The sequence below is a fragment of the Phacochoerus africanus genome, chromosome 12 (assembly GCF_016906955.1).
Source record: "Phacochoerus africanus isolate WHEZ1 chromosome 12, ROS_Pafr_v1, whole genome shotgun sequence".
NCBI lineage: Eukaryota > Metazoa > Chordata > Mammalia > Artiodactyla > Suidae > Phacochoerus > Phacochoerus africanus.
The window spans coordinates 44452611-44596789 of record NC_062555.1 but is presented as its reverse complement, the minus strand read 5'-3'; the positions used below and the strand labels follow the sequence as shown (position 1 = coordinate 44596789).

Below are 144179 nucleotides of genomic sequence, written 5' to 3'. Positions count from 1 at the left end.
GTTGTCTGAGTTAGCGGTAATCAAATCTTGAAATAGATTTCTTCTTAAATAAGCAAACAGTTCAAAGTATTTGGCTATGCATCACTGTTTTTTCAAGCTTGAACAGATTATATTGCTCCATCTCTCAACTATAATATATTTACAGCTGGACTTTGAAACGGATGCAGTAAACATCAAACTCTTATCCCCGGCTTGGGTTATAGTCTCCATTAAGCCTCTGCAAGGCTCTGGCTTTAGCATCACAGGGAGTAAGCAGGATTTCGGACACTTGGGGAAAAATAGCAAGGTTTTGAAAACCACGGACTCTTGCAACAGATGTTCTGCTTTTGTCCTTCCAACTGGATTAAGATGCCTTAATCTTCTAATGCTATAGAGCCAGGGTTATCTTCAACTCTTATTTAATATCTATTATTCAATACCTTATAGGTTCTTTATTTTGAGGTCACACACACTTATATCCCTCTGATGAAAAGTATCAATCTGTATTCTCAAAATTTCGCCTTTCATTTCTGTCCCTACTGCAGATTCATACATCCATTCATGGATCCCAGTTAAGAATCTGGATCCTAAGGAAGTAGAGAATGAAAATTCTGAGGCGGGGGGGGGGGGGGGGGGAGATTGAGAGTCATTTTTCTTTAACTTTTGGAATAAAAGAGCCTCTAATTGAACATTGGATGTATATGAGGACCATCCCTTTTAGGTAAATTTCTTTAAAAAGATTCATAAGGACTTTAAGAAAAAAATATATGTAATTGTTAGAAGGAGTTTTATGAACATTTGCAATCTTTTTATCAAAAATCAATCTCAAAAAAGAATAGCTAAAGTGTTAGGTCAGGGTCCACATCCAACTTTTTTCTTCTTTGTTCTATTAGATAAGAAAAATTCTAACTCACAATTACAGATCTTTAGAACCGGCAGAAAATGTTTTATGGCTCTGACAAACGGATCTGGATATTTGGATTGAAATTCTAGAGAAATATCCAACTGAGGACTCCTTTCAGCATTCTGTCAAAGTCTAAACAAAGGAATATAACACACACCAAGGCTGGACTGCTGTACACTTCAACTTGGGGGTTAGGGGCAAATGGTTTCCATTCTTTGGTTGCATTTGACTCTGGAAAGCATTCCTACTGTTATAGCATATGTATGTGGTTTTATAATGTGCCCAATATGATGTCATTATTTTTTTTTTTTACTCTTGAGAAGGAAGAAAATTGAGTATCTGGTGTTTGAAAAATCATACACACAGTGATAGAGTTGTTGGCACCACAGTTTGGTTTTCTTAAGAAATTCTCTTTTCTTATCTTCAACATTAAAAATTAAGTTATTTTTGGCTCTAAACTGATAGAATCAGGTTATTAACAAAAACTAGACTTGCAACACATGTTCCTTTAGCCAACCACTGGAAGTTACAGAAACGGTCTTCGCTGACATTTTTTCTTTCTTTTTTTTTTTTTAGGGCCGCACCCATGGCATATGGACCTTCCCAGGCTAGGGGTGGAATCAGAGCTGTAGCTGCTGGCCTGTGCCACAGCCACAGCAATGCAGGATCTGAGCCACATCTTCATCCTACACCACAGCTCACAGCAACGCCAATGCTGGATCCTTAACCCACTGAGCAAGGCCAGGGATCGAACCTGCATCCTCATGGATCCTAGTCAGGTTCGTAAACCACTGAGCCACCATGAGAACTCCTTTACTGACATTTTAAAAGAGAAATTGAAATATATAGTATGATATTTCTCATTGAAGTCGAGGTTTTCCCCCTCGCTTTAAACATGTGATACAATTAAATACCATACACAGAACACACTTATGAGTACAACTTATGACCAGTGTCTGAAATTTGATTACATTCCCATTTTCCACTATTACCCCAATATTTTTTTTTTCCTCTTTTGGCCACCCCATGACATATGGCGTCCCTGGGCCACAGATCAGATCTCAGTGCAGTTGCAACTTACATCACAGCTGCAGCAACACCAGCTCTTTTACCCACAGTGCTGAGCCAAGGACTGAACCTGCGTCCCAGCGCTCCAGAGACGCCACCGCCGATCCCTTTGCACCACAGTGCCAACTCCACCCCGATTCTTAATCAAGAATAGGAAGCATATTATTGGCCACCGTATCAAGTAGGACATACATACTGCTGCCGGTCAAACCAAAATACAGTCTGAAAGAAGAGAGATGCTTATTTTTCTGCATCACCCACGTATCCAAGCTGGTACCATAGCTCCATCTTGAATATCGCCAGATGCCTATGCTTCTTCTCTGAGTGTGGGTTCTTCTGGAGTGTTGCCCTTGTCTGCATAACCCAGGGAATCCCCAACCCCAAATCAGATCCGTAATTAGAAAAGAGTACAGCAGAGTACAAACCCTAGAGGTTGCACATATGGTTTGTACACCTATCTCACCCAGGTAAGTACAGTCACATGGCTACACCTAGTTGCAAGGGAAGCTGGAAAATGCCCCCCTTTATTCTAGGTGGCCGTGTGCCCAACTAAAACAGCCTAACACCATAGAAAAGGGAGAAAATGGATATTGAATACATTTAGCATTCTTTGCCAGAGCCACCAACTATTCTCTCATGAATGAAGCATCACAGCTCTGACCTTCAGTTGTAAACTTTTACTCCCAAGCAACACCTGCCTTTGCACACAGAACTTGTGCGCCAATAGAATTGCTTCTAACTCAACTTTTTTCTTTTTGGTCTTAATCAGGGATCACAATTGCTAATGAAACAAGAAAGATTCTTTGTCTATAAGTGTTTTCAGCGATACACAGAATTTTAAAAAAAAATCTTTCAGTACTTCATCCTAGTATTTTCATAGCACATGTTACTATTTAGATCACTGTTAGGCATATATGTAATTTAAACCAATTGTAAAGTGAAGTATCAGCAGACAACATATACAATTAGAGAGTTTTCCTTTAGCTCCAATCCAAATTGGGAACTTGGTTCTGGTAACAGAATTCTCCTCGGGGTGAGCCTGGCTTCCAGCACCCATTTGGGGAATGGTCTTAGGGGTAGGTATCAGAGTTTTCTGTTGCAAACAATAGAAACAGACTCTGGCTAGCTTAAAGGGAAATAGAAAGGAATTTGTCACAACATCAGAGTTACTCATAGAAAAGAAGACAAAGCAAAAGAACCATGTCTTGTGAAGGACAGACATCAAGACAAGGCAGCCCTGGGTCTAATGGAAAGACCTTCTGGACACTCCTGTCATAGTGAATCAGCTTGTGTCCCGTCTCTCCTTGGTCCTTTGGTCTCTAGATGCAAGGTCCTGGGAGAAGAGTTGAGCTTGGTGCTATGGGCTGAATCCCTCCCCAGCCATATGTTGAACTCCTAACTCCTAGTACCTGAGAATGTGACTATGAAGAGAGGATCTTAGAAAAGGTCATGGAGGGACAATGAGGCCAGCAGTGTGTCCCTAATCCAAGATAATTGGTGGCCTTCCAAGACGAATTTAAACCCAAATACCTATGGAGAATTCCAAGTGAGCATGAAGACGACCATCCAACATGCTAAGGAGAGAGGGCTCTGAAGAAACCACCTGCTGACATCTTGGACTTCTGGCCACTAGAACTGTTAGAAAACAAACTTCTATTGCTTAAGCCACTCAGTCTGCAGGGCTTTGTTAGGGCAGATTGAGCAAACCAATTCATTTGGCTTATCTTGTTCTTAAAATCTGCCAAGAGAAGGGGAGAAATGTCTAAAAATACAAAACATGGTATATTTCTTCCACATTGTTGAAAATTCCTCAGTTGGAAGAAGTATAAAAGTTATTCCATATTACTCTCTAAAAGAAAATTAGTGTCCCTGGAAGTTCTGAGAAAATATATAATAATCTGAGTATAATAAAGAGCCTCCCAATAGAATATAACAGAGCAACAGATGGTCTTGTGATAGAACAGAAATTAAAGCAACTATTATCATTATTATAGGTAACATGTACTGAGTACTACTACATGGCAAGGGATACTTTTCCAGATTATGTTTTCTGATATACTCAAGAACCTCATGAGCAAGTGACCATTATTACACCTCTGTTTTAAAAATAATGAAATCAGGAGTTCCCGTCGTGGAGCAGTGGGAACAAATCTGACTAGGCATCATGAGGTTGCAGGTTTGATCCTTGGCCTCGCTCAGTGGGTTGAGGATCCAGCACCGGCTATGAGCTGTGGTGTAGGTCGCAGACACAGCTCAGATCTGGCATTGCTGTGGCTGTGGTGTAGGTCAGCAGCTACAGCTTCAATTGGACCCCGAGCTTGCGAACCTCCATGTGCTGCAGGTGTGGCCCTAAAAAAAATAATAATGAAATTAAAATTAATGTGATAAAATGAGACTTTGAACCCAGGCCTAACTACATTTGGAGCTAGAATTCTTACCCTATCAAGCAATATGACCATTAAAAACAGTAGCTTAACCTGATTTGGAGGGAGAAACTGTCTGTCATTCTCCAAACTGTCATCTTTGTTTCACCTCTTGATGCCCAGAGGCTCTGTTTGGATTTTTCTTTGTTTCAGCTCTAGATAGTCTGTTCTTGAGGGAAGCAGAGAATGGGATGCTTAAAGAGTAGCTGTGAGCGAAAAGCTCTGGAAGGTTAAGAGATTGTTGAACTATGTGCCCTACCCTTGAAACCAGGTAGAAATTCTTAGGTTAAGACAAAAGCTAGGAATATTCACGGGATGTTTAAATCCTCCCTATGTCAGGAGAAAAGGCCTTCAAGTCAGATGTTTACATGTTTCATATCTTAAAACCATTCTGTTCCATACCTCGTAATCACAGAAATGACCCAGTGCTAAATGTTTTGTACGAAGTTTTAGCACTCTCTCCTACATAATGTAATTTGCTCCTTAGCATTGCATCTGCCAGCCTAGGCTGTGCATCAGAAAACTTGGGAAAGCTGTGAAACAACATATAGGCCTGGGCTTCATTCCCAGAATCGGTAACTTAGTTGGCCTAGGATGGGGCCTGGCTGTGGGCATTTTTGGAACACCCCCACCTCCCCAAGTGCTTGTAATATGCAGCCAGGGTTGAGAACCACTGCCTAAGAGCTATCTAGGAGTTCCTGTCGTGGCGCAATGGTTAACGAATCTGACTAGGAACCATGAGGTTGCAGGTTCGATCCCTGGCCTTGCTCAGTGGGTTAACGATCCGGTGTTGGCGTGAGCTGTGGTATAGGTTGCAGACGCGGCTCGGATCCCGAGTTGCTATGGCTCTGACAAAGGCCGGTGACTACAGCTCCGATTTGACCCCTAGCCTGGGAACCTCCATATGCCCGGGAGTGGCCCTAGAAAAGGCAAAAAGACAAATAAATAAATAAAAGCACCTAAGAGCTATCTAACTGCACCTCAAGCTAAACATGAAACTCCATTTTTCTTTGTTTTATGGCTGTACCTATGGAATATGGAAGTTCCCAAGTGAGGGGTGGAATCGGAGCTGCAGCTGCAGGCTTACACCAGAGCCACAGCAACACTGCATCTGAGCCACATTCATTATCTATACCACAGCTTATGGCAATGCTGGATCCTTAACCCACTGAACAAGGCCAGGGGTCAAACCCACATCCTCATGGAGACAACATCAGGTCCTTAACCTGCTGAGCCACAACAGGAACTCTGAAACTCCACTTTTCTTTCAAGTAACCTAATAGATAAAGTCCGAGAAGCATCAAACTCTGTCTCTGGCTTTTCTCCTTCCTGATAAAAGATCTGATGGTATTAATACATCAATCCTATCAAGTGTCATGGGTATGAAAAATTTTCTCATTCACGGGAGTTCCCGTCGTGGCTCAGTGGTTAACGAATCCGACTAGGAACCATGAGGTTGCGGGTTCGGTCCCTGCCATTGCTCAGTGGGTTAACGATCCGGCGTTGCCGTGAGCTGTGGTGTAGGTTGCAGACGCAGCTCGGATCCCGCATTGCTGTGGCTCTGGCGTAGGCCGGTGGCTGCAGCTCCGATTCGACCCCTAGCCTGGGAACCTCCATATGCCGCGGGAGCGGCCCAAGAAACAAGAAATAGCAGCAACAACAACAACAACAACAACAAAAAATTTTCATTCACTATCAATGGTGCAGGAGATTCCTGATGTGCAATTTCTTTTTTTTTTTTTTTTTTTATTTTTTGTCTTTTTTAGGGCCACTCCCGGGCATATGGAGGTTCCCAGGCTAGGGGTCGAATTGGAGCTGTAGCTGCCGGCCTACGCCAGAGCCACAGCAATGCGGGATCCGAACCATGTCTGCAACCTACACCAGAGCTCACGGCAACGTCGGATCCTTAACCCACTGAGTAAGGCCAGGGATCGAACCCGCAATCTCATGGTTCCTAGTCAGATTCGTTAACCACTGCGCCACGACGGGAACTCCTGATGTGCAATCTGTATCTTTTTTTCACCAAAAGATATCTGTATCTTTTTTGTTCTATATTACACTTTCATATTTTGCTTAAAATTTTTTTATGTACATGAAGTGAAGTTTCCTAGAAATGGAACTTAATGTGTTCTTATCTACTGCAACAGTAACACTAAATAACAGTCACAAACTCTCACTGGGAAAGAATGTTAAATGTTCACTGTTTGTGCATCTGGAGTGATTTAAAGATTAGCTCAGTGGCTCTGCTGATCTTAGTTGGACTAGTTCACACACCTGAGGGTCAACTGACCATTATCTGATCCAGTCAACTGGGCATGACAGGGGTGACTTGGCTCTGCTCACATTTCTCACATTCTCTAGCCAGATATATTAGCCCAAAGATACTCTCATGGTGATGGCAGAGGTGGAAGCCACAGATGCAAGCCCTTTTCAAGACTTGGCATGTGTCAAGTCAGCTAGCACTGTATTAGCCAGAGCAAGTCACCTGGCTGAGCCTAGTGGTAAGAGACAGGCAATCATTCTACCCACTTGTGACAAGAGGGCAAAAGGTGTGAATACAGGGAGAGAGAAAGAATTGGAGACCTCATTTTAACTGTACAACTGCTGGGGGTGGGGAGGGGGTAACAAATCTGATAACATCAAGCCCTATAATGAAAGACAGGAACCAGAAAAAGATGATGATGTTGTGAAATAAAATGTTGGAAATACCTCAACATAATCAAGGCTATATATGATAAACCCACAGCTGACATTATACTCAATGGAGGAAAATTCAAAGCTCTTTCTCCAAGATCAGGAACAAGACAAGGATGCTCTCACCAGTCCTATTCAGTATTTTTACTACTAGTCCTAGCCAAGGCAATTAGGTAAGAAAAAGAAATAAAAGACATCCAGGTCAGAAACTAAGAAGTAAAATTGTTGCTATTTGCTGATGATATAATATCATACAAAATTATCTATATAAATTATAAAATTTATGTAGATGGATATATAAGACTGAAGAGTCAACTAAAAACATTGGAACCAATCAACAATTTCAGTAAAGTTTCAGGATACAAAAAAAAAAAAAAAACCCAACATACAGAAATCAGGAGTTCCCATCGTGGTGCAGTGGTTAACAAACTCAACTAGGAACCATGAGGTTGCAGGTTCGATCCCTGGCCTTGCTCAGTGGGTTAAGGATCTGGCATTGCTGTGAGCTGTGGTGTAGGTTGCAGACGCAGCTCAGATCCTGTGTTGCTGCAGCTCTGGCATAGGCCAGTGGCTATAGCTCTGATTAGACCCCTAGCCTAGGAACCTCCATATGCTGTGAGCATGGCCCTAGAAAAGACAAAAACAAAAAACAAACAAAGAAAAAAAACCACCATACAGAAATCAGTTGCTTAGTTGTGTTCCTTTACAAGAATGATGAAATATCTGAAAAGAAATGAAGAAAACTACCCATTCGCAGTAGCATCAAAAACAGATATTCAGGAATAAATCTAATCAAGGAAGTGAAAGCTATGTACAATGAAAAGTACAAGACTTTGCTGAAAAACTGAAGAGGACAAACAAATGGAACGACATCTCATTCATGGATCAGAAGAAATTATATTGTTAAAATGTCCATGCTACTCAAAGCCATCTACAAATTCAACAAAATCCCCTCCCTCAAAATACCAAAGGCATTCTTTATAGAAATATAAGAAAACAGTCCTAAAATCAGCATGCAACTGAACAGCCAAAACAATCCTTAGGAAAAAAGAACAAAGCTCCCTGGTTTCGAATTATACAACAAAGCTATAGTAGTAAAAACAGTATGGTACTGGCACACAGACAGACACACAGACCAATGGAATAGAATACAGAGCCCAAAATTAAATCCTAGCATGAAACTATCAACTAACATTAACCAAGTTAGCCAAAAACACCCAATGTGGAGAAGATAGTCTCTTCAATAAACGAGCTAGGGACACTGGAGAGACACACAGAACAATAAAACTGGCCCCTTCCCTCACAACACTCACAAAAATTGACTCAACTTGGATCAAAGACTTAAACACAAAACCTGATACTGTAAAATTCCTAGAAGAATACATAGGGAAAAAGTCCTCAATATTGGTCTTGGCAATGGTTTTTGGACATGACACCAAAAGCACAAACAAGAAAAGCAAAACTCAATAAACTGAACTATGTCAAACTCAAAAGTTTCCACACAGCCAAAGAAACACTAACAAAATAAAAAGAGAATCCACAGAATAGGAAAAAAATTTTGCAAGCCATGTATCAGACCGGGGATTAATATTCAAAATACATAAAGAATTCACATAACTTAATAACAAATAACACAATTAAAGAAAAGCCAGAAGAAGTAAAAAGACATTTTTCCAAAGAAGGCAAAGTGGTCAATAGACATATGAAAAAATGCTCAGCATCATTAATCATCAGGGAAATTCAAATTGAAGCAGCAATGAGATATCACTTCATCCCATTATGATGACATCATCAAGAAAACAAGAGACAACAGATGCTGATGAGAATGGTGAAAAGGAAACCATAATACACTACTGATGGGAATGTAAACTGGTCCAATCACCATGGAAAATTATATGGAGGCTCCCCAAAAAAATCTCTCATTCTGATCTAGTAATTCCACTACTGGGTATACACCCAAAGGAAATGAATACAGTATTTCAAAGAGATATATGCACTCCCATGTTTACTGCAGCATTCTTCACAATAGCCAAGAAACGACCTAACTACCCATCTGCAGATGAATAAGTAAAAAAAGATCTGGTGTATATATAAACAACGAGATTTTATTCAGCTGTCAAAAAAGAAGATATCCTGCCATTTGTGACATCATGGATGGCGCATGAATATATTATGCTAAGTGAGATAAGTCAAAGAAAGACAAGAACCATGTGATTAATCTTTTACATGAAATCTAAAAACAGCCAAACTTGTAAAAAACAGTAAAATGGTGATTACCAGGGAATGGGGCTTGGGGATAAGATTGATGTTTAACCAGCAATGAGCAGTAAATAAGCCACAGAGATCTAACACAGAGAATAACAACTATAGATGACAACATTGTGTTATAATTACATAATGAGATAAATATCACTACGGTGGCAATATTACATTATATAAATGTATCAAAGTAACAAGTTGTACACCTTAAATTTACACAATGTTATATCAAACATATTTGATAAAAAAAGTTAGAAAGGCACAATTTTTAAACAGAAATGGAGACCAGCAGTGTAACTTTAGCTTTTCAATCTGCGGATGACTAGAAAATAAAAAGGAAGAAAACTGTCTCCTACTTTCAACTAGCCATCATCGACCTAAACAGGACTGTTAAACCCTGTGAGGTAAGGATTAATTATAATGCATCCAAGGAAATTTGAAGGGAGGAGGAAAAAAAAACGTGTTACTGTGAGTACATTTCAAAGCACATAAACTGTATCACCATAGATCATAGATTACCCGGGAATATGTACTTGCATCAACTACTAAGAAATACATCAATTAGGTACACCAGCCCCTATTCTTAAATCTCTTGACAACTTGACAGTCAACTTTGAGATGCTATTCTATCACATTTCAAATTATGTGTTTACCTGATTTTTAAGTAATAAAACAGATGCTCTGCAGATATTATTAAAACAAGAAGCCTGGAATCTTCCTAATAGCTTAAAGCACAGTTCCTTTGGACTTCTCAATTTCAATTAGGTATTACTTTAAGTGATTTCATTTATATACAAATCCAAATGAAAGTGGTTCTTAGATCTTTTATCATCCCCAAATTTGGCCTGGCTCTTGATCTGAATAAACAGATATAATTGTTTAGACCTTGCAAAAATACTTTGAACTGACTGCATGATATTTAGTGAAACTATCACATTACTTTGAAGATTTGGAATACAAAGGATGAGTTTCTGTGTAAATGCTCAAATTGATTTTTCTTTGGATTAATTACAAAAATAAAGGAACAACTTACTACTAACGACCTGCACGTAGGACACAGAAAAATAGAAATCTGTGGTACAATTTAAAAATCTGGCATAGCTAAGATAGTAAGATATTACAAAGTACGCGTGTTTTTAATGTTTAGCTATCATTTTTTCCACATTAAAGAGTACTTTTCCATAAATGTGTTACATACATGTGGTATTGGAACATGAGTATACTTTTTAGACAAGAACATTTTTGTACTTGAAGGAAACTCAGAGGTCACCTTATTTAGCCCCTCAATTTGTAGAGCTGGAAAGTAATCCTCAAATAAGTTGAAGTGATTTGCCTAAAATCATGGAGCAATTTAGCCATCATCATAACAACATCTAATACTTATGTAGTCTACAAAGCATTTTACCTTCTCCACATACACTAATTTTAATAACTTTGTTGTCTACAGTGCAGTTTTTTTTTCCTTTTCTTTTTTAGGCCAACCTGCAGCATATGGAAGTTCCCAGGCAAGGGGTCGAATGTGAGCTGCAGCTGTTGGCGTACACCACCGCCATGGCCACACCAGATCCAAGCCACATCTGTGACCTAAACCCTACTTCACGGCAATGTCAGATCATTAACCCACTGAGGCCAGGGATTGAACCTAAATCCTCCTAGATAACTTCTTGGGTTTGTTACCACCGAGCCACAGTAGGAACTCCCTGCAGTACAGTTTTCATCGTATTTTTTTTTAATACTTTTTTTTTCATTTTATGGCCACACCTGTGGCATATGGGAATTCCCAGTTAGAGGTCAAATCAGAGCTGCAGCTGCTGGCCTACACCACAGCCACAGCCACACCAGATCTGAGCCACTTTTTCGACCTATGCCACAGTTTGCAGCAGCGTTGAATCCTAAACCCACTGAGTGAGTCTGGGGATCCAACCCACAGCCTTGCAGAGACTACGATGGGTTCTGAAATGGCTGAGCCACAGTGGGAACTCTGTCATCAGCTTTATTTTTTAGGCAAGTAAACCAAGGCAGAGAGAGATTAAATAATTTATCCAATATCAAATTACAAAGGGCCACAATAGTTATATAAACTATTATATAACTGCTTCAACCTCAGTGAGAAGCCACTGCACACCCATTAGCATTAAAAGGCCTAAACTCAAAAGAGCGACTGCACTAAGGGTTGACATGGGGGAAATAGACTCTTGACTTTGCTGGTGGGATGTGACAGCACTTTGGACAGCAGTTCGGAAGTTTTTTATTTCTTTTGTTTTTTTAGGGCCTCCCCCCAACCCCCAGCCCCCGTGGCATAAGGAAGTTCGCAGGCTAGGGGTCAAACCAGAGCTGCAGCTGCTGGCCTACACCACAGTCACAGCAACGCAGGATCCAAGGCTCGTCTTCAACCTTCATCACAGCTCACGGCAATGCTGGATCCCTGACCCACTGAGGTAGGCCAGGGATCAAACCTGCATCCTCATAGATACTAGCTGGGTTCTTAACCCACTGAGCCACAATGGGAACTCCTAGCAGTTTCTTTGAAGGTGAAGCATACACCTCTCTGTAGCTGACCCTTCCCACTCGCAGATATTTACCCATGAGAAGAGAAAGCACGTGTCCTACAGAAGCTTCACAGCACAAATGCCCACAGCAACACTTTTGGAATAGCCCCAAACTGGAAACACAGGGATGACTCTCAAAATAATGATGCGGACTCAAAGAAAATACAGACAAAAAAAGTAGATAATTTATGACTTCGAGTATTTAAAACTTTATAAAATTCAGACAAACCTCTGATGACAAAAAGCCAGCGGAGTAACAGGAGGGCCAAGAAAAAACTCGAGGGCAATGGAAACGTTCTGTATTGCCTGTGGGGATGCTTGTCCGTGTGTATACGTAGGTCAAAATTTGTCAAACTGTGCACTTTAAAAAATGCAATATGCAGGAGTTCAAGGTGTGGCTCAGTGGGCAACAAACCCGATTAGTATCCATGAGGATGAAGGTTCGATCCCTGGCCTTGCTCCGGGGGTTAAGGATCTGGTGTTGCTGTGGCCATAGTGTAGGCCAGCAGAGGCAGCTTCAATTCAACCCCTGGCCTGCAAACTTCCATAAGCCAAGGGTGAGGCTCTAAAAAAAGCAATATGCTATATATTTCAGTATGTATGTCTCCCTGGATAACATTGTTAAAAAGAGGCCTGGATAAAGTCAAGAGCATGAAAAATAGATTTAATTATACCCAAATTCATTAGCTCACACTGCCCCAACAAGTGTCTATTTTTTGATTGAATTAATTTAAAAGTAATATACAAAAAATAGATCCTCCGTGGCTCAGCAGGTTAAGGATCTGGCATCACTGCTGTGGTTCTGGTTACAGCTGTGTTGCAAGTTCTATTCCTTGCCTGAGAACTTCCACATGCCTTGGATGTGGCCAGAAAACAATAATAGCACTGTCACACCTTTATGCCTTTTAAGGTAATTGCAATTATTTCTATGGTCTTTATAACCCATGATGCTATGACTTCCAGTAAGGCGTTAATTACGGGTTTGTTTTTTTTATGGCCACACCTGGGGCATATGGATGTTCCTGAACTAGAGGTCAAATCGGGGCTGCAGCTGGGGCCTACGCCACAGCCGGGGGAACATCAGATGCGACTCAGGCAGTACCAGATCCTTAACCCACTGAGCGAGGCCAGGGATCGAACCCACAACCTCATATAGCCAACATCGGGTCCTTAACCCACTGAGCCACAATGGGAACTCCTTAATTGTGTGTTTTGTTGATTTGCTCTGTTTTAGTATAAGGATTAGATTGGAGGGGCAGGCTTTACCCATGCTGGTGGGAATGCAAAGTAGAACAATCTTTTGGGGACACAAGCTGGCGTAGATGTTCCTAGGATCTTAAAAACTGTCTTCGTTTGTGGTCAGATAATTACACATTTGGCAGTTTAGCCTAAGAAAATGATCTCAAAACAAAAAGATCCTTGCAAAGATTGCTCCTCCAAGCATTACTTATAATAGCCAAAAATGGAAACAAATTTAAGGTCCAAAAACAGGGGCGTTCTTAAATAAATCATGTTACATTCACCCAGGGGATTCTTATCCAGCAATTAAGTAAATAATCTGTAATCTTTTTTGGAGAATCACCTGAAGACTTTCCCAGAAAAAGTGAAGCCAAATTGCAAAATGGCCTTCCTCTTGAAACTAACGAAATGAGCAAAAATAGATAAAAACACAAAGAAAAACGCCAGCACTTGGAAGGCCAACTACTTGAAAAGTGGCCGTTAGAGCAAGAAAGAGACCAATAAAGTCTGTCATTTGGATGAGCTTCTAGCTCTCCATTCCCGGGCAGTGGGAAGTGAGAAAGGAGGGCTCAGGGAATCCTGACACTTATCCTCCAGAATCCTGCCCTTGAGGGACTGAGGGAGGCAGTTTACACAAAGAAGAGCAGCAACTGGCAGAAGGAAGGGCCCTTTGCCCGAATCTCACCACTGACAGGGGAAGTGTGTGGTCACTATCTTTTTTTTTGTCTTTTTAGGGCTGCACCCACGTGGCATATGGAGGTTCCCAGGCTAGGGGTCGGATCGGAGCTACAGCTGCCAGCCTACACCACAGCCACACCAATGCTGGATCCAAGCCACGTCTGCGACCTACACCACAGCTCACGGCAACACTGGATCCTTAATGGACTGAGTGAGGCCAGGAAGAGAACCTGCACCCTCATGGATGCTAGTCAGGTTTGTTTCTGCTGAGCCATGATGGGAACTCCTCACTATTCTTTTTGAAAATTCTTTTTAAAAATTCTTCTGGCCTTGCCCGGTACATGCAGAAGTTCCTGGCCAGGGATCAAACCCATGCTGTAGCAGTGACCATGCCAGATCCTTAACCACTGGGCCATCAGGGAATGCCTCACTGTCCTTAAGTTTCTCAAGCAGAAGACATGGCAGACACAAGGGAGCAGTGGCCATGACGCAGAGACAGCAGTAAACGAGGATTTAGCAAGACAGGAAGCAAAGGAGAAAGAAAAAGAAGCCAAGTGTTTTTGCGGGAGCAGGAGGACGGAGTGGAGACACCCAGGCTACCTCCACTACACCTTGCCCTCCTGCACTCCCATCCAAGAGTGCCTGGAACAAAACCCTTGGGATTTCCCCTCTTTAAGACCCAGAGGGAGTTCCCCTTGTGGCTCAGAGGGTTATGAACCTGACTAGTATCATGAGGATTCGGGTTCAATTCCTGGCCCTGCTCAGTGGGTTAAGGATCTGGTGTTGCGGTGAGCTGTGGCGTAGGTCGCAGACATGCGGCTCAGATCCCACGTTGCTGTGGCTGTGGCGTAGGCCAGCAGCTACAGCTCCGATTCCACCCCTCGCCTGGAAACCTCCATACACTGCAGGTGCAGCCATAAAAAGAAAAAAAAAATTTTGTTAAAGACCCTTGAGACATCCCAGCCTCATCCAGAAAAGCTAAAATGTGGAAACAACCCAGATGCCCATTAACTGATGATGAATAAAACTGCATCATAGCCACAGAACAGAATATGATCTGTAAATAAAAGGAGAGGAAGTACACTCCATGCTACAACGTGGATAAAGAAAATGTGCTATGAGCACACAAAGGAATATTATTCAGCCTTTCAGAAGAAGGATAGCCTTCCATATATGACGATAAGAATGGACCCTGAGGACGTTATGCCAGGTGAAATAAGTCAGTCACAGAAGGACAAATATTTCAGGATTCCACTTACATGAGGTTTCTGAAATAGTCAAATCTAGAAAAGCAAAGGAAAAAAACGGTGGGTGCCAGGGGCTGGGGGAGATAGGAGTGGGGAGTCGCTAATCAGTGAATAAATTTCAGTTGTGCAAGTTCTGCTATACGCACTGCAGACAATACCATCTGCAGTGCCTTAACTTAAAAGCCTATCATGAAGGACGTTCTCGTGTTAATTGTTCCTACCACAATAGCAAACAACAACAGGAGAAAACGTGCGTGAAAGAAGCCAATCACAGAAGGTCACATACTGTCTGATTCTGAAACGGACAGGGCTAACGGCCTGAACCCAGATTGGGACTTGAACTCACGTGCTGGGACTTAAACCCAGCCAAGACCCAGATTGGAACTTGAACCCACGGTTGTAAATTAGCATCACTCACCCTGTGTCTGGACTCACGGAGGTTCAGCTTCTTCATGGCTCCGCACAGAAGGAATTCAGGGAAAGACAAAGGGAGAGGCAAGAAATAGACTTATTAGGACGCTTGTGAGAGACGCAAGCCCGCAGGCACAGGCACAGAAGCTCAGCCCCAGGATCTGGTGGGCCACGGTTTTATCACCCAAGGGGCCTGTGGGTTGGAAAGGCCCGCCTCTTCCTTTCTGGGAGGAGAAGCCCCTCCTTAGTAGCCTGTAAGGTGTGTATTCAATGCAGCTGAAGGGCAGTCCCCAAACTCTAGCCCTTCATCTGAATCTGAATGCAGGCCTCATCCCACCCCCCACCCAACGACCTGAGGCAGTTCTCGAATCTCCACTCCTCAAGCCAGCCTGCCTTGTTGTGGCGGCTTTCTTGAACTTACAGGGGTCTCCCAACATCCCCCCAGGTTTCCCTCTTTATCGATGTTCCCCTACTGGGACTTCTACAACCACCTGTGCCCACTCTCCATCCCTATCAATTCCATCTATAAAAAATGTCCCAAGGTGTTCCCACTGTGGCTCAGTGGGTTATGAACCTGACTAGTATCCATGAGAATGGGGGGTTGGATCCCCGGCTTCACTCAGTGGGTTTTAAGGATCCAGCGTGGCCCTGTGCTGTGGCGTAGGTCACAGAAGCAGCTCAGATCTGGCGTTGCTGTGGCGGTGGTACAGGCCGGCAGCTGTAGCTCTAATTCAGTCCCTAGCCTGGGAACTTCCATATGCTAGGGGTGCGGCCCTAAAATTAGAGCAAAAAAAAAAAAAAAAAAAAAGTCCTGAAAGTGCAAATCCACAGACAGCAGATTAGTAATTCCTGGGACATGGGGGGTACAGGATGGAGGAGGGACACTGGGAGGGATTGCTAATGGGTGGAGGGCTTCTCCTGGGGATCATGAAACTGTTCTAAAATTAACAGTGGTGACGGCTGCACGACTCTGTAAATATTCATTCAGGTATTCACTGCACTTTCCCTCTTCATCTGGAACCTCAGGCTTCCAAATGGCAGTCAGAACAGCAATACCCTGGCCACCGCGCTCTGAGATCTGGGGAAAGTGAGAAGGGAGTGGAGATGGCTCATTAAGAGTCAGAAGAACAAGAACACCTAGGTAAAGAAATAACCCTATGCAGATGCGCCACATCAAGGAAAGTAATGAGAAGGACCACAGAAAGAGCAAAGGTAAGCAATCCCAAGTCTCTGGAAACACAACTCAAGGACTAAAAGAAAATGCCTTATAAGATAAAAAAGCAAGGTGCTCTAAAGAACATGAAAGCATATTAAATTTTAAAACTAAGATTTTTAGAACCATGGAAATTGTGATTTAAAAAACAATGCATGTGCCACGGGTGCAGCCCTAAAAAACAAAAATAATAATAATGCAACCACAATAAAACAAGCACTTACAGTAAAAGAGACTTCTGATATAAGGCTAAATAAAAAAATATAAAAATACATATCATATGATTATAAATATTGACTTCACAGGATTACAAGCAAATACTCAAGCATATGGAAGTTTCAGGCCAAAAAGAAACCTATTTTCTGGAGTTCCCATTGTGGCTCAGTGGTAATGAACCCAACTATGAGGACATGGGTTCAATCCCTGGCCTTGCTCAGTGGGTTAATGGGTTAAGGGTCCCACATTGCTGTGGCTGTGGTGTGAGTCAGCAGCTGTAGCTCCAATTCGACTTCTAGCCTGGAAACGTCCATATGCCACAGGTGCAGCCCTAAAAAGAAAAAAAACCATTTTCTAAACAAAGCATAGAGACTCTAGCTGCAGGATTCTTGTGCAGCCAGAGGCTAAATGTGGCTATTTAAAAAAGCAAACAGTGGAAGAAACTCCACACACTTAAGAAAGGCAAAATTTCAGATAAAAGATACGCCCAAGGCAAAAAATACTGAGCAAATAACAAATAGAGCAAGAGAGACAACTAGACACAGCCTGTTTTCCAGGGAACAGGAAAAAAAAAAAAAAGCAACTCAAATTATTTTATGAGGCTAGTATATCCTTGACACCAGCACTAGACATGGACAATAGAGGCATAAAGAAGAAATTGAAGATTTTCTGTGGTCATTCAATGGGTTAAGAACCTGACAGTGTCCGTGAGGATGCAGGTTTGAGCCCTGACTTCGCTCAGTGGGTTAAGGATCCTGGGTTGCTGCAGGGTACGGTGTAGGTCACAGATGCAGCTAGGATCTGGTGTTGCTGTGGCTGTGGCGTAGGTGGCTCAGATTTGATCCCTGGCCCAGGACTTTCCTTTTTTTTTGCCAAAGGGGGGAAAAAAATCCGTGATTTTTATGGAGTCAATCTGAGTTGTCTGCAGTGTTATTTTCCTTGCAACGTTGCAGAACACAGCCTGTCCTTGTTAAACAGCCGCTCTCTGCCTAGAGGCATCAATGACAAAGAGACCAGGACAGGAAACTGCAAACCTCAGACTGACTTCCCTGGAAAGTGAGTGAGTCTACAAGGGCAGCCTTTCTAAGAGCCTGCCATGCTCTCGAAGCACCCTGCTTTTCCCCTGAAACAGATGCTCTTCCATGGGGTAACTGTCCTTTTCAGATGCAAAGCTGCTTCCCAAGCAACCGTGTCCCAGTGGCTCCTTGGAAAGTGGGAGCACTTTTCCTAAGAGATGATCAGGAAATTAAGAAGGGGGTATCTCTCGAATGTTTCAGAAATAAAGGAGCTGTCTAAACTGAAGGAAATTGGGTATCAGTGGCTGGGAGGAGGATTCAACCCTTCTCCCCCTTTTTTATATATATATATATATATTTTGTTATTAAAGTATAATTGATTTACAATGTTTTCATTTTCCGTCATGTTCTGACCGGACGACCAGACACAGTTCCCCTTGGTGTAGAGCAGGACGCCCATCACCCATCCCTTCTAAACATAACAGTCTACATCTACCAGCCCCAAACTCCCCATCAGCCCTCCTCTCTCCTCTCTCTTCCTGGCAAACACACGTCTGTTCTCCATGTCCATGATCTGTTTCTGCTTTGTAGGTAGGTCATGTGTGCCATATTCTAGACTCCACACAGAAGTGATATCATATGGTGTTTGTCCTTCTCTTTCTGACTCACTTCACTTAATATGAGCATCTCTGGTTCCATCCATGTTGCTGCAAATAGCATTATTTTGTTCTTTTTTATGGCCGAGTAATATTCCACTATGTATATGTACCACACCTTCTTAATCTGCTCATCTGTCAATGGACATTTAGGTTATTTTCATGTTCTGGCTATTATGAATAGTGCTGTTACGAACATAGGGGTGCATGTATCTTTTTGAATTGTAGTTTTATCTAGATATCTGCCAGGGAGTGGGATTGCTGGATCATATGGTAGTTCTATATTTAGTTTACTGAGGAACTTCCATATTGTTTTCCATAGAGGTTGTTCCAATTTACATTTCCATCAAGAGTGCAGGATGGTTCCCTCTCCAGCATTTGTTGTCTGCTGACTTGTTAATGATGGCTATGCTGACAGGTGTGAGGTGGTACCTCATTGTAGTTTTGATTTGCATTTCTCCAACGACCAGGCAGGCACTCCTGCTCATAAACCGCACGTTCCTGCTACCGACCTGCCGACACCCCAGCTCCCTCCACACAGACGGGGGGACCAGGCTCCTGACACACCCCTAGTGTCTAGGGTCTCTCCCCACCCAGAGAAGCAGTGACTTAAGGAAGCAGAGACTCTCGGAGTTCCCGTTGTGGCTCAGTGGTTAACGAATCTGACTAGGAACCATGAGGTTGTGGGTTCGATCCCTGGCCTTGCTCAGTGGTTAAGGATCCGGTGTTGCTGTGAGCTGTGGTGTAGGTTGCAGACTCGACTCGGATCCCGCATTGCTATGGCTCTGGTGTAGGCTGGTGGCTACAGCTCCGATTGGACCCCTAGCCTGGGAACCTCCATATGCCGAGAGAGCAGCCCAAGAAATGGCAAAAAAAAAAAGACAAAAAAAAAGGAAGCAGAGACTCTCAACAGGGCCTGACTGACAACAGGGTTTCAAATGCATAGTTTGTGAAAATCTATCCCAAGGCGCTTAGGAGCTTATTCTACCTTTAAAAGGGCCTGTTAACACCAAGCCACATGAAAAAAATAATGCTCTGGAGGGGTTTTCGGCCCTCCATGATATGATTCACATCTGAAACTACTCAGATTATGCGCCAATAAGGAAAACTTGGGTAAGGAAAGCTCTCTTAAACATGAAAAGAATCTATTTGTTTTGAAATCTGTGCTTTTACTTCCAGAACGGCTCCACCTCCAGGTCTCATTTTGCGGGACCTCTGCCCGCACGCTTTGATGTTAGTGTCAAAAGTGGTGGCCGAGGAGTTCCTGTCGTGGCACAGTGGTTAACAAATCCGACTAGGAACCGTGAGGTTGCGGGTTCGGTCCCTGCCCTTACTCAGTGGGTTAACGATCCAGCGTTGCCCTGAGCTGTGGTGTAGGTCGCAGATGCGGCTCGGATCCCGTGTTGCTGTGGCTGTGGTGTAGGCCAGCGGCTACAGCTCCGATTCGACCCCCTAGCCTGGGAATCTCCATATGCCTCGGGAGCGGCCCTAGAAAAGGCAAAAAGACAAGGAAAAAAAAAAAAAGGTGGTGGCTGGTCACAGGTTTTGAGGCATTTTGAAAGCAGTTCTTGACTGCTGGTAGCAGACATGTGACCTTTGTATGCCAACCTTCTAGGGGTAAAAACATCCCCTAGAAGGGGATGTGTAAGTCCCTTTATCCTGCCTGACCTTGACATCTGAAGTAGGCCGTTTATCTGTGTCTTTTCTTTCCTTTTGGAAAACACTTTTTTTCTTTCCTTTGATCTCCCTATGCTCTTAGGTTGAATTTTAATGTAACGGTCACCTCAACAAAGGGGAAGCTACTTAAACCCAATAAAAAGAGGCAGCAAGGCATAGAGCAGAAAAATCTTCATGATGAAGCCAGGCAGGCTGTCGTCAGGCCCTGTGACTTGAGGAAGCTGCCAACCTCTTTGAGTTGCCTCAGTTTCCTCATCCATAAAGTGGGATTAATCAGAACTCTTCAAGGCAGGGTATCTAAGATTCAATTAATGTACGGAGACTTTTTAAAAAGAGAAACCCAGGAGTTCCTGCTGTGGTGCAACGGGATTGGCAGTGCTTCTGGAGCACCTGTTGGAACCCAGATTCAATCCTCAGCCCTGCATAATGGCTTAAGGATCCAGCGTGTGGCGTAGGTCACAGTCGTGGCTCAGATCTGATCCCTGGCCCAGTAACTCCGTATGGGAAGGGGTGGCCCAAAAGAGGAAAAAAAAAAAAAAATAGCACCTTGGTGTTGACTCTAGATGTTTTCTAACTTAATGCTACTGAGCTCTGTGTAAATGTAAAACCAGGTATGGACTTTTTATGCTCATGCTTCTTATATCAATTGTGTCTGTTAGCCACCACTAAAACAATGCAACAGGGCTGACAAGCCTGTACATTCGTCACTTACAAATTATTATTTTTTTTAATTCACAGAAGGGTTTGGCTCATCTCAGCTGGACTAGGTAAGGACTAGCGCTAGGGTACAAGCAGACTTAGTCCCACTCTCCAGACCGACATCTTCATTCTGAGACCATAGGTGATACAGGACCTGGGTTTTAGGAGTTGTAGGACTGGTTTGGTTTTTAGTGGGTTTTTTTTTTTTTTCAGGCCACACCTGCAGCATATGGAAGTTCCCAGGCTAGGGGTCGAATTGGAGCTGTAGCTACTGGCCTACACCACAGCCACAGCAACACCAGATCCACGCCACCTCTGCAACCTACACCACAGCTCTTGGCAACACTAGCTCCTTACCTCACTGAGCGGGGCCGGGTAACGAACCCGAGTCCTCGTGGATACTAGTCATGTTCATTTCCACTGAGCTACAACAGGTTTCAGTGTTTCTTTTAATGATGTATCAGGACTGCAAAGACTAAACTCAATCATGCACATCTCATGTGGTGTTCGTTACAATTCCACCTTAGTCCAACCACCCGTGGACTAAAGTGAGTGGGGTACATGCTGCGCAAGCTGTTGGAAACCCAGCATCATTCCATCGCAAAGGGCCAGAAAGCATGAGTCCACTCGGAGAAGAGATAAAGAATTCACCATGGTCTCCCTCTCAGCAACTGTTCACTCGGCATCCTCATGCAGTGTCCTCCCTCCGCTCCTGGAAACATGCCCGAAGCCTCATCCAGTCTTGGCATCAGGCTCAAAGTTCAGGATCTGGGCTCTGCCCTGGGGCCAGATATGGCTCTCTTGGATCCAGATATTGATCAAGAGAACTTGGCCACCTTTCTCAAAACCATTCTGTCCAGGTAAAAGTTTCTGCTGTCGACTCACAGACATGGAGAGCAGACGTACAGTTGCCGGGATGGGAGGGAGGGGGGAGGAGAGGGATGGACTGGGAGTTTGGGGTGAATAGATGCAAACTATTACATTTAGAATCGATAAGCAATGAGGTCCTACTGTACAGCACAGGGAACTATATCCATCTCCTGGGATAGACCATGATGGAAACAATATAAAAATAAGAATATGTATACATATGACGGGGTCACTTTGCTGTACAGTAGAAATTGCAACAACACTGTAAATCGACTATACTTTTTTAAAAAAGGTATCTGCTTTCAGACATGGCCTTGAGGTTTGTCTTAAGTGGTTACACCTGAATTTTATCCTTTTTCTCCAAGGCTACTTTGGTAGGTCTTTTGAATACAAGGCGTTTTTCAATTTTATCTTCTACTGATTGGAAACAAGGAGCAATTTTATTTATTAACCCCACAGCTGCTGAAATTTCTAGCTTCCCCACATTCCCTCTCAATTTTGCCTACAAACTGGCCAGTTCTTTTTTGAGCATATCTTTTTTTTTTTTTTAAGGCTGCACCTGTGGTACATGGATGTTCCCAGGCTAGGGATCAAATCAGAGCAGTAGCTGCCGTCTACATTACAGCCACAGCAATGTGGGATCCGAGCCACCTCTGGGACCTACACCACAGCCCACAGCAATGCTGGATCCTTAACCCTCTGAGCAAGGCCAGGGATCGAACCTGCATCCTCATGGATCCTAGTCAGGTTCGTAACCCATTGAGCCACAATGGGAACTCCCAGAGCGGGTCACATTCCGCTTGTATCTTTACAAGTGCAGTGAATTGCAGCCTGTCCACATGATCCCCACTCTGATTCAGAACCTCCTTGTCCAATGCTGTAAGTTCACTAGGTACATTTTTTTTGGCCTTCACATTATTCAAAGTGACAATAGTTTTTGCCAATGTTTCACTGTCACGTAACATAGGTTGCTTTTTTCCAGCCTCCTGTGACATTTTGGTTTCTCTGGTGGAAGGTACTGCAAAGTCACAGGACACAGGCTTGGCTGTATAATAATATAATAGAGAGGGAGTGAAAATTGGGAAGAATAACCCAATTCACCACACTTGATATGAATCAACAGAAATTTGTAAATTTGTTACAATGCTCATTATGACAGCAAACCTCAAAGAAACGGCATAACCCAGGCGATGACATTAGCTTGCTGGTACCAACTCATAGCTCAGGTTATGAACATGATACTGCTGTGATGCATGTCTTTTAGAATATGACTTTGCTCCCACGTGCCTGGCCAGGCGATGACTCCAATCTCTTAACCCTAGTCTTTTTTTTTTTTAGGGCCACACCTGTGGCATATGGAAGTTCCCAGGCTAGGGATTGAATCGGAGCTGCAACTGCTGCCCTACACCACAGCCACAGCAACACCAGATCTGAGCATCAGTGACCTATGCCATAGCTCATGGCAATGCTGGATCCTTAACCCACTGAGTGAGGCCAGGGATGGAACCCACATCCTCATGGATACTAGTTGGGTTCTTAACCCGTTGAGCCACAATGGGAACCCCCTCTTAGCCCTATTCTGAATCTAACTCCTGCAAAGACATGATTTATTTCATACACTATGAGGTCTTTTGGACTCTACCTGGCACACATCTGTCATTTATACATTTAGTCTGCCTTTGTGCCTTTCTCATTAGTCTACCTCAAAGTAGCACACTGAGATACCATGTGACTCTGGTTGTAAGTATCTGATTATAAAATCCTCTTGATGATTCAGAACATGTTCATGGGTTTTATGTTGGCCTCATCCTTTTTTTTTTGGTCATTTTAGGGCTGCACCTGTGGCATATGGAGGTTCCCAGGTTAGAGGTCCAATCGGACCTGTAGCTGCCGGCCTGCACCAGAGCCACTGCAATTCACAATCCAAGCCGTGTCTGTGACCTACACCACAGCTCACGTCATCGCCAGATCCTTAACCCACTGAGCAAGTCCAGGGATCTAACCCAAATCCTCATGGATACTAGTCTGGCTCATTTCTGCTGAGCCACAACAGGAAATCCTGGCCTCATCCTATTGCTGGAGGCATTACCCCTAGGAATGCCAGAGGGCACGCACCTGGGCCATATTACCTGTCACAAGCCCCCACAGACACTAACCAATGAGAGCCAAGGTTGGTCGTGGCTGGACCAGCCCCTGTCACTCTTATTAGGATTGCAAGATGTACCTCAGCAACAATCATCAAGAGCTTTGAGAAAACAAGGTTTATTGCTCACACTCAAGATCGGCACAGCAAGGTCATGGGCAGAGAGGAGGCAGTGCGGGCCTGGGGCTCTGCCTTTATCAGGGTCTGAGGGTGGGGTGCCTAGGGGTTTGTGGGTTCACTCTATTGGCAAATGGAAAACATAAGAGTGGGCATTAGGGCACAGGAGGGAAAAGTGGGATTGCTCCAGGCGTCAGCTGTCTAGGCTACCCAAGACCCTCTCAGGAGAACTTCATGGCAAGGGGGGCAGCCTGGTTCCTTATCTAGTTATTTAGCTGGCAACTGTCACACAGCTGGCAGAATATTTACATGAGATGGATGTCTCTGAAACAGCTGCTTCTGCAATCAAAAGCTTAATGTCAGGCACTTACACTACATCGTGTTAAACATTCGAATGTTATTATTGTTTTTATTTTTTAGGACCGCACCTGCAGCATATGGAAGTGCCCAGGTTAGGGGTCAAAACGGAGCTACAAGCTGAGGCCTATGCCACAGCCACGGCAACATTGGATCTAAGCAGCATCTGTGACCTACTCCTAAGCTCATAGCAACACTGGATCCTTAACCTACTGGGCAAGGCCAGGGATAGAACCTGCATCCTCATGGATACTAGTTGGGTTCGTTTCCATTGAGCCACAACAGGTATTCCATTTTGGGTTTTTGTTTGTTTGTTTGTTTTTTGGTCTTTTTAGGGTTGCACCTGCAGCATATGGAGGTTCCCAGGCTAGGAGTCTAATCAGAGCTGTAGCCTCCCTGCCTACGCCACATCCACAGCAACGCCAGATCCAAGCCTCGTCTGTGACCTACACGACAGCTCACAGCAACACCGGATCCTGAGCAAGGTGAGGGATCGAACCCACAACCTCATGGTTCCTAGTCGGATTCATTTCCACTTTGCCACGACAAGAACTCCCTAGTATTATTTTTGATGTGAACACACAAGCATTTTTAAACCTCACCACTCATGGACTAGGCAGAATATAGTCCCAAGGAGTTCCCGTCATGGCGCAGTGGTTAACGAATTCGACTAGGAACCATGAGGTTGTGGGTTCGGTCCCTGCCCTTGCTCAGTGGGTTAACGATCCGGCGTTGCCGTGAGCTGTGGTGTAGGTCGCAGACGTGGCTCGGATCCTGCGTTGCTGTGGCTCTGGCGTAGGCCAGTGGCTACAGCTCCGATTAGACCCCTAGCCTGGGAACCTCCATATGCCGCGTGAGCGGCCCAAGAAATAGCAAAAAAAAAAAAAGAATATAGTCCCAAGATCCACAAGCTGAGAACGTTGATCTGAAGGGTGACTGATGGTTTTAAATAACACGGCATTGTTTAAAGAGCTTAACACAATACTTGAGTAAGTGCTCAATAATTTTTCGTTTCCTTCCCTTCCCGTTGCACTTTATAGATTGGAGTCGCGTGGTCCACTGTGGGCCTTAATTTGTGCAGCTCTGCCTTCAGGTGGAACATCTGTAGAAATCCAGCTTTGTGAATATTTTTAAACTGAGAGATTTTCCATCTGTTTTCGAGTTACAGCAGCTCACATTATCCTCACTTGAGCTCTTAATGATATATGTGTGATGGAGACAAGACGTTTTTAATGCGTGAGTGCTCCAGCCCCCCTGTTCTGTCTCTGCAGATCCTACCCCGCCCCCACCGTCCCAGGCACCCTTTCTCTGCCAGGCTAGTTCTTGGCATTTTCATAATGCAAGATTAGGAGATAGGGAGATGCGTGAAGAAAAGGGAAAGGGCTTTTGCTTTCTGGATCAGCCCTGAGTTCTTTCTTGAGGAGGAGCCAGGTAATGAGCAAAGCAGAAATAAAACTATAAAAAGAAGCTCGATTCTCGATTGATCTAAATAAGAAAGAGGGGGCAGAAGGTAGAAGACAGAAAGGCTCTAAAAGGTGGATGTGGGGAGAACTGGGGGAGGTCAGGAGACTCTGGAACAAATTTGGAGAATGAAAGAAGTGTGGAAAAGAGGTGATATTTTAAAAATAATTGTTATGGGTTATAACACAGATCTCCTTAACATTTCTTTAGAAATGCACCTAAAATGACTTTTAAGTCACTTTGGGCAACTGGGGTACATATTTCTTTACATGGAGCACGATGCTAAAAATGATTCATTTGAAACCCCCACCCCCAACACACACACACACACACACACACACAACATACTCATTACATGCAGTGCTTCCTAACTAAACAGACAGCAACAAAATTATATATTGGTTACTCTTTAAAACTCAGCAAAATCACCAGAGTTCATTTTCCAGTGTGTCTTCTGTGTATTTAGTGTAAGATTTTCTTTTGAGGGAGTTCCCGTCGTGGCTCAGTGGTTAACGAATCCAACTAGGAACCATGAGGTTGTGGGTTCGATCCCTGGCCTTGCTCAGTGGGTTAAGGATCTGGCATTGCCATGAGCTGTGGTGTAGGTTGCAGACGTGGCTCAGATCTGGTGTTGCTGTGGCTGTGGCGTAGGCCAGCAGCTACAGCTGATTAGACCCCTAGCCTAGGAACCTCCATATGCCGCAAGAGCAGCCCAAGAAATGGAAAAAAGACAAAAAAAAAAAAAAGATTTTCATTTGAACATACTTTTCAAGAAGAGAAAGCTACTAATATTGATATCATCTTAAACACAGGTACTTTTGTCAGACTTCAAAATGCATTTTCAAACATCTAAGCAAGGCCATGTGGTCCAGAAGTGTAGAGTCACAGAGTGTTGGAGAAGACAGCTAACTGACCCTCAGCCCATCCTCCTGGAACCTGGCCACACAGCTCGCAGCCTCCCTCGCAGCTCGTTGGTCACTGGACTGGACTAAGTTTGTGCCAGTGGGAAGTCAGCAGGGGTGACCGTGCAAGGCCTGCATCATTTACAAGAAACTGCTGGCTCTCTGGATTTTCCCATGGCCCTTTTCTGCAGGCTGAATTGTGGACAAGGAGCTGAACGACTTTGAACCATTTGGATAGAACAACACCATAGGCACCACAACACAGAAGGAACCCAGGTCTCTACAAGATCTCTTGCCCATTCAGCCTAGACAACTACCTCTTTCCCAAACTGTTTCTGTGAGAGAAACATACTATGGTTTCCATTATGTATAACCACAGAATATTTGTGATTGGAGCTTAGCCTGTATCATAACCAATACATTAAGAATATGTTGCCTTCAGTTTAAAGAGTTATTGGCTAATGGGTCATGTGAAGTATATATGCTACTTTCTGTATTATGCAAACAAGATGATTTAGTTAAAAAATTCAGTCATCAGAGATCATCATCATGTTTGAGAAATACCATTCACTGGAATGAAAATGCATCTCTTCCCGTGCAATTATGTTGTGACTGATTAAAATCCAGTTCAGATTTGCAAAACTGGAGCAAACAAGTGTAGGGATGCAACCACGAGCTATCCATTCGTGGAGCAATTATTCAATTTATTTATAAAAACTCTCAAAGGATTTCCAGTTTCCAGCCCAGCATGTAAGGAGCTTGGAAGTCATCTGTCGCATCCACCCAAAAAAAAAAAGCAGGAGTTCCCATTGTGGCTCACTGGGTTAAGATCCAGACATAGTCTCCATGAGGATGTGGGTTTGATCCCTGGCCTTACTCACTGAGTTAAGGATCCAGAGTTGCTGCAAGCTGAGGCACAGGTCCTAGATGCGGCTTGGACCCTGTGTGGCTGTGGCATAGGCCTGTAGCAGCAGTTCCCGTTGGACCCCTAGCCTGGGAACTTCCATATGCTGCAGGTGTGGCCCTTAGAAGGAAGGAAGAAAGAAAGAGGAAGGAAAGAAAAGAAAAAAATATGAACAAGTTGAGAATCAACAACTCTTCTTAAATTCATCAGAGAACTGAGGTCACCGGGCAAACCTCTAAAATTGCAGTGAGAGATGGGTGGATCCCACCAGGGGTAATGTCCTCAGGAACCAGTGCAAGGGTTGGAAACCTCCACTGTAATTGAAAAACTGCTGGAGGCTTCGTGTGGACAAGTATGAGAGTTAAAAACTCTAGAGGACAAGTATGAGAGTTAAAAACTCTAGAAGTTGTGGGAAAAGAGGCAGGATCTGGCCTTGGCAGGTTGAGCAGAACTTTTGTGGATTTTACCATACACCCAGTGCATCTGGTGTTCTCAACAAGGACTGCCCTCAAGAGAAACTACTTTTCAAGAGCCTAATCTACTGAGTTTACACCCGTGCCTGATTGGCCTGGAGGAAGGGAAGTACCCACTCCATTCAATTTCTGAAATCCTGTCCTACCTTCAGTGGGGAGTGGTCCAGAGAAAGACATGGAGCAGCACACGAAAAGGTCACAGTCCAGGGACACAGGTCTGGTCACAGAAGGTCATTGAACACATCCCCCCCTCCATGCTCACTCTCCCCAATAAGCTCCTGTGTAACAGAGGGATGCAACTGGGAGAACTGTGCACATCACATGATATTTAAGAATAAGTCTCTAGGTTTAGTTTCCCGGGGTATCTCCATATGATCCAACAATCCTACTCCTGGGCATATATCTGCACAACATTTTCATTCAAAAAGATACATGTGGAGTTCCCGTCGTGGCGCAGTGGTTAACGAATCCGACTAGGAACCATGAGGTTTCGGGTTCGGTCCCTGCCCTTGCTCAGTAGGTTAACGATCAGGCGTTGCCGTGAGCTGTGGTGTAGGTTGAAGACACGGCTCGGATCCCGCGTTGCTGTGGCTCTGGTGTAGGCCGGTGGCTGCAGCTCCGATTAGACCCCTAGCCTGGGAACCTCCATGTGCCGTGGGAGCGGCCTGAGAAATAGCAACAACAACAACAACAACAACAAAAAAGACAAAAAAAAAAAAGATACATGCACCCCCTATACTCATGGCAGCACTATTCACAATAGCCAAGACTTGGAAGCAAACTAAGTGTCCATCAACAGATGAATGGATTAAGAGGATGTACATACCCACAATGGAATACTACTCAGCCATAAAAAAAGAACAAAATGATGCCATTTGCAACAACATGAACTAGAGATTCTCATATTAAGTGAAGCAAGTCAGAAAGAGAAAGACAAGTACCATGTGACATCACTTATATGTGGAATGTAACATACAGCACAAATGAACCTATCTACAGAAAAGGAACAAACTCATGGACATGGAAAGGAGACATGCAGTTGCCAAGGGGGAGGGGGAGAGAGTGGGATGGACTGGAAGTTTAGGGTTAGTAGATACAAACTATTGCATTGGAATGGGTAAGTAATGAGGTCCTGCTGTAGAGCACAGGGAACTATAGCCAATCACTTGTGATGGAAAGTGATCAAGGATAATGTGAGAAAAAAAATGTATATATATGTATAATTGGGTCACTTTACTGTACAGCAGAAATTGACAGAACACTGTAAGCCAATGGTATAAAAAAAATTTTTTTTAAAGATAAGTTTCTAGGAGTTCCCATCGTGGCTCAGTGGTTAATGAACCCAACTAGGAACCATGAGGTTGCAGGTTCGATCCCTGGCCTTGCTCAGTGGGTTAAAGATCCGGCGTTGCCATGAGCTGTGGTATAGGTTACAGACTCGGCTCGGATCCCGCATTGCTGTGGCTGTGGTGTAGGCTACAGCTCCAAGTAGACCTCTAGCCTGGGAACCTCCATATGCCACGGGTGTGGCCCTAGAAAAAACAAAAAGACAAAAAAAAAAATAAAAGACTAAGTTTCTAGGGAAATCTGAAGAATACTGAGTGTCTACTATGTACCAGGCCCTGTCTTTGTTAGAGATACAGTGGTGTTAAATAAAAGCTCTCCCCTCCTGGAACTTACATACTTACTGAGAAATAGGACAAGAAACAACCTAATTTCAATCAGTGATAAGTGACATGAAGAAAATAAGGCACAGCGAGGCCTGGGAAGTGATGGGGAGGAGGGTACAGCTATTTTAGACCAAGCAGTCAGGAAAGAGCTCCCTGAGGAGGTGGCATCTGAACTGAGGCCTGAACGGACCAGTCCACAAGTTCAGCTCACTTATAAAATGCAGCATTTTATAAGTGAGCTGAACTTGATTAATGATGAGAGAGGAGGGGTATATACATGTAGAACTGGGTCATTTTGCTGTACAGCAGAAATTGACAAAACATTGTAAAAAAAAATTTATTAGAGTTGATTTAAAAAGATGAGAGAGGAGGGGGAGATTGCCTAAGAAATGTAATAGAGACTGCTGACTGTTTCTGTTCTTTTGTAGCAGTGATCAGCAAACATTTTTTTTTTTTGTAAAAGCCAAACAAAATATTTTACAATAGCCAAGATATGGAATCAACCCAAATGTCTACTGACAGATGATTGGATTAGGAAGATGTGGTATGTATACACACAATGGAATAGTACTCAGCCATCAAAAAGAACAAAAGAATGCCATTTGTAGCAACATGGATGGAAGTAGAGACTCTCATTCTGAGTGAAGTCAGAAAGAGAAAGACAAATACCATATGACATCACTTATATCTGAAATAGAATATATGTCACAAAGGAAACTTTCCACAGAAAAGAAAATCATGGACTTGGAGTACAGACTTGTGGTTGCCAAGGAGGAAGGGGAGGGAGTGGGAGAAACTGGGGGTCTGAGGTAAATAGATGCAGAATGTTGCCTTCAGGATGGATTAGCAATGGGATCCTGCTGTGTAGCACTGGGAACTCTGTCCAGTCACTTATGATGGGACACATAATATGAGAAAAAAGAATGTATACATGTAAGTGTAACTGAGTCACCATGCTGTATAGTAGAAAAAAATATACACATAAATAAAAGATAAAAAAACAAAAAAGTACATTAAAATCTTAGTATTACTTCTTTTCTGACAATTATTCTTATGTAATTTATCGAATAAACTTCATTATTTAAAAAAAATAATTTTACACTTTGTGGCCCCTCTGATTTCTTTCTCAGCTATTCAGCTCCACCAAAGTACTATGAAAGTAACAACGGGTATTATGTAATGAATGGGCATAGTTATGTCCTAATCAAACTTTATTTACAAAAATGTGCAGTAGGAATTCCCATTGTGGCTCAGGGAGTTAAGGACCCAACGTTCTCTGAGGATACAGGTTCGAACCCTGGCCTTGCTCAGTGGGTTATGGATCTCATGTTGCTGTGGCCGCGGTGTAGGCCAGCAGCTGCAGTTCCCATTCGACCCCTAGCCCAGGAATGTTCATATGTCACGGGTGTAGCCCTACAAAGAAAAAAGAGAAAAACAAAAACAAACAAAAACCCAACAACTCAGTGGTCAGATTTGGTCTTCTGACCCTAGTTTGCCGATCCCATTTCTATAGCAACAGTATCCTCAATTTTATAGATGGGCACATGACCACCTGGAATAAAGACTACATTTCCCAGCCTTCCTTGCAGCTAAGTGTGGCCATGTGATTACACATGGTCTATGGGATACAAAGAGATGTAGTGTGGGGGTAAGGAAGCATGCATTTTTATCTCCAGTTCTCACTTTCCTCTGGCCGGGATGTGGCTGTAATGGCTGAAACTCCAGCAGCCATTTTGCACCAGATAGTCATCTCTGGGCAGAAAGCACGCATTGGGAGGCAGCAAGACAGAAGGGGACTAGATTTCTGACATCTTGGCATGCCAGGAGGACACTTGGATATAAGAAAGAAGATTATCTTGTTTAAACCATTTTGGTTTGGGTTTTTTTGTCACTCACAACCAAATGATTCTAACAGATCAGGCAAAAATTCAGCAAGTATAGTAAATGAATAAAGAACTGCTCAATAAACAGGTTTTGAAATTCCCTTTATGGCCCAGTAGTAATGAACCCAACTAGTATCCATGAGGATGTGCATTCAATCCCTGGCCTTGATCAGTGGGTTAAGAATCCAGTGTAGGTTGCAGACATGGCTCAGATCCCATATCATTCTGGCTGTGGCATAGCTGACTCCCAGCCCAGCAACTTTCACATGCTGCAGGTAGGGACCTTTTAAAAAAAAAAAAGAAAGAGAGAAAAATAAGAGAAAGGCTGAGGTAAGGCTGTAGGTAAATTCTTCACAATCTTGCTATTCGAAGCATAGTCCTAGACCATCAGCACCACCTATGAGCTCCTTAAGAACAGAACTGGCCACCCTGCATCAGAATTGGATTTTGGGGAGTTCCCATTGGGGCGTCGAGGAAATGAATCTAAGAACCATGAGGATGCAGGTTCGATCCCTGGCCTCACTCAGTGGGTTAAGGATCCGGTGTTGCCGTGAGCTGTGGTGTAGGTCACAGACGCAGCTCGGATCCTGCATTGCTGTGGCTCTGGCACAGGCTTGCGGCTGCAGCTCCAATTAGACCCCTAGCCTAGGAACCTCCATATGCCACAAGTGTGGCCCTATAAAGACAAAAAGACAAAAATTAAAAATAAATAAAAATTTAAAAAGGATTGGATTTTAATAAGATCCCCAGATGACTCTGCACACACATTAAAGTTTGAGAACACTTTTTCAAGTCTTCTACACTGGCATCAAGTGGCAAATACCCTTTAACTTGTTAGCCCTTTCAATCTCAAAAACACTAGCCACCTAAATACAATACCTCTGGATCCCTAAAATACCCACCGAATGCAATAACTCAGGTCAAAAATCTGGAAATCAGAAAAGAAGACTAAAATAAAAAAATTTATGTCTCCTAGTATCATGGTTTTGTTTGTTTTTTGTTTTTTTGTCTTTTTGCCTTTTCTAGGGCCACTCCCACAGCATATGAAAGTTCCCAGGCTAGGGGTCTCATCAGAGTTGTAGCCACCGGCCTACGCCAGAGCCACAGCAACACGGGATCCAAGCCGAGTCTGCAACCTACACCACAGCTCACAGCAATGCAGGATCCTTAACCCACTGAGCAAGGCCAGGGATCAAACCCGCAACCTCATGGGTCCTAGTCGGATTCGTTAACCACTGAGCCACAACGGGAACTCCCTTTTTTTTTTTTTTTTTTTTTTTTACTTTTATGGGCTGAAAGCACTTCTTTTTACTAGGGAGCATCCAGAATTAGGCTCCTATCTGGTCCTGAGGATGAAGAATGAGAGTTTAGGGATAAATCCTAAGAATCAAATGTCATACCTATAGAACCATTTGTAGATCCTACAAAACCTATTAAACTATGATAAATTAAACTAAGAGTTCTATTCCTTGAAACATCAATTTATTAAGACTTTTCAACAATAGGGTATTATATAACCGTATCTTTACTATAAATATGTCAGTTTCGTGAGTGCTACAATTTATTTATGTATTTATTTTTGCTTTTTAGGGCCACACCCATGGCATATGAAAGTTCTCAGGCTAGGGTTCAAATCAGAGCTAGGGCTGCCAGCCTACACCACAGTCACAGGCAATGCGGGATCCTTAACCCACTGAGCGAGGCCAGGGATCAAACCTGCATCCTCATGGGTCCTAGCCAGGTTCGTTAACTGCTGAGCCAGGAAGGGAACTCCCATGAGCGCTATCATTTAAATATACAAAATTCTATTATGTGGAATCTAAAATATGGCACGGATGAACCTATCTGCAAAACAGAAACAGACTCATGAACATGGAGAACAAACCTGTGGTTGCCAAGGAGGAGAGGGAAGGAGCGGGATAGACAGGGAGTTTGTGACTGGTAGATGCAAACTATTCCACTTAGAATGGATAAGCAGTGAGGTCCTACTGTACAGCGCAAAGAACTATATCCAGTCTCTTGGGACAGAACATGATGAAAGATAATATGAGAAAAAGAATGTAGGTATATTTATGAGCTAGTCCACTTTGCTGTACAGCTGAAATTGACACAACACTGTTAATTAACTATACTCTTAAAAAACAAACAAACAAAAAAAAAACACATCTATTACAAAGTAGAAATAGTTTTCTCCCAAAGAAACATCACTGCTCCCAGCCCTGCTTGGTTAATACACCCAAATCTATGCTTCTGAAATTCACAGGAGAGCCACAAATGCAACATAAGGGTTAGAAAATACAAACTTTGAAAAAAATGGAAAAGCTTTCAGCAAAGTTCATTGGTCATGGGAGAACAACTGACTTGTCTAAGGGCTACAGTCAAAGTATGTGGAAGTTCCCAGGTTAGGGGTCGAAACAGAGCTTTAGCTGCCAGCCTACACCACAGCCACACCAGATCCAAGTCATGTCTGCGACCTACACCACAGCTCACAGCAATGCCAGATCCTTAATCCAGTGAGTGGCCAAGGATTGAACCTGTGGCTTCATGGATACTAGTCAGATTCCTTTCCACTGAGCCACGATGGGAACTGTGATATTGATTAATTTAAAATTAATCTATTAAGAAGAGTTTCCTGGGGGCTCAGTGTATTCCACACTGCCACTGCTGTGGTGTGGATTCAATCCCTGGCCCAGGAATTTGTGCAAGCTATGGGAGTAGCCTCCCAAAATTGCATCTATTAAAAATTTTGTCTTAGAAAAAAAATGTAAAAGCTTTCAGAATTAAAATACTGAAAGGAGGGAGTTCCCGTCGTGGCACAGTGGTTAATGAATCCGACTAGGAACCATGAGGTTGCGGGTTCGGTCCCTGCCCTTGCTCAGTGGGTTAAGGATCCGGCGTTGCCGTGAGCTGTGGTGTAGGTCGCAGACGCAGCTTGGATCCCGAGTTGCTGTGGCTCTGGCGTAGGCCGGTGGCTACAGCTCCGATTCAACCCCTAGCCTGGGAACCTCCATATGCCATGGGAGCGACCCAACGAAATAGCAAAAAGACAAAAAAAAAAAATACTGAAAGGAAACGGAAAAACAATCTCTAAGTTTTGTCAAAGAATGATGCTCTGCTGTTCACGATTTCTAGCATCAACTAGAAAAAAGGTGTCTCCTATAAGCATGAGAATTTTAGGTAAGAAATAAAATTAAGATAGAATATCCCTTTCCTTGAGGCTACTTAAAAATATACTGGGTAGAATCCCATCATGGACTAATTGTAGTGTTGACTGGATGTGGGAACAAAGACTGCGTAACTTTTGCAAGGTCCCCTTTAACCTAACACTCCATGAATAGTCCCTATAAAAACAGAACTTAACGTAAATAAAATTCCATAGGGAAAATCAACTCAAGCACATTGTCCCTCACACCATTCCACTTCCTGAGCTTTGGCTGAAACAGTCAAAATACTGGCAACTGTATTACCTCTTCTGAAGGACTGAGATGCTTTTATACCGGAGTTTTTCGAGACTTTGAGAGCATTCCTGGTACTTCTAACAATTCATATCCTTATGTACTTAAAAGGCTATTTTCCTGCCAGTTTGATGTATCAATGTGTTTCTTTTTTTTTTTTTTGGTCTTTTTGCCTTTTCTAGGGCTGCTCCCTCGGAATATGGAGGTTCCCAGACTAGGGGTCGAATCGGAGGTATAGCCACCGGCCTACACCACAGCCACAGCAACACGGGATCCGAGCCATGTCTGCAAACTACACCACAGCTCAGGGCAACGCTGGGTCCTTAACCCACTGAGCAAGGGCAGGGATCAAACCCGCAACCTCATGCATGGTTCCTACTCGGATTCATTAACCACTGCACCACAACGGAAACTCCTCAATGTGTTTCTGAATTAAAGGCTTTGTGAAACTTCTGAGTCATAACCAGGAAGATTCATCAGAGGTCTGTTGCTTGAATTCCAGACTGTTTTTATCTGACAATTTAAGGGTGACCAACCATCCTGTTTTGCCTGGGACTGGAGAGTTACTGGGACATGTGACTTTCAGTGCTAAAATCGAGACAATTGGTCACTCTACAATTCAGTATTATTTCTGCGTGTGTGTGTGTGTGTGTGTGCACACGCGCGCACACGCGTACTCATTCATGTTTATCATCATGATGATTTTTTTCTGGGCTTAACATCACTTTAAAGAAATGGAGTGATGGGAGTTCCCGTTGTGGGTCAGCAGGTAAGGAACGTGACCAGTATCCATGAGGAGGCAGGTTTGATCCCTGGCCTTGCTCAGTGGGTTAAGGATCCAGCGTTGCCGTGAGCTTCTGTAGGTTGCAGGTGTGGCTCAGCTCTGATGTGGCTGTGGCCGGCAGCTGCAGCTCCAATTCGATCCCTAGCCTGGGAACTTCCATATGCTGCAGGTGGGGCTCTAAAAAAGCAAAATAAATAAATAAATAAATAAAACAGAGTAATGACAAAACAAATAGAAAGCTCTTTTCTATGGATACGCTATGTAATGAACTGTGCAACTTAAGCCAGTAGTTAGTTATTTATCAACTCTTTTTTTTTTTTTAAGGAAAGAAAAACATCTACAGTTCAATAGCTATAGTGTTACATTTTTTTAAAAAAGTTCCCCAAAATAGAAACATCTTGTCTGGACTGCAGTGTTTCCCTTTCCCTCTCAGTAAACCCGTTTTCCAAGAGTAAATTCATTTTAATCATGTGAGGCTGATGGAGAGAACATTAGACACCACACCTGAGGGAGAGCATTTTCTGGGCTGAGTGACTCGTCACATGTAATAAAAGAGGTTTTCACTGGTCAATCTCCTTTTTCAAAATGTTCATAAAATTATAGCTGTATCTGTTTCTTCTGAATAACCCTGAAAGGTAAAACAAGTGATACTGAATTATTCAACCTACAAATTCCTGGAACAAAAATGTTGTGGGGGGAGTTCCCGTCGTGCTGCAGGAGAAACAAATCCAACTAGGAACCATGAGGTTGGGGTTCAATCCCTGGCCTCGCTCAGTGGATTAAGGATCTGGTGTTGCCATGAGCTATGGTATAGGCCAGCAGCTACAGCTCCAGTTAGACCCCTAGCCTGGGAACCTCCATATGCTGAGGGGGCAGCGGCCCTGAAAAGACAAAAAGACCAAAAAAAATGTTGTGGAGGGTGCAGAGGCATAAACTTGAATCACTGAAATCTATGAATAATAACACTCAAAAAAAAAAAAATCTCCCCAACTTATATGTCATAATTTGAAGCAGTTATTAAGTGAGCTCCGTCCTATAAAACATGTATCTATGGGGAAAATTAAACATTTATCCTGAGTCTCCAGTAAGACTACATTTCAGAGTAATCAATAAAAAACAAAACAAAAAAACTACTCACGTGATGAGAGAAAGCTTAATTTTACAGAAGTATGTCAGTCATTAAGAGAAAAGGAAGGAGTGAATTAGATTTTTTTTTTTTTTTGGTCTTTTTAGGGCCACACCCACATCATATGGAGGTTCCCAGGCTAGGGGTCCAATCGGAGCTGTAGCTTCCAGCTCATGCCATAGCCATAGCAATGCAGGATCCGAGCCGTGTCTGCAACCTATACCACAACTCACGGCAACGCCCAATCCTTAACCCGCTGAGCGAGGCCAGGGATTGAACCGGTGTCCTCATGGATGCTAGTCAGGTTCATTAACCACTGAGCCATGACGGGAACTCCTGAATTCGATTTTAATCATTGTCAATCCCTAAAGAAATTATTCACCCAAGAAAGGATTGCCAACTAGTGTTAAGAGCATTAAGAGCATGGTTTGTGGGGCATCTGACGTTCACAGGGTGCCAAAGTAACACCACAAAGATTACGTTCTTGTCACAGGAGTAAAAGCTAAGTGGACATTCACAGAGGGATCAGATTTTCATCACCCGCATCCAGTGGTCAATTTTAGCCCCACGAATGGTGGAGCCATCCAATGTTGTCTCTTGATGTGACTTCCAATAAAGTTCTAACCCTTGTCTGTGGCATATTCAGCAAACTTCTAGATCTAATGTCACCATAAGAAACTAGAGGGAACGGGAAAGATCAGGGGCAGCACCAGAAGGCACCCAGACAAACTAAGGTCAACCATTCTGCTGGGATCCTTGGTCTGGTCTATTGAACAAGTCAACTACGTAATGGGGAAAAAACCAGAGAGGAGCCTACTTTAGAAGAAAATTGAAGGACAAACAACTGGATTCAATAAGTGGGTCTGACGTGGACTCAAGTCTGGGCAAACTAGCTCTAAAAGGTCTTGGGGGGATAACTGAAGAAATGTAAATATGGATAGACGATTAGACCAACAAAATTTTTTTCTTTCTATGGCCACACCCGCAGAGTATGGAAGTTCCCCCCTCAGGGGTCGTATCAGAGCTGTGGCTGATGCCTCCACCACAGCAACACTGGATGTGAGCTTCGTCTACAGCGTACATTGCAGCTTGCAGCAACTTGGGATGCTTAAACCACTGAGTGAGGCCAGGGATCAAATCTGCATCCTCACAGAGACAATGTCGAGTCCTTAACCTGCTGAGCCACAACAGGAACTCCAGACAAATACAAATCTTGAATTATAAAAGTAAATATCATTAACTTGGAAAGCCAGGATATAAACAATTTGTGAAGTATTATCTCATCGTAATAAGTACACATACACAGAGTATCTGAAAATGGCATCAAAAAAGTTTTAAAGATAACCTCCGATGGTAGGAATCCAGTGCTTTTATTTTCATCTTATTTTTATCTTATTTTCTAGCTTTCTCAAGGCACTTACACAACTTCTGTAACAACAGACATATTTCTTTTTCAAAAAAGCAAAAATAGGAGTTCCCGTCATGGCACAGTGGTTAACGAGTCTGACTAGGAACCATGAGGTTGAGGGTTCGGTCCCTGGCCTTGCTCAGTGGGTTAAGGATCCCGCATTGCTGTGAGCTGTGGTGTAGGCCGGCGGCTACAGCTCCGATTAGATCCCTAGCCTGGGAAATTCCATATGCCACAGGAGCGGCCCAAGAAATGGCAAAAAGACAAAAAAAAAAAAAAGCAAAAGCATTTTTTGCTGAGGGCAGGAGTGCCTTGATTCAATGACCTTAAAGTTTTTCACCTTTCTGGTACTTGGCGCGGATTACTATAATACATTTAGATGACTTTAAACGGAGAAACTGTGGGGAGTTCCCGTCGTGGCACAGTGGAAAAGAATCTGACTAGGAATCACGAGGTTGAGGGTTCAACCCCTGGCCTCACTCAGTGGGTTAAGGATCTTGCGTTGCTGTGAGCTGTGGTGTAGGTCACAGACACAGTTCAGATGCTGCATTTCTGTGGCTGTGGCGTAGGCCGGCAGCTATAGCTCTGATTGGACCCCTAGCCTGGGAACCTCCATATGCCACGGGTGCACCCTTAAAAAGCTAAATAAATAAATAATAAATATACATAAATAAGATAAAAAATCAGAAGATAAGAATAAAAAAATAATAAAATAAATGGAGAAATTTTAACCCTAGGCGAGGACAATTGGTGAAGATTTGCTTCCTACGTTGGTTTACTCTTCACAGCACATTTTCTGATGACAAGAAAGATATTCTGCTTTAATGACAGGAAGAAAGAAAAAAACAGGTGGATGGGAGGAAATTTGTGAGGAGAACATGGGGAAGGATGGTGGGAAGTGAAAGAGGCCACCACTCCACCCGGCCAAGTGCAAACCCTGCGTTCCAGAAGCCTCCTCTGTCTTCCCAAGGCTGTGCGTGTACGAACAATCTCAACACGATGTGTGAACAACATACCCACTAACCTGTGTGTCTCTACATTGTAATTCCCCTGAGCGTAAGAGACAGAGCCTTGAAACCCCTGCATCTCGAGACTCTAGCACAAAGCCTGGAAAAGAAAGACTGCTTATATACCGACTCATTTGGAGAAGCCCTCCAGGAAACCACAAACTAATATTCAGAACAGTCCAAGAAAATGCCCCAGCCACTGATGTTACCTCTTTCTACGTCCCAGAAATTAAAGTAACACATTCTAAAGTGAGCGATATCCGAAACAACCAGACAGAATTCTTGCCAAGAAGTCTGCAGACTTCAGGAATGGAGGTTCCGCAAGATCAGCTGATGATTTTGGATACTCCAACCTCTGCTCTGTCTGCAGGTGTAAGTCTGCAGGGGACAGCTACAGCAGGAAGGGGGGCTGCTGCTTCTTGATGGGTAGCATCAGCCCCCAGCTGCCCTCAGGTACCTCCTCCCTCTGACCAGGAAGGCCGAGCTGGGTCCCAACGAGCAGGTCCAGGGCCTACCCAGCACCATGACCCCCTCCTTCCACAACTGGCATCCCAGGCTTGCTGGACCCCTGACGCTATTATTACTTAGCAGCTCTAGGACCTCATCCAGAAAAGGGCAGACACTTAGATGGCGCTTAGGACAGTGGTGAGCATATTAACTGAAAGGCTGCACAGGAAAGCCCTAGAACAAGCCTGGCACCTGTGGGCTCTGTTATTACAACCCTTGTTGCTGTGATTATTCTCTCTCTCGTGGTGAGGACCCCACTGTCTGCCCAGGCAGGGCTGAGTGCCACCCCAGACGCCTGCACCCCTGCCACCTAAAGCAGTGATGTCTGTAATTGGGACTTGTTTTGTTTTGTCTTTTTAGGGCCACACCCACGGCATATGGAAATTCCCAGGCTTAGGGGTCAAATCGCAGCTCTAGCCACCAGCCCACGCCACAGCCACATGGGATCCGAGCTGCATCTGAAACCTACACCACAGCTCACCCCTACACAGGATCCCTAACCCACTGAGTGAGGCCAGGGATTGAACCTGCATCCTCATGGATGCTAGTCGGGTTTGTTAACTGTGGAGCCACGACAGGAACTCTTGTCATTGGCGCTTAGGATTGCTCCTTTCTCAGAGGATAAAAATGAAAGCCATGGGCGTAAAATACAGGCCTCTCATTCTCTAGTCTTTGCCCATTTCTTGGCAGTCTCACGATTTTCACTATTTCTCCACTAGTCTCCTAAACGTCCACCTTAAACCACAGTAACTGGTTCATCTTCTCCAGGATTCGACTTCCAGGGAGAATCTACTTTAGAGTCACTTTAAAACAAAAACCATAAAACACTCTTCATCTGCCCCCTTCAGGTAAAGATGACATTTAACAGTAATTGAGAAAGTAACTGCTTCCCAAAAGCCACATGGTAAAGAAGGTACCCATCCTGGTATGGTTTTGTTCCTGATTGCCTCTTGAAACTCTTAGCACATTTTAAGAACCTGGAAACAGAATCTTCAAATCTATTTTAAAATCTCTCAAAGAGTTTCAGTAAGTTATTAAAGTCAGGTCTTGAAAATAAAAATGTAACCCTTCGTGACTAATTTACAAGAACTGACTAAGCTCACGGAAGACTTGTCGGCATAATTCCAACCAAGCCCTTTACATAACGTGAGGATAGGAATGAAAAGAGGTAGCAAATACAGCCAGAAATCTACCTCTTCTGTGTGAACCTGGCTTGTCCTGAAGTATCTCTTTGAGAGCTGCCATTAAAAACTAATCTCTGGAGTTCCCGCTGTGGCACAGTGGGTTAAGGATCCGTGGTGCCTTGGGGTTCTTAACCCAAGGCTCTTAGTTGCACAGCTGCAGCTTGGATTCAATCCCTGGCCCAGGAACTGCCGTATGCTGAGGGGAGTAGCCATTAAAAAAAAAAAAAAAAATGTAAAAACAAGTCTCTAATTAACCTGAACTTGAGTCCCAGTCTTTAAATCAATACTAAATCAAGATTTCTTAAAGCATAAAGCAATTCAAATTACATAGCTTTCACTAAAAATAACCTTGTTGATCATATTAATAATTACTTATTAAAAAATGACATTTTGGCAAGAGCAAAAAAAGTTTTATATCATGGAGAGAGAAAGCAAAGTGATAGTTTATTTCACTTTTGCCTTTAGAAAACTTTCTGGTTTTGTGTGTTTTACAATTGACATGATACATTAGCACAGTAGTTCATGTATACAGTTTATCCATCAGTGATACTATATTAGAGCCACCTGCCCCAAATATGTTAATGATAAAGGTGTATGATTCAGGGTCATCGCTAGAGATTATTTTTTTCTCATGTCCTAGTTTGAGAAGCACTTGTATCAGCATCACCACAGGCCTAAGTTCAGAAAACCTCACTTGCAGCATGGAGCTGGGGTCTGGAACCTGCATTTCTAGCAGGCACCCCCGCTTAAGGTGGTTCCATGGGCTCCATGTTGAAAAGAATGGGGCTGAAGAAAACAAAAAGCCTTCCATGGAGACCAAGAGCACCTAAGCGAGGAGGAGAAGGGGCAGCCATGGGCTGGAGGCAACGCCCTTGATCAGCGGCCTCCTTGACAGTCTTGCTGAAAGGTGAAGGGAAGACTTTGCAGAACTGACCCCTCCCAAGTGCATGCACCTCGGACTCTCAGTGAAGATACTATTTCCTAAAGGATAATTCTAGAGTAACTGTCCCTGCTAAAAAGTATGTTGGCCCCAGAAAAACTTTAAAAATGACCCTGCTTTTTGCAACTTTAGATGTTGTGGTTTGTATTAATCACTGCAGGATCATCAGAGGATAAACTCAGCGACAGACTCCCAGAAGTGTGATGTCATTTTGATGCATCAGGGGGTCCGAGTTTAATAATTACTTAAAATAAGTACAAACTAAGTAAATAAATGAATACAAATTTTGAAACATTCCCTAAACCAGTACCACTCTTAGACCCAGGCAAAGGGCCACTGCCCTGAGCTCTTCTTTTAAAGGACCCACATCACACACACACACACACACACATGCACACAGAGATTAAAGAACATATGATGCCTCTGTCATTTGGGACGTAGGGCTCAACAGAATACAGGAGAACTTTAAACTCAAACATCTGCTCTTGTGACTAACACCATTCAGGACCCACGGAAATGCTTCTACACATCGTTTGCTCTATGTACTCAAAGTGAAAGGCAATCACATCCAAATGTCGTGAAGGCTTGGGTTGTGCTACAGGGAACGTCAGAACACTGCTTCCAAGAGCAGGCAGAAAACACACATTAATCAGCCTGGCAGATCCCATGAATGCAGCACAGCCTCACCTCGTGCAGTATCATCTGGGGGGCTGACATGCTCTCCTTGCTTCTCCAATTGCAGGTACTCAATACTCAGCAAATCGTTGCAATAGTGACCATTTCACAGTGTTAAACAATTCATATCACTCCTAGATAGGTGAAGTCTGTAAACCTACACAAATCATTCATGAAATCTGATACCAATACTTTACCTTGAAAACCAGCTGTGCACTGAATACCAGCATCAGCAAATACCCTTATCTGCATAAAATGTTTCAAATTAAGTTTCAAAAAACTGAATAAAATTTCAGCTTTATTTAAAATCATATACTCATTAATTATATTTTTTCTCTATTTGAATTGTATTGCAATTTGGGTATTTTAGAATGAAAAAAGCATTTAATAATAAATGTATTAAATACATATGAAAATTTTTCCATACCTATATTAAGTGCATTAATGTGCATTAGTGTCCTCCTGAAGTTTGGACAATTTTAGTAGACTGACATTTTATTTGCAATCCTTCAGAATACAAATTATGATAGAATATTGATTATAATAACACTTTAGTGATTTTTGCTGAAATGAAGACCGAAAAATCAATGTGATGGAATACATAGGAAATTATGAATTATATCTCTTCCGTTTTATTAATCTTCTGAACATTTCTAGCCCCACAAAACACCCAGATATATGCAATAACAAACTATTTTTTTTTTCCCCCAACGAAAACCATAATTTAACATTGTTTTGCATTTTTCAATATGATGGCATCTTTGTCAAGGTAGAAGGATGGGACTTTATTGAACGGTGTTTTAGCTTGATTTTACAACTTTTAAATATTTAGACATGTGGTATGTGGGCGCTCGTTTGTACTATCGCCCCGGGGCGGTGCAAACGTTAGAGGCAGGCCTGACAAAGGAAAACAAGACAAAACAAAACGGAACAGAGACAAAACAGCAAGACAAAGATTAGGAAGTTGTAGGGACCCCTGTCAGCCTAATCAGAGCTTCTTAGTCAAAGCTGCTGGCTTTTACCCCCCTCACCCTACACCACCTACAACCACCCTGTGTCCACTCCAGACACAATGGGTCCAGATCGCTGCGGCTATTCTAATGCACCCTGTTTTTCATTGATGAACCGGCTCCCCTGCCCAGTGGGAAGGATGCTCTCCAGATTTAGAGAACCCGCAGAAGATTCAGAAGTTACTGGCTTTTAAGTGTGAGCCCACACAGGAAGAGCATGTGAAGCACAGCCTTTTTACCACGATGTTGGAGCCTTGGGAAGTCATGTTCCAGGCGACACTAAGGTTTCACTTTCTCCCCAGAAGAAGGTCACATGCAGAAGGAAACGTGAACACATGGGCATCAAATGCCTTGCTGTTACATGAGGAGCCAAAAGATGGGCAAGTATGTATGAAACTGACAGTACTAATGGCCTGAACCCAGCCAAAACCCAGACTGGGACTCGAACCCGGCCAGAACACAGATTAGGACTTGAACCCACGGGCCGGGACTTGAACCCAGTCAACACCCAGATTGGGACTTGAACCCACATTTTTTTTGTTTTGTCTTGGTTTGGTTTTTTTTTTTTTTTTTTTACAAGAGAACAAATCCACTTTTATTTATTTACTTTTCAGTAAGTTTAAATCCTTGAAGGGCACAGCATCACACAGATGCTGTGTCCAATGACCTTGGCAGGAAGGTTGCTTCGGAATCTGGCACAAACCATGCCTTTCCCCAGATTATTCTGGTTGTGTTAGGTTTTCCACCAGGAGTCACTGTGTTATTCTTTGCTTGGTACACATAAGCACACCCCTTGCCTAGATAAAATTCAGTTTCATCTCGGCCATAAACATCTTCAATTTTAAGAAGAGCTGTGTGCTCCCTCTGGTTCCAGAGACCCCGCTTACAACAAGCAAAAATGGCCTTGGGCCACAACCTTCCTGACATACTTGTTGTTTTTGAGGTCCTGTTCCCAGCAGGCCTCCACAGCCTCCAAGACGGCTAAAAGAGAGGCAAACCCACGGTTGTAAATTAGCATCACTCACCCTGTGTCTGGACTCACGGAGGTTCAGCTTCTTCATGGCTCCGCACAGAAGGAATTCAGGGAAAGACAAAGGGAGAGGCAAGAAATAGACTTATTAGGACGCTTGTGAGAGACGCAAGCCCGCAGGCACAGGCACAGAAGCTCGGCCCCAGGATCTGGTGGGCCACGGTTTTATCACCCAAGGGGCCTGTGGGTTGGAAAGGCCCGCCTCTTCCTTTCTGGGAGGAGAAGCCCCTCCTTAGTAGCCAGTAAGGTGTGTATTCAATGCAGCTGAAGGGCAGTCCTCAAACTCTAGCCCTTCATCTGAATCTGAAGGCAGGCCTCATCCCACCCCCCACCCAACGACCTGAGGCAGTTCTCGAATCTCCACTCCTCAAGCCAGCCTGCCTTGTTCTGGCGGCTTTCTTGAACTTACAGGGGTCTCCCAACATCCCCCCAGGTTTCCCTCTTTATCTATGATCCCCTACTGGGACTTCTACAACCACCTGAGCCTCCTCTATCCCATCACATGACAATTATGTGCCCAGTGTTTAAAACTCTTTTTCTCTATCCTGTACCTTCATAGAGGCAGTTAGTTAGTTAAGAGTTAGGGGACTCAGTCAAACAAGCTCTGGCGCCTCTATCACACCTTGGCCCCACTGGTTACCAATTTGTGACTTAGGGCAATTCTATGCCTGGGGGTCTTTGTCTACCAAAAAAACAGGTACCAATGGGTACGTACCCCAAAGGATGGCTGTGAAAATTATCTGGGTTAAGTTCCTAGAGTGTGGTGTGTAGTAAGTGCTGTGTGCCTCCTATGCAAATAAAAAACATCCTTAATTATGCCCTCATTTATGAAAGTCTAGAAGAGTAGTATTAGGATATAGGTCTTTTTTAAAATCAAAATGTGTGCATAGTAAGTTTACAATATTATGTTAGGTTCAGGTGTACAACATAGTAATTCAACATTTTCATAAACTATTACTCCATTCAACGTTATTTTAGGTGCTCCTGCTGTGGCACAGCAGAAACGAATCTGACTAGTATCCATGAAGATGCGGGTTCGATCCCTGGCCTCTCTCAGTGGGTTAAGGATCCGGCGTTGCCATGAGCTTCGGTGTAGGTCACAGATGCAGCTCAGATCCTGTGTGACTGTGGCTGTGGCGTAGGCCAGCAGCTGCAGCTCTGATTCAACCCCTTGCCTGGGAACTTCCATATGCCACGGGTGCAGCCCTATAAAAAAAGAGAAAAAAACAGTTATTATAAAATATGAGCTATATTCCCTGGGCTCTACATTACATCCTCACATTTTATAGGCAGAGTTTGTACCTCTTTCAATCCCCTTCTCCCGTCTTGCCCCTCCTCCCCTTCCCTCTTTCCACTGGTAAACACCAGTTGATCCTCTATATCTGTGAGTCTGTTTCTGTTTTGTTATATTCATTCATTTGTTTTATTTTTGAGATTCCACGTATAAGTGAAAACATGAAATATTTGTCTTTCTCTGTCAGACTTATTTAATTAAGCATAATACTCTCCAGGTCCATCCATGTTGCTGCAAATGAGGTCGTATGTTTGGAGCTGACCACTACTGCAGGTCCCAGGAAGAACAATAATGCCATTTGCAGCAACATGGATGGAACTAGAGACTCTCATACTAGACTTGGGGCTATTTAAATGGCACAATTAATTGGCATAACCCCTTGTTCCTTTTCCCTTTCTCAGGGGCCAGGTGCCTCCCTAAACAGGATTTGGGGTAGCCTGCAACATCAAAGCCCACTTCACAAAGATCAGTGAATATCAAAACCAAGAGATGGCGAATTGCTTAGGATTGCAGTGTAGTCCAAGGTACAACCCTGACACTCCCTCCGGGTCAACTGTGGCTCTGGGGCCAGAGTTATTCACAAGCTCTCCCCTCCCATCTCTCTCTCCCTCCAACACTTCCAAAAAGTGTAAAGTAAAGGCAAAGATTGGGCACAAAGCTCAGCATATTTATTTATTCGCACTGTATTTTCTTTCTTTTTTTTTTTTTTTTTTTGCTTTTTAGGGCCGCACCTGCAGCATGTGGAGGTTCCCATGCTAGGGGTCTAATTGGAGCTACGCTGCCGGCCTATACCACAGCCACAGCAACACCAGATCTGAGCCGCGTCTGCAACCTACACCACAGCTTACGGCAATGCCGGATCCTTCACCCACTGTTAGAGCCCAGGGATCGAACCCGCACGCAACCTCATGGTTCCTAGTTGGATTCGTTTCCACTGCGCCACAACGGGAACTCCGTACTGTATTTTTTTTTAATAGAAACCCTAAAAATCGCTCTTGAAACCCAGAGGTTTTTGGCATAAAACTGGAAAAAGTCTGATGTAAGAAATGAAAATGCTGTTTTTCAATCAGGCTCAAATTTCTGAAATAATGATCTCTTTTTGCATGTTTTTGGGAAGGATGGTTGGTAATATAGTTACAAAATTTTTAGCAGACACACAAAATGGCCCTTCTGTCATCCTCAAGGGCCCTCGTGCATTGCTACAGATGATTTGCAGATTACTGCATTCAAGCAATCTTTATATCAGACGCCCTAAAACTTTTCGGATGAGGTATATTTGTTTCCCTGTGTTTTCTTAGGTTTGTAAGCTAGGCAAGGATCGTGTCTTTTAAGTCAAATTTGATGCAGTTCCTGGTGGGATTTTTGCATGCAGGTGCCTCATAAGCATTTATTGTGGATTATTAAAAAAGAAAACAATGAAAAAATAGTTCAAATTTTGTGATTTTTAGGGGGGAGGAGGAGGGCTAAGCCAGAGAACAGTAATTCTTGTCAATTAACCATTGTTTTCCATGACTACGAAAAACATAAGTACCGAAAACCAAATATCAATACTGGGTCTAATGGTATATCAATACCTTAAAAAAAAAAGGTGGTTAAAATTTATAAAGTAAACGGCATCACAACTGACAAGGGCTTAATCTCTAAAACATACAAACAGGAGTTCCCGTCGTGGCGCAGTGGTTAACGAATCCGACTAGGAACCATGAGGTTGCGGGTTCAGTCCCTGCCCTTGCTCAGTGGGTTGACGATCTGGCATTGCCGGGAGCTGTGGTGTAGGTTACAGACACGGCTCGGATCCCGCGTTGCTGTGGCTCTGGCGTAGGCCGGTGGCTACAGCTCCAATTCGACCCCTAGCCTGGGAACCTCCATGTGCCACAGGAGCGGCCCAAAGAAATAGCAAAAAGACAAAAAAAAAAACATACAAACAACTTGTACAACTCAACAGCAAATAAGCCAACAACCCAAGGGAAAAAGGGGCAAAAGAACTGAATAGACATTTCTCCAAAAGAAGATATACAGATGGCCAACAGGCACATGAAATAATGCTCAACAGCACTGATTATCAGAGAAATGAAGATCAAAACTACTATGAGGTACCACCTCACACCAGTCAGAATGGCCATCATTAATAAGTCCACAAATAATAAATTCTGGAGAGGGTGTGGAGAAAAGGGAACCCCCTGCACTGTTGATGGGAATGCAAATTGGTACAATCACTATGGAAAACAGTATAGAGGTACCTTAGAAAACTACACATAGAACTACCATATGACCCAGCAATCACACTCTTAGGCATATATCCAGACAAAACTTTCCTTGAAAAAGACACATGCACCCGTATGTTCATTGCAGCACTATTCACAATAGCCAAGACATGGAAACAACCCAAATGTCCATCGACAGATGATTGGATTAGGAAGATGTGGTATAGATACACAATGGAATACTGCTCAGCCATAAAAAAGAAAAAATAATGCCATTCGCAGCAACATGGATGGAACTAGAGACTCTCATACTAAGTGAAGTAAGTCAGAAAGAGAAAGTCAATTACCACATGATATCACATATCTGGAATCTAATATATGGCACAAATGAACCTTTCCACCAAAAAGAAAATCATGGAATTGGAGAACACACTTGTGGTTGCCAAGGGGGAGGGGGAGGGAGTGGGATGGATTGGGAATTTGGGTTCACAGATGCAAACTATTGCCTTTGGAATGGATAAGCAATGAGATTCTGCTGGATAGCACTGGGAACTATATCTAGTCATTTAGATGGAGCATGATAATGTGAGAAAAAAGTATGTATACATACATGTATGTGTAACTGGATCACCATGCTCTACAGTAGAAAATTGACAGAACACTGTAAACCAGCTATAATGGAAAAAACAAAAATCATTATTTAGAAAAGAAAAAGAAAATAAGCAGACCAATAATAATAATAATAAAAATAAGTTAACAGCATCAAAAATATTGTGAAAGACTGACTTTCTAAACACACACTTTTCTTAAGCCCACCCATGGTAACTAAGGGCATCTTTACCAGGTGTGCATGATGAGGCTAAGTTCCTTTGGCCAGAAACCCCAACAGATGGTGACTTAAACACTGGGAAGTTTATTTGTCTCCATTCCTGTCCAGCAGCCTAGGTTGGGGGCTGGCAAACAGCCTGGGGTCAAATCTAGCCTGATCTCTGTCTGTTTGTTTCTAACTTAAGAATAGTCTTTACAGGAAGTTCCCATTGTGGCTCAGCAGTAATGAGCCTGACTAGCCCCCATGAGGACATGCGTTTTACCCCTAGCCTTGCTCAGTGGGTTAAGGATCCAGTGTTACTGTGAGCTGTGGAGCAGGTCAGAGATGCAGCTTGGATCCCGCATTGCCGTCACTCTAGCGTCAGCAGCAGCTACAGCTCTGATTCAATTTTTTTTTAAAGAATATTTTTGTCTTTTTTTATAGGGTTTTTGTTTGTTTGTTTGTTGTTTTGTTTTTGCTTTTTAGGGCCACACCTATGGCATATGGAAGTTCCCAGGCTAGGGGTTGGTCTGCAACCTACACCACAGCTCACGGCAACGCCGGATCGTTAACCCACTGAGCAAGGGCAGGGACCGAACCCACAACCTCATGGTTCCTAGTCGGATTCGTTAACCACTGCGCCACGACGGGAACTCCCTTACTTGTGTTTTCTACACTTACATGTAGCTAATGTTTTTTAGACATCGCAGTGAGAAAGTTTTCCCATTTTTGTTCACACTGAATTTGCCTAATATGCACTCCTATCGAAGGTTCTCGTCTTGACCTGGCTGCTCTGCGAAAAAAGTTCATGCATGTTCCTTCTTCCGTATGGAATTGAGTAAGCAGAGAGATGAATTTTCCCTTTTTCGAATCATGACTTTACAAATAATCTTGTATCACTTGGTTATGTGATGTGTTTGAAGAGCTCCGATCAGCTGTGCTCTAGTCTGAAGACTACGGCTGCCTGAGACTGCAGTCCTGCTTCTGAGCAGAACCAGGACAGAAAAATCGGCCACTTCATCCTAGAACAGTATTGAATTAGCCTTCTAAATGAGAACCATAACCAGGCCATGTACATCACGATTCCCATACTTGACATGTTCTGAAATTAGAAACAGAATAATATTGGAAGTCTTTGGAGTGCAAGATGGTTTTAAAAATTTGAAGATTAAATGTATTACAGTCTATAGGGTGTTCTGTCACATCTCCCAAAGCCTTGTTAGACCAACTTACATATGGAAAGGAGAAAACTTACCTCACATTGATGAAGGAAAATGCTTTAATAAATTCCATAGGAATAACCGGTTGTTCCACTGGAGAAGAAAAAAAGTCAAATTTGATTTCTCCCTCACAACATATACACATTCATTCCAGAAGCATTAAGGAGTTGAGTGAAAACAATTTTTAAAGTATGAGAAGAAAATATAGAAAAAGCCTTTGTGAGGAAGACACAAAACCCAGATGCCATAAAGGAAAAACAATCTATTGACCTTTATTCAGGCTTAAACCTTCTGGAAGGCAAAAGACAAGATAGGTCAAAGGCAGTCTTCTCAATACATATTCTCAGAATATAAAGTGTATATGCCATGGAAAAATGATGTCAAAAGAAAATTTTTATGAATGAATAAAGCACACAGTAAGGATATAAGCAAATTTCTTCGATTAAGAAATACAAATGGGAGTTCCTGTTGTGACTCAGTGGTTAACGAACCCGACTAGTATCCATGAGGACACAGGTTCGATCCCTGGCTTCGCTCATTGGGTTAGGGATCCAGCGTTGCTGTGAGCTGTGGTGTAGGTTGTAGACACGGCTCAAATGCCCAGTTGCTGTGGCTGTGGTGTAGGCTGGCAAAAAAAAAAAAAAAAAAAAGAAAGAAAAGAAAAGAAATACAAATGGCTTACAAATAAATGAAGAGTGTCTCAAACAATGAGACATCATTTTATTATAGGCAAGCAAACGAAGGGCAAACATATGAAACGCTGTGCAGCATGTGAGGAAATGGAGACTTGATTGGGTGTAGGTTGGGAGAAAATTTGGGAGGCCCTGACAACATTTAAAAATCTTGTTTCCCTGCGTGAAGGGTATATGCGTTCTCTGTATGTATTTTTATAAATTTAAAATTATTTTATGGAGTTCCCATTGTGGCACAGTGGAAATGAATCTGACTAGGAACCATGAGGTTGCAGGTTCGATCCCTGGCCTTGCTCTCAGTGGGTTAAGGATCTGAGCTGTGGTGAGCTGTGGTGTAGGTCCCAGATGTGGCTTGGACCCCACGTTGTTGTGGCTGTGGCGTAGGCCGGCAGCTACAGCTCCAATTAGACCCCTGGTCTGGGAACCTCCATATGCCATGAGTGAGGCCCTAAGAAGACCAAAAAAAAAAAAAAAAAAAAAATCCTGTTTCCTTCAACCCAGCAATTCTATCTCTGTTAGCTATTCCTTAAGAAATACTTACACACGTGCAGAAAGAATGATACACAAGGGTATTAATGTTTCTAATGGTGAAAACCGAAAAGAGAGACGTTTGTAGCAGAATGGATAAACAGGTTAAAAAGATGGAGTTCTATTTGTATGGACCAATATGACAGTTGTCTTATGAAATGACTGAGTGAAAAAGCAACTTTTAGTTTGGGTGTGTGTGTGTACACCTCTATAAAGCATTCATTTAAAAAATTCATAAAACAAAACTATAATGATTTGTTTGTATTCATATATGTGACTGTGCAGAAAACGGCTGAAAGGACGGCCACCTCTTGATGGCTGCTTCTGAGGCATGTGATTGGGTGGGGCTGGCTGAGGAAGGACGTTCACTTGTGTTTTAATGTTTGAGAGGGCATTTATGGAGAAGACCCTCTCTGAGAGAATTTATTCTGTATTACGGATGCAATTAAAATTAAATTCCAGGAGTTCCCATCGTGATTCAGTGGTTAACGCATCCGACTAGGAACCATGATGTTGCGGGTTCGATCCCTGGCCTCGCTCAGTGGGTTAAGGATCTGGCATTGCTGTGATCTGTGGTGTAGGTCGCAGATGAGGCTGGAATCCTGCATTGCTGTGGCTGTGGCATAGGCCAGAGGCTACACCTCAGGTTAGACCCCTAGCCTGGGAATCTCTATATTCTGTGGGTGCGGCCCTAGAAAAGACAAAAAGATGGAGTTCCAGTCGTGGCGCAGTGGTTAACGAAACCGACTAAGAACCATGAGGTTGCAGGTTCGATCCCCGGCCTTGCTTAATGGGTTAAGGATCTGGCGTTGCCGTGAGCTGTGGTGTAGGTTGCAGACAAGGCTGGGATCCCATGTTGCTGTGGCTGTTGCATAGGCTGGTGGCTATAGCTCTGATTCGACCCCTAGCCTGGGAACCTCCATATGCCGCAGGAGCAGCCCAAGAAATGGCAAAAAGAAAAAAAAAATTAAATTCCAAACAAAGCAAAAATACCTGGTGAGATCATTTGGGGCCTGTGCACTCTCCTAGTTCATTCAAGATATTTCTACAATGCTTCTTTCACTAGCTGGTACATTGTTCACTTACACACTCCAGTGTGTATCTTTACAAGTCAGACTGGCCAAGTGTGAGGGGGACCTGTGATATGTTCTTAAATTTATCATTTTATACCATTTGGATGGGAAGCAACAGTTGTTCCCTAGCTTTGTAATTCATTTCATTGCTTAGAAGTAATAACTGGAAAAAAGAGTTTAAAAGCCATCATTATTTTCAAAAACTTTGACCAATAATTGCTTTGAAATGGCAGGTTCCTTGGTAAAATATCAAGGCTTAAAGTGAAGGCTTCTGAATTTTTGTTCTTTATTAGAAAGTTAAAATACTCCCATTTATAACTGCACTCAAAGTCCAACAGAATGGACTAAGATTTCTGCCAAATGTTCTTACTTAACATTCTTCTAGTTTTAGCAATACCAATGGTTACTTTCACATTTTAAAAAACATCTTAGCAGCAGAAGGGAAGTCTGTGGAAAACCTAGTGTCTTCATTTTACACCTTAGTAAATTCAGGCTAAACCAACATCAAATTAACCAGAAATTAAGATTAGAGCTTGTCTTCTGCCCTCTGGCCTAAGTTTTCGGGTTCTCCCCCCCATATGTGGCTATCTCTCACAAACTACACACACTTTCTTAAATCTTCTGATAGTGCTTTCTAAAACCGAAAGTTTTACTTCCGGGGTAAGAATTATAATACAGCATTTCATATGCTGAGATTGGAATATTTAGAAAAAGATGAGATTTAAGATAACGATAAATGCATCTGTACTGTGAATTAAAATGAAAAAAAAAATTCACTCTGACTTAGGGGGTGACACTTGCAAAAATAAGATTCTGGTCCAGCATACAACATATACTCATTTGTATATTACAGAGTGATTCTCCACACTATTTCATTTTAAAATGAAAAATTTAAAAGACTCTCTGTTGTTCTTTTATTTTTAAATGGGTTCTATTTTTCAACTAGTCTAAAGAAATTATTACCATGTATTAGTTTTTCAGTGACTTAATGTGAGACCAAAGTGTATATTATTCCAACAACCAATAACAAAAACATTTCGCAGAAAGATTTTTTGCTGCATATGTCAGATTTTTAATGACCTTTCATGTAAAAATGCCTTAAATAAAAGTCCTCGAAATGCATTTTAAGGTTGAGTAAATACAGTTAAGACTAAAACAAAATTCATTTGTCCTGTACTAGCCTATTATACTACAGCAAAGAGCTACATCAGTCAGTAGAATGCTGTGAAATTGCAAGCAACTGCCTACATGCCTGGTGTTTTCCCAGCACAGCTGACCAAAATGTATGTTAGAGGGGGTGTGACAGTTGGCTTCATCAGAATGTCTGGTGACCACCATCAGTCACAGAGGCCTTAGAAGAGAACCAGTCTCTTTCCTCCTATGAATTATAAATTAGACCTGCTTTTGTTATGAAACTTATTCGCTGCAAGTCTGTGGCTGAAATTTTATGATGTATCCCTGAATTTAAGTCCCCAAGGTGAGGTCTGTAGACTCACGTTTGCACAGAACCCACCCTGCAGAAGTCAAGTGCAGCGCCAAGGACAAGATGTAAGACCACAGCCACAAATTATATGATAAAGAAGAACCAAGGACGTCGGGGAAACGTGATCAAATGATAATATTTATCTGTCCGATAAGCAAAAATTCAAACCTATGCCCCCGTTCTGCTTTAGATTGTGTCCCTGCCTGTATTCAGTCGCGTATTTGGGGTGATAACGTAATGGAAAATTCGGGGGTGATTAGTGTTGGAAAAAAATAGCTTTAGTGCACATTTTAACCAATTCCAGGCCACATAAAAGGAGAAAGCTTAGGTGGGCTGCTGCCCCGGGCTGGCCAGCCACTTTTAGAGAAGAAAAGAACAAATGATTCCATAACGTTAAGGTTTGGGGGAAATCTACTTTTGCTCTTTTCAAAAGATGAAAGGAGGCCGGAGGTGAGAAGGTGGGCCGGGCGGCTTGGTGCTCGGCGCCTGGAGGATCACAGAGGCCGCAAGAAGCTCTGGGCCTCCAGTGGCAGCCAAGCCACAGGTTTTGCCACTCTCATATTTGGGGGTGATGGCGGGAAGGCAAGCATCACCCATAAGATAGACTCAAGTATCACCAATATGAGACTCTGATAGGCTATTCTCTCCCTGCACTGGGTCCAGGCTCCGGATTCTTCCAGAAAGTTCTATCCACCTTGCTCCATGCAAACCCAGGCCCTGCACGCGCCTTCTCCTCCACACCTGGGTCGCCGAGTGGTTGGGCACCTGAGCCCGCCTCGCTCCCGCCTCGCCTCCCTCCTCCCCCGCGGTGGCCCTGGAAGGTGACTGCGTGCCCGGTTTGCAGACCGCCAGGATCGCGGAAGCTCAGTGACACAAGGGAAGAGGCTCCCGGGGCGCAGGCAGCTCCTGCAGACGTTCTCACGCGTTATGAGCGCAAAGTGAGCTCTCACTAAACTTCACTCCGCTAACCACGAGGGAAATAAAGGGCACGCCGCAGTGCCCGCTCCAGCCTGGCCTCCGCGCTGGCCGAAAGCTAAGACGCGGGATGTGCACCGCGGCCGCTCAGCTGCCAGGGCCCGAGCCGCCCGCTGCTGGCGGCTTCTCCAATTTCTCCCCTACGGGAGAAGGGAATCGCCCCTTTTGCTTCACGCCCGCGAGGCCGACGGACGGATCTGGGAGCTCTGCCCGGCGGGAGAGGACGCGGCGGCCCTGGGGCCCCTCGGCGGCGCCGGCGGCATCAGCTCCTCCGCGAGGGTTAACTGCCGTCCCCGCAGAGGCTTCCTCTCGCAGGCCCGGGAACGTGGATACCGCGCCCGCAGGATGTTCGCCGGCTGGGCTGGGCAGTCAGGAAACATGAGAAGGCCCGGGTATTCCTGTTCCCGGGCCGCGCGCGCCCGTCTGGGTAAATAAAGCCGCGACGCCGGCGGTGGCGGCGGTGAGCGCGCCGGAGCCCGCACCGAGAACATGCGGCGGGGATGGGAGTGCGCCTAGGCTCGACGCGGGAGAGCCAGCTGCCCTGCCGCCGGCCGCGGGCCCCCCGGCCACAGGTACTGCCGGCGCTCGCGGCGTCCCCGCGCGGGGCGGCGGGGAGGGAGACTCGCTTCGGCTCCGAACCTCTCCTTCCCTCTATCCAGGGCGCCTGGGCGCTCCCCGCCCTTCCCCCACCTCCCTCCGAGGTCCACCCGCGACGCTCCCGGGGAGGGGGGGTGGCGGCCAAGGCTGGCCCGAGGGTCTGCGAGGAGCCGGGGAGCCCACCTGGCCGCGCCTCCTTGGCTTAAAACTGTTCGCTGGCATTGGGCGGGACGGTTCCGCAGGGAGGGAGCTTCTCGAGCAACATTGTGGCGTGAATCCGGGTAAGTGGGGAGCTCGGGGGCCAAGAAGCGGCGTTGGGTACCGTGAGCGGGCCTCGGGGGCCAGGATCCTGCCCGCGGACCTTCGCCGCCCTCTCCCGCCACGCCTGCCGACTGCAAACCCAGACCGCGCGGGCTCGGTGGCGGTGACCCCTGGGTGGGCTTGGGAGCAGGGAGGGTCTTCCCAGGTAAACTTCGCGGTGCGGCCGCTGGGAAAAATATACTGCTACAGACAGGACTGGGCTGAGGTGGGGACCAAGGGACCTGGGCTGGTGAACACAGCAGCCTCAACGCAGATCACTACGCGCACTGATTTAAAAAGAAAAACAAGGTGCGTCCTGACCGCAGAACAGTCACTTCGAACACGGACATTTGCTTTCACACTTAGCGCTGAGGCTGTGCGCACACCCCAGACACATACCTGTCTGCGCAGGAGGGCTCAGCCCGACCGTACACCAGGCCGCCGGCAGAGGTCTGACTTCGTCTCCCCACAAACACCGACGGGATCTGCCGTTTCGTCGCTGTGGTCGCGACCCTAAACGTCGCGCGAGGCCGTGTCGTGGAGGGCGGGGCGGGGGCGTTGGCGAGCGCAGGCCCTCGCTGGCAGGGCCTCAGTGTGTGCGGGGGTGGCAGCCCTGGCGGGGGCGGGGCAGGATGAGGGGGCACTGGCGGCGAGAACGCGAGCTGCCCCCCAGGCGCGGGGAGGGAAGATGGGGCGGTAACCCGACTGCTCCACGGCGGCGCTGACCCACCCCTGAGGCTCGCGAGTGTCGGGCAGAGGCTCCTGGACGCCGCGAACCGGGGGGTGAGCTGGCTGCTTTCCCCGACGGAGGCAGGCCAGGCGGTGAGGGGACCGCGATGCCTCTTTCCGCTCCTAACACCCTTGTAACTTCTGAGGTGGTTCCCCTAGACCGCAGAGAGGGGTGGGTGTAGAAAGGCTCTGTCTGGGCTGGCGGCTCGCACCCGTGCTGCTGAAGGGGCCCGACAGTGACAAGCAGCTGGGGGCCAGGACCCTGTGCATCCGGGAGCGGTCTGGGGGATGGTAGGAGACTCAGGCGGGGAGGGGAAGAGTTTGGTGCATTAGTCCCCGACGCCACTAAACTTCCTAGCTATGGAATTTGCTAACTTTCCCTGCCCTCACCCCTACCCCAAGGACTGTAGCCGGAATAAGGACGCAGGGGTTTCAGCCAAACCATCCAGGATCTAGAAAACATGCAAATCCCCGAAATCCCGGTATGGCCTGGGACTCATTAACTGGGGCTTGCGGATGCGGTTGTTCATTTTACCCCAAATTTTCCCTTGCTTCCAACCCCTCCTTACGACCCGAGTGGGAGCTCTGAGAGGCTTTTGTCTTCTGTTGTGATTGAAGAACCACGCGCAGCCCCGCGCCTATTCTCCGCTTTCCGGAGGGTGCTTCTTCCCGATTAAAACCAACTCAGGAAGGCTTTTTCAGGAATTCCTTTCCTTTGCTTCCGCGGGTAAACTATTCCTGGTTGAAGTTCCTTGGGGGCTGGATAGCTCGGGCAAAGAGAAGGGTGGGTACCTGTCCCGGGAGTATTGGGGGCGAGTGACGGGGCGGGGGAGCGGAGTAGCCAAGTAGGGGGAGGCGGGGGTCCCTGCGTTCAGGTGCGGCGGCGCCGCTCCTCCCCTGAGCTCCGCAGCCCGGCGCCGCGGCCAAGTTAGGGGCTGGGGACGCTCAGGAGTGTGAGCGCTCCCCGGGAGTAATGTGATGTATCTTTATCTTCCAGAACCCGAGCCTTGCGGAGCTCCTGGCGGCCCGGCCCGGAGGCCCTGCGGCTGTGCCGCGCGCCCCTGCCCGTCTGCACCATGAACACCATCGTCTTCAACAAGCTCAGCGGCGCGGTGCTTTTTGAGGACCGAGGCGCTTCGGAGCGGGAGCGGGGCGGCCGGCCCTTCGGCGGCGTCCTGGACAGTCCCCACGCCCGCCCCGAGGTGGGCATTACGGACGGCCCGCCCCTCAAGGACAACCTGGGTCTGCGACACCGAAGGACCGGGTAGGCGCACTCCCCGCGGGCCCTGCCTGCCCACAGCCGGGAGGGTTGTGGGCTCTGAGCAGCGAGGGCGGGCGAGTGGCAACCGGGCCCAAGGTTGGGGGCCCGGAGTTATGCAGGGAGGATAAGTCTCCGCCTCCCTGTCTCTGCGTTCTCAGTAAAGGTATTAGTTGATCAAAATACGGACCGATTCGTTAGAAGAGCTCGAAAGAGAATCGTGGAAAACTGAGGACCCCTGAAACTGTCCTTAGTCCTCGTTGCGTGGACCTCAGGATGGGGGGTTATTCGTCTCTCTCCGGCGCGGAGGCGGGGCTGAGGGCGCGGCAGAGGCACGGAGCGGGGCCAGGCAGTCGGGGCTTCCCAGGTCAGGCCGTCCCCGGGGCTTCCTCTCTCTTGCCGCGACTGGGCCTGGCCAAGGTGTCAGGAAGGTCGGCTCCCCACTGGGCGCCCGGGATGCGCGCGGCTCCGCGGGGCCAGCTGAGAGCCCGGAGCCGGGAGGGGCGGGGGTGCCGCGGCTCCACCGACCGGGTTTCGGTTTAGGGGGCCGAGGGGCTGCGGCTGGGCGAGAGCTCGCGGGCCGCCAGCTGCTGTGGCTGCAGAGGCGCGGAGGGCCATCTGTAGCCCCGCCACGTCCCTGCGGTCGCGGGAGCGAGCTCCCTGCGGGGGGAGGGGCGGCCGCGCGGGCCCGCTCCACCTGAAAGATTGCATCAGCTGCTTGTTCTGCGGCGTGGCTGCTTGGTAAAATAGAGATTAGGTTTCGTCAAAATGTGACTACCGGTCCTCGCGGCTGGAATTGCATTTCAAAGTGTTTAAAGAGGCAGAAGCCCCGGAGGCGGCGGCGCGGCGACACCTCCCGGAGCCGCCGGGGAGCGCAGCGCCCACCGCCCGGCTCCGCTGCTCTATCTCTTCCTCCTTTGAATACGATTTTCCTGAGGTCTTTTTACTTTACTTGCTGGCCAGACCTTTCCATAGTTTTAAACTGTAGTGGAAAGGCCCCCGAGAGTTGTTATTTTTTAAGGTTCTGCATCTTTCTTGGATAATTCCCCCTTTACCCAGAGGATCCAAGGAATCCGGAGGGCTTGAAAAGAACCGGGGCAACGGGGCGGCCACCCTCCCTTGCTTCATTCCCCACGTCCAGTGGGCACCTTTCCTTTGACCACAGGGGACGGGAAGCCCCAGGGCTTGAGTCCCCAAAGAACATTCGAGAGGAGGCCGCAGCCTCCGCGCTGCCGGAGAGGCCAGGCCCCTGGAGGGCGCGGTGCCGGCGGGCCAGGGCCTGTGACAGCCCTGCAGCGCAGATCTGTGGCGTGAATAACAGTGATCTTCAAGTCACCTGTACCTGTAACCTCTGGCTTCGAGATATTCCCCCTTTCAGTGCAAACCTGTTGGCCTTGACTGCCTTTGCCCCTCGTGTGACCGCCAAGGGTATTTCGAAGCCAGAGGCCCAGCAAAGGCTGATCCCACCCGGACAATGTGTGGCTCCCACCTCTGCCTGGCCTCTCCGTCGGGGCGCGGGCGGGAGCGTTGGGTGCTGGGCCGGCGCGGCTCACCGGGCCCCTCCTCTCCGGTGTCGCAGGGCCCGGCAGAACGGCGGGAAGGTGAGGCACAAGAGGCAGGCCCTGCAAGACATGGCGCGGCCCCTTAAGCAGTGGCTTTACAAGCACCGCGACAACCCGTACCCAACCAAGACGGAGAAGATACTCCTGGCGCTCGGCTCGCAGATGACGCTAGTGCAGGTAATCGGGCCACCAGCCCTGCGGGGCTCCGGGGCGGCGCGGCGGGTATCCACCTCCCCGCTGCTGGGCAGGACGGGCAGGCTGGGGCGGAGAGGGCCGCCCGCGCTCTGCTTCCTCTGGCCCAGGGTGGTGACGGGCTGGCACAGGGACAGAGCGCTGTTGTGAGCAGGGTGTCCGGGTTTCCTCCCATCTTTTCTAAGCTTGGTTCCAGAGGGTTGTATGGTGTTAAAGAGGGCCGTGAAAAGGCAAGCGCACAGTTCGGACAAGATGTCTGGGAGTCTGGATTCTGGGGCCCCATGTAGAGGCCTGCGGATGGAACTACCCCGAAGTGATTTTTCACACTCGAGTCTGCATACGAATCGCCTGGAGGACTTGTTAAAACCCAGATTGCTGGGCCGCCCCCAGGAATTTGTGATTCAGTAGTCGGTCTTGGATGGGGACGATCTTTTGTATTTCTGACCCGTTCTCCTGGCCCTGGACCCACACTTTGAAAACCAGGCAGGAAGGCATCCCACTTTACGGCCCCCATGTTCAAGGTCAAGAATGGGATGACCTTCAATTTCACAGAGCTAGGAGATGGGTTGGAAGGGCTAAAAGTGGGTTTGGGATTTTTTTTTTTTTTTTTTTTTTTTTTAATGAGGCACCCTGGGCCTTAGCCACAAAATTTTGCTGCTGCTGTGTTTCTCCTGGGGTTAAGGAGAGGCAGGTTTCAAGTGCTTGGGTTACTTTGTCGAATGTAGAGAAATGGTGTAAGTTTGTTTCCTCTCTAGGGATCAGCGCTCCTTTACATTTCACAAGGTTATTTTTCCCCCTTCATTTTATCTGATATTCACAAAAGCAGGGTGAGGTAGAGCAGGTATTAGCAGCATTTTGCAGATGAGTTAACCAAGGCAGGAGGAGGGTGTGTTATTAGGGGTAGAGATAGGCCTGGAAACAGTGTAATTTCAGCTCAAATGTTCTTTCCATCACACCAGTTTTCTTTGGTAAATAGAGTGACAGGAACTTTTCTGCATGCAGATAGAACACATTTCCTCAGAAAGAAGAAGAGGAGGAGCTAAAAGAGCTGAGAAGTCTCATGCATTATCCCAGCCCTGCATCACTGCATTTGTGAACTTTTGGTCATTCTGTTAAAATTATAGTAAGAGCCCCAAGATAAAAAAGAATATTTAACTATTAGATAACAAAAAATTGCTTTCCAGAGTATTTAAGATTGTCATTTTAGGAATTGCTGGAAGGTTTGACAAAGCATGAAAATTGACTTGTATTCAGTCTTATTAAAACTGTAATATGCATTTGTCTACTTATTTTCGGTATACAGTTGTAGTGAAAAACATCTGTTTTGCTTTATATTAACAGGCAGTAGTATTAATAGTGATTTGCTGCAGCACTGGAGGGGATAATTAATTTAGTGTTCTTGGCTTAATATCTATTTGACATAAAACTATGAACTTTCAATGATTTTCAAAAGTAGTTTTTAAATAAATTACCCCAATCAAGGAAAACTTGACTTTTGAAAATAAATGCGTACTTTCAAGTTTTAGTTTAAACCCGTATGCTATTTATTTTGAAAGTACACTAATTTATAGAGCTATTTGAATATTTCACTGTGATGTCAGCAATAAAACATCAGATTATTAATTACATTACGTAGTTCCATGCTTAATACTTGCCATTCTTTCATACAGAGAGCAAAAAATGTTTATGGCATACTTAGGACATTTTTAATTATGAGAAGTATTAATTGTCATTAGCAGAGACATTTATATTTTCATGTGCAGTAGGTTTTTTTGAGCTGCAATATAAGTAGTTGTCGTTTTAATACAGAATAAGATTATTTTCTACCTCTAATGATACAAGTACAAGTAACAGTTCTTTTTACATTAAAATCTTGGTAAGACTATTGCACTTTTCTTTTCTTTTTTCTTTTTTTTTTTTTGTCTTTCGTCTTTTTCCACGGCATATGGAGGTTGCCAGGCTGGGGGTCTAATTGGAGCTGTTGCCGCCGGCCTACACCACAGCCACAGCAACACCAGATCCGAGCCACATCTGCCACCTGCACCACAGCTCATGGCAATGCCGGATCCTTAACCAACTGAGCGAGGCCAGGGATCGAACCCGAAACCTCATGGTTCCTAGTCGGATTCGTCCCCACTGCGCCATGACAGGAACTCTCAGACTATTGCATTTTTCTAATTTACATGAAGTTTTTATTCATGTAGTAAAAACTTTTCCCATTACACTTTCTCTTACACTAGTCTTCAGAAAATAAAAATGCACACAAATGTATAGTTTTTAAATGGGGTAAAGGTAATTATTTATAATTTATACTGGTTAATGATCCCCAAATTTTATAATAAGTAAAGTTGGTTTCTGGAACGCTAAAGTAATAAATGGACAGAATGAAAATGTATAGAGTAACCTTATATATCATTCAGTTATTCTCAATTAGGCATAATGGAATGTCTATGTAAGAAAGTATAAATTTATGAATATAAGGGGTTTGTTTAAGTCAGACATGTATTAAACATCCAAAGCAAATTCTGACTCTATGGAAACCAAATAAATTATGTAAATACATTTTACTTCTGGGGGAAAAATAGCAAGCTGTGATCTGAATACAGCTTTTGAGCCCTGCAAATTAGACCCCTGTTTTGGGAGTCAGGTTCTCCCACTGAATAAATGTCTCCCGTGGAGTCAGGCTGCTTGAGAAGAGTGATCATGTCTTATTCATTCTTATGCACCCATTTCCTCCCAGCCCAGTACTTTCCATAGAGAAAACTATCTGCACATGTCTGTAGACTGAGTAGGTTCTAACTGGGGAATACCACTGTCATCACCATGTGACTTCCCGAAACGTCTTCCTGAAAACGGGAGAATGTCTTGAAATCAGACTAAGATCTAGTCTTAAAAGCCATCCCATTCCAGGAAAAACACAGAGGGCATCTCATTATCTTTATTTAATATGGCACGTCTACAAATCAGGCACTAGTATGACTCACTTTATTATTTTCAGTATATCTGAAAATATGTCATATTATATGTCATATTGTATGTCTGTAGACAAATATCAAGGGTTCTCCTTATTACTGGCTCCAAATTCTATTTCTTGCTGATTATAATACCTCCTGTCTCTGCTTCTCATAAGCGATATCAATAAATTATCAGCATAATTGTTAACAATTATGTCTTGCATTTGAAAATTTCCTTAACAAGACTGTCTCACATTTGAAAATTTCTTTTACATCTAACGTTTTCCTTTTGGTTGTGTGCCGTACTGCCATAGTTTTCGTAAGAAGGACTTTTGCCTTATTTTGCCACTCTTAAATTGACAAGGAAGGGTACCAAACCTGGCCAGCAATCTCCATTAAGCCTAGGAACAAAAAGCTGAAACTGTACTGGAGGGAATTTGTTTAAGACCATAGAAGTTACTTTTCCTGATAAATAGACGCGCTCAGGACAGTAATCAACACCTACATTTTATTCATCCTGGAAAGATGAAACAGAAAGAGGTTATTGACGCAACTTTCACGTTTTTCTACCCCTAGACTTGGCAGCTTGTCTTAAGGTGCTATAACTGTTTGCATTATTAACCTGGCAAATTGCTAATAAGACATAAGCGTTTTAATGAAATTAACAGGGAAATGATTTTTGTGTTTGTATATGTGTTTTGACTTTAACCAGCCAAAATAGTCCACTGGACATGACCATTGTTCACACATTCTAAAAATATATTTTCTACCCTCAAAATATAAACTGCTTTATTGTGGAATGATATAAAGTGATGTTCAGTTGGGGTTTTGTCTTTTTGTAGGATATGGAGCTTCCCTAGGGAATAATTACCTCTGAAGAAGTTGTTTTAAAAAGGGCAAATGGCTGTATCAGGCTTCACTATTTCTCATGTTTCTATATATATATATATTTAAAATATATGTTTTTTTCCTGGATTATGAGAGTGAAATGTCTACTCTGGGTGATTTTTTCCGTGATCATAACACAAGGTGCCATGCAAGTGGAGTTTGAGATTACATTTTAGTGATTGGATGTTAATCATAGTAGAAGGTTCAAATCCCTGTGCTACGTCCACGTGCCGTTTGGTTAAATCTGCTGTGTTGTGAGATTTTGCCCCTATGTTGATATAGCTCTGTTTTTGTTTGGCATTGAGTGCTTTTGCTGAGACACATGTGCACTTATCAACAATAAGGATTATGGCCACTGATAACTATTCAACAAAATCTCAGATTAGTCTTTCTACATTATTCTGAGTGTTACACTACATAGCAGAGAAATAAGGTGTTTAATATTTCAGTTGAATAAACAGATATGAGTTGGTAATTCTGTGTGTTCACAGGTAGACAGATGCCGGCATATCCCGTTGGGTTTACCGTAATGATTGCTCTGTCAATATGATGAATGTAAACACTTCTGTTAGAGTGGGATGAAAAGTACTTAGTTTTCTCTTCCAGCTTCTAGATATTTGGTTTTCTAAGCTTTCCCTATAAAACACAGTGTTTTTAAAGCTCTGAGTTTGACATTAAGATGCTGTTGCAGAACCTAGCCTTGCTCAGGAGGCCTGTTTCACGTAAAATAGAATTCAAGAGAATTTGAATGATAACCTGGAGGAATCCATAGTAAGTTAACGGTAGAAAATTTGAACTGACTGTTTTTACTTTCAGTGAAACAGATGGCATTTGCATTATATTCATCAGGAAAACAATTGCAAAATAATATTTAGGCAAATTTTCTCACCAGCTATTGTCTGCTGTTTGCACACCTTAACACAAGAAGATATTAAACACCCCAGACTATAGCCAGCCCTTGGGTTGTACTGTAAATTTCTGATAATAAGATAATGGCAGAGTAAATATATTGGCAGATTGGGTACCAGTCAAATTGATGAAATCAGTTTAGAAACAGCTTGTATTAGATGCCAGCAAACATTTATGGAACATCTTTCATGGTATAATGAATATACTCTGGTAAGAACTACGAGTATGTAAAACATAAAAAGGATGTGACTCCCGTATGTGAAAAGTTAGTTTATCCCACGTGATATTTATAGGTCCCCATGTTTGTATGTTAAAATTATAGTGTATTAATGTTTTTTTGAGATGAGAAGTCCATTGCATTTTTATAAAAATATGAAGAGTTTCGTAAGAATTGAATTTTACCCTATGTGGAACTATTTGTGGGCTGTGTTAAGAGCAAAGGTCCATTAAGATTTAAGATTAGTCTCTGAATTATATGATTAGTAAAGAAAGTCCCCAAAAGAAGTTTTGGAGTTGGATTCTAATAACTACAAGTGACGTAGACATAGGTGAAGTCGTAGGCCACCTTGGGTGAGAGGGACAGAGAAGGACACACACCTATCTGATCGTTAAAGGGTGGTGGCCAAGAGGAGAGGTAGGTTAGTACCAGCCGTAACAGAGATGGGTTAACACTTTTGCAGGAGAGCCTGGGCGGGCAGTATTCACAGATCTTAGTTCTCAGCGTTGGCAAGGATGTTAGGAACCATCTCATGCATTTTATAGATGTAAGGTTTGAAGTTCTGAAAAGTCGATCGAGTTATCTAAACTCACACAGCAGGACTTCCCGTTTTGGCACAGCGGTATCCATGAGTCTGTGGGTTCGATCACTGGCCTCGATTGATGGGTTAAGTATCCCGTGTTGCTGTGGCTGTGGCGTAGGCCGGCACCTGCAGCTCCGATTTGACCCCTAGCCTGGGAACTTCGACAGGCTGCCGATGCGGCCCTAAAAAGCAAAAAAAAAAAAAAAAAAAAACCACACACAAATAAATAAATAACCTGTCACACAGCATGTTCTTAGCCAGCTCAGAACAGGAAACCAGGTCTGTCCATTTTACAAGAATCAGAGGCTATCAGGTCATGGGCTGGATTTGAAAACGGTGATTAAGTCCCAACAGGGCGTCAATACTTGAATTTGATGGTGGTTGTTACATTCCATTCAAGTGGATGGAGTACAAGAGAGGGATGTTCAAAAAAATAATGTTCTAAAATTCCCAGTTCGTCCCTATGCTGTACAGTGGGGGGGAAAAAGTATGTTGGGGGAAATAGCAATAAAAAATAAAATAAAATAAAATAAAATAAAATTCCCAGTTCAAGGGATGTGGACGGACATTTTGGCCATGACTGGGAGAATAGACGGACCAGGACCGTGCTGCTTCCACGGTGCAGGTTCACGCGTGTATTGTGGCGAAGCATGGCCAGCTCTTCAGTGCTGGTCCTTCTGTATATGCAGGGACAACGTGTATTCATTCTTAGCACGGAACTCGGTGGCTAAAGCACAAGAGCTCCTCAGCCTGTGTTTGTTGAATGAATCGTCCCAGAAGTTGTAGAGGCTGTAGGTTTGTAGAGGTTGGAGAAGGCAGAATTTAGAGTCAGACTGAACCATGGTCATAATGGCACAGCTTGGCAGAGAGAGGGGGTTGGTAGAGATGAAGGCTTTTGAAATGCCATGGTGAGATATTAGATCACTGCACAGAAACTTGAGAGGATAACGATCATTGCTTAAGACACAAAGGGAAGTAATGTGAAATATATCTATGTATATGTGAATATATATATATATATATATATATATCTCAAATGCGATATAGTTTGTGTAACTATAATTTGGGAAAGTTCCTATGTTTTACCCATGGGGAAAAAAATGAAAAAATTGTAGTTTTTTGTTTGTTTTGCATTTTAGGGCCACACCCATGGCATATGGGAGTTCCCAGGCTAGGGATCCAATCAGAGCGACAGCTGCCGGTCTGCACCACAGCCACAGCAACACCAGATCCGAGCCGCATCTGCGACCTACACCACAGCTCATAACAACGCCAGATCCTTAACCCACTGAGCGAGGCCAGGGATCGAACCCAAAACCTCATGGTTCCTAGTTGGATTTGTTTCCGCTGCGCCACGATGGGAACTTCAAAAAAATTAGTTTTTAAAGTAGGATTCACCACAGATTCATTCACTAATTAGAGCTTGAGTACTATGAGAAAATTGTGTGTTTATAGTATAAAGGTAAACAAAAAAACAAAGAAAGAAATTCCAGTGCACGCATCACCACACAAACAATCATAGTACTGTGGGATCCTGTTCTGGAATAAATAAATTAGCAGAAAGACGTAATCCTCTTTCCATGTTTTACCCTTGTTACTAAGGCAAATAATGCCCTTTCAGGGTGTGTGTGTGTGTGCGTGCGTGTGTATAGCTGATGATACACACTGATGATAGCTTGAATTTAAAAAGAAATGTCAAGTACCATGTTAGCCTCTAGAAATACAGTAACACCTTAAAAAAAAAACAGTGGAACTAATTTTGTTTTACAGTGTTCATTTCTTTGGCAACACCTGTTTGGAAGCACTTGCGTTTTAGCTTCAAGCTGGGTATTATTTGGTTCCTCTCTCTCTTTCCTTGTTTGATTGCTTTCTCTCTCTGTCTTTGTCTCTCCCCCCCCCCCACCTTCTCCTTGTCTGATTGCTCCCTTTCTCTGTTTCTCTCTGTCTCTCTCCTCCTCCCCTTGTCTGATTGCTCTGTCTCTGTCTCTCTATCTCTCTCTGTCTCTGTCTGTCTCTCTCCCCCTCTCTCTCCCTCCCCTTGTCTGATTGCTCTCTCTCTGCCTCTCTCTGTCTCTGTCTCTCTCTCCTTGTCTGCTCTCTCTCTGTCTTGCATGCTCCCATCTTCTTCATCACTGAAGGTGTCTAGGGTTTGGTCCTTGATCCTCTTTCCATTTGTCTACTGTCATAACTTCAGCTCCCGGTCCCGGATCTGATCTACCTTGCCCTTAAACCGCAGATGCCATTTTCATTTTCTTGTGACACATCTCACCTGTGTACTTTTTTGGTGCCTCAAGCTGATCATTCCCAACCAGACCGATTGCTTTCACCCTGAAGCAATTCTGCTTTCTTTCTTCAAGTGGCACTGCTTCTCTTACTTACACACGTTTGATAGCTCAGGGTCATCTCTCATTCTTCCCTCTTCCTCTCCCATCCCAGTGTCTCTGGAATTTATGTGACTTGTATTTGTTCCTGTGGAAACACACTTCCCTACCTGTTATCCCTGAGATATTCCTTCAAAATCTAGCTAAGTTTCTCCTGACGTCTTGAGCCACATGGGAAAGTAACCCGTCCTTCCGCTGGGCTCCTATAACGTTTTATGGTAACGCCTCTGAAACCATGTATCACATTCTTTCCTACATTAGAGTCTAGTCTCTCTTACTAGACTGAGCATTTGACAGCAAAGCCCCTTAACGTTTTCTTATTCCCAGAACACAGTCAGTGCTCAGTCAGTGTGGTACATGCTCAGAGCATTCGTTGAATGAATAATGAACAAATAGGAATGTCCAGTACGGTCAGGTCCTGAGACTATTTAATAACCAGAGATCAAGAAGAGAGGCTTAGATCCTTTCTGGTAATTGTAGCAAAGTCATCGCACGAGGGATAATGTCTTATGTTGTGTTAATTGAGAAATACAACTTTTTTAGGTGTCAAATTGGTTTGCTAATGCAAGACGTCGGCTTAAGAATACCGTTCGACAGCCAGATTTAAGCTGGGCCTTAAGAATCAAGTTGTACAACAAGTATGTTCAAGGCAACGCTGAGCGGCTTAGTGTAAGCAGTGATGATTCATGTTCTGAAGGTTCGTTAATTTTCTTTTTTTTTAATTTTGCTTTCTCTGCTCTGCCTCTGTAATGAGACGCTCACCTCAGTTGCTATTTTTAAGGCCAATCCTACAAAACATGACGATGCCGTCACGGTTCTTTTTTATGGCAGGAGGTAACTTCGCTTTTACAATACTGTAAATGACCAAGCGAATTATGGCTCTTTCCTCTCGTTCATAGATTTATCATGTGTCAGAATAACATTTTCTGTGAAGTGTATTAAAATTAAAATACCGAAGGGAGAGATTACCTAGATTTCTGCTTTCCTTTGCCTGAAAATTAATCTTAAATGTCAAAGATAATTTTATTACCCTTTAAATAGTCTTCCTGTGTGTATTTTTTAAATCATTAAATGTATAACAATTAGGGGGCTGGGGAAAAGCATGTGTAAGCACGACCTGGTGATATGTTTTTTCCCCCCCGTAGATGGAGAAAATCCCCCACGAAACCACATGAACGAAGGGAGCTACGATAATCCAGTTCACCATCCTGTGATTAAAAGTGAGAGCTCGGTCATAAAAGCTGGCGTGAGGCCCGAGTCTCAGGCCAGCGAGGACTATGTTTCGCCCCCAAAGTACAAGAGCAGTTTATTGAATCGTTACCTTAACGACTCTTTGAGACATGTCATGGTCACAAACGCTGCCATGATAGGAAAGACAAGGCAAAGAAACCACTCGGGATCTTTTAGTTCCAATGAATTCGAGGAGGAGTTGGTATCTCCCTCGTCATCAGAGACCGAAGGCAACTTTGTCTATCGCACAGGTGAGTGTGGGCTCTTTGTGATGCTTTGCTTAAAACAGAGTGAAGCCTGCAGCGGAGGGCTCTCTTTCGACAAGTGCAAAGGCATGGTTTTTATCGCTTGTGCCCCAGGTTATGCCACATATTGCCCAGAATTCAGCTGGAAAGCATTTGTTTTGCTCTTACGCAGCAGATGTGCTGGTTAGTAGAGGATGCTCTCCTGGAAAGTGTTCATTCTCAATAAAAAAATGTTAATCTTCGCGATAAACCTTCTTTGAGGAGAGATGTGTTGGCTTTAAATTATAATGGAAGGATGTCCCAGATTATAACCCACTGTGCCAATACTTAGTATTCCTTCTTTTCTCTTAAATTCTGTGATTGCTAAGAGTGATGGAGAATGGATAGAGGCTAGCACGGGTGCCAAGGCTTTTGTGAAGGAGAAGCGGAGGTCTGGCTCAAAGAGCTTTGGAAATTTTACTTTTCTTCCTGAAAAGCACAGGTAGGGCCGATAAACAGCTTTGAAATTTTTTCTTTTCGTGCAGAAATAATGAAGCGATTTCTCCTTGTCCAGAATGTTCAAGTTCAGTAAAATCTTCTTTCTTGACTTCAGTTTCCTGAGAGCTTTGCTTATAAGGAGTGTTTGAGCCAGTTGCTTCAGTTCAGAGGATTATGTTTGTCCTACATCTGGTGTAGGTGGAGTTCAGGTCCTGAAAATGCCAGCCAGTGAGATTTAGAAATGTCACCCTGGATTAACTTCAGGAAGCCTCGTCCAGCCGTATCATGTCACAGATAAGAAAGCCCAGATCAAGAACACACAGCTCACAATACTGGAGCTGAGCCTGCACCAGAGGTTGGAGCAACATAACTATATTATTGTTTTCATTACACCTTTGTCATTTATTGAATAGTTGTGGCATTCTAGAGTCAATGCTGATGGCTATGAAGCTACTTTTAACTACACTGAAACGCTATAATATCAAGGAGCTTGATGTGTGTGCAGTAGAGCTTTATAAATAAATTTTTTTTTTTGGTCTTTTTGCCTTTTCTAGGGCCATACTCATGGCATATGGAGGTTTCCAGACTAGGGGTCTAATCAGAGCTGTAGCTGCCAGCCTGCCCCAGAGCCACAGCAACACAGGATCCTCAACCAACTGAGCGAGGCCAGGGATCAAATCTGCAACCTCATGGTTCCTAGTCAGATTCATTAACCACTGTGCCATGATAGGAACTCCTATAAAGAAATTTTGAGTTGGTCAGTTAAAGTATCTTTAATGTTACTTAGCCAGAAATCTGATCTTCAGGTGTCTACAAGTATATACAAGACCCATCATCTCCGAGGAGTCAGAGGAAGTCTTAATATATTTTTAATGACTTAATCTCATTTTCTGTTTGTATCTCCAACCCGAACAAAGAAACAGTGAAAACATCTCCAAACACTCAGAAAAACAGTCTTGTGAGTAGTAATTGTTTGGTAAGAAGTAATAGATGCAACAGAAGATGGTTTAGCCAATAATGAAAAAATTTAAACTATCCACTAATACCTAACTGATGTGGGCAGGTTAGAACTTGGAAGTAATTCAGAGCTTTATGAGTGTTTATTTTCAGAAAAAGGAAAATAAGTCATCCAAGTACAGATAATTGAAAAAAGAATAAACAGAAAACAAAAAAGGTAAAAGGGAAGGCTGCAAAAGAGATAAATAAATCAAGAGTCGGCTTTTTGAAATAAGTAGTAAAAGAAACAAGCCAAAACTGACACAAATGAAGGTCGGAAAGAAGAAAGAAGCTTAGCAATCAATATATCGTTATTAGAAATATTTTTTAAAATTATGATATAGTACTATGCACAATTATTGGACAGTCTATTATATGCAGATGTGTGGATGAAGCGAATTGCTATTATTCACACAAATTAAATCATAAATTCATAATAAGAAAAGTTTTAAATGACTGCTGATGTGGAAAAATTAAAGTTTTTAAGAAAAGTCCATGCCCCAAACACATGACTTGATAGATCCCTTGAATTTTTTCAAAGTCTGAAGAAATAATTGATTCCTCTATTTTATACCTTTTTTTCTGGAACGTATGAACACACAGAAAGTATCTCAACTTATGTGAATGTCATTCTAATCCCAAACCAGGTTCTGATAGCATAAAAGTCAGAATTTTGGTTTGTGATACTGATGCTGACGATGACACGACATGGGAAATGTTGCCAATGTAATAAATGTTAAATGAAAAAAATTTTCAGTTGTGGCTACACTGAATATAATTATGACAAGTGTGTATGGACAAAAACAAGGAAGATAAAAAATGAAAATTTAATGAGGTGGGGTAATTGAAGGTCTGTTATTTAAAAACTTGTGACAATGCACGCTCTTTTCAAAGGTGACAAAGTGTAAAGCCAAAGAGGGATGAGCATGCCTGTGTCGTTGATACTTTTCAGAGTGAAATGCCTTGGACATTTATTTTTATTAAAGCATTCCAAATGCACTTGGTCCGTATTATGGACTCTTCACTCGCCAAGTTCTATTTTTAAATAAAAAAACCTATTTTTTAGTTATGCAACGATGAGAAGGCAGCCTAGACACATCAACTTCTGGTTTTTCGTGCATGCGTGTCAGCTGAAAAAGAACGGAATAAAATTTTTGGTTTTGTGGATGGAGAATCAAGACATACTGGTGGGTGTAAGGCTGGTCTGTTGCGTTTCAGACCAAAGCAATAAATGGCATCTTCTGTGGGAATTAGTGGCAGGGCTGCTCGGTTGTAGCTGGGTTCCCACTCTTGCATAAATGGTAGGACAGGGGATCTCGGTAAATACTTACTGAGCAGCTGCTTTGGTTTTCTCTGGCACGCAGGATTCTGAATTCCTTCAGTTCCTTCTGGTTATAGCTTTCTTTCCTCACCTAAACAGCCATCTTCTAAGTCTTCTGTTAATCACCACTCCCCTCTTCACCCTAGTTCTACAATAGTACAGAAAGTTCAGCTTTGAAATTCTTTTTTCAGAAGAGATCACCTTTAAATAGAACGCATAGGTTTATCTGTGCGAAGACATTGTATCCATTTTTCCATCCAGTTTTGTAAGACAGTTGCTATCTCATGATGCATTTTATTGACTGTTATGAGTAGATATTTTTATATATTAAAAAAGCCAAATGATGGAGTTCCCATCATGGCACAGTGGTTAACGAATCCGACTAGGAACCATGAGGTTGCAGGTTCAATCCCTGGCCTTGCTCAGTGGGTTAAGGATCCCGCGTTGCCGTGAGCTGTGGTGAAGGTTGCAAACGCGGCTCGGATCCCGTGTTGCTGTGGCTGTGGTGTAGGCCGGCGGCTACAGCTCCAATTAGACACCTAGCCTGGGAACCTCCATATGCTGTGGGAGCGACCCAAGAAATGGCAAAAAGACAAAAAAAAAAAAAAAAAAAGCCAAATGAAAGAAAGTGTCGGTGTTTGGAAGGATAATGTATCACGGAATTTCATTTCACTTGTTAAATTCTAGGAGAGAGAAGCCTGATAGAATATAAAGCAGTAATCCTAAACGACAATATTCCTAGACACCTTCCAAATAGATACAAACATAGTTTTGTTGATTTTCTGTGGAAGTATTTCTCTGTAATCTGCAGTTACCCATATCGTGCAGGGGGGAAAGAGTGTTCTTTTTTTCAGGGCATAGTAGGCTCTCAGTAAATATTGGTTAAAGCATTTCTGACAGCAGCGATTATGACATTAGAATCGATCAGAATTATTAAGGTCATTGCTTCTAAATACAGGGATGTAATACATGAGAAGAGCTAGTTGCTCGGTGTCACCTGTTGAATGAAGTCACCTAAAGTACAATTACAGTCCTCTTCTTTGCGTGAGATCAACTGATGGAAATTTCGAGATATTTGATGGAGTGGGTTCCCCTCCCACACTGACTCCAGAGCTCCAGCCCGTAGCTGGGCTGCTCCCTGAGGGGTCAGGACACAGCTCAGCCATCATCCCTACTCCATTCCTGACTCAGCACTCACGTTCTCCGGATGGCACGTCCCTGGAGGAGCCACCTGCCATCCGTATCCCCCTTGCAGAGAGAGTCCTCTTGGGAGCCCTTCCTCACTTGGATTGGAATTTAATCTACCCTCCAAACCAACCAAGCCTGTGAAATTTCCTTCTTCAGCAAAAGAGGGGGGGAAACGTTTCTAAGAAGCATCCTTGATGAGGGGAACGTCAGGCAGGTCTTGAAATATAACGTGTGGACCGCTCCCCTGTGTTGCCAGCGCCTGAGGACAAGTTCCTTTTCTGTTCTTCCTTTTCACAGCTCACAAGTGATCAACTTCTAAGCGGCTAGTACATTCTAATGGTTCCTCTCTGAGCCCCACCGCTTTCCCAGTGTATGATTCATAAATTTAATCTGCTCCCACATGGCTGAGTGTTTCATCTTGTTAAACTGCCTAAAATCCTTCTTAATTATACACATCTGGTATAGCAAAAACACATTGGCAGATAGAATTCTTTTCTGTGTTCACGTGAATTAATCGGATTAGCTTTCCCCTCCACCTGACTGAGATGAATACCCCTCAAGAAATGGAGATTTCGATGGAGAAAAAGAAGTTTTTGATTTGGTGCAGGGGACTCTTGGGGAGGTAGAGTCCCATTTGGATGGCCTGTCACCATTGGACCTAAAGAAGGAAACTAGGGATTTTGGTTACTGGGGAAAGAGCAAGGCGGCAGCAGAAAGTAAGTTGGGGAGAATGACAGATAGTATTTCTTGGCTGTGATGATACCCCCCCCCCCCGCAAGGGTGAGGGGTACTGTTCTCTTCTCTCTCTTTCTGCACACTCGTGGACTTTGAATTTCAGCCGGTACTATCAGTAGTAAACCCAGCACAGCTCATGAGTTCAATGAACCATTGGATTAGCCTGGGATTTACAGCCTAGTTTCTTTGGAGAAATGGCACTTTCCGTTCTATTCTTTTTTTTTTTTTCCTTTTTCTTTTTAGGGCCACACCTACAGCATATGGAGGTTCCCAGGCTGGGGGTCAAATCTGAGCTACAGTTGCCAGCCAATACCACAGCCAGAGCAACGCAGGATTCTCAACCCACTGAGTGAGGCCAGGGATCGAACCCGCAACCTCAGGGTTCCTAGTTGGATTCGTTTCCGTTGCACCATGATGGGAACTCCTTTTTTTTTTCTTTGTGTGTGTGTGTGTGTGTGTGTTTCCTGTTCTAAATTGCTGACTTCAGTGTACGCTTAGGGACACGAGGCGTTCATGTATGAGGTGCCGTCATGCCTTCCTACCACATACAAAAATGCTCTAGGCTCATGGAGCCCTGGGTTTTGTGCTAGGCTGCTCATCAAAGAAACCACACTTCAATGAAGCAGGAGAAAAATGGAAAGAGCTGCCCGGTCAGATCTTTTTGAACGGTGCCTAATCACCCCGCACTGAGCTTTCAGCAGTGTTAGGTGTTGGGTGGGAGGTGCAGCTTAAAGGAAGCCTCCTGGTGGTCTAGAAGGAGGACCCTTGTCTGGAGCCAGCTGTTAGGGACAGTGTGTGTTTCTGTGCTAGCCTCTCTCTTCTGGAATGTTGTTGACCAGTAAGTCGCCTTCTTTTATTTCCCTTTTTGTGCTCGTTACTTCCTTGTTTTTAGTGAAAAAATTAAGCTTAGCCCTGTTGGATGATTCCAGACATTCTTTTCCTGGCATGCAAATGACTGTTGATGTACTTCAGCAGAGAATAATAAAACCCTCTATCACCAGCCCAGTTGGTGACATTTAAAGGATACTTGAAAGGCTATTCTTTTTTTTTTTTTTTTTTCCTCGGGCTTGTGTCTTTACTATAGTAATACCTCACCTATCAGACCCCATCTGGAAATGAGGCACTCTACCTAAGTGAAATTTCCAGATAGAAATGGAAGGATCGATTTTAAAAATACAGAATTTTCTGCTCTCGGAAATGTACCGCATGAAGCACAGCACATGGGGTGTGTCTCTGTGTCCTCTCTGCTCTAAACTCCCGCCTCCTTTTTTTTTTTCTGTACCCCACCCTTTCAAATTGGTGATGTTGGGATTAACCCCAATCCTACACTTGCTCCTGATGCCTTTGAAGAAAGAAGAGTAATGTCTTTCTGATGAGCCTTTTTAAAAAAGAGGGTCTTTGCAAATTCCTTATTCCAAAGCAGTAACCTTTGAAATGAGATTTATAGAAATTCTGACCTTTGGGGAGGTGTGGGGTGGAGTGTAAAACCTTACGCATGATAGTCTGTGCGCTGTAGAGTGTTAAATATTTACGTGCTGATGATGGCAAAACACGTTCACATGGATTAGTTCTGAAATGTAAATGAGCTCCATGTTTCAAAGTAAATTTTCTTTATGCCACTCACGTGCCACATTCAAAGGAAACTGCCCAAGTGTTCCACCTACTGTTAAAAACTGAGATTCATGGCAGAGAAAAAGAGAACAAATATTGGCATCAGCAGTTTGCTGGCTCCTTCAGGGCTTCGGTTTTCATTCACTTCTCTTTGTTATTTGGTATCATGTAAGAGCCTGAAAAAGTCCAAATGTGGATGCTGAGTCTTACAGCCCCATTCAAGCAACCTGATTTACAAACAAATCAAAAATAAACGAGGGCAGCTTAGTTAGAAAATGTACACATTTTTAAGGCTGCGTTTGATCTTGACATGTGTTTGTCCTTTTATATTGTGTTTCCTCATGCGGTACCTTAGAATGATAGCAGCACTATTTTCAAATTCGCATGAACAGACAGACTGCTTTCTAAAATGCAGCTGCACCCTCTCTTCTTCTTTTGAGCTGATACTCACTGCCTTGTGTGTATTATAAGCTCTCTGAGGCTCTGAAATGGTATTTTATTCATTTTAGAGCCCCCCGCCCTCCTGCAGCACTCACTATAATGTCTCTCACGTATTTGCTCCGGAACTGTTTCTTAAGTGAATGAGTTAGTGTTTTCATGATTTAGTCCGTCTGCCTCTTAAATCATAAAAGACCTTTCAGTGTACATATGTGTATGTTGATCTGTGTCTGTGAACATGACAAGAGAAAGAAAATGGTCCTGAATAAGCTTAAATGGGTAAAAAATAAGATAAAAGCAAATGCAAAAAAAATTTTAAATGGGGGGTGTGTGGAAACAGAAAGAAGCTTAAAACTATGAGATGTTTAAGAGAATTGCCATCAAAACTTAGAAAGTATGAAATGAAACTAAACCCGTGTTCCAGTTAAAAGAGTGACTTTTAGGAAAATGCGAGGATGCTCAATGGAAAAGGTTAGTTGGTTTAAAGAAAATCCACTGAAGAATAAAAAGCATAGCAGACAGGGAACTGAAAACAAGGGTGTTTTTATGGATTCGCCTTCACCAGGGAATGGGGTCTATTGTCTGTCTAGCTGGTGCATCACTTTGCAGGTGAGAGTTAAGAAACAAAGCACAGCTTTAGATCTAGTGATTTTAAACCCTCTGCCCCATTCCCGCTCGGGGTTGACATGACCTTGGCTTTTTCAGAATGACTATACGCAATCCTGTGATAGAATCAGAGAAAGCCTTTGCAGAACTTTTACGGTTTTTTCTCTCTCCCCCCACATGTAAGTGTGAAGTGGCCACACGGTTGACCAGTTTTCCTGTTAAAGACAAGTTTATCAACATGACATTTTGATGCTTTAAGGGTATCCCCTCTATGTTGGCAGGACCGTCTCCTGCCCTTCAGTCTCTTGGAATTGATTTTCTGATGCTCTGTGCATTTCAGACTTGCTGGAGTGGTCAGTCACACCTGGTGCCGTTTCATAGAAGTGCTGGTTCATGTCACTGTATTTAAGACTGTGTCAGTATTTCCATTAAGAGACTTTTTTTCATTCCCTAGGGCTTCTAAATAAGTCATAAAAACTCAAGCCAAACTCAAAGCTGGCATAAAAGGGCCTTTTTTCCTCTTCTCCTATGTATAAGGAATTTAAGTGCCTAACTCCCACTAATTCTAAATTTAGTCAGTTTTGTAAACTCTTTACACATTGACAAGACCAAATAAGATCCGTTGACACCTCTCCAGCCTGGCACTGAAAAGGATGTCAAAAAGTTTTTACTGTCTGTGAAAATAACAAGACATTCTATTTAATGAATATGGAGGTGGTTTCTTTTCTTTCTTTCTTTTTGGTGAGTTGCAGTTAGTTTTTCCCTTCTGCTCCCTACTTTGTTTCTAAAATTAAACAGGTATTTTTCTGTGTCAAAATGTCTTGTTGATGTAACAGAATTTTTACCCAGAATAAATATGTGTTTTCTTCTAGTCCAGAAATGTGGTACTTTTAAATTTCGGAAGCTGTGTTCTTGTTTTCTATTAGAAATTATCTCACTTTTAATTGTGAGTGTTGAGGAAGCAAAATAACGACAATACTAATTTTGTTCATTTTGGTCAATTTTTTCACATTTGATTTTTTTTTCCCTTGGTTTTCAGCTTAGAAGATGGCGTGTTTAAGTAGCAGTTGCACAATGAAACTTTTCTCTCTTTGTTACCTCATTTCTCTTATTTTTCAATATACTAAAGAGGGAAATACTCAAGGATTTTTATAAATCCACTAGTGAACTTTAAAGGATCTTCCAGCTCAATCCTTTAATTTGCAGATTAGAAAATTGCTTTGGGCTCTACACTCGGCATTGAAATTGTTAGTTTTGTTTTTTGTTTTTTGGGTTTTTTTGAATGTCAGTTGCTGGTTTGTTTGGAAATGTGATCCTGATCACTGGTTAAATCGAATGGCTTCTGGCACTTTCAGGTACTTAATTGACTTTTTATTTTTAAAACGCTTGTCATTAGTGTTGAACTTTACAGAATTTAGGATAGGAGTGTGTGTGCTTTTAAAGAAACACCGATGGGTTTTAATGACCGCAGTGGAAAGCTCTTCGGTGGTAACAGACCTCTGGTGTCTAGGTGTTAACCTGTGGTTCCTGAGGGAAGGGAGACTGGGCTGTAGCTCTCTAACAGTGACTGCTGCTGGCCAGAGGCTTCTTGGTGTGTGTGTGTGTGTGTGTAGTAGTAGTAGTAGTGGGAGTGGGAGTGGTAGTAGCAGCGGTAGCAGCAGTAGCAGCAGTAGTAGTAGTAGAATCGAACATAGCTGGGAAAGCAAAGTGGCTTTTGGAAGTGACCGGTGGCATCTTCCTCCTGCCTTGGGGCTACCCTCGGGGGATCTTGACTCCGTACCTGAAAGTGGTCTGAAAAGAATCTGAGTAACAAGGCCGCTTGGAAAGTGGTTTGGAGACGATAGATCAGACTCATCTTTAAGCAACAGCATCTCACGATGCTGTGTCTTCCCAGACGGAAAAGTGAGTGAAGAACTGTTTTTCCCAGTGGGCGAGATGCTCCAGTAAATGCAAGAGACAGTCAAGGCATTCCGGTCAGATTCACCTGTAGCATATCCTCAAGCCAGACACTTCGCTAAAGGCACTTCAGAGAAACTCATTTGCATGGCGACATCGCCGTGTCACAGACTCTGGCCAGAGGGCACTGCAGGGGCAGGTGGATCTCTGCCACAAGCACTGGACTCCGACTCAGTGCTTTGATACAGTGACCAAGGTGGACATCTTTGACAGAAAGATGTTCCCTTATTGGTACCATTATCCAAAGCAAGTCTGCCTTTGATCAACCCTCATTGAAAACGAAGAGAATAACTTTTTTTTAAAAAAAATAGCGATTTTTGAGAGAACTGGTTTGGTGAGATAAAATGAAGATGGAAAAATGATGCAAATGAAAAGGAAACCTTTTAAAGTGCTGAAAGGTGGTCGGAAGACAACCATTCATAAAGCAGGATTTCCAAGAAACAGTTGCTCTTAAGCTTTCACACAGTTGCCCCTGAATTTAAAATTTAGAATTGATAGTCCCTCGGTCGAGCCAGACTCAGGTTACGATGGACAAAGCTCTCAGTATGGCAGGGACATTTCAAGTAAGAATGTCCTGTTCTGCCAAGACTGTCATTATGACACTAAAATGTACCCTTTTACTAAGGGCCAAAATTCAGAGTCGCTGCTTCCAGTTTCTACACTGATTTAGACAGCAGATGCGTAAAAGGCAGAAAGGCATCCGGGATCATTTGTCACATGGCTTCAGGGCAAGAGGATGGCTGTCTGGCAGGAACAAGAATTCCTTAAACGTTACTGGGTCTTACGTTTCTCAACGTAAAATCCCTGACCAGAAGTTGCTGGGTGCCAAGTGCCTTTGCCATGATGTGTTTGCCCAGCACGGAGCTAAAGGGCTGCACAGGAATCCACCTACCCTTCCCTCGTTTGCAACCAAAGGCTGAGTGTTATCATTGTTTTGCATTTTCCTTTATCGTCTTGGTTGCCTTCAGTCTTGCTGTGTTTTTTCCCTCCTTTGCTTCTCTTCTGAGCTGCTAAAGCTATCCAGCTGGCTCAAGAAATTTTTTTTCATAACCTTGTCAGTAGTGCAGTGGGTCTTGTTTTAGTTTTTAGTGTCTCCTGGGTTCCTTTACTTCAGACCTTTTCAGAAAGTATGGCACCAGTTCAGATTTACTCATAACCCCCGGGGACCTCCCGTTTATCTAGCCTGTGTCCTTTTCTTCTTCCAGAAGGTTTTTTTAAAGTTTATTTTTTTTTCTTAAAATGTGCCTTAAAAAGGATAAACATAAATCATCTGGAATAGTAATTCTCCACTATCTTGAAAGGTGTTGGAGGACTATTTCACGGTTACTATGATTGAAGCAGTAAAATTTTAGTTTATAGTTACAATAACTTTCCTCTCATTAGGAAAATATAAAAAAGCTCAACTTTATGATTTCATGACATATTACCAACCCCCGAATACCATTCCTAATCCCCAACCCCTAACACACACACACACACACACACACACACACACACACACACACACACGCACACACGCACACACGCACATGCGCGCGCACGCGCGTGCGGAAATGCTAATAGGAAACTCAGAGAAGAGCCAGAAAGGTAAATGATCTATATTTGACCTCACTCTCTCAGGTGCTTGAATTAAAATGAGAGTGGAAAGCCCTGGGCAGAGGCTCAGCAGAAGCAAGACAAGTTGAATATATATTTTGACTCTTGTTAAATTTCCGCTGCTTCATCTGTGGTTTGGAAAAGGACTTGACTATGCCCACATTTTCTTGCCAGCCTCCCTCCTTACCTGACCTGAAGTTACCCACTTGGAGATTAAGCTGCAAGAAGTTATCATGTGAAGAGCAGAAAGCACTGCCTTAGAAATCAGGAGCCCCGCACAACTGCTAGCAGCTGGGTCTAAGTTTAAGACACATCCCTCTATTAACCAGGGCATTGGTTCCTTTTAGCCTTTAAACCAGGGCTTGTGAGAAGCTAATCCATAAGTACCTCATTATCTTTGATAATCTGGGATTCTGTGACGCTTTTAGGGAGAGAAGGAAGCCCACAGTTGGCTGAAAGTCGTAGTTAAATACAAACTGTATTATCTCTGTTAGAAATAGAAGTTGGCCTCTGAGCAACCAGATAGGAACATCACAAAGGTGCTCCAGGCAGCAGGGCAGCAGTGCGCCCCCTGGTGGCAGAGGCAGGGCCTGCCCAGAGAGGGTGCTTGGCACTGCACGGGTTAGGAGGCAGAGGGCAGGACAATGGTAAACCTGTCACGTGTTCTTTCTGTCCTGTGTCATTTCTGGGAAGACTCCCCCAAGAGTTAGAAGAGTTGGCTTCCACATTTTCTTCTATTACTTTTGTTATCTTAATCATACATTTTTTTGTACAACTGTAAATTATGTGAGGTAAGGACCTGCTTTTTTCCCCAAACTGATAGCCACTTGTCCCAACACAACTTCCTGAGTGCTTCCACCTTTCCTTATTGATTTAAAAAGCTTCCTTTAATAGATACTAACTTCCTTTTTATGTCTATTTCTATTTTTTTTTTCTTTTCAGGGCCGCATCTGCGGCATATGGAAATTCCCAGGCTAGGGGTCCAATCAGTAGCTACTGGCCTACACCACAGCCACAGTAACTCAGACTCCCAGCCGCATCTGTGACCTACACCATAACTCAGGGCAGGACCAGATCCTTAACCCACTGAGCAAGGCCAGGGGTGGAATCTGCATCCTCGTGGATACCAGTCAGGTTCTGCTGAGCCACTTTGGGAACTCCTTATGTATATTTCCAGATGCTACTGTATTCCATCAAACTTTAAAGATGTCCCTCTCTCAGTGGCTCACTGTTTTCCTGACTGTAGCTGTGTTGGATGTGCTGACACCTGACAGGCTAGATCTACTTTATTGTCACTTTTTCTCAAAATTCTCACCTCTACGCTCTTGAATGTCCTTTTCCGTTTGAACTTTGGAATAAGTTTGACAAATTCTGTTTCAAAAATTCCATTGGAAATTAATTTGGTATAGCACTGAATTTACATGTTAGTTTGAAGACTTTGGGGGGGGGCATGCATTCCTGCAGCATGTGGCAGTTCTTGGGCCAGGAATCTAACCTGCGCCACAGCAGTAACAATGCTGGATCCTTTACTGCTAGGCCACCAGGAAACTCCTAATTTGTGGAGTTTTTTGTCCTCATTATCACAAGTCTTCCCACTCAGGAACTTGGTATATTTCTCCATTTGTTACGATCATTTTTCTTGTTATTCAGGAAATTTTTGCAGCTTTCTTTACATAGGGTCTGCTTTTTCCTCATTAAGTTAACTACTTTTTTTTTTTCCTTTTTCTTTTTCCACCTCCTTTGGCATACGGAGTTCCTGTGCCAGGGATCAGATCTGAGCTGCAGTTGTGCCCTATGCACAGCTGGGGCAATACTGGATCCTTTAACCCACTGTCCTGGGCCAAGGATTGAATCTGCGTCCTAGCGCTGCAGAGACGCTGAAGATCCTGTCGTGCCACAGCGGGAACTCCAAACTACTAGATCTTTTATTTTGTTTTTCTTACTGTTTCTCTTGTGGATGACTTGTCCGTTACACTTCATAACAGGCATCACTGGATGTGCAGGCGTCTGTTGGGTTGTATACATTTTTCTTCTATCCAGCAGGACTGTCAAGGGACATGCAAGCCTATAAACCTTGAAATGGCAATAGTTGTAGGTATTATCCTCCCCCTCCCCTCCTCACCCCCAGTTATTGCGTGGTACCGACCAGGTTTTCCAGAACAATGTTGAGCAGTAGCAGTGATGGCAAACATTAAAGGGAATCTTTCTTATACTTTACCATTAAGTATAATTTTCATAGGAGGTTTCTGGTATAATCACTTTATCAAGTTAAAGGGTTCTCTTTCCATTCCTAGGTTAATAGCGGATCCCCCATCCCAAACACACACCTAACTCATAGCATTTAGCAGATGCTATTTCAGTTTTTAAGAGCACCCTCTAGTTGCTCTGCTTTAATCTATTTATCTAGACTAAATTTCTTAGTGGTTAACTGGCCTCAAACTCTTGGAAAAAGTTCCATTCCATCACGACCTAACTTTCTTTCACAGAGATTTCTAGGTTCAATTTATTAGCATTTTTATTTAGTAATTTTATATCAAAATTCTCAAGTGAGGTTTGTAATTTTCTTTTCTTTTTTTTTTTTTTCTTCTAATGCTGTCCTTGCACAGTTTTGATATTAGAGTTAGGCTGGCCTTGTGGAATGAGCTGGAAAGTACTTCATCGTTTTCTCCTCTGGAAAAGCTTAAACACAGCATGGATTAGCTCTTCCTGATACCTTGACAGTTTGAAAGCATTCCCCTGTGAAATCTTGGCCTGGGGTTCCTTGGTCCTCTCATGTTCCTCTGACATTTTTCACCTTTCTTCTTTATTTTATGAAGTTTCCTCAACTTTTTCTTCCAGGCCACCAATTCAGCTTTCAATGCTGCCACTTCCATTCAATTAATCAACCTTTCTATTGCTGTTTTAATTGTGGTATCATGTTTTTATGTTCCAGGAACATCTTTTTTATTGCGTTTTAGAGCAGCTATGACCCCTGTGAAAATCAGAAGTTACCTGAGTTCCCGTTGTGGCTCAGTGAGTTGCAAACCCAACTAGTATCTATAAGCATGCAGGTTCAATCCCTGGCCTCTCTCAGTGGGTTAAGGATCTGGCGTTGCTGTGAGCTTCAGTGTAGGTCACAGATGTGGCTCAGATCTGGCGTTACTGTGGCTCTGGCGTAGGCTGGCAGCTATAGCTCTGATTTGATCCCTAGCTTGGGAAATTTCATGTGCCGTGGGTGCGGCCATAAAAAAAAAAAAGGAAAAAAAAAACGAAATTATGTGAATGAATCTCTGCTTTACATGTCTTCATGACCTTTTTGCTGGATCTCTCTTTACACGGGTTTCCTGACTCATTTAAAGAACATGTGCTGAAGCCATGTCCTGGGGTCACATGACCCAGAGGTACCCTATGGATTCAGGAAGGAGGCATGGCCTGGCACTTCCGATGTCTGTCTTTTGGTGACCTTCCCGGTTTCCCAGCAGCCGGGGCCAGTGTGTTCTCTGACTTGGAGTATCTCCTGTGCCTGCTGGGAGCAGCGGCTCACGCTCTGCCTCGGTCTTGGCCCCCACCTGTTTTGAGTTGTGGTTCCTCTGTCTGGATTTCCCCACCAACTCGATGCCATGTGCATTTCATCTGCCGTGAATTTCTCAACTCTTCTGATCTGGCAACGGTACCCTTTCTTGTTTTCAAGGACTGCTAGGCATCCATTCGTTTTTTTTGGTTTTTTTTTTTTCATTTTTTTTATTACTCAAATGAATTTATCACCTCTGTAGTTGTATAATGATCATAACATCCATTCGTTTTTAAATTTACAGTCTGTGATTTTAATGGGATTTTGAGAGAGAAGTAAATAAAGCTTATTCAGGAGTTCCCTGGTGGCTCAACAGGTGAAGGATCTGGCCTTGTCACTGCTGTGATGTGGGTTTGATCCCTGGCCTGGGAACTCCTGCATGCTGCGGGTCTGGCCAAAAAAAAAGTTTACTCAGTATTCTGTATTAAAGGGAACTCTGTAGTGTAGACTTTTAGTAAATGATTTTATCATAGAAGATGTTTCCTTTGTTTCTGACCATTTTTACTGGGAATTTACACACATTCAAATTCTGATATTCAGAATTAGGCATAGATTCTGAATATCAAGGGAGTAATAAATATCGTGTTATTGTTCACAGAGTGGAATGTGGGAACTCCTGGAAAATTCCTGTTGGGTTTCATGTACATAAACATGACACGTTATGATGGGTAAGACTTTCCAAACTGCAGTGCTTGAAAGACAGAACTAAATATAATTTAGTTAAATAAAAAATGCCTCTAATTATGCGACTATGATATAGCGGTACTTGGCAGTCATGCACCTAATAAATACTATGCTTTTGAAAAGGGATTAGAATCCAAAAGGATCCTATTTGACTCTGCAGTGATGCATGTGGCTGGACCTGCTGGAACTAACTTTTCTTTTTGTCCTTCCAGTGGAAACTTAAGTTCTTTGTTTGAGTGAGTACTGTTGGGAATTTTTAAGTAAAAACAAGGAGCTAAGAATTCCATTCCTTTTTGCCAATCTTTCCTTCAAGCAAAATTATCAATTAATGGAGCATTAAGTAATCATATGCTTCGTATTATTTTTTTACCCTTTCATAGTTGGATTACGATGATAATTTTTAGCTAGTGCTACAAATGTATTTAGTTAAAGTTATGCATCAAAATAAAACAATGCCACGGGAGGGAAAGGGTTATTATGTTTCAAAAGTATTAATAAAGAGCCTACTAAAATTTGCATAATCAAGTTATTTTGAAAATGTCAGAATATCTTGTTTTCCCCTTAATATCTTTCCTTCTTTCTTTCTCTCCTTCTTCTCTCCTTCCTTCCTCCTTCTCTCTCTCACTCTTAAACAGTAGAGTTTGTCGTCTTTGTCAAGGGCTCTGCTCTGTGGGTTCTTCCTTGGTTTGTTCGACTGTGGCTGAGTTGACTGATACTTCACTCTAGTTCTGTCTCTGGTCAGTGGTTGACTGACCACAGAATGCTTTTCTAAGAGCTTTCTTTCTTCCCTCAGGGATATGCTTGATTATCCAGCTGTCAGCATGTGGAAACTGTGTTGATTAAAGAGTAATGAATTTAAAATGGGCTGCTGTTCCCATTATCCTTTCTAGAACAGCACCCTCTCTTGCTGGAGCACCTGGTTCCCAGAGTCCTTTGCTCACAGCGACTTCATTGTGGTTCCACTCGGCAGGACCTGTTATCCTGGGGGAGGAGGGCTCTTTCCCTGGATTGTGTAGCCGTGGAAGCCCTGGAGTCATTCTGATGAGGATGAGGTCGAGAGCTTTACTGGGATCACTCGTTAATCTCATCACTGGCAGCAGCATAAACAGCAAACACCCAAACCCAGTTCTTGGCTAGTCATTATACCATAGCCCCTCACAAGGTTTTTCCTGGAAAAAGAGAACTGAAATGTTTTTCTCTTCCAATGATGCAGCATGCCCTCCGTGGGAGATGCTAAATGAACAGCAACAGATCCAAGCATTTATTTTAAGAGAATATTGGCATTCTCACTGCGGTAGGTTAAGGATCTGGCATTGCCGAAGCTGTGGTGTAGGTTGCAGCTGCATCTTGGATTCGATCCCTGGCCTGTATGTTGAGAGTGGGGCCATTTAAAAAAAAAAAGAAAGAAAGAAAAAAAAGAAAGAAAGAAAGAAAAAAAGAAAATGTTAAGTGAAGCCCTGAAACCAAGACAGAGAGAAAGCTGGCTTGAGGTCTGGCATATTGCCAGGAATGGCAATTTATATGTCACAGTCAGGAATGGAGTAATTTTTTGGTTAATTTTTAAATTATAGTTGATTTGCATTGTTCTGTCCATTTCTACTGTACAGCAATGTGACCCAGTGATGGAGTATGTCTTTTTGATGGCTGTGATGATCAGTCAAAAAATGGTTTTTCTGCCTATATGTTGGTTTTCTAGTACTGCATAACAAATGGCCACAAACTTAACAACTTCAAAACCAATAATAAATACTATTATAAATGTTATCTCAGGTCAGAAGTCTGGCACGGCACAGCTGGCCGCATTGCTCAGAGTCTCACTAGGCTGACACTAAGGTATTGGTGACACTGGGTTCTTTCCTAGTGGCAGCGGGAAAGAACCCACCCACAGGCTTTTTTTTTTTTCCTTTCTTTCTTTTTTATTTTATTTATTTATTTATTTATTTTCCTTTTAGGGCCACACTTGCAGCATATGGAAGTTCCCAGACTAGGCGTCAAATAGGAGCTGTGGCTACCAGCCAACACCACAGCTCACAGCAAAGTGGGATCCTTAACCCACTGAGCAAGGCCAGGGATCAAACCTGCCATCCTCATGGCTGCTACTAGTTGGATTCGTTTCTGCTGAGCCGCAGTGGGAACTCACCCACCCACAAGCTTATTTAGGCTGTTGGCAGAATACATTTCTTTGTGGTTGTAGGCCTGAGCCACCACCCCACCCCCCACCCCGCAACCTGGCCTGCATCTCAGCTTCTAGAGGCTGCCCGTTCCTTCTCTCCCATCCTCTGCATTTTCAAACTAACAGCAAGCACGTTTGGTCCTGCTCAGGCTTGAATGTCTCTGCCTCCTGCTGTAGCCCCAGCCAGAAAAAACTGTGTTCTAGGGGCTCATGTGACTAGGCTGAGCCCACCCTGATAATCCAGGATCATCTCTCATGATCAACCCTCATTTAAGGTCAACTGATGGGTAATCGTAGTTCCACCTGCAAAGTCACTTTTTCTTTTTTTTCTTTTTTATGGCCACACCTACAGCATATGAAAGTCCTTGGGCCAGGGACTGAATCTGAGCCACATCTGCGACTTACACCACAGCTGTAGCCATGCCAGATCCGTAACCCACTGTGCCGGACTGGGAATCGAACCTGCACGTCCGCAGTGGCCCGGGGCTGCTGCAGTGAGATACTTAACCTGATGAGAAAGCACGCTTCAGTAGCAGAATCTGCCCACAGAAGCTGTGAGGTTGCAATGCTGGGACACAGACTCAGATCTCTTTGCCTCTAAAACTTTGCTCTTGACTACCTCACTTTTCCACAAACCTGGGGAAATTTACAAAGGTGGTGGTTTATCTTTGAGAGATCGTCCACCTCCTTTCTAAGTCGTCTTCCACCTCCTGGCTCCTCTTCACCACCCTCCAGAGGAGCCTGTGTCCCTGTGGTGTATTCAAGCCCCAGTCCATCCTCAGGACGCTGCTGCCCTTCTGGCCTCCAGAGTCTGTGGTTAACTGGGTCTCCATCAGCACCGCAGGCATCTGTCTCAAAACAGCTGATGTTGGTGAGGTGATGAAGAAAGCATGGTCATGGTAGCTTACACCAGGGCACAGTCGTGACACCAGTAGTGGTAGCTGTGATTATCAAGCATTTATCAAGTGCCAGGCACTGTGCTGGGCCCTTGACATGGCTCCTCTTCTTCTTTTTTAATTTGTTGTTTGCTTCCCTGCTTGCTTTTTAGGGCTGTACTCGCAGCATAATGGAGGCTCCCAGGCTAGGGGTCAAATCAGAGCTACAGCTGCTGGCCTACACCACAGCCACAGCAATGCCAGATCCGGGCCACATCTGCAACCTACACTGAAGCTCACAGCAACGTCAGATCCTTAACCCACTGAGCGAGGCCAGGGATCGAACCCGCAACCTTGTGGTTCCTAGTCAGATTCATTTCTGCGGCGCCATGACGGGAACTCCATTCTTTTTTATTTTTTAATTTTTTTTTCATTTTTAGCTGCCCCATGGCATACTGGAACTTCCTGGCCAGGGATCAGACCCAAGCCGAATTTTGTGATATGTGCCACAACTGTGGCAACGCCGGATCCTTTAACCCACTGTTCGCGGCTGGGGAGTGAACCTGCATCCTGGCACTACAGAGACCCTCCCAATCCTGTTGCACCACAGCAGGAACTCCCTTGACGTACCTTTTCTTGCTTGAGCCTCATAACCACCTTGTGAGGCTAGTATCGTTATGTCCACTTCCACACAGGGTATTTGAACGCTGTACCTGTAAATTGCTGAGTGGTTGCATGTGCGAGAGTTGAAGGGGCCTCCTCGGCCACTCCGGGCTCTGGTCCTTTGCTTTCCGAAAGGGTAGGATCAGCCATGGGGCACCTTCCTCTTTGGTTACAACTTTCCGTCCAGAATGTATTTCATCAGTTCCTTTGTCTTACTGCAAATCCTTTCTTTCAAAGCGCCCGCTGTGGTCATTTGAGGCTGGGGATGGTGCCTAGGACGGAGGCTTCTCTGTAGGGCAGGCAGTGTCCCCCCAGGAAGGAGCATAGGGCATCCTGTAGAGGACAGGGATCCAGGGACCTTGGGGTGCTCAGAGGGAGGCGGGCATCTGCTGGAGGCTGCCCTCCAGAGAGCTCCAGAACCCAAACCACGGTGAAAGAGGGTAAAACGATTGCATAGAACAAGGGCAATGTGGTGGGGTGGAGCTCTTCCTATGGGAGAGGCAGCAAACCTGGAAAAAAACCCAGCAGACTGCAGTCAGGTTCTTGCCTGTAGCATCCTGAGAGTGGTCCAGAATGCTGAGGGCAGGGGGCAGGCGGTCCTTGCCCGGAGCCTGGGGTTTAGGCATGTCCTTACTGCTTCTGCGACACTTAAGCTTCTGTTTTAGGCCACTCTGTATAAATCCACCGAATATGATAAAGTTATGCCTTGAATTTTAAAATAGACACATTCTAAAAACACTAGATTTAAATTGGATCAAATTTTAAGGACAGCACAGACACTTGGTCTTTTAAAACAGTCCTGCAGTGAATCCTTTTGTGTATAATACAGCCCAACTTCTGTGTTTTATAAATTTAGATTCTGTTGGGTTTTTCTTAAATTTAAGGGTAAATAACACTATCTGTTGCCTTTGATTAGGTCTGCCATTGTGTCAGTGGTAGTGCCTATTAAAATACTGCATCCTGGTCATAAAATACAACTGAAATCTCTGGAAAATATAATACTGAGTAGATGAACTGTGACTATCATAGTTTTTAAACCACAAAAATGTTGTCTTTATATGCGAGCATATGCTCTCCGCGTTTGATCTTCCTGTGTAATAATGATTGTTACTTTCAGAGAACTATTTTTTTTTTCATTTCCAATGCTTTCTTCAAAATTGGGACTCAATGGCATTCCTTTAAAAAAAAAAAAAACCCAGAACCTTTCACTTTTAATCTATAATTAAAGCCAAAGTTTTCTTTTAATTTTAAAAGCTTGTCCTTGAACTAAAATAACACGGAACATTTTAAAACATGGCTCCAAGCTGCTGTAGATACATTTTATTTAAACCACAGAGACTGCAGTTAGATTTCTCAGTGCCAGACAGACTACAAATTATAACTGTAGCAGAAGTGACTGTGAATTTCTGGATGTTGTAGTACCAGCTAGGCTGGTTGTGTTTTGGGAGCTGTTCCTGCCCTTGGGCTCTGCTCATGAATGACTTAATCCCTATGTGAGATCAAATGTCATGCCGATTGCCACGCACAGAAGAAGGAGCGAAGCTGCCTTTGCGTTTGAGTTTGACATATGCCTGCAGGGGAGCAGAGCAGTAGGTAGGGAGAGTCACAAAACAGAAGCTGTGAAACGAGGCTAGAACACCGTGAAACTCCAAAAGTCGGACACAAGATAAAAATATCCTTTAAAGCCGAATGCCCTTATTTATTATGGCAAGAAAAGGGGATAATATCCATGATTGAATTGTAAAAATATTTTCACTAAGGTCATTTTTGTACTTACTATTCTGGTATTTGGTTAGCAAATCTAATGCCAGATTAGATCTAATAATATATTGTGTGGCTCTGCGGACTGTAGAAAGTACATGAACATCTGTCATGTTATTGGAGCCTCATTACCACCCCAGGAGGTAAAAATAAGGATGGTTATTCCGGTTTTCTCGCAGAATAGAAGGGAGGTATCACTGGGGAATAGCTCCTTGATGGCAGAGCCAGAAGGAGGAGAAGCTGAGTCTCCCAGCTTCTCGTTCAGACTCTTTCCACTCAATTTTACGGTGTTTTCCATCCTGGTTAAATGTACCCAGAATATTTTTAAAAATCATTTATAGAGTAGACCTCTCCAGGACAGTGACTCTTAACTTATTTGGAGCTGGACTCCTCCTTTTGTACACGGACTGCTTGGAACATTGGATAAGGAGCTTTGGATCCTTCTTCAAAGAAACACACACGCACGTCCCCGCTTCTGTGTAACCCAGGCGGCAGCAAGGGTGACTCAAATTCTTTAGATCCAAAGAGGACTCTCTTGGACACTCTTCTTGCAGCGGAAATTCAGCCCCTTCTGAAGATTTCTGATGGTGCCTGAGAAGTCTTCAAAACATGGTTGGGAAGGTTTACTTTCCAAACTGCATTCAGTTTATGGGTGGCACTGCCATCCTAGCGTGGTCCCTGTTCGGTATCACATTGATTGAGATATGCAACGTACTCCCTCAAATGCCAGAAGCCTCCCCACCCCCCACCACTCTCAGCAGGCATGTGCACATGCTGGACTGTACAGAACATTTGAAAAAGGTGAAGGAGGGCGACTCTTCATGTCTCCATCCACGTGGTCCCCAGCAGCTTAGCATCTCCTAGCTCCACACCTCCCCGCCTCCATCCTTTCCTACTCACCACCTAATCCCCCAGTTGCTACCAAGTCTGCAAGTTCCAGGCAGTGCTGAGCAATCCAGCTCTCTCCAGCTGCCACTACAAAACTCCGTCTTAGGCGTGCATCGCATGCTCAGCCCACTCCCCAAGGTGCTAAGCCAACCTAAATGGCTCTGTAGCTCGTAACCTTTACTTTCCTCATAAGACATTTGTGACGTTAAATGGCATTTTTTCTTCAGCTATACCTGTTAATAATTTTAGATTTCCAGAGATTTCCTAAAACCCCTCTGGAGATAGCTCTGGGGTTTCTGGGCTTCTTGGGGCTGTGTGAGTTTAGGACTCTCCTGGGGTTCCTCTTGGGGGCAGAGTTGGTGATTAGGCACAGAGCACGCTCGTGACCATCGTGGGGTCATATCCAGTCCAGGACGGTTGGTGTGGAGGCTGTCCCTGGGCTCAGAGCCCGTGCTAGTGGACTTACTCATTCCATTCCCCTGGCCAGTCTAGAAACCAAAGGTGGTATCGAAGCTTCTGGAAAAAAAGGAAAACCAATCCATCAATCTAACAAAAACCACTTTGGTTCATGCTTATGTTCATTACAGAGAAAATATACATGTATTATTGGGAGACGTGAAGAACATGATATCGGAATAGAAAATGGCACAAAATTATATAAGGAAGTGCATAGTAATTTTTAGTAAGGGAGTCTTTTTTATTTTTATTTTTTTCTTTTTAGAGCTGTACCTGTGGTATATGGAAGTTTCCAGGCTAGGGGTCAAATTGCGGCTGCAGTTGCCGGCCTACATCACAGCCGCAGCAACCCGGGATCTGAGCCACAGCTGCAACTTACATTGCAGCTCGTGGCAATGCTGGATCCTTAGCCCACTGAGCGAGACCAGGGATCGAACCCATGTCCTCATGGATACTACTTGGGTTCATAACCCACTGAGCCACCATGGGAACTCCTGAAAAGGAGTCTTTTAGATAATTGATTTGATTTGATTTAAATTTGAAATCATGTTATTCCAAGAGATGCATTCTTTTCTCCCCTCTGTGGAGATGGTCTGTGATTTCAAAGCACTGCTGCTTGAGATCTGCCTCTATGTTAGGGTATTCTAAACCTGTATACGTTTGTTCTTACTTGTGATTGGACAGTCTCAAAAGACTTTCATCCTACTTAAAAGCAGAGATATGATTGGGCTAGAATTTATCTATCACATTTATGAGGGAAACTTCCCTGTTTAGTCCCATGATGTGACTTGGAAATATCACTGGTGAACATAAATGTTAAGCAACTTGGGAGTTCCCATTTTGGCTCAGCAGGTTACAAACCCAACCAGTATCCATGAGGATGCAGGGTTGATCCCTGGCCTCGCTCAGTGGGTTAAGGATCCAGTGTTGCCGCCATCTGCGATGTAGGTCACCCATGCGCTCAGATCTGGTGTTGTTGTGGCTGTGGTTAGACTGGTAGCTGCAACTCCAATTCATCCCCTAGCCTGGGACAGGTGAGGCCCTTAAAAACCAACAAACATGGCAGAGGTCTGGAGTTAAACGAATAAGCCACAAATGTGATGCCTACTGCACTTCTGAAGTTGCATGGCAGAGGTAGAAATCCTAAACTGGATATTAGATCTTGTCCATGCTTCCTTCCAGTAGTGGGTACTGTCTTTGGTCCCTGATGCCTTAGACTCTCTCATCAATGGAGGAAGGTGAGGAGGAAGCAGTGTCAGAATGTCAAGTCAGAGGAGCAACTTCAGACACATTTTATTCTAACCAACTTAACTGCAATTTCACTGGTCTCTGCAGGTCCTCTTGGTTTTCAGAAAAAGACTCAGGGCAGGGGCAAAAGTCACTGGGTTCCCCACTTTATTTCAACCATCGACCATCTAAATGTGGGTACTTGGTACAATTCATATATATATATATATATATATTTTTTTTTTTGGTCTTTCGAGGGCAGCACCCACAGCATATGGAGATTCCCAGGCTAGGGGTGTAATCGGAGCTGTAGCCACTGGCCTACACCACAGCCACAGCAATGCCAGATCTGAGCCGCATCTGCAACCTACACCACAGCTCATGGCAATGCCAGATCTTTAACCCACTGAGTGAGGCCAGGGATCAAACCTGCAACCTCATGGTTCCTAGTTGGATTCTTTTCCGCTGAGCCACGACGGGAATTCCTAAATTTCTTTCCTGTGAAGGAAGGGCTTTTCTTTTCTTTTTTTTTTTAATGGCTGCACTTGCAGCACATGGACGTTCCTGGGCTAGTAGTCGAATTGGAGCTGGAGCTGCCAGCCTACGCCACAGCCACAGCCAAGCAGGATCTGAGCTGCATCTATGACCTACAGCACAGCTCACGGCAACACCAGATCCTTAACCCACTGAGCAGGGTCAGGGATCGAACCCACATCCTTATGGATTTGAGTCAGGTTCTTAACCCACTGAGCCACAGCAGGAACTCTAAGAGTGGCTGTCCTAATATTTGACTATGTATCAGATAAATCTATTTTGATAAAGAGAGAATCTGATTTTTGAGAAAGAATAATCCAAAATAAAGACATTAAGTAAAAATATGATTAACATGCCACGTGTAAGAAATACTGATGTCGGAGAGAGAAAAGAAACAGTGAACAGTAGGAAAGAAAATCTAGAGGAGGAAGATCCAAAAACACTCCATAGTGATGTGGAGAAAAAGACATTGGGAAGGTTGATGGGATGGGAAAGGAGAGAGCTGGAGGAAGAAGGGAAAGTCAGAATGTAACAGTGGAATGAGTCTTATTTCTGCATCAAGTTTTACATGCTAATGGTCAAAGAAGCCTTAAAACCTGCAGTTACTGACAGGTTGGACCTGAATGGGCTCTTGAAGGAGTTTGGGGCTTCTCTGTTGAGTAGCGCTGATGAGTCTTGAAATAAGTGATCGTTTTTTTATTGAGTACTTAGGTTAAGCTTTCAAATGTCTTGTCTAGTCTTTTCAAGGGCCTGTGAACAAGATAAGAAGGTTCCTTTAAGGGACGAAGCATGTTGAAGTGTGTGTGAGTCAGCAGATAAAGAAATATTTCCTTCTCTGGAGTTCCCGTCGTGGCTCAGTAGTTAACGAATCAGACTAGGAGCCATGAGGTTGCAGGTTCGATCCTTGGCCTTGCTCAGTGGGTTAAGGATCCGGTGTTGGCGTGAGCTATGGTGTAGGTTGCAGACGGGACTCGGATCCCCTGTTGCTGTAGGCCGGTGGCTACAGCTCTGATTCAACCCCTAGCCTGGGAACCTCCATGTGCCGTGGGAGCCGCCCAAGAAATGCAAAAAAGACAGAAAAAAAAAATGTATATTTCCTTCTCAGGCCTATAAGGCGACTAAAGATAAACTGGTGAGAAGGGATTCTGGTCATTGTGACCAATTAGTCATGAATCTGGAATAAGAGCTTCCTTTAAGCCCGAGGTCAAGAATAGGAAGCATATCCCTGGCCTCATACAGGGGGTTAAGGATCAGGCGTTGCCGTGAGCGGTGGTGTAGGTCGCAGACCCAGCTCAGATCTGGCGTTGCTGCGGTGTAGGCTGGCAGCTGCAACTCTGATTCAACCCCTAGCCTGGGAACTTCCAAATGCCATGGGTGTGGCCCTCAAAAGACCAAAAAGAAAAAGAATAGGAAGCAAAAAATCATGGTCACAAATCAAACCCTAACTTATCTTCAGCTTTTTCATTGTAGCACAATTCTAGGAATCTTTGCTTTCACAGGAATGCTACCAGAAACTGGACATTTCTGTATTTTTGAAGATTCCTCAGAATTCACTGTTACTATGAGAGGTAAGCAAGAGTTCAGGTGTCCAGTCTGTGTGGAGTCCCTTAGAACTGCCATCCACTGGACACATGAGGCGACAGAGCACTTGGAAGTGTGATGAGTCCAAAGTGAGACCTGTTTACACGTTTGGGGCAAGGGGAGGGCAGTGGCAGCAGGAGAAATATCTCATTGATAATTTCAATATTGCTTCCATGTTGAAATGATACTGTTTTGGCTGTGTAGAGTTAAAAAGAAATATTTTATTGAAACACTGTTTTCTTTTTCCTCTTGCTTTTTTAAGTGTGTCTACTAGAAAATTTAAAATTGCTGATGTGGTTTGCATTTGCGGCTTACAGCGTAATTCTGTTGGACAGTAGGCCTTAGCAGTGACAGCGGGAGGCAGGGGGCTGAGAGGGCCTCCCTGCAACCCCACAGATGCGGCATTCATCTTAGGGAGACCCCGCCGTCTTCAGGGTCATTCATGCATCTGGCCTAGAGCCACATCCCTGTGTCAGCTCACCTTTGTTTTATTATTGTTACCAGACCTCAGAAATCAGTGTGAAGGACAGAACTAGTCTGCTGCCCTCCTTAGGTTGTCACGTTCCTGCAACATAGATTCTCAATCACCCCCAGTTCCCAGCATATCTGATGTATAGTTGGTCTTGTGTGTGTATTAAAGAGACGGGGAAATGCCCAGCTGAGTGGCGCACAAGAGAATATAGGTTCTGTAGGTTCAGGCATATGATTGGAGACCTTGTGAGGGTCCGTTTACTAAATCGGGAGGAAGCAAAGCCTTTCTACAGCAGGTATTAAATATTCAACAGCGTGCACCAGTGTCCCTGTCTTTACAGCCAACGAATCTTCAAACTGGTTAGTGAACATGTCATATCAGCTGTTAAATTCTTTCATAGTCTCTGGTTGGAATTATTTCTTAAGCTTTGAAAATTTCTTTCTCTAAAAAAGAAAAAAAAGAAAAGAAAAGAAAAAAGGAGTTCCTGTCATGGTGCAGTGGAAACGAATCCGACTAGGAACCATGAGGTTTCGGGTTCGATCCCTGGCTTTGCTCAGTGGGTTAAGGATCCGGCGTTGCCATGAGCTGTGGTGTAGGTTGCAGATGGAGCTTGGATCTGGCGTTGCCGTAGCCAGATCTGATTAGACACCTAGCCTGGGAACCTCCATATGCCAATGTTCCATAGGAGAACATTATTTAGAAAAAGTATAAAGGCTGGCATCATCCACTCTCCCATTTTTCAGAGTTGCCATCCGTTTAACCTGGTCTTTTCTGATGGAATAATACAGAGGGCCGTTTAATTTATTCTGCATGGATATAACATGAGTCAGGGTGCTTTCAGAAAGAATTTTTTTAAAAAATAGGATATAAGCTTTCATTTAGAAAAACGAAGCTTTACCAAAAAAACTTTCTCCCTTGAAAATACAAGGCGACTAACCAGAGGAACATTGAGGGGAGGGTGGGAAGAAAATTCTTGTTTCTTTTTTTTGAAATTCAAAACTTAAGTTAGTTTTGCAGACATAGCCCACATGTAATGCCAGTGGTTGCCAAGTACTGTGACAAATAATTGTCAGTGCAGGCAAAGAAACATTGGCATGGAGGCATGGGGAGCTGGAGATGGCTGCATTTTTGTGTTTCTTTTACTTCTCTTCATGTGCACTGGGTCCCTGTATCTTCATCTTGCCTCCTGGACCCCAGGCATCTCTGGCCAGCTTCTTTTAAGAATGACCTCCCAGGAGTTCCCGTCATGGCTCAGTGGTTAACCAATACGACCAGGAACCCTGAGGTTGTGGGTTCAATCCCTGGCCTTGCTCAGTGCGTTAAGGATCCGGCACTGCCATGAGCTGTGGTGTAGGTCGCAGATGGAGCTCGGATCCAGCGTTGCTGTGGCTCTGGCGTAGGCTGGCAGCACAGCTCCGATTGGACTCCTAGCCTGGGAACCTCCATATGCCGCAGGAGCGGCCCAAGAAATGGCAAAAAGACGAAAAGACAAAAAAAAAAAAAAGAAAAAGAACGTCCTCCCAATGTCCTCTTCTTTCTTCATCCAGGGGTGACTACACACTGGGCACAGCAGCACAGCCCACTTTCATTCCATGCGTCTATTTTCATTTCTTTTAAAATCAAAAGAAAAATGACCATAATAATAATAAATTATGATAGGTTTATTATTATTATTTTTTTTAAGGAGGCAAGAGTCCACAAAGGCCCAAGTCCCTAGAGTCCCCCCCTTCATTGACCAGGGCCTTTCTTCCTGCTTTCCAGGGGGACTGCTGTTAAAGTCTGACAGTTGATAGATAGTGTTTGAACGTGAAATTATCTGATGCCTGGATATTGCTTGAAAACGTATCAGCTAAATGAGAGAGGGAATCGATGGAATAAAATTGGCAAAGGTTTAAAATTTTTTTAATCTAGGAAATAGGAACATTGGGGTGTGTGTGTGTGTATGTGTGTGTGTGTTTGGCCACGCCTGTGGTGTGAGGAAGGCAGAAGTTCTGGGGCCAGGGATTGAACCTGTGCCATAGTTGTACCCAGGCCACAGCAGTGACAACACCGGATCCTTAACCTGCTAGTCACAAGGTAACTCCTGGATTGGGCTTTTCGGGGTTTTTTAAAATTATTTTTTCTGGAGTTCCCGTCTTGGCTCAGTGGTTAACGAATCCAACTAGAAACCATGAGGTTGCGGGTTTGATCCGGGGCCTCGATCAGTAGGTTAAGGATCCGGTGTTGCCATGAGCTGTGGTGTAGGTCGCAGATATGGCTTGGATCTGGTGTTGCTGTGGCTCTGGCATAGGCCCTGGAAAAGACAAAATAATAATTATTATTATTATTTCTACTTTCGTGCATCCTTGAAAAAATTATCCTACGTATTGCAGAAAGAATGTCTTGAGTAATATTTGTCCTTGCACTTAAAAAGAGCTTGTTAACTGAAAGCCAGTGAATTGTATACATTAAGTTGGTGAATTGTAAAAAAAAAAAAAAAACTCTGACAGTTTAGCATCCTAATAACATGATGTGTTCTAAGGTGATAAATTCCTCCCTCCGTCAGTTAGTCGGTCTGTTAACAATCACTGAAAATCCTTTCTATGAGGTATTAGAAGTAAAACAGTAAACATGACACTCAGCATATTGTGGAAGACAAGTATTGAACAAAGACATATGCCAGATGCTACAAAGAAATGCAGGATGCCATACACTACATGACAAGAGTGATCTTATCTAAATACATTTTTTAAATATTTAACTTTTAATGTGTCCTTACAGAGAATCTTTATATATTTAATAGCAAATATGAATGTAAATTCTTATTTTCCCCTATTTTCTTTTTGTCCTTTTTTTTTTTTTTTTTTAGGGCCACCCGTGGCATATGGAGGTTCCCAGGCTAGGGATCTAATCAGAGCTGTAGCCACCAGCCTACAGCAGAGCCACAGCAGCACCAGATCCAAGCCGCGTCTGCAACCTACACCACGGCTCACGGCAACACCGGATCCTTAACCCACTGAGTGAGGCCAGCCATTGAACCCGCAATCTCATGGTTCCTAGTTGGATTCATTTGTGCTTTGCCACAATGGGAACTCCTCCCCCATTTTTATATAAAAGGTAGATTATTCAATTCAACAGCAAAAAACAACTCAAAAATGGAAAAAGGTTCTGTCTGTAGGATTTTCTATGTATAGTATCATGTCATCTGCAAACAGTGACAATTTTACTTCTTCCTTTCTAATTTGGAGTCTTTTATTTCTTTTTCTTCTCTGATTGCCATGGCTAGGATCTCCAAAACTATGTTGAATGATAGTGGTGAGAGTGGGCATCCTTATCTTGTTCCTGATATTAGATGGAAATGCTTTCAGCTTTTCACCATTGAGTGAGATGTTAGCTGTGAGTGTATCATATATGGCCTTTGTTATGTTGATGTAGGTTCCCTCTGTACCCACTTTCTGGAGAGTTTTTTTTTTTTAGTCATAAATGGGTGTTGAATTTTATCAAAAGCTTTTTCTGCAGCTATTGAGGTGATCATATGGGTTTTATTCTTCATCAAAAAGAACACAAATGGCAAATGTTGGTGAGGATGTGGAGAAGAGGGAATGCTTATCTATACACTGTTCATGGGAATGTAAACTGGTGCAGCAACTATAAAAAAATAGTATGGCGGTTTCTCAAAAAACTAAAAGTGGAACTAGCATATGACCTGGCAATTCCACTCTTGGGTACATATTTGAAAAAAGCAAAAACACTTTTTGAAAAGTAACATGTACCCCAGTGTTCATAACAGCACTATTTACAATGGCTAATGTGGAAGCCACCTAAGTGTCCATCAGCAGATGAGTGGATAAAAAAGATGTACTCTATATACATATATACAGTGGAATACTACTCAGCCATAAAAAGGAATGAAATAATGCCATTTGCAGCAACAGAGATTATCATCCTAAGTGCAATAAATCCAAAAAAGACAAATGCCATCTGATATCACATATGTGGAATCTAAAATATGGCACAAATGAACATATTTACAAAACAGAAACAGACTCACAGATATAGAGAACAAACTTATGGTTACCAAAGGGGAAAGAGGATGGAGAGGGATAAATTAGGAGTCTGGGATTAGCAGTTAAAAATTACTATATATAAAATAAACAACAAAATCGTGCTGTATATCATCTAGGGAACTATATTCAATAACCTATAATAAACCATAACATAAAAGAATATGAAAGAGAATATGTATATGTATGTTGTATAACTGAATCATGTCATTGTATACCAGAAACTAACACAACAATATAAATCAACAAGACTTCAATTAAAAAAAAACAAAAACACACAATGAGATTTCCCACCAGTTTAGATGGGTATTATCAAAAGACAGAAATTAACAAGTGTTTGTGAGGATGTGGAAAAATTGGAACCCTGTGCACTGCTGGTGGAACTATAAAATAATGCAGCTGCTATGGAAAACACTTTGCTGGGTCCTCAAAAAATTAAAAATAGAATTACCATATGATCTAGCAATTTTAGTTCTAAGTGTATCCCCCAAAGAACTAAAAAACTGGGACTTGAACACATACTTGTACACCTGCTTTCATAGCAGCATTTGTTCACAATAGCCAAACGGTGGAAGCAGCCCAAGTGTCTGTTGATAGATGAATAGACAATTGTGGTATATACACACAATGGAATATTATTCAGCCTTAAAAAGGAAGGAAATTCTGACACATGCTCCAAAATGGATGAAACTTGAAGACATTATTCTAAGAAAGTCACAAAATGCCCTGTTTTCTGTGTGTGTATAATAATAATTTTGCTGTCAACTCTCTTATTGATATTTATTAATTTGAAAGCACTTCATGGAGTAGGGAGATAAACCTGGGATAGTCATGAATAGCAAATATTTTGTCCCAATTAGTTATATATGCTTTGATTTTCCTTTTGCTTTTTTCCCATTGTAGGCTTTGAAAAAATGTAATTATGTTTATTGATCTTTCTTTGTATGACTGCTAGGTTTTATTTTATTTTTTAATTTTTTTATTGAGGTATAGTTAATTAACAGTATTGTGCCACTTTCTTCTGTACAGCAAAGTGAGTCAATTTTATATATATACACTGTGTATACACTCTTTCTTTATATTCTTTTCCATCCTGGTCTATTCCAGGAGATTGAATATAATTCCCTGTGCTGTACAGTAGGACCTTGTTGTTTATCCATTCTAAATGTAATAGTTTGCATCTGCGAAAACCCCATCCCTTTTACTCCCTCCCGCCACCATGGCAACCACAAGTCTGTTTTCTGTGTCTGGAGTCTTTTTCTGTTTCATAGAGAAGTTCATTTGTGCCATATTTTAGGTTCCACATGTAAGTAATATCACATTGTATTTCTCTTTCTGACTTACTTCACTTAGTAGGTGGCATCTCTCTTGGCACAAATGGCAGTATTTCATCTTTTTTATGGCCAAGTAGTATTTCATTATATAAATGTACCACATGTTCTTAATCCCTTCATCTATCGATGGACATTTAGGTGGTTTCTATGTCTTGACTGTTGTGAATAGTGCTGCAGTGAACATAGGGGTGCCTGTATCTTTCTGAATTACGGTTTTGTCCAGATATATACCTAGGCATAGGACTGCTAGATCATGTGGTAGTTCTATATTTAGTTTTCCAAGGAACCACCATACTGTTTTCCACAGTGGCTTATACTAATTTACATTCCCACAAACAGCATAGGAGGGTTCCCTTTTCTCCACACTTTCTCCACCATTTGTTATTTGCAGACTTATTAATGCTGGCCATTCTGACCAGTGTGAAATGGTAACCTCACTGTAATTTGGACTTGCCTTTCTCTAACAGTTAGCAATGTTGAGCATTCTTTCATGTGCCATCCATATGTCTTCTTTGGAGAGATATCTATTTAGGTCTTCTGCCCGTTTTTCCATTGGTTGTTTTGTTGTTGTTGAATTTTATGAGTTGTTTGTATATTTTGGAGATAAAGCCCTTGTCAGTTGCATTCTTTGCAAATATTTTCTCCCATTTCATAGATTTTTTTTTTTTAATGATTTCCTTTGCTGTGCAAAAGCTTGTAAGTTTGATTAGGTCCCATTTGTTTATTTTTGTTTTTATTTCTATTGCTTTGGGAGACTAACCTAAGAAAACATTTGTATGGTTGATGTCAGAAAATGTTTTGCCTATGTTCTCTTCTAGGAGTTTTATAATGTCATGTCTTATGTTTAAGTCTTTATGCCATTTTGAGTTTATGTTAGTGCGAGGGTATGTGCCAGTTTCATTGATTTACATGCAGCTGTCCAGATTTCCCAGCACAACTTGCTGCAGAGATTTTTTTTCCCCGTTTTATATTCTTGCCTCCTTTGTCGAAGATTAATTGATTGTAGGTGTCTGGGTTTATTTCTGGGCTCTCTCTTCTGTTCCATTAATCCGTATATCTATTTTGTACAAGTACCACACTGTCTTGATTACTGTAGCTTTGTAATATTGTCTGAAATCTGGGAGAGTTATGCCTCCTGCTCCCCCTGCCTCAGGATTGCTTTGGTGATTCTGGATCTTTCTTTTATGGGTCCATGTAAATTTTTGGATTATCTGTTCTAGTTCTATGAAAAATGTCATGGGTAATTTGATATGGATCACATTAAAGCTATATTTTGCTTTGATTAATATGTCCATTTTAGCAATATAAATTCTTCCAATCCAGGAGCATGGGATATTTTTCCATTTCTTTGAATCCTCTTTAATTTCCTTGATTACTATTTCATAGTTTTCAGCATATAAGTCTTTCACCTCCTTGGACAAGTTTATTCCTATGTACTTTATTTTTTTTTGGTGTGATTTTAAAAGGTATTATTTTTTCATATTCCTTTTCTAATATTTCATTGTTATTATACAGAAATGCAACCAAATTCTGAATGTTAATCTGTATCCTTGTACTTTGCTGAATTCCTTTATCTGATCAAGTAGTTTTTGTGTGGGGTCCTTAGGGTTTTCTGTATATGGTATCATGTCATCTGCATAGAGTGACAATTTACCTCTTCTCTCCCAATTTGGATACCTTTTATTTCTTTTTCTTTTCTGATTGTTGTGGCCAGGACTTCCAGTACTATGTTGAATAAAAGTGAGCATCCATGTTTTGTTCCAGATTTTAGCAGGAAGGCTATCAGCTTTCCTCTGTTGTGTATTATATTGGCTGTGGGTTTGTTATAAATGGCTTTTATATTATGTTGAGATATGCTCCCTCTCTACCCACTTTGGTGAGAGTTTTTATCATGAATGACTTTGAATTTTGTCAGATGCTTTTTCTGTATCTCTTGAGATGATCATGTGGTTTTTCACTTTTTTTTTGTTCATGTGGTATATGACATTGATTTGCATTTGTTGAACCATCCTTGTGAACTTGGGATGAATCCCACTTGGTCATGGTGTATGATCTTTTTTATGAATTCGGTTTGCTAAAATTTTATTGATGGCTGCTCGATTTTAAGTGATAGAGGGAATTTCTTCACTTCAAAACTTTTAAGGGAGTGTCCCAAGTTTTCTTCTGGTATTTCTATGGCTCTCAATTTGTGCCTTAAGTATTTTATCTGTTTTGAATATAATCTTGGCTTGAGATAAATTATAGTATATTTTGTTTTTCCCATCAAGCTACCCAGTTATTCTAATACCATTTATCGATCAGTCTCTCTTTCTCTTTCCTGGTTGAAAATACTATGTTTTAAATTGAGTCTGTCTTAACTTTCTATTCTCCTCCTGATTTTTTTTTTTTTAACCTATGCTCCAACCCCTTGAGGCCTTAGAATACGTTTAAAATCGGCTGTGCTTATTCTCCCTCATTCTTTTCTTTTTTCACAGTTTTTCTAGCTACTGTTGCTTATTTACTGTCCCATAGTTAGGTCAATTTGTCTCCTCAAAACAAAACAAAGCAAACAAACAAAAAAAAAACCTTTATTTTTATTGGGATTGTGTTACTTTTATGAATTAATTATAGAAATTTTTTTTTAGGATATAGAATCGTCTCATCCAGAAACTTGGTATGTCTGTTCATGTCTTCTTTTGTGGCTATTAGTTATATTTAAAATGTTCCAAATAGGTCTTGAACATTTCTTGTTAAATGTAGCCCTAGGCATATTATCTTTTTGTTGTTGTGTTGTTGTAATTAGGGTCCTTTCTTCATCACTTTTATTAAATGTTGTTTTTCTATGAGAAAGCCATTCATTTCTATATGTTAATATTGTATTCTGCTACCACCATGAATTAGCTTATCATTTTTGGAGTTTTTCCATTGATTTTGTGTTTTCCAGTAATACAGTTACATTATTTTCAAACAGTAATGTTTTTATCTCTTTTCTAACATTTTTGCCATGGATTTTTTTCCCTTGGCTGACTGCATTGAATTGTAGCTTCAGTACAGTGTTAAATAATAAAAGCAGTGGTGCAGATTCTTGCCCTGTCTATGGTTTTCCTATTTCTTGTGATGCTGGCTGTGAGGCTTCAGTCCATATCTTCAGACTATGGATTTCAACTTTAAAGACCTGGATTCAGATTTTCTTCTCAATGGCTAAGAAACAGCTGGTAAATCACCTAAATGGCTCTGCTGCATATCAGTATCTATAAAATGAGGGAGCGAAAAATCCCTGCCTCCCAAAGGTATTGATAATAGTGGTGAAAGCATTCGATTCGCTGTGTGTGTAAATGCACCGTGTTATGCCTCTTTTCTCCTGCACAGAATGCTTCCTCTTTTAAGAACTGCAAAGCTGGATTTCCCTTTGTGGCTCTGAGCTGTTTTGTGATTCCATTCACAACCCAATTCCTACATATATTCCAACGGTGGAAAGAAAAAGTGCTTTTTGAACGACGAGCAAATGCCTCTGCTGACCTTTAGCCAAAATGTATTCCAAACCTGAAGCTTTTTGGAAGGCTCAGAAAATGTTGGTCACCTTCTTGTAAAAAAGTGAAAGAAAAAATGTTTATGTCCCTCAGCACTCTGACTGAGCTGGAAGTGAGTACGCTGAGGTGCTGGTATTTCTTGGTGTTTCAGTTCTGGGAAAAATGAAACCAGAAAATATAGGAATTTTTTCGAGATTTTCGATTGTGTAAGCTCTCTCTTTTTTTCCACCCCCCCTGCTTTGGTTAACATTGAAAGGGTCATATGAATTGGATTCAACCGTAGCTCTTCTGCAAACGAATTCCAGCCAGTGATCCGGAGCTCAGCTTTGCTTCTGTGTGACATTCTGTGTTTTAGAGAATGAACTGCATGTCGGGAGGTACCTAGGCTGCTTCCTTTCTCAGACACAGCACTGCCTCCTGGTAGCCTTGACTCGACGGGCAACCCCTGGCCCCTATAGGAGTTTTGTATGTCTTTTTAAAAGTGAGCTTCCGTGTGAGTTTCCGTGCAGAGTTATGTCTTGGTCCAATCCGATAAGAGTTGTAAATTGACGTTTCCTTTGTGAGAAACCACTCCCGAGGGGCTCCGTGTCTTATAGGGTGTTCTCCACCTGAAGTGTGTGGACGGCGCCTCCCCTCGTGCTTGAGAAGTCAGAGCTGTGGTCATTGTGTTCCTGGTGCTGTCTACACCACCTGCCTTCCTCTTTCAGGTGGCTCTCAGAGGGCCTGGGTGTTAAGCTGGGAAGGTTGTTGTTTCAAGCAGCAGTAGCAGCCCTCTTCCCTGTCTTGCTGGTACAGCCCTGGCTTTGGAGAGGCCTCCGGCTTGGTCATGTGGCTGGGCTTCAGAGCAGAGCTTCGTCCACCCTCATTTTCCTGCATTTGGTTCTTGGGACTGTACGTCGAATCTGAGCAGTCTGCCCTTTCTAGAGGGATCATGGGTGCAGGTTTGCATTAAAAGCTGACGAAGCCTTCTCCCAGAGGCTAGTCTGAAGACACTCAAGGCTCCAGCACATGTTCTGGATTTGCTTGCTGACCTTGAAAGGCACGTGCATTTGAAAACAGAGCCCTTCTTTGATTTACATGTGTGAAATCATCTCTTGTGAATCTCAAAGCAAAAGCATCAGGAGAGAAAACAATGGGGAACAGTCCTTTAGACGGAAAGGCTTTGGGTAACTCTTGCTTATTACACGTGATGGCAGTAGCAGGATCATCATTTACAGAGTGCGTATGGAAGCAAATTTAATACATTAGAATAAAAGCCAAAAGGAGAGATTCCATTACAGAAAGCACTCAAAAACTAGCCCATTGCAGACCTAGCCTGGATTGTTGGAGGGGCAGCTGTGTCTGGGCTCCCCTAACACACACCACCAGCTCCAAAAGAAGGCCCCATCCAAGTTAATTCAACAAGGAGACGGGAGTCAGGAAGGAAAGCATGTTTGTTTCAGTGGGGGAACATGCTTCATAATTACATAAAGTAAAATGAACAACCTAGAAAATGACAGTGTGTGTTCTAAAATCATTTTTCTCATTAGATAAACTTCAGAGGACAGGAACCATCTCTCTCTTGTTCACTACTGTATTACCAGCCATTAGCAAAGTAGAGTCAAGATTTGTTGATTGATTGGGTCATTGCTTCTTGATCCCTGGGGAACGTAAGGAGACCTTCCACCTTAGAAACAATCCTAGTTTGGAAGGTATGTATGATTTTTGTTATGTAAATATAACAGCAGGCAAAGTAAACAGGACTAGGATCAGCCAGAATCAGTTCCTAGGCAATCAGGAACAGACGCTCGGCCATGGAAATGGTTTACATTACTCCCAAAGCAAAATTTTGCATTTAGTGTAAGAAACAGTGGTACAACACCGAGCCTTTGCTTTCTACTGACAGTGTAAACATTACTCCAAGATGTAGTCTCTGGAAATAATTTAGTTAAATCTTATTTTTATATGCATGGTTCTGTTCTGGAGACTCGTTGCAAAAAAAAAAAAAAAAAAAACTGATGGAAAGTTATTTTCTTTAAGCGACAGTGTGTTTACAGAAATTCCTTGAAATCTTGATGGTTATTGAAAAGACCAAAATAAAAGTTGCCCTGAAATTGCCTGTTGCAGAACAACTCTGCACCTTCCAAAGCAGTACCATACTTTGCTAGTAAATCACCCCAAATCCATAAAGGTCACAGAGACTGCTCCCTTTGTAAAATGAAATATTTATGTTCCCATCCCCGAAACATACCGGGGATCATTTCGGTGTTTTAAGTTGAGGGTACATAGTCAATTATTCCAAAATTACAGAGGCCAAATGTCACTCCCTCCAAAAAGTTTGTGAAATATCTATTTATCTGCGGGCAGATGACTACGCAGGATAATCAGAGGCAGACTTTGTCAAGTTAAGTCTAAGTAAACACAGCTGAACATAAGCAAGTTGGACTATAAGGGTTTTTTGAGCTTTGCCAACAGCATATGACCTTGGAAAATGCTGCCTTTTTTTTTTTTTTTTTAACTGCAATCTGCTTTCAATGGAAAAAAGAATTCTTTTTGGTTCACATTAACAAGTGATGATTAGAAGCTTGTTATGTTCTAATTTTTAGATGCAGGGCAAATGAACATCATGCACATACCCAACAGAAAGCCGCCTTCCTGAGGGACTCATTCCCCATGAAGGGGCTGAATTTAAACCGCGAAAGCGGAAGCCCATTAAAAGGAGTTTCTTTCTCAAGAAAACCTTCATGGTGTTGTTTATTTGCATTTTGGTGTTTGTCTTTGTGCCATTTCACCAGATTAAAGTTGTGATTCCAAATGCCACTAGAAAATGAACTTTATTGATCGATCCATTCTTTAAGAAGCAAGTGTCCGCAGTAGGAGAAAAACTGCGTTGTCATTAACTTTCAGTTTTCAGTGGAAATTCTCATTAACTGCTTTATGCTTTCCACAAGGCCTTTTTTTCCCTCCTTTTTTTTTTTTAAATGCATGTTTCTTTTCAGTTACCTAATATGTTCATCTTTTAGCCTAGTGTGGAATCCAGTGGTCCCTGTTTTGAAGGCTACTGTGAGGTTAAAATAAAGTTCCTATTAAATATTTCATGTCAAGAGGTGGACTGTAAGTGAGAATGTGGGTAAAAGATGGATTAGTAGAGATTTGCCTTGAAACTCCTAGCTTTTCAGTATTTGCGGGCCTGGCAGGAAGCCAGCCGCATCCTCCACTCTTTTTGGTTCCTTCGCTTAAGAAAACTTTCTTTCCTTTTCACCCTTTGGGTGTCATTTTCTTCTGCAAGTAAGTACAGTGTGGGTAGAGGCTGTGCCACTAAGTAAGGTTTTTAAACAATTCATCTTTCAAGAGTTTGGTATTTGACACTTTTTAAAAAAATCCCATGATGAATATTAGCTAGCATATGGGAAAATAGTCAGATCTGTGGGCTAAAATAAATAATATTCTGGGAGTTCCTATCATGGCTCAGTGGAAACGAATCCAACTAGCGTCCATGAGGATGCAGGTTTGATGCCTGGCCTCGCTTAGTGGGTCGGGGATCCAGTGTTGCCGTGAGCTGTGGTGTAGGCCGGCAGCTGCAGCTCTGATTTGACCCCTAGCCTGGGAACTTCTATATGTTGAGGCCCTAAAAAAGCAAAAATAAGAATAATAATAATATTCTGTAGATTCGCATAAGACCCGTCCATCTTTATTTATGTGTATATACCTCTTTTTCCTTGATGCTGATCAATTTCCATGTTAAAATGAATGTTTCGAGGAGAAAGTATTCCAGTTTTTCTAAACACACTGCTCGGTAGTCTGGCCACAGGGCTCTCTCTTGTTCGATTGGGCCGCATCCTCCATCCCTGAGGATGTCACAGCCACATTTGAAGGTCCTCCGAGCACTCCGTGCTCCCCACTTGCCAGAACCAACCTCAGGACGGCCGCCCCCCCCCCTCAGGGAAGCCTGCTCTTTCTCCTTTCCTGACTCAGAATCACCACTGCCCTGTCAGCGCCACAGGAACCCGAGCAGCATCCCAGACCTGCCTCCCACCCCCAGACCCCTCCAGCTGTCAACAGCTCTGCCCCCAACATCGCTCACATCTGGCCTGCCCACATCCCTGGTCCCAGGACACCTCACTTCTGTCCTCAGGGTGGTCGCCGTCCCGCCTGGCTCCTCCAGCCTCGCCTTCCAGGAAAGCAGCAGGGGGTGTTCCGAATCCAGGAGGATCACGTGATCACATCACTGTTACCCCTCTTACTGTTACACTGTTACCTTCCTCATGCCTTTCAGGAGAGAATTCGTGCTCCTGCTCTTGGCACCCAAACCCCGAAACCCCCTCAGTGCCCAGCCTCTGCTGATTGCCTTTGGCTCCCTTCCCAACTGCTCCTCCACACGCCTGTTTCTTTTCAGCTGTGCCAAAAAGAGGTCCCCAAGGAGTCATGGGATGGCAGGGCCTGGTGCCTTCATACAGCGGCTTCTTTACCTGTACCGCTGTTGCCATTTTCACCTCAGGGACCCCTCCCTATTTTTTTTTTTTGTCTTTTTTGCTTTTTAAGGCTACACCCATGGCACATGGAGGTTCCCAGGCCAGGGGTCTAATCAGAGCTACTGCTGCCGGCCTACACCAGAGCCACAGCAATGCGGGATCCGAGCCGCATCTGCAACCTACAGCACAGCTCATAGCAACGCCAAATCCTTAACCCACTGAGCAGGGCCAGGAATTGAACCCGCATCCTCATGGATGCTAGTCGGGTTTGTTAACCGCTGAGCCACAATGGGAACTCCCCCTGCCCTTCTTTACTCACCGCCCGTGTCTTCCTTCTTTCTGTGTCTGGCAGAGGGGGAGGATGTGGCATGAATGGAGGACTATACATGTGAGACCCACTGGCCCAGGGCCTCTTCTCTGATGCCCCCCAAAGGGGATCATCTCATTTGGAGCCCCTGTGGGGACCACCCCCACCCCCACCCCCTAGCGTCGCCCTCACCCCTCTTGGCTCCTATAGCACTTACCACACCCAGCAGTGGTCATTTACTTGCTAAAGTGTGAGTTGCTTGGGTATGAGACCCATTCATAACTTGTGCTTCTAGGGCCTATCACCGTGCCATTCAGGAAATGTTTGCTGAATGAACCAATGAGCCTGAGATGTAGTAAATCAGGACCCCATGGCAAAGAGCAAATTCTGCTGCCACTTAGATCAGGCTTCTGGTACTAGCAGTATTGCTCACTAACAGCTAATCCTTGGACCTGTGAGTCGGCTTTTCTGAATCTCAGTTGTAAAATGGAGAAGATGATAGAAATGTGCGCAAAAAAGGAAAGGAAATTAATTACACATTTATGACATGCAAAATGCTCAATACCCATTGCTGTCTGGAGTTCGCTCTGTGGCACAGTGGGTTCATGATCCGGCTTGTCTGTTTGCCATTGCTGGTTCAATCTGCAGCCTGGTGCAGTGGGTTAAGAATCTGGCATTGCCACCGCTGTGGCATAGGTCACAGATAGTGGCTCAGATTTGATCCCTGGCCCCGGGAACCCCATAGGCTGCAGGTGCAGTGGAAAAAGGAAAAAAAAAAAAAGGAAAGGAAAGAAGAAAGAAACATTGTCATCATTGTGAATTGTGCTAAATTGACCTGACCCTGAATTATGCCCCCAAAAGGGGGATAAAATGCTGTGTACCAAGTGTAATTATTCCATTTGACATTCACCAAAAAATTGTTGGTTTTTAACTTGGATAGGTTCAGCTTCACTGCAGTGTGGCCATACCTTCTCTGTCAAAGCACAGGCATCCTGAGATGGCAAAAAAATACAAGGGAAATTCAGGATCTATCTCATTCTGCTACGCAGTGGGAAGAACTTCTTCGGAAATGTTGGTCTCTTTGTAAGATATCAGGAGTATTGAAATAATCTATATTTTTCTTGTTCCAACTTAAGAATTTAAGGATCCCAAATACAGCTGTTTAGGAGAAAGCAATGATACAGTTAAGGTCTTTTAGGTAATGTATGATTTCAGTAGTTATTTTTTTCCTTGAGGATAGATATACATCCATTTATCAGTTATATCTTCATAGAACACTTTTTTTTTCTTTCTTTCTTTCTTTTTTTGGCTTTTTAAGGCTGCACCTGAGGCACACGGAGGTTCCCCAGGCTAGGGGTCAAATCAGAGCTTCTGCTGCCTGCCTGCACCACAGCCACAGCAACATGGGGTCCAAGCCTTGTCTGTGACCTACACCACAGCTCACGACAACACTGAATCCTTAATCCACTGAGGAAGGCCAGGGATTGAACCCAAATCTTCAAGGATACTAGTCTACCTCGTTACCACTGAGCCACAATGGGAACTTCCAGGAACATTCCTAATATCAAAGATTAGAGACCAATTTTTTAAGAATTGGGAATTTCCAAAGCTGCTCTCCCAGATGCAGATACCATATGCTGTCCTGATTAAGAGCCTCACATTTAAGACTTTGCCCAAGCAGTTAAGAGTAAACAGTCTAGCATACCTACACGATTGCGTGAGTAACGTGTGAGCTGCCAGTCCACTCAGAGCTGCACGTGCCAGTCCCAGAAATGAACAGCACAAGACCAGCTGCTGACATAATCCTGGAATTTGCCTCGGTATGCTCATTCTCACTCCCATCGAAGATTCCATCCTGATGTTTTGCATATTATGGCAACTGAGCAGCTTAAATGACCTTCCCCAAGCCCTGCAGGACTGAAGCCTCCCTAATAGGCAGTCTTGCTCTTTGAGGAATTTTCCACACTAGAGAGTCATAGACATAACATGCCTGCCCATGACCTAGCGGAGACAATTCGAATACAAACACTCTTTCAAATTGTTGTGATATTCATTATCTGTTCACTTCAGGGTAAATCTTCAAGGCACTGCCAAGTTTGTTGCCCCCTCGGAGAGCGTTTGCCATCGTGGGGTAACGGTAGCTGCTCTTTGCCAAGCATCACTGGCTGCCTGGTGTTGTGCAGGGATTATTACTAATGTCTCCCACAATCTCTATTGTTCCATATTTTGTATCTATTTTACAAATGAGACAAGTGAGACCCAGAGAGATTAAGGCACTTGCCCCAAACCACCTGCTGGTAAGCAACAGAACTGGGGTTCAGCCCCCAAGCTCGCTCTTCCAGGGCACCTTCCTGCTGGGGAATGAAAAGGGATCAAGTCCGTTCCAGCCTTCACGGTGCGCGCTGATGCGCAGTGAACAGGTGCGCTCCCTTTCTCAATTCAAGATAAACCGAAAAAGGCACGACTCCCATTGACAGCAGCTGTAGGAATCTGAGTAACTAACCGGTTATTCTCTTTCTCTGTGTCTTAAGGACGATTCAAGTTAGCCTGGAATTTCCATTGGAATAATTCTTCGCTTAATCATAACCTGGGACTCCCATTTCTAAAGCAGCGTTTTGACAGATTCTTTCAACAGTTGCCCCAACACAACTCCCATTACCTCCTCTTTTCTGCAGTATAAACATAATCATCTCTTTTCCATTTCGGGGCCCCCTTTTTGCTTTTCCTAGCCCTGCCCATTGTTTCAATGATATGATGGTTACTGACGTGAATGATTTTCACCTGTACGGCTCTTCACCGTTACACGTCTTTATTTCCTTTCTCTGGTGAGCACAGATACAAATAAGGCAGCACAAATACAGATTCTTTGCACCTTTTCTTTGAAATAAAGGAATTTTTTGGTATCTCTTGTCCAAATAAGAATCTGTATATGACATTGTCTAAAAACTAGCTTAGCAAAGGACTTTGATTTTTCAGTCTCATGATTTCATTATTTTTTCTAAGAGGAATAGTGTTTAACATTGAAGTGTAGTGGATTTACATTGTGTTAGTTTCAGATGTACAGCATAGTGAGTCAGTATTTTTACTGGTTGTACTCCATTAAAAATTATTACAAGATAATGGCTATATTCCCTGTGTGAACAAGATGTCCTTACTGCTTGTCTATTTTATACGTAGTAGATTATGTCTCTCAACCCCCCCCACTCCTCCCCACCCCCACTGGTGATGCTGGTTTGTTCTCTGTATCTGCAATTCCCCTTCTTTCTTGCTGTACATATTTGTTTTATTCTTTCTTTCTTTCTTTCTTTTTTATCTTTTTGCTTTCTAGGACAAAAGCACATGCAGCATATGGAAGTTCCCAGGCAAGGGGTGGGATTGGATTTGGAGCTGCAAGCCTGCGCCACAGCCACAGTAACACCAGATCCAAGCCTTGTCTATGACCTACACCATAGCTCATGGCAACGCTGTATCCTTAACCCACGTAGTGAGGCCAGGAATCAAACCCGCATCCTCACAAGAGACTATTTGTGTTGTCTTTCTATGTAAAACAACTGTTACAAAAAAAAAAAAAAAACTTACTACAGTAGGCTGAAAATCACTGGATAACACATCCAGTTACATAGTGTTTGGTAAATGAGAAAAATCGTTTTTCTAAAACATCCTTCTGACTCGTACTCCCGAGGCTACCTCCCTATTTCCCGTTCCCGTCTTACCCAAGGGCCACGCAATTAAACGCTGCCCAAGGCCTGATCAACGGCTCCCTTCTCTCTGTGTGTTTGTCATGTCCTGTGTTCAGCTCCCATTGTGGGTGGCCTGGGAAGAAAGGTTTCTCCACCCTGTTCAGTAGATGCCTTCAGCATCCTGGCTTTGGACCCATGTGCAAACCGTATGCTTAACCGAGAGCCGCCCACTTCTGCTGGGCTTTCACTGGGTGTGCCTCCAGCAGGACAGGCCGCTACCATCATAGAGGATGCAGCGGCCCTCTGGTACTCTCAGGGGCCGCCACAGCTCTTGAGTTTTTTGCAAGTACCTGTTCTGCCCTCCATCCCAAGACAGGCCCCTTTTGCTCCCCTCCCCCGAGCCCCCCCCCACCCCACCCAGGGCGGAGAACTAGAACTAGCACTAGGGAGGGGAGAAGTCCGCATGCCCAAAGGAGCCGGGAACCTTCCTGGCTGTTATCACTCAAAGAGGCAATATTTTTGCACTTCGTGATGAAAATGTGTCGTTTGCTCTTGAATAGGCGAGCCAGGCTCTTGCATAGAGTCCTTCTTTTTTGTTTTTATTTTTTTTATTACTCAATGAATTTATCACATTTATAGTTGTACACTGATCATCACAATCCAATTTTATAGGATTGATTCAAGACAGTAACTGCGATTCTCACAGTGTTCATTCATCACCCACCTCTTGTTGTCTAGAGAGAATTTTATTTTATTTTATTTTATTTATTTATTTATTTTTTGTCTTTTTGCCATTTCTTGGGCTGCTCCCGCAGCATATGGGGGTTCCCAGGCTAGGGGTCCAATCGGAGCTGTAGCCACCGGCGTACACCACAGCCACAGCAACACAGGATCCAAGCCGGGTCTTCAACCTACACCACAGCTCACTGGCAACACCGGATCCTTAACCCACTGAGTGAGGCCAGGGATCGAACCCTCAACCTCATGGTTCCTAGTCAGATTCGTTAACCACTGAGCCGCAATGGGAACTCTGAGAATTTAATTTTAAACCACTTTTGAGGATGTGGAGTACATCCCATCACCAAACCCGAGAGCATGATTAAATGCATCTGTTTGGTCCTAGAAATGTAATTTTTATTTATTTTCTTTCTTTCTTTTTTCGGCACAGCGTTCTGCTTTTCCTGCACATGCTGTCACTCTCGCTCATTTTTTTAAATGATTTTTATTTTTTCCATTGTAGTTGGTTTACAGTGTTCTGTCAATTTTCTGCTGTACAGCAAAGCGACCCAGTCACACATACATATATACATTCTTTTTCTCACATTATCCTCCACCTCATTTATTTTAAAATTAGTTTACATGGGTTGTTAAAATATACTTCTCTCTAAAGTCTCGCCAAGTGTGGGGGAGGGTAGAAAATATTAGGAATAGCAGAGGACTGCATTTAGTCCAAAAATAGCATTAGGTGGTGTTCCCATCGTGGCTCAGTGGTTAATGAATCCCACTAGGAACCCACGAGGTTGCGGGTTCGATCCCTGGCCTTGCTCAGTGGGTTAAGGATCTGGCATTGCCGTGAGCTGTGGTATAGGTTGCAGACACAGTTTGGATTCCGCGTTGCTGTGGCTGTGGTGTAGGCCAGCAGCTGTAGCTCTGATTCAACCCCTAGCCTGGGAACCTCCATATGCCGTGGGAGCAGCCCCAGAAATGGAAAAAAGACCAAAAAAAAAAAAATAGCATTAGTTTCATTGTCCATTTCTCTCAATCAGCCATTTTAATGACTAAAACAAGTGTTTTTTTATTTTTGAGGTGCCTTATTTACTTATACCAGCCTATGACATTTATAGGACATTAATGGCAGCTGCCTGGCATTTAAGTATATTTAACTCACATGAACATGCCATTCTTCCATATTTAAATATCCATGAAACGGCTTCGCAAGAACTTTTCTGTAGTTCATATTCATTCTTCTTTTCGGTGGTCCTCAAGCTCTGGTATTTTTATTTTTAGCTAAGATCCTAAGAGTGTTTGCTCCCTCTTTCCTTGCCTGCTTCTTTCCCCCCATAGGGCTGCACCGGCAGCATCTGGAAGTTCCTGGGCTAGGGGTTGAATCTGAACTGCAGCTGCTGGCCTACACCACAGCCACAGCAGTGCAGGATCCGATCTGCATCTGCGACCTACACCACAGCTCATGGCAATGCCAGATCCTTAATCCATTGAGGGAGGCCAGGGATCGAACCCGTATCCTCATGGATACCGGTCAAGTTTGTTACCCACTGAACCACCACAGGAACTCCTGCTATTTCTTTATGATTGCTTTGCTTCATGTTCAGCGCCATATTTTTCATACGTTGTGATGCCCACAGAAATAACCCCCCCAAGACTCACATGGTGTGGATCCTGTATGTCTAGCTCGGTAGCTGGCGGGGGGAGGGGGGGGAATTGGTGTGTGGTGGTCCCAGCACAGGAGGAGCCTACATGCTCTGCGGAAAGAAGGAACTCAGCTCACCCTCCAGCAGACGCCCAGCCGAGGGTGGTCCCAGGTCTCAGCCTGTCCCTGGACCTCTGGGTGGCTTCGAGACTGTACCATTATCACTTTGATCCTGTTCAGCCCTTTGGTCCCGGGTGCTCTGCCGCTTCCGTTGTTGTCCAAAAGCAAAGCCTTCAGCAGGCCCAGGCAGGACCCTCCCCATCCTCCTTCATGGCCAGATTCAACGTCCTGACCACGGCACTCCGATTTAGTGGTTTGGGTCCCAGGGGTGACCACGTTGCTTCCATGGTGGGTCTGTCCCTTTGTCCCTGTTTCCCTTTAGAGATTGTCTAGCTCCAGTTACCTCTCAGAGCTGCTGTAAAAATAGCAGATTAAAAATAACCAAAAATGTTTATAAAACCTCATCTCTGTGTCGACATATAATCAAATCATGCTCTGTTCTCTTTGAGGCAGGCCTGAACAAAATACACTACAAAGGGCGCGGCAGAAACCAAGTTTACTTCAGTTTATAAAAGCTTATTATCCTACCGTAGAAAGAAAGAAAAAAATCCCACGTTAGTGTGAATAAGTAGTTTTTGATGACCTCCATCTGGATTACTATTTGTCACCCTATTTTCCCAAAGGGGAATTTAAAAAAATACAAGACTTCCAAAAATAAAAGGCCCCCACCATCACCTCAATATAGAACTGGGCCTACTTGTTTATTTTCAAAACAGAAAACACAGATCTTATAACAGCCTGTTATTACCAAAGCTGTTCCAATTAGAAGGAGGGTGATTTGATTATTCTGAAGTATTCTGTAGTATGTTACAGGGAAAACCTTGGCTTCCTGTGTTCTCCAGTTTGTATTCGTAATGACTCTCCCTGAGTTTTACGTCATGGCAGGGTCAAAACTGTAATATCTGGGGAAAGTAGTGCAAGTAGAGTTTTACCCTCCAAACAAAAGTGTCTTAGGAGTTCCCGTCATGGCTCAGTGGTTGACGAATCCAACTAGGAACCATGAGGTTGCAGGTTCGATCCCTGGCCTTGCTCAGTGGGTTAAGGATCTGGCGTTGCCATGAGCTGCAGTGTAGATGGCAGATTCAGCTCAGGTCCGGCGTTGCTATGGCTATGGTGTAGGCCAGTGGCTACAGCTCCGATTGGACCCCTAGCCTGGGAACCTCCATATGCTGTGGGAAGCGGCCCTAGAAAAGGCAAAAAGACAAAAAAAAAAAGTGTCTCAGTGGTATTATATTTGTGTTTGAGCAGAAAGAGACAAAAGCATTTTGAAACTGCAGCCCCCCATTTCTGAAGCACATTTTCCTAATACACGTGTTATATCTGCTGTTGATACAGAGGTAGACTTGAGAACTTGGTTCATTAAGTATGCCTCGAGATGGTTATTTGACCCTGGTTGGAAGTTTAGGAATCTATAATGGTTTCTGAAAAGTACCAAAGAAATATGCCTTGTGCTGCTCCACCAGAGTGAACACCCAGGAATTCCAGTGTTCTGGAACTCTTTATGGACAGCAGTCCACGTCCAGTCCTCCCCAGGAGTGTGTCTCACGGGGCAGCCCTTTACCCTCAAAACACCAAGAGATGTGAGAACATAGGTTCTTTGACTGCATCTGTGACAGAGAGAGTCCCAGGCCCAGTAACCTGCCCTTTAGAGAAGTTCCCCCATGGGTTTTATTCCCTTCTCTACACCATCCCAAGAAGATGGGCTAGGAGCTCCTCTGTGGCTCAGTGATAATGAACCTAACTAGTATCCATGAGGATGCAGGTTCGATCCCTGGACTCAATGGGTTAAGGATCCGGCATTGCCATGACCTGCAGTGTAGGTTGCAGACTCAGCTGGCATCCCATGTTGCTCTGTCTGTGGCTTAGACCTCGGCTGCAGCTCCCATTCCACCCCTAGCCGGGAACTTCCATATGCTGTAGGTGGGGCCCTAAAACGCAAAAAAACAAAAACCAAAACAAAAAACAAACCCACAAACCAAGAAGATGGGTTAGAGGCTAAGCGGTGACAGTAGCAACCACGTAGGGGGTTTAGCACTTCTGTGGAGCCTGGAGTGGCACCCTTGGCTAGTGAAGGTCGACTGGCAGCTTCGCTCCTCTCTCCGGGGGTCGTGACGCCACGGCCCTTGCGGTGTGCCAGGCTCTGTTTAAAGAGCTTATCACTGGGCACTGACTCAATCCTCACCGCAAGCCCAGGAAGTAGGTGTTACTGTCATCCTCGGTTTCTAGGTGAAGGCGCTGAGATTCGGTGCCATCAGCGACCCACCCTAGGGCCTGCTTCCCGTGGACCCACCACACTTTCCTGTGGTCCTAGGACACATCCTGTGTCTTCGACAAACTTGTATAAAAAGGGTGATGGTATCTGTAAAATGTTTTTGTCTTCTTCCCAAAGTGTAAACAGCTTATCCCTGGCTCTCTTCTAGAAATTTCTCATATTCCACATTTAGGCGATGGTGGATTAGGATCTAGGTGCCATTGGAAACTAATCGATAGTTTGGGGTAAAGCTTTGTGGGCAAAATTTATGGCAGCATTCTTCCAGCAGAGGTTTTCAGGTTTTCTCATGGTCGGAATGGGACCTCAGGAGACTCTAGACCAGGGGAACCCCTAGACCATGGCCACCTCCAGCCACGGCCACGGCACCTCCAGCCACGGCAGGACCTTCTGCCTCATCTCCATGTCTACCTCCTTTTTAACTCCTGCCTTCAACACCACCAACAAAAATCTTCCCAGTTTTCATCTGAAAGTCCTTCCCCACCCTGGCTGAGACTTTAAATGACTGCTTCTGAAATGAAAAGCAGAATCACAGAACCTTTAAATGTAGACATGTGTGAACATCGAACACTGACAGGCCAAGTGCAGCCCTAACATTTCCGTGCACTGGGGACATCGAAATGGATGTGAAATGTCGGCGGAGCGCTGGTGATACTGCTCGTCTTATGTCTAAAATATGCTTCTTTGCTATTAATACATACAGCAGATGAACTGTGAGGAGAGAACCTGTCATTTGCTCCTCTTCTGAAAGATCCAAGAAGTTGGCGAACGTCCTCTCTCTTATTGTGTCGCTTCTGGTGTTAATGCGTTCAGACAGGTTTAACGGCAGGATCGCCTCGTCTGAAGTGTCATTGCCGGAGATGGTAATTTGAAAAGCATGGCCGTAATGTGAGCCAATTCGAAGATACACTACGGTTCAGATATCAAAGCAAAACCGCCTTGCGATGCTTTTTCAGAGATACGGAAGAGCTTAAAAAACACACGGATCAGCCAGACGTCCCAGCCAATTGCTAGATTATAACAAAGGCACATTTTCCCATTTAAAAGCCCCCCCCCCTTTTTGTTTTTGTTTTTGTTTTGCTGAAGAAGTTCACATTAGTACTTTGTAACCTAACACTCTTCAGCTATACATTTAATAAACAGGTTGACCATCTAGAACTGTGGCCGTGGCAGCTGCTCAGTAGATCTCAGAAGAGAACTGGCCCTTTGCTACCTCAGGACTTAAAGGATGGATCCCAGTGCGGGGACACTGGGGCAGAATTGAAGTGTAACTGAGAATCAGAAAAAGTCTGTCCTGATTCCTGAACTAGTAGCCCAACCTGCATGTCGAAGGGACAAATTAATTAATTAATTAATGTTTTTAATTCTTGTGACTGCACCTGCAGCCTATGGAAGTTCCCAGGCTAAGGGTGGAATCAGAGCTACAGCTGCCAGCCTCCGCCACAGTCATAGCAACACCAGATCCGAACCACATCTGCAATGGATCCTTAACCCGCTGAGTGAGGTCAGGGATCGAACCTGCATCCTCATGGATACTAGTTGAGTTCGTAACCCATTGAGCCACAACAGGAACTTCTAGAAGGGGCAGTTTTTATAAAAAATTGATGCTGCTTGCAATGGCAACATATGGGCCCACAAAAGCTCTTCGTGTATAGGTAGGAAGTCCGAGACTTTAGCTAGGAACCTAGCTTTCATGGATGCAACATTTGGGGTAACCTCTCCAGTATCCCCTTGAGAAATTGAAGTAACAAAATCCATTAGCCACTTTAAGTTAGTGGAGATTCTTTAATGTGGCTCCAGTGCTCTTTGTCTTGGCATGTTACAGTTCTTTGGCATGAAATAGCATCAGAAAAGCCATTTTGTCTTTGAAGATAATAGATTCTGCACACTTAATCCATTAATCTGAGCTGATGGGCTCTGCCCAGAGTTAAAATATTTCATCCTTACATAATGGTTTTCGTAGCGAATCTCTGAACAATACTAATTTTTCTGGTGACCGCATTCAACCCCATATTTTAGATGTGAAAAAGTGAGAGAAGAGGTTAATTGTTTTTTAAATTTTACAAGGATGTATATAGTGCTTGGTATAGATGCTTAAGCTTTCTTCTAAGTGTTGTAGAAAATATGAAATCCCGTGGTCATCTTAAGACCCCTCTGAATCTAGTGTGATTAGCCCCACTTTATAGCTGAGAAAATTGGAGCCCAGACAGGTCGAGCAGATGGCCAGCCGTGGCCAGAGAGTCCATGGCAGGGCCGGGGTCCAGCTCCTGCCACCTGGCTCCAGGGTCTGGGCTCCAACCACTGTCCCACACCACTCTGTACCTCCCACCGGACCACCCTCATGGTTAATAATGATGTGCTAAGAATAGAATTTTAACATTTCCAGACCCCCTTTCTGGTTCCTCACTTACAATTTCCTCCCCCTAGACTGCATCCTGATCTTCAAAGTGAAACTTCAGACAGCAGGTTTTCAACTTTGGGAAAGGGGACCCTCTGAGATCACAGAGGGATCTTGGTAATGGGACTACGCAGGGTCACATGGCAGCCCGGACACTGAATCCCTCTGGAGGAAAAGGTGGAAAGGGGTGTTGAGCGCACTTGGAAACTCTGCTTATTTGAAAAGTGGCTTTCAAGTTACAAATCCTGCTTCCTATACCTTTAGTCCTTCAGTCCTCCAGGCGAGACCCCATGAGGTCAGAATAACCACGTGTTTTGGAGTTCCCGTTGTGGTGTACTGGAAATGAATCTGCCTCGTATCCATGAGGATGAGGGTTTGATCCCTGGCCTTGCTCAGTGGGTTGGGGATTCCAAATTGCCATAAGCTGAGCTGTAGGTCCCAGATGCAGCTCCGATCCCACCTTGCTGTGGCTCTGGCATAGGCTGGCAAGTGCCACTCCAATTCCACCTGTAGCCTGGGAACTTCCGTATGCTGTGGCTATGGCCCTAAAAAGCAAAAAATAAAAAAAATAAAAATAAAAAAACTGCATTTCACCAGAAAAACTGTACAGCTGGGCACGAATGAGGAGCCACCAGCCTCACGTTTTTACACCCTGCCCTGTATCAACAGTCATAGGAAGGCTCCACAGCTTCCTAGCTGACAAGGAGCCCATCAACACTACCAGCTTTATCTCCAGGCCCGGGTCCCCCTGGAACAAGGATGTTCTCTTTTGTGGTTGTTAACGGAGACATCAGCTCCCCCCACCCTGACCAGGGAACTCTTTGCTATTGGTCCAGAAGCAAGGGGTATGGTTTCTCATCTTGGTTTTTCTGGCATGAGATAGGAGGACGCACTGATGGAAAGACAGCTGAAGGTGGGGCTCCTGTGGCCCCAGGGCACCCGGCACCATCAGCAGCAGTGAGGGCAGAGGCAGCCCCTGCGAGGTGGCAGGAAGGAAAGGAATCCTTAGCCGGATGGTGGACGTCTTGGCTGGAGAAAACACTGGCTTAATGTTTGGAAAAGATGCTTCTTTGGAAAAGATATTTCTGAAATAATTTTTGGAAGCCACTCATTCTTTTAAGGCCCCAGGGTAAATAATTAGGCAGGAGATTGCAGAAAGGAAAAGAAAAAAACCAAAAAACACCAGCTTCCTCCCTGAAGGTGGGGTGGGCTTCATTTTAGAACGTTCCCTCTTCCCAAAGGCTCCCCCAGTCCTCCTGTGAGCAGTAGCCTTGGCACTTGGCACTCACCAAATTCTCACGACCACCTCTTCCCATCACACTAAAGTTTTAGAGTGGAATTCACTTGTGGTTGCTGAGGGTACTGGCAAAAGCAGTTGAATCATCAGCAGATAAATTGTTTGGTAGGTTGTTTTTTTTTTCCTTCTTGTTTGAATCACTTAGGATGATTTATCTTTACTCATTCAGGAGCTCTAACTACCCCGAAGAGAGGATCCCCACAAATACTCCCTCTCAAGTGAGGCAGCACCAGCCGTCCGGGGATTACTTAGCGGTAATTCACTCCCGGTGATGGAAGGCTGATTACAGAGACCACAAATCTCTTAAAGTGTCACTTTAATTAAAGTGTGAGGCTGAGCTCAACAGAGCTTTCGATGCCTGTTCTGCGATTGGGACTGATTCTTGGCTGTTACGGGTTAAATCATGAGGGGCGGGGGAGACTAAAATACTAGCAAAAAGTGGAAGTTCCCATTGCGGCTCAGCAGTGACGAAGCCAGCTAGTATCCATGAGGATACAGGTTCGATCCCTGGCCTCACTCAGTGGGTTAGGGATCCCGCGTTGCCTTGAGCTGTGGTGTAGGTCTCAGACGCAACTCAGATCCTGCGTTGCTGTGGCTGTGATGTTGGCCAGCAGCTGCAGCTCTGACTCGACCCCTAGCCTGGGTACTTCCATATGCTGTGCGTACAGCCCTAAAAAGACAAAAAATAAATAAAATACTAGCAAAAAGTGCAGAAAGGGTCTTTACTAGGCTTTTAATAGGCTTTCTGTGCAAAACAGTGCAGAAAAGGCCTCGCCATGGTCTATGCAGGTGGCTTTATCCACCAAGATCGCTCAGTGATGAAATGCAGCAGTTAGAAGCATAACCTCTGTAATCTAGAGCAGAGTCTCGCTGCCACCATTGCTTGAGTCCTTTGCAAGTTTCTCAAACCCTCTAAGTGACAGTGTCATTTGTAAATGAGGGCCGTGATCCTGTCTCCCAGAGTTATTGTAAGTATTTTACCAGATAACATGCGTAGAGTTCCTGGCACAGTGACTGGCAGAAGAATAAGCATTCAACTGATGTGAGTCATTGTTATTTTAAAGATAACCCCTTCTGGTAACATTCGAGACTCTCAATATTCAAGTTTAAACTGAGTGAAGCTGGATTTTGAATTCTTTCAAGCTGTTTCTTTTTCACAGGCAGAAAAAAAAAAAAAAAACATTGCCACATCTGAGAAGGCCAAATGATAAATTAGTATCTTATTTATTAACAAAAGGGTAAGGAAAAAGTAGAAGTGGAGTGAAAAAGCAAGTTCTAAAATATATAAACCCCCTTTTAAAAAATATATATAGGGAGTTCCCGTTGTGGCGCAGTGGTTAACGAATCTGACTAGGAACCATGAGGTTGCGGGTTCAATCCCTGCCCTTGCTCAGTGGGTTAACGATCCGGCGTTGCCGTGAGCTGTGGTGTAGGTTGCAGACGCGGCTCAGATCCTGCGTTGCTATGGCTCTGGCCTAGGTTGGCAGCTGTAGCTCTGATTAGACCCCTAGCCTGGGAAGCTCCATGTGCCTCGGGAGCGGCCCAAGAAATGGCAAAAAGACCAAAAAAAAAAAAAAAGTACATAAACTTGCTTTGGGAAGCTGTATACCAAATATCAATGTGAGTTACCCCTAGATGCCCTTTATTTTTACACTTTTTCACTTTTACACTTTTTCCTGGATTTTCTGCGGCGAACCTGCCTTACTTATTAGAGAACAGCAACAAGTGCTGGGGGGTTTTTTTCTTGGTTTTTTTTTTTGTTTTGTTTTTTTTGTTTGTTTGTTTTGCCATAGTCTATCAGCAGCTTGATGTAGGAGCTGAGTTCCTGGGGCCAGGGATTGAACCAGACAGCAGTGGTGAAAGCACCAAATCCTAACCAAGAGACCACCAGGGAACTTCCAACAGATACTATTTTTATTTTTTTTAATTTTTTTGGCTGCACTCGTGGCATGTGGAAGTTCCCAGGCCAGGGATTGAACCCACATCATGGCTGCGACCCGTGCCACAGCTGCAGCAACACCAGATCCTTAACCCACTGCACCTCAAGGGAACTTCTCAGAAACTATTTTTCATTTTCTTTTTTCTGCTTTTTAGGGCTGCACCTGTGGCATATGGAGGTTCCCAGGCTAGGGGTTGAATCAGAGCTGCAGCTGCTGGTCTGCACCGCAGCCACAGCAACTCGGGATCTGAGCTGCATCTGCAACATACACCACAGCTCATCGCAATGCTGGATCCTTAACCTACTGAGTGAGGCCAGGGATTGAACCCACATACTAATGGATACTAGTCCGGTTCGTTACCACTGAGCCACAACAGACGACGGGAACAGGGAATCTCTTGGTCTGTCTGCTCTAAGATCCTGCAAATTTGGAGCGATTGGTATTTCAGAATCTTCAGTGAGGTTTTCTATCTGCCTGACTCACTAGACTCTTGTTCTTTTTCTCAGTTGTTCCAAGTATGTAAATAACTCCAGAAACTGATCTGGTGTCCCAGGGGCTCTCAGGACCTCTGAGATCAGAAACACTAAGCCCAGCTCGTCCACACCTGCTCTCTCCAGTAACAGTCTCAAACCCGCCAATTGTGAGAAGGCACAGTTGTTAAGCATCTGGAGCCCTTTGTCCATTTTAATATAGGAAACATACAATTTTTAGATTAATTAATTTAAAATACTCATTCTTTTTTGTCTTTTTGCTATTTCTTGGGCCGCTCCCGTGGCATATGGAGGTTCCCAGGCTAGGGGTCGAATCGGAGCTGTAGCCACCGGCCTACGCCAGAGCCACAGCAACTCGGGATCCGAGCCGCGCCTGCAGCCTACACCACAGCTCACGGCAACGCCGGATCGTTAACCCACTGAGCAATGGCAGGGATTGAACCCGCAACCTCATGGTTCCTAGTCAGATTCGTTAACCACTGCGCCACGACAGGAACTCCCTAAAATACTCATTCTTAATCTTAACTTTATTTACCTTTCAGTGGTACAAGTAGTATTTTGTGGGACAGTTAAAAACATTCCTGGACTTCCCATCATGGTGCAGCGGAAACAAATCCAACTAGGAACCATGAAGTTGCAGGTTCGATCCCTAGCCTTGCTCCAGTGGGTTAAGGATCCGGCGTTGCCGTGAGCTGTGGTGTAGGTCACAGACGCAGCTCAGATCCCGAGTTGCTGTGGCTGTGGCCTAGGCAGGTGGCTATAGCTCTGATGGACCCCTAGCCTGGGAACCTCCATATGCTGCAGGTACAGCCCTAAAAAGCAAAAAAATACAAAATTCAAAATAAAAAATAAAAATGTTTGGAAATCCTGTTGTGGTGCATCGGAAACGAATCCTCCGAGGAACCATGAGACGGAGGGTTAGATCCCTGGCCTCAATCAGTGGGTTAAGGATCCAGCGATTCCGTGAGCTGTGGTGTAGGTCACAGACTTGGCTTGGATCTGGCTGTGACGCAGGCCAGCAGCTGTAGCTCTGATTGGACCCCTAGCCTGGGAACCTCCATATCCGAGGGTGTGGCCCTAATAAGCAAAAATAAATAAATTAATTAAAAATAAATAAATAAATAAATAAAAATAAAAACATCCCTAACTTTAAGACTCACTGATTAAATTTGAAAAAAAATCTCAGCACCAAAGATTTGGCCATACTTTTGTCTCTTTTTATAACTAGAACTATCACCTCAGGAATATATAACAGAATTAATATTTCCAAATTGCATTTCTCAACCTTGAATGGACTTTGCCCCGAGGGCTTTGCTTGCACGTCTCCAGTTGCAGTAGAGCTGAATTTTCTTTATAATTGTTTCTCTGCTTAACTTTATAAGGAAACACATGTCCAAACTGAGGATAGCCCCACTTTAAGTTTCAACATGGTTTGCGTTTTACAACATCCAAGATTTTCCTAACTCCACACCTCTTTTTTTTTTATTATTATTCCTTTTCTTTTTCGGTCTTAAAACATGCTCTTTTGGCTGGTTCAGTACGTGGCTCCTGCCAGCCAGTTGCTTTTATGGTAATTGACAGCGTAGCTGATTTTTGGAACCTTAGGATCTAAAAAGGCATTTTAGCTCAAACTTGGGGGAGGCTGAGCCAAGCTACTTGCAGAATAAGAGATACAGCAGAGCCCACAGCAAGGCAGTCAGAACCTGGTCTGTGCATGTTAATTAACGGCAGGGAACGGGTGTTCTGGCTCAAAAAGACAATTTCCCTCCTTTCAGCAGTGTTCAGAATTCTTCCTTCTGCTGTCTGATTCTTTCTTGAGCTCCTGGGTGCCACTTCTTGGGGGGCGGGGGGAAGCCAGCGAGGCCTCCTGTCTGCTGGAGTGACATGGAGGGGTGGTCCAGAAGCCCACCACTCCTTAAACACTGACAGTTGGCAGAAAAGACACAAAATAACTTGAACCAGATAAGCGCGGGCAAGGTTACACTGCAGAGGAAAAGCGCCGAGGAGAAAAACATTTTCCCACTTAACACAGTTGTTTAGGAGCAGTAGTGAATTGTAAATTTTCTGAGTTCTCCTCTCAAATGATCTCAGTTCTCTAAAGCAGCTGGGGCATTTCCCCAGACTTCATCTCAGCATCAGGAATAGGGAAAAAAAAAAAAAAAAACCTCCCCAAAGTGCCAGACTTTATAGCCTTTGCTTTCCTACAAAAGCACAAATGTTTCAGAGTAAAAGAGCCCCTGTTTGCTATCTTCCTTTTGCTAGTTCTTCTGGGAACTGCTGCTCTGCAAGAGGTGGCTTTTGGAGGCCTAATGGCCCCGTGACACCGGGCAGCCCACCAAAAATAGCAGCAGGAAAACCTTGCCCTTCTAACATCAGCTTGTGTTTTGCACCAAAACCACCCTGGGCAGGAGACCCCCAAAAGCAGTCAGAGTCCGCACTTCTTGGTTTGAAATCTTTGACCTTGAACTTTGTTACGTGCTGTTTTAGCCTTGACGATCAACAGAGAAGCAAACTGTTTCTTGTCTCCATTACTCTCTATGAAGCCTTTCTTCTGTGGCTGGGGAAGGACCCTGCATCCATACCAGTGACCCTGAACATGCCTGTCTGCCTTAGAAATAAAATACAGGATCCGTCTGTGTTGTGAGGACATTGTTGAAATTCACGGAAACTAATTAAGAATACGGGAACCGGGGATCGGGGTCTGTTTTTACACTTCAAAGGTATTTTCATAGGCACCAAACTGTAAAACACATAGAACCCCAAGAGTAAGCAGAGTTTTATAATTTCACAGTTGGCCGGGGTAAACTTGGTTCTTGGTGGACCGACTCCAGGAGGCAGACTCAGGGAGTGCTCAGCAGCGTCCGGCCCACTGCGGGGCTGCAGGACGTACAAGGCCCCTCTTCATCTTAGAGAGAAGCTCTTGGGGGGCTTGGCAGGGCCTTGAATGTCTTCCTCCTGTGTGCAGGCTGGCTGGTCACTCGCTGCAGAGTAGACAGCCACAGGTGGAGGCACGACAGTCTCTCCGTGACCCCCCAGACGGGGAGTCTGACTCCAGCCCCAACCAGAGCATCAGTTACAGGGTCTCTTCTAACTTTTGTTATTTCCCTAATATCAGGGAAGCTTGTGGAACTTATTCTCGCTTTTGCCAACGCTTTGCATTGAATAAATATCTCCGTAACCTCTTGCTTCACTTCGGCAACAGAATTGTTGCAATTGGTGGGCAGAATGGAGTGAAGGCCTAACTCAGTTTTTTTTTTTTTCCCCGTCTCTGTAAAATGACCAGTGTCGCTGGCTTTTCTCGTCCCAAGCAAAGGCACTGACTTATTCTCTGTTCTGGTAGCCCCCATCTCTGTCCCCCCGGAGTGAGGATTTGCAGATCATGGCACCAAATGACGACAGGCTTCGCGGACACAGCGGAGACGGAGATGTGTGATCCAGTCCCACGTGGTGGCACTCACGCTGAATAACCTAACGTGCTTGGCATGGTACCTGGCATGTGGGGGCAATGTGTCAACTTGAGCTAGCAGAGTTCTGCCGGTTCCGAGTTGTCATTCTTTTCCCACCATTTACATAAGTAATAGAATAATTCCAAAATGATCAAGCAGCAAAAGTGTAACTAACCAGAGTTCCCATCATGGCGCAGTGGAAACAAATCCAATTAGGAACCACGAGGTTGCAGGTTCGATCCCTGGCCTCCCTCAGTGGGTTAGGGATCTGGCGTTGCCGTGAGCTGCAGTGTGGTCGCAGACGTGGCTCGGATCTAGCGTTGCTGTGACTGTGGTATAGGCCGGCAGCTGTAGCTCTGATTGGACCCCTAGCCTGGGAACCTCCATATGCCTTGGGTGCAAACCTAAAAAGACAAAAAAAAAAGTATAGCTAACCATTCAGGCCGACCTAGCCAGAGCTCCAGAGGTGACAGTCCAGCGGCTTACAGATCCAGTTATTTTTCCAAAGAGCCCAACAACAAAAGGAGACCAAAGGACCTATCATTTATGGTGTTGTTTAGGGCCAGACATAGGTTAACGCACATATTTTTCATAACCCCCTTGACATTTATTCACTAGGTCACAGGTAGTGGTTTTTATTTATTTATTTATTTTTAGGGCCACACCTATGGCATATGGAAGTTCCCAGGCTAGGGGTTGAATCTGAGCTGCAGCTACCAGCCTACACCACAGCTCACGGCAATGACAGATCCTCAACCCACCCAGGGAGGCCAGGGATCGAAGCCACGTCCTCATGGATACCAGTGGGTTTGTTATCACTGAGCCACAATGGAAACTCCTCTATCGCTTCTCGGGGATGTTTGTGGCTGTTGATGATGGCAGTGGAGGGAGTGACTGAAGCACTGTGTGTTGGAGTCTCAGAGGCTGCGGGGGCCCCAGCCCCACTCTGGTCCTTACCGCCTGTGCCTTGCTGGGAGCTCCTCTTTACCCTCTGTACAGCTTTCCCTCCGGCACGTCCGTCTTTGTCTTCCCAGTACCTCATTCCTTTGGCCAACGGAGCTCCTCAGAGAGATTTAAAATCCAGATCAAGGACCCACTTAACATCCTTTATAACAACATAAAACCATAAAACACACTGACATGAGTGTTCTGAGTGATGGAGCAAATCTAAGCCAAAGGTGAAAATGCACGAGCAGAGGCTCAACCTAACTTTCAAGGCCCGCAGCGGCGGGAATGCAGGGTCCATGTGGAGCTTGAAGACCAGGGCTGCTTATTCTAATAAGCCAGGCATCCCTGGGTCTGGGAGTCATCTGCCAACCTGCCAGAGGGGACTGTTTGCCAGGCCTTTTTCCGAAATGAAGGTTGGATCCCCATGAAATCATAGACTCTTGAGCCACAGGCACCCCGAAGATGAGCTTAGAACCCCGTTATCTTATAGTCCAGTGAGCTGCACCCCAGACCACGTGGGGCACTGTGACTCACCCAAAGGCACAGGGCAGGGAGCAGTGGCGCAAGACGGGAACCTGGCCCCAGGCACCATCACTCTTTCCCGGCACCTGCCCTCCTCAGCAAAAGGAGGCTCCATGTCTCAGAATACATTAACCTCAAATTTTTGCGCATTTCTGAAAGCCACTTTTTATTCTTGATTACCTGTTCTCGTCTTCTTCCTGCTTCTTTGCAAAGAGATTTTTCTCACATCTTTGTAAAAAAAAAAAAAAAAAGCATATAGCCCGTTTTCAATCGTATTTCCTAATGAACTCTTATTCCTGGTAATGAATGATGAAGGGCCTGAGATGGAAAAAGAAAGCCAGACAGAAAAGTAATCAGATGTTTGCTTCTCTTCACAGACCCTCTGGAAAATGGATCCAATAAGGGTGACAGGTGAGCGGTATATTTTTATTTGTCACGTGTGTGTTTCCTCTATGGTCCTTTCTCTGTGCGCTACAGTGAGTTTGATCGTTTTTTGTGTTTTGTTGTTTCCTGTTCTGCTTGAATCCAGTGCAGCTAATAGAAAGGGCCCGAGCAAGGATGACACATACTGGAAGGAGATCAATGCGGCCATGGCCTTAACAAACCTCGCACAGGGAAAAGAGCAACCGCAGGGGACCACCAGCTGCATCATCCAGAAGTCATCCCACATAGCAGAAGTAAAGACAGTTAAAGTGCCCCTGGTTCAGCCGTTTTGAGAGTCTGTCGCTTTGCAGATCTACGGCCCTTCTTCACGTCAGTGGTTTTTCATAAACCCTCATCCTAAGAGCTGGAGCAGGAGGGAACACGACTCCCTTGCAAACCTCTCCTTATTTTTAATCGTCCTAAATATATCATTTAGTGGCTTCTTAAAAGACGTATAAATTATAAAACCTCACTTTAATCAAAACTATGAACTTATTTTATGTTACGCCAAGTATGCATAAAATGTCTGCATTGCCGTTCCAATAAAGTGCCTTGCTTTCCCCAAAATAAGCTACAACGTGGGCATAGTAGAGCAGCTGTGCCTCAAAATGACACCACCACATTGCTTCTTAGACTGTGGGTGCCTCTCCAGATGGACCTACTCAAGCCAGGACTGAACCCGTACTTGCTGCAAAAGCCCTTGTAATGTATTCAGTAATTCACATTAAAACTTAGAAATCTAGTCAGCCTACAGGAAACGTTCCTTTAAAAAACAACTTCGGCAGTATTTAAAATCGTGCAGTGTGCTTTGCAGAATGACAGTGAGAACTCTCTGCAGGTATCTTGCCTGCATATCTGGGAGGTTACAAACTTCCGAAATGAAAGGCATGGGAATCATGTAATGTATACGTTCAAGAAAAATGGCAATGGATGTGATCAGAAAAAAAAAGGTTTCCGCACTGCTGGAAAACACTACAATGCTCTCTAGAACGAATTTGGATTTTCTTTTTCTCACATTTTGTCGAAGTTTTAAAAAAACTTTACCATCAAAATAACTCAAAATTTTCCCATATAAAACTAAATCTACAGTTGAGTGTAAAAATATAATCCTGTTTGCATCAGAGTTCAGTATTTTGGGTTTTTTTATATTGGAAACGTTTTCATATGGAATGGCTAAGAACCTCTTATTTGGTTCATTCGAATTACACTTGCTGGTCGACAGTGTATATTGCATTGAGAACAAGGCAATAAAAGAAATGTATCTTTATGTGAATATACCTATACACAACAAAATTGATTTTTAAATTTAAAACATACGGAAAACAAAACATTGAACAGTCTTTGAATTTCGCCAAGTAGAACATTAAGGTAAAAATTACATGAAATCATGCATGAAGAGAAATAAGAACATTTTTTGTTTCTGAATTAGACTGTCATTGAGTGAGAATAATCAATATCAAGAAAGAAGATCTTTTTCGATCAGACATTAATATTCTGATCAGCTTGGGAAGACTTGAAATTTGAGTAAACAGTAAAGATGCCAACCATAGCAGAGTATTTGTGCTCAGAGAAGGAAGAAGGATTTGACTCTTTTATGGTGGGATGTTTTTTCTGGGTATGTAATCTATTTTGTAAAAAAAATTCTTTTAAACTGGAAAGCATTTTTGTGAGCGTGAATGAGAGCCAACAGTGCAGCCAAGTGGTGGACATTTTTCTTTATTTTGCAAAATGCTTTTAAAACCAAAGGCTGCTCTCGTGGATATACGGACAATATCAGTCTTGATATAAATGGTAGGACAGTTTTTCATGTAACATAGCATTGGGGGACTGGGTTTATTTAGTGTCATGAAAATAATTTGATACAAAAATATTTTGTATATATATATATTTTTACTTTGTTTTCTAAATTGCTGTTTGCAGTAAGAGTAAGTGCAAAGCAAGATATGTAAGTTATGACTGTATGATCAGATGAAGTATGCGTTCTTTTGGTTTACATCCTTAAATAGTTACAGATCCATGATAAAAACTTTGGACTCTTTATAAAACAGTGTTGCCAAAGTGTGATCATGTCAGTGCCAACGAAAGACAAGTACTTCACTCTTTTTCATACTATTATAAGTTATTCTAGTATTAAATATTTTAATAAAACTGTCTTTGTTTTGACATATTTCAGTTAGATGAATGGATGCTGATTGGTTTTCATTTGAATTAGTCATAATTCATTTTTGCCATCTTTTCAGAAAGAATCAGCAAATTTTTTCTATGTTAGAAACCGTGGATGGCAAGCCAATATAGGACAGCCTGTCACATGATTTTTTTCTTTCTTTCTTTTTTTTTTTTTTTTTAAATACCAAAGCTTGGAGTCTGGCCTGTGAACACATGGAGAAGATTTTATAATTAGCACATCCTTGGCAATATCTCCAATTGCAATTACTGTTAATTTATTTTTTCTTTTGCTGCTTTAACATTTTCTGGAAATTAAAGTCCCCTCAATCCTTGAAAAGAATCTCCAACAATGCTGAGTCAGCAGCTGAGACTCTAACTCGTAATTTATGTTGTAGAGAAATAGAATTACCTCTGTTCTTTGTTTTGCCATATGTAATCATTTTAATGAAATTAATAACTGCCAGGGGTTCTTGACAGATTTAAAATAAAAGTTAATTTCTAGACCTCAATGATCATATGAATTCTGTTTTCCTTTGAGGGTTGACCAGGTGGAGAGAGAAGCAGAACAGAAGGGCCCATTATGTGCCATAATTCTCCGCAGGTCAGTCCAGGGTATGATATGGGAGCACTGCATTTGTGTTAGGGTTGAATTTCATCACCTCGGACCACCAACCCACCTTTCAAGAGCTAAGGGAAAGAAAGTGTGATGCGAACTGTTAAAATACATAACTTTAAAGTGAACATTTTCGGAGTTCCTGTCGTGGCCTAGTGGACATGAATCTGACTGCTGTCCATGAGGACATGGGTTCGATCCCTTGCCTCGATCAGTGGGTTAAGGATCCGGCATTGCCGTGAGCTGTGGTGTGGGTCAAAGATGCGGCATGAATCTGGCGTTGCTGTAGCTGTGGCATAGGCCAGTGGCTACGACTCTGATTCCACCCCTCGCCTGGGAACCTCCGTATGCCGCATGTGCAGCCCTAAATAGACAAAAATGTAAAATAAAATAAAATGAACATTTTCATGAAATACCTTCTTCCAGTAGCTAACACAACACGCACTCTTACTGTGGGCTACACCCTGGCAAGAACCTTAGCTGCGAGGCTGGACAGAAGTGTGTTTGCATCCCAGCTCAGCCACTCACTCCCCTGGGACCCACCCTCAGCCCCTCGTGCCTTCAGCTGCTTCACACGCAAGGCGTAAAGGTGTACAGTTTACTGCAAAGGTTTAGAGATAATATACAATACAGAAAGTGCCCACCGCAGTGCTTGGCATGTAATAGGAGCTCAATAAATGAAAGTTATTACCACATAATTTTAATTCCCCAATATAGGGTTTATGTGCAAGAAAGTCAAACATAAATGGAATATGAGACGTGGGTTGTTTAATAACGAGCCTTGGAAAAGGAAAGCTGACTGGCGTGAAGGACTGCTGTGAAATATTAAAAGTTGATATCAGAGTTAGGTGTTCAAGGAAGCTGCTTTCTTTTTTTCTTTTCTTTTCTTTTTTTTTTCTTTCTGTCTTTTTGCCTTTTCTAGGGCCGCTCCTGTGGCATGTGGAGATTCCCAGGCTAGGGGTCCAATTGGAGCTGTAGCCACCGGCCTACACCACAGCCACAGCAACACGGGATCCGAGTCACGTCTACAACCTACACCACAGCTCACAGCAACGCCGGATCCTTAACCCACTGAGCAAGGCCAGGGATCGAACCCACAACCTCATGGTTTCTAGTCAGATTCGTTAACTACTGAGCCACGACGGGAACTCCAAGGAGTCTGTTCTCTTATCATTACTTTGAACTTCCTGGAGAAGAGCTTCAAGTAGAGCAAAGCTAGGGAAAGACAGACATGTCCATGGAGGGCACAGCGTGTGCCATGGCTTCCTTCATTCATACCAACAAGAATCGCCTATTTATCCCGCTTGATCCTGTTCAAGATGACTCAGAACTCAAGCGGCTGGCGGTGCTCTGCCCGCTCCAAGTAGCAATGTTTAACAAACAGTGGCAACAGCCATGGTTTGCTTTAAAACTCATCCAGCCCAATGGCATAACATCATGCAAATAAACACAGAGAATAAGAGCAAGCTCCCCAGACTCTTCTGTCTGGGGCGGCTTAGGCCGGCCATGCCTTGGAAGGCAACGCGGGCTGGTGGAAGAATTGGGCTGGCACAACCTGGCCGTGCCTCTTCACTCCCGAGTGGCTTTGGGGAATAAGCATAAGCCTTTTGTACGTAGTGTTGCATCTATAAAACTTGATCTAGGAAATTTACCTACTGCAAAGGTCTGTTGTGAGGATTAAGTAAGACGGTGGATACAAAAGTGCTTTGCAAGCCGCATGGTACTGCACAAATGTTAACAATTATTAATGTGTTCCAGGTGACTCTGAAAGGCCTAATATCCCGTAGTTTTTGGCAGTATGAATTGTGGTTTCCATGAAGCATGTAGGACCCCTAGATTTTGACAAAGACGTGTTATAATCGACTATCTTTGGGCTTTTTGAGCACAAAGAGTCTTTTGGGTCTGTACTTCTTTGTAACAGGATCAGCATTAGATGACTGATTGTCACACGGAAGGGATGGAGTCCTGACCTCACCGCTCCCCAGCTTTGAGACCCGTCCTAGAGATGTGGCTTGGGAGGTGTGTGCACAGACCACAATAAACTTTTTTTTTTTTTTTTTAAGTGAGAAAAACCGATTTCTGTGTGTGGAAAAACAAGCTGATGTGTTGTTCTCACTTCTTTACACAAGTGACTCCATGAAAATTCATCCCACGTTAAGACTGCCTCAGGAAGTCTTCTGAAACAAATTTCAGCCCAAAGCCAGTTTCTGGAAATGCGATCTACAGTGAGCCTAATCTGTGGCTTTTAAATAAATGGTTCAGTTCATGTTTTAAAACATTATAAATGTAACTTCGTTGTAGAAGCGCAAGCAGTGTGGACAGACGCGAGATAGAGGGCCCTATCTCCAGTCTGATATATAGCCGGTCGGGCAATTCCACATCCCAGAGGTAGCCATGGTTTCCAGGGTCTCGTGGGTGCTTCCAGGCACTCTGTGCACAACCTTGCACTTCTGTATCCCTACCTCTTCCTATGTTCACACCACTTTGCAACATTTTCCCACTCCATCCTGGGTGTGAGGGTTTACCTTATGCAGTCTCTGTACACATGCAGTGACATAGACGATATCTATACTCACGGTAACATATACCATAGCTATACACATAGGAAGATTTCCTTATTTTAAATGTGGGCGGAGTTCCCTTCGTGGCACAGCGGAAACGAATCTGACTAGGAACCAGGAGGTCGAGGGTTTGATCCCTGGCCTCTCTCAGTGGGTTAAGGATCCGGTGTTGCCATGAGCTGTGGCGTAGGTCACAGATGCGGCTCGGATCTGGCGTGGCTGTGGCTGTGGCTGTGGCATAGGCAGCAGCTGTGGCTCTGATTGGACTGGGACCCTCTATATGCCGCAGGTGTGGCCCTAAAAAAAAAAAAAAATGATGGCATAGGATTTGGAATTTGGATTATTAAATTGATCCAACCAGTACCCCTCATGGACTTCTGAATTCATTCCTATTTTCAGTTGTTATAAACTCGTGCTATTCAAAGTGCTGTTTCGCACTGAGACAAGGAATTTGCACCAAAATACAAGCCAACATCCTGCTTCCTTAATCTAGAGTCTTTTGAGTTCCTGTGGTGGCTCAGGGGTAAAGAACCCAACCGGTATCCATGAGGATGTGGGTTCGACCCCTGGCCTCGCTTAGTGAGTTAAGGATCTGGCGTTGCCGTGAGCTGTGGTGAAGGTCACAGATGCAGCTCGGATCTGGCGTGGCCGTGGCTGTGGCGTAGGTTGGTGGCTACACTCCAATTAGACCCCTAGCGTGGGAACTTCCATATGCTGCACATGCGACCCTAAAAAGGAAAAAAAAGTGGTCCCCTGAGCTTGTAGTGGTCTAAGAAGTGTAGTCGATTGATGTTCGGGCTCCTCATATCCAGGCAGACTGATAACAAGTGGTCATCGTGGTAAACAAACATCTTTGGGCAGGGAACATTCTTGTGTATGTATGTCTGCAGCCACTTACACATCTATGGGATAGATACAGAAATGGAATTAATGTTTCAAACTATAGGCACATTGAATTTTAAATTCCCACTTAAATAAAATTTTTAGTTACTTTTTTTTTTTTTCCGGGCGGCACCTGCAAACCCTGCCCGCAGATACTCACATTTACCAGGTGGCTACTAAAATCACAGGGAATGATTTTATTGTTCCATTAGCCAAATAATTGAGAAAAAAAAGTCAGACATTCAATATGACTCTACTCAATATTAATAATATCTCTCAGCATTTATATTCTGGTATCACGCATGATACTGATAAAAAAAAAATTTTCTAGCTTACATAAATTCTTGATTTTCACCTTCTGAGATGTTGCAATGGATATAGGTGTTTCAAAATATCATAGACAAAGACAGTGGCATGAAACGGAAAGGATTTGGTCCAGCCACTGCTGTGAATTTATTTCCACATAAACTCACCAGTCCAATATTAGACTAACATTTTTTTTTTGCTTTCTAGGGCCACACCTGCTGTATAGGAAGTTCCCAGTCTAGGGGTTGAATCAGAGCTACAGCTGCTGGCCCACACCACAGCCACAGCAATGCAGGATCTGAGCTGCTCCTGTGACTTACACCACAGCTCACAGCAATGCCAGATCCTTAACTCACTGAGTGAGGCCAGGGATTGAACCCGAATCCTCACTGAAACTATGTCAGGTCCTTAACCCACTGAGCCACAACTGGAACTCCTAAATTACCATTTAAAAGTTTTACCTTTTTACACTTCTAACAGTAGGGTGTGTGTGTCTGTTTTTCCCCAACTTGATCAAAACACTGAGTGTTATTAAACTTTTTGATACTTGACAATATGGTAAGTAAAACAATCATATCTCATTGCTTTAAGTTATACTTTATAAAAATGAGTGACATTGTGCGTAAGCATATTGGCCCTTGGTATTTCTATTCAGTGACTGCCTGCTTATGTCTGCCCGTCCGTCTGTTTTTCTTTCTTTCTTTTGTTCATTTGCTCGTGATTTGTATGAGCTCTTTGTGTATTTAAAACTTCAGGACCTTGTCTGTCATGTAGGTTGCAAATATTTTCCCAGTTTGTAATATGTTTTTACTTTAATTATAATATTTTAAGAGTTCCCATCGTGGCACAGCGGAAATGAATCTGACTAGCATCCATGAGGACGCAGGTTCGATCCCTGGCCTCGCTCAGTGGGTTAAGGATCCAGCATTGCCATGGGCTGTGGTGTAGGTCGCAGGCGTGGCTCAGATCCTGGGTTGCTGTGGCTGTGGCATAAGCTGGCGGCAACAGCTCCGATTGGACCCCTGACCTGGGAACCTCCATGTGCCACCGGCATGGTCCTAAAAAAGAAAATAATAATAATAATAATAATATTTTAAAAATTCAGAACCTTAAACATCATATGTGCATATACATAGGCTGTATAAGAGGACATGACATGTCTTTGGTCATTATAGAGACTGTAGCTCTCAAGCCAGACTGCTAAGGTTCAAATTCTGTCTCTTCTGCTTATTAGCACTTCAGTCTTAGACAAGACCCTTAACCTGTTTCCTCATTTGTAAAATAGGAATCATAATAATACCTACTTCCCAGCATTATGAAGATTAAATTGTTATCATATGCAAGAGCAACAGAACCTGGTACGTAGTTAGCAGCAAGACTGTAAAAAGATTCATCCAACTTTTCTGCTACTAGTTTTGGGATTTATTTTTGTATGTTTAAATTGTGTATCTATTGGCAAGTTATTTTGGCATTAAAAGCAAGCTGGGCAGTCCTAAAAATTAAATACTTATGTATAAATCTAACCAAGTACATATAAGACCTATATGAGGAAAACCACAAAATTCTGAGGAATGAAGTCAGAGATCAAAGAATTAAATAGATGGAGAGATTTCCGTGTTAATGCTTGGAAAGACTCAATGCTGTCAAAACGTCAGTTCTTCCCAACTTGACCTATAGATTTGACCCAGTCCACACCAAAAACCCACCAAGTTCTGTTGTGGATATCGACAAACTTTCTAAACTTTACATGGAAGCAAGAGACCCAGAGTCACCAACGCAAAATTGAAGAGCACACCCGCCTTCAGGGCAACGAAGAACCCGCAGTCATCACGGCGGTGAGGTGTCAGGCAGAGGACAGGCACGGTCAATGGTGCGACAGAACAGATCACACAAATCCAGTCAAACGATAGCAAAGTGGCAAAGGCACTATAAAGGAGAAAAAAGAGTCTTTTCAACAAATTGTGCCGGCACTTTTCACTCATTCACAAAAAGTAATTCAAACTGGATCATAGATCAGAATGTACGACGAAAAAATTCCTAGAAGAAAGTACAGGGGAAAACCTAGATGACCTTGGGTATAGTGATGGCTTTTTTTTTTTTTTTTAAGCTTTTTAGGGCCGCAGGTGCAGCATATACACCCAGGCTAGGGTTGAATCAGAGTTGCAGCTGCGATTTAAGTTTTAGTGGCTGGTATCAGTTACCACAGTAGTGTAACATCCATTAACATCTACCAGCAGGACCTGAGAGATCTAGTTCCTCCGCAAAGTTTGTGCAGTAAATGTTTTCAAAATGTTTTAGCCATTGTGGTAGAGCTGCAGAGGCATCTCATTGTGGTTTGAATTTGTGTTTTTAATATTAACTCTTTTCTCTTTCTTTGTTTTTTGCTTTTGTATTTTTTATTTTTTTACTATAGCTGACTTGCAGTGTTTTATTACAGTTGATTTACAGGGTACAGCAAAGTGACCCCATTTTATACATATATATATATACACACATTCTTTTTCTCATAACATCTTGCATCATGTTCCATCACAAGTGATTGGATATAGTTCCCTGTGCTATACAGGAGGGCCTCATTGCTTTTCCACTCTAAATGCAATAGTCTGCATCTAACTCCAAAATCACAGTCCCTCCATTCCTTCCTCCCTCCCCCCTTGGCAACCACAAGTCTGTTCTCTACGTCCATGAGTTTGTTTCTGCTCCGTAGATAGGTTCATTTGTGCCATATTTTAGATTCCACATATTAGTGATATCATGTGGTATTTGACTTACTCTTTCTGACTTACTTCACTTAGTATGAGAGTCTCTGGTTCCATCTATGTTGCTGCAAATGGCATTATTTTGTTCTTTTTTATGACTGAATAGTATTCCATTGTGTATCTGTACCACATCTTCTTCATCCATTCATCTGTTGCTGGACATTTAGGTTGTTTCCATGTCCTGGCTATTGTGAATAGTGCTGCAGTGAACATAGGGTGCATGTATGTTTTTGAATGAAAGTTTTGTCTGGATAGATGCCCAGGAGTGGGATTGCTGGGTCAGATGGTAGTTGTTTAAGAAGGGTTGTTGGGATGGGCAGGCACAGTCCCTGGAAGCTCCAGTCCAGGGATCCAGAACAACACCCTGCTCCTCTGTCTTCCCAACCTGCTCCTCTCTCCAGGATGGGTAGGGGCAGAAGTGGCTCCTAGTGAAATATGGGACATGTCCAGCTCATTTCTCTGTTCAGTTGGCTCAGGTGAGCAAGTGCAAACTAGATCATTGTTTTCCTCTCTCTCTCTCTCGTTTTTTTTTAGGCCTGTCTCACTTCTAATCCATCTTCCCTCCTTCCTTCCTCCCTCCCTCCTTCCTTCCTTTCTTTCTATGTCGCGACCATGACATATGAAAGGTCCTGGGCCAGGGATTGCGTCTGAGCTGCCACACTGGTGACCTACACTGCAGCTGTGACAATGCCAAATCCTTTAACCCACTGGGCCAGGCTGGGGATTGAACCCATGCATCTGCAGTGACCGAAGCTGCTGCAGTCAGATTCTTAACCTACTGCATCACAGTGGGAACTCTGTAGTCCATTTCTCTGGTTTTTGTTTTTGTTTTTCCCTTTTTTTTCCCCTTTCCTTTTTTAGGGTGCATTTGTGGCATATGGCAGTTCCCAGACTGGGGGTTGAATCAGAGCTGCAGCTGCCAGCCTATACCACTTCTGCCATCTGTATGGCAACACCTGATCTGAGCTTCATCTGTGACCTACGCTGCAGATCTTTAACCCACAGAGCAAGGCCAGGGATCGAACCCTGCATCCTCATCAACACTATGTTGGGTTCTCAACCGATGAGCCACAGCGGGAATTCCACAGTCCATTTCTTGCTAGCAGAAAATAAGTCTTGCAGCCCCACTTGTAGTTCTACGTTATGAAACTAGACAGCCCTCAGGATTTTCCCCTTTTCCTGTGGTCTGCTTAAGACCCAAGCCCTCGTCTTTCTAAGTAAGGGATTATTCACTGGCTATTTTAGGGTTTTTGTTTCACCTTGAGAGCAATCTTTTCCCCACTTGAGATGTCAAGGGGTGGGCATCCCCACTCACGCCACCCCTCCAGGGGGCACATGACAGACAGTCCTCATCTTCTGTGGTTGGATCCAAGCCCAGGTTCACCAGTGATGGAACCGCCCTCGGCTTTTCATCTCATTGGTCTCGCGGCGCCTCTGGCAAAGGGAGTGGAATAAATAAAACTCTGTACGGTCATCTTCTCCCAGACGTCTCAGGGGACATTGCATTCTTGTTATTTTTCTTTATTGTGGTCTTAAAAATTCCTGCTCTGCTATTGCATTTTTGACTTTCTTTTTTGTACCTTTGCTGGATTTGCACTGCTCTCCAACGCCCCCCCGCCCCTTTTCTCTTTCCGTCTCACAGGATCATGTTACCTAGAAAGGATTTCTTCCTTCAAATAGCCCCCGCCTTGCCTTTCCTGGGGTGTCACAAGACCCCCTGAGGTCGATAATGAATGGAGTGGCTCTGAAGGAGTGATAACCTCTATTTCCTGTTCACTCTCTCACAGGCGGGTAGGCTTAAATATGTGCTATAAAATCTCTTCAACCAACAAGCCCAACTATTTATCACTATCGTCTTAACTACCTCTGCTTTTTGGATATCTTAACTCCCCAAAGGACTGTCAATTTAACCATAACTACCTAACAACTGCCAAGCCTCACTTTATGAGCTGCTGTTGAGAGTTTAGCTATTTAAGGCTGATTTTTAAAATTTTTTATTGGCACTTCATGGCATTTGCTTGATTTACTGTGCTGTAAATAACCACAAATTAGGAACATTTCTTTTCTTTTAAGGTGTAGGCAGAGATGAAAATGGATTCTGAATCATCTTTCTTCCATATTATTAACTCCTCGCCCGGTCACTCTTCCAAGTTTGCTAAACTAGAAAAGGTCAAGTGTGGCCAGTTCTTGATGGCGAGGAGAGCTCTGTGGAAGGAAAGAGTGGATTCCTTAAGGCAACCACTCTTTTCTTCCCTAGGCTGAGCTGCCAGGGGCTGCTGCTCCACCAGCCCTGGTGTCTTTTCTTAAGGCAAAGCCTTTGATGACATACGTGGCTTCATGCAGCTCATCGAGGACCCCGTGTTTTTGGGAAGCTATCCAAAGCAGAGGAATCCAGGGGTTAAAAAAAAAAAAAAGACATTGGGAGCTCCCTGGTGGCCTAGCGGTTAAGGATCCAGCATTGTCACTGCTGTGGCGTGGTTTCGATCCCTGGGCCGGGATCTTCCACATGTGTCCCAAAAAAAAAAAAAAAAGACATCAAACATGATTTAGCCATAAAAAGGAATGAAGTTCTAACACATGTTACAATATGGATGAACTCTGAAGATGCTGAGTAACAAAAACCAGACACTAAGGAACAAATATTGTATGATTCCCCTTAAGGTGCCTAGAATAAGTGAATTCATAGGGACAGAAAGTAGATTATAGGTTAACCAGGGGCTGGGGGAGGGGCTGTGGGGAGTTACTGCTTAATAGTTAGAAGAGTTTCTTTTCTTTTCTTTCCTTTCCTTTTCTTTTCTTTCTTTCCTGTATTTATTTATTTATTTATTTATTTTTGTCTTTTTGCTATTTCTTGGGCAGCTCCCGAGGCATATGGAGGTTCCCAGGCTAGGGGCCCAATCGGAGCTGCAGCCTCCGGCCTACGCCAGAGCCACAGCAACTCGGGATCCGAGCTGAGTCTGCAACCTACACCACAGCTCACTGGCAACGCCGGATCGTTAACCTACTGAGCAAGGGCAGGGACCGAACCCGCAACCTCATGGTTCCTAGTCGGATTTGTTAACCACTGCGCCACAACGGGAACTCCCCTGTATTTTTTTAGAGCCTCGTCCACAGCATATGGTAGTTCCCAGGCTAGGGGTTGAATCAGAGCTACAGCTGCCGGCCTTCACCACAGCCATGCAGGATCCTAGCCTAACCTATGACCTATACCATAGCTCATGGCAAAGCCAGATCCTTAACCCACTGAGCAAGGCCAGGGATCAAAATTGAGTCCTCATGGATGCTAGTCGGGTTCGTTACTGCTGAGCCACGATGAGAAATCCCAGAATTTCTTTTTGCAGTGAAGAAGTTTGGGACTTAGAGAATGGTGACTGCATGACATTGTGAATGCAAGTCATGCCACTTCATTGTCAGGGGTTTCCTTGGTTTTAAAAAAGACATACGTTACTTTAAAAAAGGTGCCAGGACATAATTTGAGGACTTCCACTCCCTCCACACTCACCCCTTCTGAGGGACCTGTGAGAAAATGCACATAGGGCCCTGCCTGGGATCCTTTCTCCTCACTCAGAAGGCAGGGCCTTTGACTATGTCCTGGCCTCTCTCTCCATCTCCTTCCCCACTTTCTGCATCTCCCAGCCCCACCCCACCCCTGCCCCCTGAAACATCCTACCCCCAAGTCCTCTGCTCTCTTCCAAGGCCGAGTCATCCCAGCCGTGGGAAGGTGGGTGCGACAGTGCCAGCCAACCAACCAACACCAGCTGAGATGTAACAAGGCACACGTGCCCAGTTCTGTGCTGGAGCAAAGACCTTTGGGCAGAGACCAGTACGGCTTCTTTCCCTCTGGAGCCCCTCGGACAGAGCAGTAGGCTTCCTAAGTGACCATGGTCATGAAGAGCCACAGCCTCGGCCTTGCCAGCCGCTTGGGAACTGAGCCAAATCACTGGATCTGGTGATTCAAATCACCAAGTGGGCTGGTGACCAGTTTAATTTCTGCCCCAGCCCGAAGACCTTCAAGCCAGGCAGGCCAGGGTGCTGTGGTTTCATTGTCATCAGTGGCGGACAGTGCGGGGCACGTGACAAGCACAAGGCCTCAGGAGCAGCTGAGAGACACAGATCAGCCAGGGTAGAGAAGGCCCTGGAGGTGTTTGCAGAAGGAGGATGGCACCTCTTTCTAAAGCAGGATAAAGGCAATGGCAGACCCGCCGGGAAAGCCCAGGCCAGGGGTTAACTCAGTGACAAGGACAGAGGCAGGAGGGTGGGGAACGTGTGCAGAGTCAGGGCAAAACCCAGATCAGGGGGAACCCCTCCTTAATTCAGGACAGGGTCATTGAACTGAACTCTAGTGACTTTGCTTTCGGGTAACTGGAGTGTCTAGTCCAGCACGTCCCAGTGAGAACCAGCGCTGGTTCTTATTTTTTATTTATTTATTTTTTTGGTCTCTTTGCCTTTTCTAGGGCCGCTCCCACGGCATATGGAGATTCCCAGGCTAGGGGTCCAATCGGAGCTGTAGATGCCAGCCTACACCACAGCCACAGCAACACGGGATCCGAGACACATCTGCAACCTACACTGCAGCACATGGCAACGCCGGATCCTTAACCCACTAAGCAAGGCCAGGGATCGAACCTGCAGCCTCATGGCTTCTAGTCAGATTCGTTAACCACTGTGCCACGACAGGAACTCCCCAACGCTGGTTCTTATAAAGCTGATTTGCAGATTTCTCAAAGAGTAGTTTTTGTCACTCAGCCACAGCAGGAGAGAAATAATATGCCAACATATTTATCCAAGATTAAAGTTCTTATACTTAGTTATGACAAATAGGCTCTGGGGAATGCGGGAAGTAGACGTGTATTGCATCTATCTGCTTAAATGTGTTAAGAATGATCAGAGGAACTTTGGCGTGAGCAGATGAAGGTGGCAAGAAAAAGTGGCAGAGGTTCTGAGGCACAGGTGTGGGGGAGCATAACTGATGGAAGCGGCCTTATTAGCCTAAGAAAAACATCATTAGGAGGGAACGCTGCTACCCAAAACTCCACCATCGTATAGCATGCACCCCCAAGCCAAATGCACTGGAAGCTTTTGTTTATCCACTGGCTGGAATGTTCCATACGTTTGCCATTGACCAGCATAGAAACAGCCTCAGCTTCAAGCTGGCTCATTAAGACCTTTCAGAAAAGAGCCAGTAGGTTTTAGCATCTCACCCCAGAGGGAAGGCCCCCGGTCATGTTGAACCAGAGTGGAGCTGACGGCCTACTGCACTGCACACTTGGCTCAAAGTGTAGCAGCGCAAAGGAACCAAATTATATTTCACTCCCTTCTGCCATTGTCCTGCCCGGAAATGTCCCACACAAGCTCTTTTCTCTCTCTCTCTCTCGCTCTCTTTTTTTTTTTTAATTTTTTATTTTTAGGGCCATACCTGCAGCATATGGAAAGTTCCCAGGCTAGGGATCAAATTGAAGCTGCAGCTGCCAGCCTACACCACAGCCACAGCCACACCAGATCCGAGCCGCGTCTGCAACCTACACCACAGCTCACAGCAAAGGCAGATCCTTAACCCACTGAGTGAGGCCAGGGATCGAACCCTCATCCTCATGGATACTAGTCAGGTTTGTTACCGCGAAGCCACAACAGGAACTCCCCCTGCTTCTCTTTAATTGTGTGTCCTCCCCCTCCTCCTTTTCCTTTTTCTCTTCCCCCTTTCTCCTCTTTCTTGGTAGCTCCTTGGTAATTCATCTCCGAGTTGGAGCTGGTGCTCTGGCAGTAAAAGCAACTACAAAACACACAATACACAAAGCTCCGGTGTGAAAACGTTTTTCTGGAAATGCCACCCTGCCATACACATGTGGGCATCTCGTAGAATGAAAATGACAGGATTGCGTTGTGTTTTAATATGGTTTTGCTGTTGAATCTACAAGGGTTGGATGGCACCCCGTTGGTAGGTGGAGTCTCACTGGAACGATGAAGTGATTCCTGGGCCAACTTCTTTGGGAAAGAAGTTGGAGTCTCAGAAAGGAAATTGGAACCAAGAGCATGGACCCAGTTAAGTGGGAAAGAAGGTTCCGCTTTTCTTGGTCTGGACATCACAGGGTCTAATATCTAGGGGACTGCTCCTAAACGGTGGCAGCTAAACATGGCATTTTCAAACTGACACCTAGAAAAGAAAGTCTCCAAGCGAGGCTGGGCGTGATGCTCTGGAACCCTGCGTGTGACCACACGCTCCCTTGTGCAGAGTGAACAAACTGCCTGAGCTTTCTTCTTTTCTACATGTATCTCCCTTTGGTTGTACCCATCCATAATTAGGCAGTTTTCCTCAGCGAGTCAAGGACAGACTCTCTTTGCCAATGTTTGGGTTTGAGAGTCCTAAGGATTCAGTGAGTCCCTGAGGCTGCACGACCCCACAGA

At 43.9% G+C, this 144179-nt stretch overlaps 1 protein-coding gene, 1 long non-coding RNA gene and 1 pseudogene across 7 annotated transcripts; 1 reads left to right on the top strand and 2 right to left on the bottom strand.

Moving 5' to 3' along the window:
* Positions 1-44389: 44389 nt before the first annotated feature.
* On the bottom strand, positions 44390-44836 carry LOC125112638 (60S ribosomal protein L35a-like; annotated as a pseudogene).
* A 4140-nt stretch (positions 44837-48976) lies between these two features.
* LOC125112791 (uncharacterized) lies at positions 48977-57470 on the bottom strand. The gene is made up of 3 exons (XR_007131253.1): positions 56408-57470; positions 50396-50453; positions 48977-49004 (listed from the first exon to the last, which is right to left on the bottom strand). It is a non-coding gene; the product is annotated as an uncharacterized LOC125112791 (long non-coding RNA).
* Positions 55259-133516, top strand: MKX (mohawk homeobox). Of its 6 annotated transcripts, XM_047755207.1 has the most exons (8): positions 55259-55683; positions 57735-58001; positions 59575-59734; positions 68225-68378; positions 68827-69162; positions 128445-128478; positions 131195-131257; positions 133333-133516. In XM_047755207.1, the coding sequence occupies exons 2-8, from the start codon at positions 57814-57816 to the stop codon at positions 133448-133450; spliced, it is 1053 nt and encodes a 350-aa protein (XP_047611163.1). In that variant the 5' UTR covers positions 55259-55683; positions 57735-57813; the 3' UTR covers positions 133451-133516. The 6 variants fall into 6 exon arrangements, with proteins under 6 accessions (XP_047611163.1, XP_047611164.1, XP_047611159.1 ...); XM_047755208.1 differs by lacking the exons at positions 131195-131257; positions 133333-133516 and adding an exon at positions 128602-128663 and having other exon boundaries at positions 55268-55683; XM_047755203.1 differs by lacking the exons at positions 131195-131257; positions 133333-133516 and adding an exon at positions 128597-130653 and having other exon boundaries at positions 55274-55683.
* Positions 133517-144179: the final 10663 nt, after the last annotated feature.

Excerpts from the sequence above, each read along its gene's own strand:
- MKX (XM_047755203.1), top strand. The coding sequence starts at position 57,814 with ATGAACACCATCGTCTTCAACAAGCTCAGCGGCGCGGTGCTTTTTGAG. Across the intron at positions 58,002-59,574 it reads CTGCGACACCGAAGGACCGG|GGCCCGGCAGAACGGCGGGA; the intron begins GTAGGCGCACTC and ends CCGGTGTCGCAG. Across the intron at positions 69,163-128,444 it reads CAACTTTGTCTATCGCACAG|ACCCTCTGGAAAATGGATCC; the intron begins GTGAGTGTGGGC and ends TTCTCTTCACAG.